This window comes from Ruditapes philippinarum, unplaced genomic scaffold (genome assembly GCF_026571515.1).
Source record: "Ruditapes philippinarum isolate M1 unplaced genomic scaffold, ASM2657151v2 ctg427_1_1_1_1, whole genome shotgun sequence".
NCBI lineage: Eukaryota > Metazoa > Mollusca > Bivalvia > Venerida > Veneridae > Ruditapes > Ruditapes philippinarum.
Genome location: NW_026860379.1, coordinates 67,831 through 191,959, shown reverse-complemented (window position 1 = coordinate 191,959; position 124,129 = coordinate 67,831). Strand labels below are relative to the sequence as shown.

Below are 124,129 nucleotides of genomic sequence, written 5' to 3'. Positions count from 1 at the left end.
CAATCGTAGCTCAATCTTACTGGACTAGTTTGTAAAGTAACTGCAGCATACTGATACTGTGTTCTCTGCTGTGAGAAATAGCGAGCTCTTTGTCTAAGAAGCTGGCAGTATCCTGGAAGAGAAATCGGAAAAATCAAGCATTGTCAATGCTAAATATTCTTCTTTAATTATTGAAAAAATTGTTCTTAGTTTTATAACCAACTCACATTCAAATTTCCCCTAAAATAAAATAATCTTATTATGCAGAAAACTTAGAAATAGACAAAAGGAGGATATGAAACGTGTCAACGGAAACGAAAACCAACATAAGGTTTGCCGACCACGCAGATCCAAGAAAAAGGATCTGCGCATGATGAACGCAAGTCTGATCAGGATCCATTTATTCGCTAAAACAAAAAACCCCTAAAAATTAAACAAAGGTTTTGTGGAAATGGAAAAAAAAAAAATAAAGTGAACAGCATGGATTCCTGATCAGACGCGCGGATAGAGGTATAATGTCACTCGCGCGCACACGATACGGGCACTCAGCCTTGCAACCAGTATGATCGGAGCAGGCCTTTTCTATATTATAAATTAATTTTGAAATGTCATGCCTTTTTGTAATAACAACTTTTCAAGTATATTTGCTGTATTGTAGAGTCTATGTGTGTTTCCTTTAGCTAATAAGCATTTCGCAGTGCGGCGCCTCATTAGTGCGGCCCCCCCCTAAGGCCCCCCGCCCAGCCGTCCACTCCGGTGACCCGGCGCGCTACGTTATCTGCGCTTCCAATGGGTGGCTCGCTCCTAGCCCCTGGCCTATACCAGCCCTCCTCATTATTATAAAGTCAATAAAAAAGATTCATTCATGGACGTTATATGGCCTATATGATAACATTTAAATTGTAATTTTAGCTATCTTCACCATTTACAAAAGTGACAATTGTATTTTATGCAGATGCTGTCCTTAATCTGGTTACTTTGCCCTATTATGATCAGTAGAAAGGTGCAAGAGACCAGTGTTCACACTCTACGCTTCTCAATTTCAGAGATCGCTTGGCGTTATGGTTATTGTTTAAGTCGAAAATGCGATTGGTCTATATGATACCAGCATTTATCATGCGAATTACAGCACGCAAAAAGAAATACAACTGAAATTTTGCTGATAGGCCATAGAGTTTTAATATATTTTTTCTTTTTTATTATCTTAACTGGGCGCCGCATTTGGAATCCTTTGAGCTATTATAGATACAGAGCACTTTTAAATAGCGTCTACATAATTAGACATTGGTTAGCGACACTAGTCACACCTCCGGGACAAAATGAGTACTAATAATCAGAAAAATGCATCTTCATGTCAAAAACATAGTCTTACGCGCCATACAGAAGCACCTATTTATTTAATACATAGACGAGTATGTTCCAAGTGAAAAGACCAGCGGTGCACTGAAATACCAAGATGAACTAAACACAGAAACATCCGAACAATATTTTTTGTTTTTACCCCCGACTTCCCCGTTGCATGTGTAGGTTTTGCCCAATTTCAAATATAAGCATTAGAGCGATCAGTAATCACATGTGTCCCATGCATGCAATTTATGTGGGACAAATTTTTGTGACAGACGTACAGAACGACGTACAGTGCACAATAGACTTTACTGATCATTTCTGTAAAAGTTTGGATGAGAATTGCACCAGTAGTTTATTGAGGGAGTAGTCCGGACAGCTTATGTATCTTGCAACACACGAAAAAAACACCTTTATCAAAGGCATAATCGGCAAAAATACTCAACCCCGACACACGTGCACCTATCGCACCAGGATGAGCTACAGATAATCTGTAAAGTTTCAATTGAAAATGAGTAGTGTATAGAGGAGATAAGTAGTCCGACAACTTTAAAAATAAAAAGTAAGTAAAGGCCATAACTCTGACAAGTAAATCATTGAATCGGAAAATGCTGACAATACAAACAGACTTGGTACTTGATCATTCCTGTAAAGTTGGATGAAATTGGCACCGTAGTCCTTATAAGGAGTTATGCCGGAAAGCTTTTGTGTATGTGCAACGACACAGAAAAAAACACCTTTACAAAGGCATAACTCCCGGCCAAAATCATTGCATCGGTAAAACCCGTGCAAATACTGCGGCACAGGAATTGAGCTACGATACACATCTGTAAAAGGTTTTCATTGAATTGCCATTAGGATATCTAGAGAAGTATGCGGGAAAACTTTAAAATAAAAATTATAAAGGCGCATAAACTCTGGACAAAAATCATTGGAACGTAAAATGCCCTGACAATTAATGCACAACCAGACTTGGTATGGATATTCTGTAAAGTTTGGGATAAATTTGCGACAGTAGTTTATGAGGAGTAGTTCGGACAGTTTGGTGACGGGTAACGGACAGACGACCGGCACAGACCAGACGGATAGACGGAGAGCTGATCCCCTAATGTCCCATCGTAGAGGCGCGACACAAAACAACATTTTTATAGATGTATACAACAATAGAAATTCTGTTAAAAATTTAAGCTTGGGGGAAGTTTGTCACATTCATATTCGCGGTATGATGGGATAGCCGAAAATAAACTATTTCGCTGACAATAAGAAATCACTCTACGAAAATAAGATCGCTTCTAATCGAAAATAAGTTAGATTTTTGATATTGATGGCATTTATCTGTTAAAACTATAAGTCAGTTCTCCCCATCCTATGCATTCTTGTGGATGATACTACATAAATAATTCAATATAACTGATAAATGCATAGTTCCAAAAATAAATCTTATTTCGTAGCGCGATCTTATTTCGCCCGAAAATAGGTTCTTTTCAAAGTATCCATCTATGACCCCATATTTATGCATGCATGCTGATGGAACAATTACTTCTTATAGGATTTTTAAATGTATTTAAGCACTATTACAGTTGAAGAATATTACAGTGAAGAAGCTCTTTTCAAAGACTTTTACTTTTTTAGAATTTGTTATTCATATTCGTATTTGTAAGCTTTCAATTGGGATGTTTCCCTGTGGATTGGGAAGATAATAGCTGAGCTCGTTGACGAGGCTGGCCGAAGGGCAGTGCTCGAAAGCGAGCTTTACGGAAGCGATAGCTGCTAATGAGGTTTGGAAAACTTTCGTCTAAATTAAGCGATATGAACTACATTTCGAACTTTTCGAATTTAAAGATAACGATAAAAAAAGGAGGAATTCTTAGAAAACGATGTGTAGCTGGGTCACCCGTTGAACCATAATGGACAGGAAACAGAAATAGAAGCTGTCGAAATTGAGTGCGCTATTTTGTTTGAAAAAAATCTGGTTAATAAAACAATTTTTTTGTGCACATCCTCTCGCTGTAAAAACTATCTAAATGAAAAGCAAATGTTAACGAAGAAAATGAATCCCTGAACCAAATATCTTTTATTCAGCGTCGTAACGCTGTTACAGACGTTTAAAGTAGTGCTTTACGTGAGTCGACAGGATGTAGGCCATAACACACGCTGCAAACAATCCAATCAAGTACGCTATTTAATGTCGCAAAACGTTCTGAAGGTTTAACATTATGTCACTTTCTAATAATCTTTTTTCGGCTTGAAAAATATAGAGTAAAACTAACAAACAAAGTTTTATCAAACGTTTTCAAAATTGTTATTCAATTTACGACAGGGGCGGAGCCATATTAACCCAGGGCTCAGTACGTGTACGTCAACGCACATCGCACTTGCTGTGTAATAAAAATGAGCGACCCCCCCTTATTTCATACTATTGTAACGTTAAAGAGTGCATCGAGCTGCTTTGAGGCTTTGCCTTTTCATATTATACTTTGGGAAATGACAACAATAACGGCTATAAAAAGCAAAAATCCTAATTGGAAGGCAAAATAGCATGCAACCCTAAAAAGCATCGAATACAGGGGGGACTGGAATAAAAATAACCAAAATGCAATGACTTCAACACGCACTCACAAGAAATAAAATTTAGGCAATCAAGCATTCATACTGACAGAGTTATAGATTTTCATAATGCTTCATCTGAGATTTATTATTTTCAAAATTTTTATTAATGCATCAAATCAGCGATATGGGGGCTGACCATATTGAATAGTGACTGCGGGAGAGAAAATTAAATTTAATAATTCTTTGTTGTATGATAAGATAACCTGAAAGTGTAAAAAATGAATAAAATGCAATTTTCATGGTCGTGTTGCTCAAATAACAACACAAAAGGAAATTTTCGATAAGAAAATTAAGATTTGCAAAACAGGTTGTTTGTAAAACCGAAGGGATTTGCCTCGTTGAAATCCGACAAAACTAGTACACTAAATTTGTGTGTTATAGACAAACAAATGTCTTATCGCACCGAAGTTAATAATAACGGATAAATGTTATAAAATATATATTGATTTTGTTTAATAACTATGGTGATAAAACAAATTCTCGGAAATTTATTATTATGAATCCTTCAGACGCAACAACAGCCATCTTGTCTGAAATAATTGTAATTACAAGATTTAAGTTTAGAGTTATATGTGAGTTTTTATCGGTTGCAACTCTTTTGATCGTAGTGATGTAGTTGGTAAAGAAACAATATGTTATTCATGATGCCTTATTGAAGAATCAAAACAAATTTATGTCGTGCATTGATTTACTTTTGTGTAATTTTGGCGGTCCGATTGACAAAAAATTTGACAGTTTAGCAACTTTTTGAGACGGATAGCAAGTAGGTTTCTATATCTCGGTGGAACGAAATATCACGCGCAGAGCGTTTATATTTTACTAACAGCAGATCGTCAATATCTAAGTCAGTAGATGGCCAAATGAGTCGGAATAGTTTTGAAATAACTGATTTTGCCGTTTGCAATAGCTACCGTTGCATAGGTGTCTGCCCACATTTATTTTATTTCTCACAAATGGTTAAGAGTGTTATCCTTTCAAGTTTTTATGTGGCATGAAGTAATGTTGATGAAACCTCATGTGTATCAAGTTTGCGCTTGTCGCCAAGCTTGCAATTAGATAAACCTTCAAGTTGACAAGTCAAAAAAATCTATAGGAAGTAGCTAATTTTTTTTGGTGTCAGAGACATAGATATGTTATCTATGTCTCATGATTTGTCTATCCATAGTTCCACTGGTGGGCATTATCGTGACCAATTAGTTTCATAGTGCTAGTTGATACATATTTTCAGGCTTTTTGAAGTTGAAGAAATTTAACCGACAAGACTATTTGACATATTTTGTATTAATTAGAAATGGTGTTGAGTATTTCCCATGTGGGGAAATGTAAAAGGTCAACCTGCCCTAATAATTAGTTTACTCCAGCCCACTCTAGGCTCGATGAAGTTCTTGCCTAGGCCCCGTCACCTCATATTAGATCTATTGAAATAAAAATACCTGGTTTTCCAGGTCTATATCATGGGTTTGTACACAGAAGGCTTGGACTGTGGTTACGGGTATACAGGTTAACCCAGCATCAATACTTAATGGACAGTCATAAAGAGGACATAGCACTGGAGATTACAAGATTCCTCTAAAGGCATTCATATGATAAAGTGGACTCCTAACTCTCCATGCCATTAGTTAGATCCAAAAGTGAGTGATATTTATATACAGAAAAACTCAAGCGATTTGGGCAGCTTCCGCTTGTATACCGGCGGACACTTTAACAGCGAGTGGGAAACTCACAGGGACATACTAGGGTCAGTTATCAGTGGACAGTCATGTGGAGCTGGTGTATGAAATCCCCGCATTAGAGATACCTCGCACTACAACTCACTGTACATGACAATGTATATTTGTGAGAAAAAAATCATCCACTTATCTAGTGGACTTTAAGAACAGTGTGACAGCATCGTGTAATGTATATAATTCAATCTATTAGCTTAAATCAACTGTATGGCGATGCGAGCATTCAGTACAAAAATCGAGTTACGTAATCATATTTTTAATTACGCTCACACCAAATTTGAATGTTACATGCATCAAGATCGTCGTCAACAAATCATGGAAATTCCATCAGTTTAGAACAAGAATAAACTTAGTTATGAGGCTCATATGGGGTACCGAAATTATCATTTATTTGTATGAGAGATAAGTAGTTCCTGTACATAAATTTAACCATTAAATTCTACATGTATTACATCGACCTATTTTCATTATGAATTGTTTGTGAAACAGACATTTCTAAGAGATAGAATAGAAGGTGATTCAGAAAATAGAAAGTAGACTAACGGTGTATCTTTACTCGGTACTGTTACGCCCCAACGATTCACAGCCGATGTGGAGCTTGATGCATGGATTTTACGCACAGAAGCCATAAAATTTTTTTATAAGTAATATGGTCAAAATCTGAATTAAACAAGTTTTCATAACATGCCTCTTATTGAAACAGGTGGATATTGAAACCCTTTATACATGCCTCACTGTAAGTATTTTGCGCATTAAAGCGCGCAAAGAGAATCCGATCCAGGTAAAAAAGTCAGTTTGAGCACGCAAAGCAGGTAAAGTGATTTTGAAACTTTTTATACGTATTGCCGGAACTGACCCTTAGATTTGTCTGTATGTATCTGCTTTGAATTGAAACAATGAATTTTCGAAGAATGATGTAAAAATCAAAGCGTTTAAATGAAAAATACGGTACTTCGCTTCTGTACGGGAAATGCTCGCATGCCATGTATATGTATAATAAAAATCTAGTTTTGAAAGTTCCATTTACTTAAATAATGTAAAAAAATATCACAATCAAATGCACTTAATAATAAATATGTCAAAATAATTGACACGATATTCGTTATCCATCACACTTTTTCTTTACGTTTTGAGCAAATTAAAACTGTGTGAATGGTTTCTTCTACAAAATAGATGAACAGTTCTTTGCTGATATATAGAAAAAGGGTAAAAGTCAGTTGAGTGATCGGACTTCTTTATTGTAAACATCAAAGATTGACACGGATTCTTTTGAACGAGACGACAAGTTAATTAGGTCAGAGGTTATCTGTGTGTAAATTTTGTGGTATATTAGTTTCAGTGATTTTTGTGCCCCACGTTAGTGGCGGGCATTTGAGATTTACCTTCTTGTCCGTACCGCGTCCGTCTGTCTTCTCGGGCGTCCGATCACTTTGTGTCGCACGTAACTCAAAAGTATTTGGACCTAGAGTCATGAAACTTTTACAGGAATGTTGATCGAGGCATGTGAGTCTGTGGCAACCTGGGTATGTTTCGTCTGTTTTTTTTAGTATTTTCAGAGTTATTGCCCTTCGACTTAGTAAAATTTTTGCAATTTTCAACTTGTGTCGCATTGTAACTCAAAAAGTATTTGACCTAGAGTCATGAAACTTAACCGGAATGTTGATCAGCATATGTAGTTGTGCACCTGGTATTTTTGTGTGGATATTTTTAGTATGTTTCAGAGTTATACCCTTGACTTAGTAAAAATTGCAATTTTCAACTTGTGTCGCACGTAACTCAAAAAGTATTTGACCTAGGAGTCATGAAACTTTTACAGGAATGTTGATCAGCATGTGAAATTGTGCACCTGGGGTATTTTCGTCTGGATATTTTTTAGTATTTTTCAGAGTTATTGCCCTTGACTTAGTAAAATTTTGCAATTTTCAACTTGTGTGTCGCATGTAACTCAAAAAGTATTTGACTAGAGTCATGAAACTTAACCGGAATGTTGATCAGCATATGTAGTTGTGTGCACCTGGGTATTGTTGTGTGGATATATTAGTATTTTCAGAGTTATTACCCTTGACTTAGTAAAATTTTGCAATTTTCAACTTGTGTCGCATGTAACTCAAAAAGTATTTGACCTAGAGTCATGAAACACTTTACAGGAATGTTGATCAGCATGTGTAGTTGTGCACCTGGGTATTTTTTGTGTGGATATTATTAGTATTTTCAGAGTTATTGCCCTTGACTTAGTAAAATTTTTGCAATTTTCAACTTGTGTGGCACGTAACTCAAAAAGTATTTGACTTAGAGTCATGAAACTTTACAGGAATGTTGATCAGCATGTGTAGTTGTGCACCTGGGTATTTTTCGTCTGGATGTTTTTTTGTATTTTTAGAGTTATTGCCCTTTACTTAGTAAAATTTTTGCAATTTTCAACATGTGTCGCACGTAACTCAAAAAGTATTTGACCTAGAGTCATATGAAAACTTTTATAGGAATTGTTGATCAGCATGTGCAAGTTGTGCACCATATTTTTCGTCTGGCATTTATTTAGTATTTTTAGAGCTATTGCCCTTCACTTAGAAAATTTTTTTTGCAATTTTCAACTTGTGTCACAAGTTACTCAAAAAGGATTTGACATATTCATTAAACCTTACGGGCAGATTGCTCAGCATATTTAGATTTGCCTGGGTTTCCTGGGGTTTCGCTTGTGGATTTATCCAGTATTTGTAGAGTTATTTCCCCTTGACTTAGTAAAAAGATTGACAGAACAGTGGCGCGGTGGGGGACCCGTGTCCTATGGACACATTTTAGTTCTCACTTTAATTGGAAGAGGCCTTAGCCACTTTCTCACTTAATTGGGAAGAGGCCTTAGCCACATCTATTTTTTGGGAAAATTAATCACTAAAATTTGCTAAATTGGGAAGTAAAAGAACAGGCTTAAGTTCACTTTTTTAGGGAAACTGCAATGATTTTAAAGAAAATCCCAATTTGGGAAGAGGCCTTATATCTAAGTCTGTTATACAAGCAGGAAAATCACTGTATTTAACAATGGAAACATTACACATCATTTATTTATGGATGCTACTTTGTGTGCGAGTGTTTTTGTGTATTTTAGAGCTATGGAATTTCAACAATAGGCAATGAATTTTGGTAAAACTTATAATTAAATATTGTAACATTTTTAAAACATGTGCAAATATCCCAGTCATTATTTAGCACTGGCCCGGTAGCCCATGGCCAGTGAAAATTAGTTAGGGCCAGTGTAAATTTTAAGGAAATTTCGTTAAATATATAGTAGAATAAATTCAAAACTGGAATTCTGGCCAGTAAATTCAAACTCTTAAATTCAATGACTGAAATCGGACATTCAAAATCATAGGAGACAATTGTTGCATGTGTTATTTTTTACAGACACAAGTAAATACCTGTAATATATTGATAAATGGTCACCCGAAAGCGAAATGTCCCTGCAATATTTCACAGTGATCCAAGGTGCTGATATCCCTCAGCGTAAATTTCACCCAATCGGGTGATGAATGGAAGTCAAAAACGGGTCGGGGAATTCCCAAGGACAACCCCCCGTAAAAAATGCGGGGATGGGCAGATTTTGGAAAAAAATTGTTAAAGCTGTATTTTAGGGTTTTTAAATTTAAAATTTAATAAAGCCCTCAGGGGTATAATTTATGCTTTTTTGTATTTTTTGTTTTGTCTTTCCTGTAGAAAGGACCATATTTTTATAAGAATCTGCGTTTGCACAGGTCTTTTAAAAGGGACTGAAAAATTTAAATTGTGGTGTTCGTGGTTAAGGTCATCAACTTCAAACCACTTGCCCCTCGTTGTGGGTTTGAATCCTGACAGGGACTTTGTATTCTTTCATGTGAGTAAGCTATTCAGCTAGCATACAATTCTTAAAAAAAAAATTCCAGTCCCATCAACCTCAGCAAATTTTATAGTTACATAAAGCTTAATTTTTTTCTGTCAAGTTGAATAAGAAACATTATGAAATATTGGCTATTGTATTGGTGACTGACAAATAAAAAGTGTGTATGATGACAATATAAGAACTACTGAAATTATAAAAAGAATGCCCTACTCTTTTAAACACAGATGCCAATTGTTCGCTTATCTTAGGTAATCCAACGATTTCGGGGTTGCCAGGACCACTTTTGTGAACATGCAAATCTCTATTAGGTCTCTATATCCAAGTTTGCTACCATCTATTGTCCAATTGTAAATATTTAGACTGTACCGCCTTTTGGATATGTTCAGTTATTGTCAATATCATAGTAAGCCAATGAACGATAGGGTTACATATACCAACCAATTGTAACATAGCATTTTTAGTAGCTGAAGAAAGAAAAACAAAACATCGGATGATAGCAAAAGTGATATTAGATAATGAAAATGTTTGATGAAGCATAATAAAAGCTGCATTCATTTGCCCCTTGTGTTTCAAAATTACCGGTCTACATCCCTGTTCAAAGAATTGAACGTTACCTATACATCCAGAAAGATATCTACAGAAGTTTCTGTTGGTCATGTGAATTATTGATTATTTTTAATGCTCCTGAAGGACATCATATTAAAATCGCACCGTCCGTTTCTCTATCTGTCTGTGTGTCCCCACTTCATACGTGTCCGGACTGTAACTTTGTTATACATTGAGGGATTTGAAAATAGCTTGGCACAAATGTCTGACGCATCAAGACAATGTGTCGCGTCTAAGAATCATGTCCTACCTCAAAGGTCAAGGTCACACTAACATTTTGAAGTTTCACATTATCACAATTAGTTAATAGGTGAACACATATTAGTCTGGACTGTAACTTTTTTCATGCATCAAAGGATCATAGAATAACTTGGCATAAATGCTAACCACATCAGACAATGTGTGGCATCCAAGAATCACGTGACGTCCCTACCTCAAAGGTCAAGTTCACACTTATATTTTGAAGGTTCACGCTATCATGATTAGAGATGATGGGTACAAACATTCGTGTCTGGACTGTAACTTTGTCATGCATTAAAGAGTTTTTAAAATTTTTGGCGCAAATGTCTACCCCATCAAGATAATGTGTTGTGGGTGTAAGACCCATGTTCTTACCTCCAAGGTAAAGGTCAACTCTAAAGTTTTGCAGGTGTACTTTGCTTTGCTTATAAGAAGATTTTGAAGGGTACACATTATGTTTTCAAACTTATAACATTGACATGCATAGAAGGATTTTAAGATAACTTGGCATAAATGTCCTACCACATAAGATGAATATGTCGCATCCCAGACCCTTGTTCCAAAGTGTTAAGTTTTGCTGTAAATAGCACTTCATTTTCACAAGAACAATATTAAGCAATAAGTTACTTTCATTCTACTGTTTTTTTTCATAAACCTGCATGCTTAAGAACCTTTTTCGGGGGCATTCATCACTTTTTGGGTGACAGCTCTTGTTTTTTATCTCGTAAAAAATATGAAAAATTGAACACAAATTATGGGCAAAAATGGTTATTGCTATTTTTACCTGGTTCGCTGACCATTAAAATGTTACACTTGGATAGGCATAATTTCACTTTTATAATTGAGGATTTTTCAATACTGGAAAAAAAAAACCAGCTTATTTTTCCAAGTTTTAGAAGCAAAATTGAAAAAAGCTTAAAAACTGTCATGGGTACTTAATTTTAGAATTTCAATGTCAGACCATTCAACTACATATACATGTGCTAGACGCTAATATGTCCTATTGAGAATGAAGTGCCTTATACTTTTCAATGAATTCATGAAAGATTGTTGACTTGGGTCCATTGAATGTAACTTTCAAACTGCTAGTAGCTGACTATACCTCCAGAACCAGTGCAGACCTCAAAGATTAGTCAGCACATTCATGCCATCTGTTTCATGGTCTGCAGTGCACTGTTTACTCATGCCATCTGTTCAGGTCTGCACTGTTTACTATGCCATCTGTTCATGGTTCTGCACTGTTTACTATGCCATCTGTCAGGGTCTGCACTTTTTTACTATCCAATCTGTTCATGGTTTGCACTGTTTACTATGCACCCTGTTCATGGTCTGCACTGTTTACTATGCACCCTGTTCATGGTCTGCACTGTTTACTATGCACTCCGTAAATATTTAGCATTATGAAAAAAAAATTATGAGCGGTTTTCAATGGATTCAAAAATGAAAGAGTCCCATTGAAGATATTTAATATGGTATGGGTTAGGATACAGTCATTAGGTTACAGCTATTTTAATTCTGTATAACTCTGAACTTACTGAAGGAATCCCCCTTTCCTACCTTATTAAAAAAACATCAAGTACCTGTTTACTAGGATACACGTTATCTTTTTTTAAACTTTATATTCTGATACTGATCAAAATTACTTAATGTTAATAAATTCTGTTTCTTCATACAAAGAAAACACCATAGGTAGCCTACCTGCCCATTAAACTGAAATGAAATATGTTGTTTTTATCAAGACTTGATAAAACGGGACAGTAAGTAATCCATAATTTAAAGAGATGAAAATTAATGAGAAAAATTAAACCTCTTGATAAAAAAGTTTTTCTTAAAAGAATTAAAATGACAATTATTTAGAACCACTAAATAACCTTTTCATTTTTTTTTTTTTACATTTATCTGACAAGATTGGTTTTTGATTAGATTCCATATCATAATATTTGTATGAATTATCACATAAAAATTCCTTTCAGTTTCTTCTTTCCGTTATGTAGTCTATTTTAAACGCAAAAATTTATTAAAAAACATGCAAAAAACATGTATAATTTGGGAAACATTGTGCTTTTTAAACTCCCTAATTAGAGGCCAAATTAATCTGTTTGGAAAAAAGGGCGATTTTTTTCTTTTCCTCATACTTTAAACCCCAAACCCTTTTTACATAGCAGATGGCCCGTCTTAGTTTTTTTGACTCATTCCCCCTTGCCCTTTTATTAATTAATGATGATGCCTAAAAGGGGAAAAGGGAAATAGTTTTTTTAAAATGGGGTTTTTATTGGGTTTTTAAAGAAATAATTGTGTGTAGTGGGGGATGTTTTTGGGCGGGGGGAAAAGGTAAAAGCCTTTTAAAAGAAATGTTGAGGGGGAAAATTTTTTTTAATTGAATGTTAAAGGGAAATTTTTGTTTGCTTCGTATTTTAAAGTTAAAATTAAAAAGAAATTTTGTAAATTTTTGTTATGTAAGTAAATTGAACTTGGATAAAAGGGTTAAATCGTTTTTTGGTTATGAGAATGACAAAAAAGCGGTTTTCCGACGGAGCTTGGCAATACTAAATTAAATTTAAATTTTTCTTTTGTGTTCATAAGGAAAAAAAGACATTCTGAAATACAAATTGCTTCAAAGGTCATTAAAAGCACTGGTTGACTGAAAAAATTAACAGTTCTTCGAATAAAACTTTAGATCTTGGTGCTTTTAGAATTGACTTCTGGTATTTAACTACTTTCCTTAGTTTCCTATTGAGTTTATATTTGTTTGTCTAGTCCATAGACTGTATATTGGATTTCAGTATAAAATCATTATTGTAATAAGCTTATACACCTGCCAATGGTAACCCAGTTTACCACCCCCTCCCCCACCCCAGGGCAGTGCTGGGTATAGCAAAAGAGGAAGTTCCGAACTGAGCAGAGTTTTTAACTCCAGCCTATCCACTGAACTGCTAGGTCAAACTGGGCTGGGTTTATTTTAGCACCAAAATAGCCACAATTTTATGTCAAAGAGACTTCCAGCTTCCAGTTTCCAGAATAACTTAAGGGGGATTTTGCCTTCTGCGTGTCCCAGCAGGGATAGGGACAAATTACTTAAGCGTTTGAAAGTCAAAAGTAAAAGTTTTTGTTTTTTCTCAGTAAAGTTTAATTATAACTTGAACTTTTGGATCCTGACTGTGCAGTACAGACTTGGATTATACTTTCAACATATTAGCTCCCTATGAATGAAATTATTATTTATAATACTTATTATCTTTAACAATATTCATTTTCCCAGTGAGATTAAACCTTTCAAAGGACATGCATGATTCTATGCCTTGAGGCACATCAGTGAACCCTTATTGCCTGTCTAATAATGTAAATTGGGGGTCAGAGGGATATAAAAATAGTTTTTTATTGAGTTTGTACCAGGCGGGCTGCTGGTATTGTTTATCTTCATATTTCAAAGTATTTTTTTGGCGGGGCATTTGTCAAAAAAACAGAAAAAAAGCTATAACCGACTTATCTTTATCATGAAAAGTCTTCATTTAGAAAGAGAAAAGAATTTTTTAATGGGAAAATGAGAGCTTTAAAACAGCTTTTGTAAAAAATTTGCGAGGGAAATTGATCAAAAGTTGAATTTGAAAAATAAAATTTTCTCATAACTAAAAAAAGGAGTTATCAAAATAAATCATATCATTGTTCTATTTTAATTGACAATTTTGTTGATAATACAAATGGTACAGACTGAGACAAGCGGCTTTATAAAGAAGAAGCTGCTATATTTGATTTTGTTCTATTCTTTAGGCCATCACTTAAAAAAAATGTTTTGTTTGCAGTAACGGCGACCGACTCACAAAAAATTTGCCCACTACTCAAATTTTTTTTTTCATGGTCTGGATAGAAAAATTTTTTTTTTTTTGAATCAGAAAATTATGCCTTGTGCTTTGTTTTCGTTCTTTTTAAAGGTTTATATTTAGAAGAAATAAAATGTAGTTCTTATTAAATTAGAATTCAGTTATCAATTGTTACCGTAGTTTATCAAGCATTATATTGTCCAGCATTTTGAAATTCCATTTTATTTGGGCAGATACAGTTCAATAATAAAAAAAAAAAAAAAAAAAAATCGACCTACCTACCCACCTTAAAAATTCTGGGTCGGGGTTACTGCAAACAAACATTTTTTTAAGGATGGCCTTATGATATTTTTGGAGGACAAACAAAAATTTAGAAAAAGAAATAGGGGATTTTGATATGGGTGCCTGCTTGAAGTTGTGTTTGTAATATTATACGGATGGGAAGCTTAATTTATTTGCTATGGGTTACCTGTTTAAAGCTAAATGTTTTTCCAATATGGCCCATTAACGGGTTTCTTGTCCGTGTGACAAAATGTCCCAATCATTTAAAACTTTTTCTTTTTAGTTTTGTTAATAATGAAAAATAAGGGGTTTTAAGAAATTTTCAAAAAAATATTCCATGAGTAACATATTGTGTGTAAATGAAAGTTTCAGGTTTTGGTTTTATAAAATATTAATTTATATATATTTTTTCAGGATGATGTTAAAGAGATGGCAGTAAGGCTGATCTAGAGTGAAAATGAGTTCTACGGAAGCCTTTGCTGACCTGAATCACTTACCAGAGGAGAATAAGGAGTCTCCTGTACCCCAGACAGATGAAAAACACATAGAAATTAAAGAGAGTGACAAAGGAGAGATCAAAGAGCTACAAAATGATGTCAATGAGAAGGCTGAGAGTTCAGTGGAGTCAGAAGAGAATCAGGTGCTACCAAGTGTTGTAAAAGATGGTGCTGTAGCTTCTGGAGAGTCTTCTGAAAAGAAAATGATTCAAAATGTGGAAAATGAGAGTTCAGAAGTATTAGTAGAACCAGAAGATGATATGGTGCTTCCAAATGTTGTCAAGGATGTCTCATATGCTTCTACACCTGAAATTCTAGAAAAAGACAAGGCTGAGATTGAAAATGAATCTGGAAAGAATAACAAACTACAAACATTTGATAAAGTTGAATTTAAAACATTAGTTGAGAAACAAGATGCTGAAGTAAATCAATATGAGACTGGTGACAGTTCTGCTACTACAGAAGAGATTGAGAACAGAGCTGATGTTAATCAACAGTTACAAACAGACACTGAAACTGAGAAAAGTAAAAAAAGAAAAATTCATCTTTTTTTTTAATTGTAGAAAGGCCCTTTAATCACAAAACATTTAAATGAAAATTTCAGGGCATTCAAAAGAATGCAGTGAGATGATTTAATTGAAGAAGAATTCCAAAAACCTAAAAATTAAACCCGAAGCATCAGTATCCCTTGAAAATAAAGAAGAAGTGGCCATCATTGAAATATTAGAATGCTCTGCAAACCTGGGAAAACAAGACCAGCCAACTTGTACTGAAAAGGTAGTTGATTCTGTGGAACAACCTGGAAACACAACCTCTATTAATGAAGCCAAAGACTGTTCTAATGAAAAAACAAATATCACTGCCAATATTGAAGAAGAACAGCAGCAAATAACTGATGATAAACAAAATGATCCTTTAATTGCTGAAATTACAGAAGTTCCAGAAAATGTAAAACCAGAAGATTCAAAAGAATCTATAAACACTGAAAACACAGATGAACAAGTTGGTGCTGAAAAAATAGAAGGTTCAAAAGAAGTTAGCATTGAAACAACAGAAAAAACCGGAAAGTTCTTTAAAACCAGATAATCCATTAACTGATGAAGAACCAAATGATCTAATAACTGTTGAGAAACCAAAAAAGAATCTTTCAACCATTGAAAAACGCAGAAGAAAAAAGTTTTGAAAAAACCAAATACATTACAGGTAGATTCTGTTGAAAAATACTGAACATTCTCTAAACGATGAAAAATTAGATGAAATTAACATACCTAAACTACAAGAAGAACAAGGAGCTGTTTTTGAAATGTCTGACAAGTCAGAACCAGTGAAAAAAAACAAGATGTTTTAGATGTAATATTTAGACTCAGAAAAATCAGAGATTGAGGGAAAGTTGGAACAGGTCCCTGAGACAACTGAGGTCTCAGAGAAAGATGTTAGAAACATTGATAAATTGGATAATGATGATTATAGATGAAATTGTAGACACTCAGTCTAAGACTATAGAAGAGATTGGCCAGAGGAAAGATCTAAACATCCAGAAGAAGTTGGTACTGATGGTAGTTCTGCTGTAGGAGCTGAAAACATAGAGGCTGATGCCGGAGAGAAGAAAGATAGACATACAGACTCCATATCAGAGGTAAGAGAGAGGGATTTATGTTTCTTAATTAGATGGGCCATAGAATATACTGTTATCAAATATATCTGCTTGAGGGAATTTGCAAACTATACTTGTGTTTATTTTCACCAGCAATATATTTTTTTAAACATATTATTAACTAACAATTACCTGTTCCAATACATTGAAAGGTAACAAGCACATTTTGTCAGTATTTATCTAGGTAGAAATGAGAAAAAACATTAAAAATTCAATTTCTTGGGGAAGGAAAAAAATTTCTTTGGGAAGGAATTGAGACATCAAAAATTGTATATATTTAGGGGAATCTGTGTTATAAAATTTAGCTGCCATAGAATGGAATGAAATGAAATTGTAGTAAAAGAATTGGAAGGATTCTTACTTTACCAGTTATGAAGCTATTGATGTGACCATGTATATGTACAGATCTTTTTTCTAATTTGTCATCATTTGTCAGACTTCCCAATGGCAATTATGCTTATTATAAAGTTCCCTAGCTTACAGAACAGCTGGGCGTCCGTGGCCGAGTGGTTAAGGTTGTTGACTTCAAACCACTTGCCCCTCACGGCTGTGGGTTCAAATCCCGACAGGGACTTTGGATTCTTTCATGTTAGGAAGCTATCCAGCTAGCTTACGGAACCTCGATGGTTCTACTCCGGTGCCTGAAATAATTCACGGAAGGGCGCCTTAGGTCTTCCTCCACCAGAAAAGCTGGAATGTGACATATACTGCGTCTGTGTGACGTAAAACCTAATCAAACAAACATACAGAACAGCGGTGGTTCTACTGAAGTGCCTGTTCATGTCTGAAAGAGTGCTAAAATGGACACCAGGTCTCTGAGGTCTTTCTCCACCAGCAAAGCTGGAAAGTCACCAAAAGAACTTTTCTATGTTGGTGCAACCTAAAACCAAACCTAGTGCAATTTTCCCAAACTGGACAAAGTAGCTTTTCCCAAAATGGCCAGGAAGAGGCCATTCATGCTGTATGAAATAATTAAAGCTCGGGGGACTTTTAGTTTGTACTAGCAAAGCTTAATATAGTCGTTATTAAAAAATAAAAAATTCTTGAAAATTTCTTGACAAAATACAAAATCTTACTTGCCAAAGGTTAGACTGGCACTACTAAAAAAGTTTGAAGAGTGTCACCTAACTCAATACTTGTCAACTGAGTCAAAGGGAAGTAACTCCATTTGCCCAGAAAAAAATATGATTTAAAGAGTATTGATTATATCCCTTTAAGCAATAAGTTTTTTAAATGTGTTTTAAATGAAGAACAAAATTTAATACTTGTTATTCGTGTTATTGAACAGGTTTTTAGCTCGACTATTCGAAGAATATGAGAGCTATTGTAGTCGCCCCGGCGTCGGCGTCAGCGTCCGCGTCGGCGTCTGCGTTGGTTAAAGTTTTTTGTAAAGTCAAATATCTCAATTATTACTTGAGATATTCAATTGAAACTTACAATACTTATTTATAGTAACAAGGTACATCAGATTGACAAGTTGGATAACTCTGCCTACAATATTGACAGAATTATGCCCCTTTTTAACTTAGAAATTTTGGTTAAAGTTTTTTGTAAAGTCAAATATCTCAATTATTGCTTGAGATATTCAATTGAAACTTACAATACTTATTTATAGTAACAATGTACATCAGATTGACAAGTTGGATAACTCTGCCTACAATATTGACAGAATTATGCCCCTTTTTAACTTAGAAATTTTGGTTTAAAGTTTTTTGTAAAGTCAAATATCTCAATTATTGCTTGAGATATTCAATTGAAACTTACAATACTTATTTATAGTAACAATGTACATCAGATTGACAAGTTGGATAACTCTGCCTACAATATTGACAGAATTATGCCCCTTTTTAACTTAGAAATTTTGGTTAAGAGTTTTTTGTAAAGTCAAATATCTCAATTATTGCTTGAGATATTCAATTGAAACTTACAATACTTATTTATAGTAACAATGTACATCAGATTGACAAGTAAGATAACTCTGTCTACCATATTGACAGAATTATGCCCCTTTGGAACTTAGAAATTTTGGTTAAATTTTTTTTGTAAAGTCAAATATCTCGATTATTGCTTGAGATATTCAATTGAAATTTAAAATACTTATTTATAGTAACAATGTACATCAGTTTGCAAAATTGCATAACTCGTGTCTGCAATATTTGCATAATTATTTGCCCCTTTGAAACTTAGAAATTTTGGTTAAAGGTTAAAGGTCTTCAAAGATATTTACTTGAAACTTTACACATGCACTTAGGGTCATAATTGGAGGGTCATAATTGTATGTCACTGACCAAGTTCCATAACTCTATCTTGCATTAAGGCTGATTCATATCCCCTTTTCTACTTAGTCTCTTGGTTAATGTTTACATGCAAGTTTTACATATCTCAATAACTATTAAAGATATTTATTTAAACTTCACATATGCATTTAGGGTCATAATTTTAGGTCACTGACAAAGATCCATAATTCTATCTTGCATTTAGGCTGATTTTTCTCCCCTTTTTCAACTTAGAAATTCATGGTAAAGTTTTGCTTGTAAGCTGTTATCTCAATAAGTTAACTACTGAAGGGTTTGTGCCTTTTTTGGGACAACTTTATGCATTCATAATAATAAAACAGTGATTTACTTGATAAAACATCTTAATAACAAGCTTTTCTACCTTTTTCTGTCAAATTTATGTATTCATAGATAATTATTATTATTATACTCAATAAAAAAAACCTTGTGACATTACCTTCCGAATAGTCAGCCAATTCTGTTATAATTAGACTCTCTCTAAGGCCTATAACATGAATTTATAAAAAAAAAAATAGCCCTTTTGTGAACTTAAAAAAATTTAACATTTATCAAGGCTCTTTTACTATCAAGCACTTAGAATAGTCGAGCGTGCTGTCCTACAGACAGCTCTTGTTTTTCATGTAATTCAACAGTTTTTTTATATAAATTAAAAAAAAAAATATATTATATAAAGATGCAGTCATTATCGACTTGCATGATAGTGCAATGGTGAACTCGTAAGGTATTTCTTTATTCATTTAAGGTCAATTATTTATGTGAAAGGTGACTTTTCAACATCGGGGGTCAATAAAAATTCCTTGTATAGGTTTGATCAATATTTCAAATGGGCCCGTTTTGTCAATTTTGCGTTCCAGTTTATCAGGGTAGAAAAATTAGAAAAGGTAATAGGCTCTTTAAAATGTATGATTTTTGGCTCTTTAAATAGCATTAATGGTAAAATTTTGTTCAACTTGAACTAATGGACTGGGTGTGAAAGGTAAATTATTTACTGTAAAGTAATATAATCATATTGTGAAGTTGTCAGCTTTTATTTTTCCCAGAGAAAAAAACTTTAAATCATAACTGTATTTTAATATTTGAAATAGGGACATCCCTGAAACGCTGAGGTTGCTGCTGATAAAAAAAATCTATGTTAAGTGATAGGTAAAGGGTTTAAAAATAGAAAAATGCAAAAGCCGATTTATTTTAAAAAATCACTCCTTTCAAGGTTTGTTAACTGATATGTACTAGCAAAGTATTTTGATCTATCGGGTAGAAAATTCAATTGTAGCGTACCAAGAGTTATTGAAATGTACACGTCATGAAAAAACCAATACAAATACATTTTTTGTAGTTCAGCATGTAAATTTATAAGTTTTAACAACCGGAGAAGATGGAAATATTATTTACACGTTTTTCGTTAAATTAGAAAACGTAAAATTTTCTCATATAAAGTTCAATTTGGAGTCATAAAAAATTTGGATCTTTGTGAAAATTTGACATAAATTATGCTCGCTATATTTGAATGCTTACACGATGCAGATAACCCGCTTAATAACCAAGCATAGATAGCATCTTCTGTATACAAAAAAGGTAAAATGATTAATATTTTTTATGAAGCTTAACTTCGTTAATTTAAAGTTTTGGTTGCGACTTGCTTCGCCCATTTAAACCAGTTTCGGTTGAGAAAAATTTGCTCTTAATAAAACATATTGAAGACATTTTTTTAGTGGCTTAAAAAGGGTGTTGTTAATTTTTAATGGGTATATTTGTAGTAACATCAAATCGGGAGGGGTTGAATACTTCTAATGGATATAGAATTGATTGAACTGATATTTGATTATCTGTGAATTTACTTGTGAATTTAGTATTTATAAGTAGTGATTCTTGGAAGTGTGAATAAAAAGATTTCTGCATTCTGTCAAGGATAACTGCATACTGTCAAGGATTTTTAAAAAAATGACTGCGGGGATTCTTGTTTATGAAAGAAGTACATAATTTGACTGTGAAGGTAACATTCAGCGTAAAAGGCTAACCTTTGAAATTTGAAAGTATTTTTGAAAATATATATATATATATATGTATGATACAAAATTACCCTTGAACATTGAAGTTCATGTAAAAACTTAATGTTAATTTACTCCATATTGTATTCTTGCCATCAGATTAAGGTCAATAAATTTTTATTAAAGTGTACTCAAAAATATGCAATTGCTCAAATATGAAAATTTTGACATACCAATACCATCACTATGAAGCCACATAGACCAAAATGTTTTTGCAGCCCTTATGCTGCCTGCCTTATGCTGCCAATTTCTCCATGAATTCTAAAAATAAAGCAATGTTCATGTTTGAATGTTGAGTTCTGCTTTATTGGATTCCAGGGGGGCATGGGCAGTTAACTTACGTTTACCACTGCAATCAGATGCAATCAAAACTAAAGGATGCAAATTTTGGATTCTGCTGTGTGCTTGGGAGTAAATTCCATTTAAGTTAATACCATTAATTCAAAGTCTCTGCCTCTTCATTGTGTTTTATTTTGATATATATAATAGACTGGTAGATCTAAAATTAGATTGTTGATAAAGCAGTGCAAGTTACGTGTATTGATCAATCAATAAGGGGATGGATTAAGGCGTGTTGTGATACCTTTCAATTTTAATGTCGAAAGTTCAGTTATTTTTATTTCATTCAATGTTAATGTGGAAAGTTTTATTCATATTTTCCCCATCAATATTATTCAAATTTGCGTTTCGCGTAATCCATATTAGTTGCTATCAATAGTTTTTAATGGAATGCTTGTATATGTTCCTATATTAACACAAGGTGCAGAGAACTGAACCGCTTTCAATAAATTTTAATCTTACGTGGGTGCATTTAAGTGAAATTGTTGGGTAATAATTGTACTATTCACAAAGCAGTGTATTTTGGGACATTCATTGTACTACCACAAAATTATTTGATTATGATTATTGATAAGGATTATGTGACATTGTATGTGCAATGTTTACACTAATTTTATTGCAAGTTGAGAGTGTTCATTTTACATTTGAAATGGCGGTTAGGTGTCCAGAAGTCTTATCTCCACAATGTGTAATATCAAAATTTTTTCGTTGAAAATAATTTATAACATTGAAGAAACCCTTATTTTTTCCAAGATTCAAAGAATTTTTTATTTAATATTATACAATTATTGACTAGTGAGCCATTGAATATGATGTGATATTCACCGGCAGATGACATATTGACCGAGGCGATAGCGAATATCACATCATATTCAATGGCTCACTAGTCAATAATTGTTTTATTATATGAATAGGCTAAGAAATAAAAAAAAATACAAAAAGTACAACCTTATATACATGTACAAATTTTGCCTTGTTGAAGCGCGTGTTAGGCGTGCAACGTCTTCACGAACGCTGCGCATACAAAAGTAATTAAAGTTTATACTCAACATTGCGGTGTAGCCTTTAAGTAAAATGGTAATGTATTGATATTTTAATCGAGAAATATGCCATAAAGAACAAAAAGCAACAATTATTTTTTAAGTTACACGCGTATTTAACAGTCTACGGTGTATGATCATTGAATATGAGTCTCAATCTATTTTTAGACTGGGAAAATCCAATTCAGCCAGTGAATATGATACTACACCCAGTAAATATGATTTTATAAAAAGTTCTGTTGACTACTGTTTGGACCAATGAGATTGCAGATATATTTAGATCATATAATAATAATAAATAATTATATTTTGTAACTTTGGTAACTTTTTTTTTCCTGTGGGAAAATAATATACTACATTGTATTTTCAATAGATGTTGTCCGGTACTCAGCAAATGTGGGTTTTTCCCAGCTAATCTGTCGGTAGATTTTTTTACAATTTTTTACCGTTCTAGCTTCATGCTGCACTACCCGTCACAATAGATCAGTCAACCTGATGTGCTTAATTTCAAAGCTGTAACTGTAAAAGCTTGTTTGTAACTACGAATTAGCTGGGAAAACACAAAATAGTCTTAATTCCGGATTAAGTCTATTGGGAATATGACCGAATATCGGCTATAATATAAGCCCAAAAAAATCCTTGCAAACAATAACACATAGCCTGGTCAGACTGCACAGATGTGTCAGGTCTAAGCTTTGCTCTTTACTCTACGTTTGTTAGTATTTCAGGTTTTTGCACCAATTTTAACACACTTTTGGCAAAGGCTGATCACTTTGAATTCTAGCAGGTTATAGATTGAATTAAACTACCAACAGTACAACAGTTTTACTGCACTGGCTTTGTTATTTAGAGGCATATTTTCAAAGGGTTGAAAGATTTAAGTTTTGTTAAAACATTATCATGACCAATTTTAGATAATCTTGTTATTACAAAAATTAATGCAACTTTGAAATGTTAGAAGACGTCATGTCAGAGGAGTCAAGCCATGTTTAGAGCAGTCGTATATGACATGCAGTAATATGATACCAAACATGTTTTTTTTTTTTTAAATAGAAATCTGAAAAAACCAATGGAAATAATCGAGCACATTGCTTATGTCAATATTTTATTTGGTCTCTTATTTGAGATTAGTCAAATAATTTTGTTATTAGTGACTAAATTCACTAATGCGGTATATTCTATACACAAATATTTGAATTTAGCTTCACTTTTTAAACAAAATTCATTCAGCAGTGAAGATATACTTGAAAACTTTACAAATGTCATCTGATCTTTTGAATAATTTTTACTGGTGGCAAAAGCTAATCACTTTTGGTTTCTATCTCTTTTTGCAATGATGCATGCATTTGTAAAGTCATATCAGCGGATAATGGAATTTAATCTGGCGATCCAGCGGTTATGAGCAGCTACTTTGAATTACTTGCTTTTGGTTCTTTTGCTTGGTTCGACCTTCGGGTTGGAAAGTTTGAATTCTTGAAGGGTTGATCAGTTGTTTGATACCGGATAATTATAGAACAGAGAAGCTCCAAGTAGTTGGAATTTTGGTCTTTCTCAAGACAAGTAAAAAATGATGAATGATCTTGTACAGGTTTAAAGATGGAAAAGTCCTTTTAAGATATTTAGCAGTGTATCAGTGTGCATTGTAAAGGTTGACATAATCAGAATACTCATATTGAATATATTAAGTATTGTAAAATTTAGCTCCAGTTTGTTAACAGAAATGATAAAGCTAACAAGGGCTGCTCCAGATGTTCAATTTATGTTGATGTAAAAATATGTTTATACATGTATAAGATAATTAACATAAATTTTATCATGGATTTACTGTTTATTGATCTTGGTTTAAATTTCGTCTTAATTTGAATGAGGTTTTTTCCCCATCTTAGTGAATACCTCAATAATGGTGGTTCTACTAGGGTGCATGTCCGTGTCTTCAGTAATGCATGGAAGGGCACCTGAGGTCTTTGTGCTGTCTGACCAGGCTTTATACTGTTGGCTAACTGACTCCAAATTTGTCATCTTGATATAGTGGACAAATATAAAAAACTGGAAGCTGGTTCAAGTCCATTTAATAAATGCAACAGGTTAAGGCAAAAATAACATAGGATATTATTGCGTTACATTATTATATGAAATTATTAAAAATCTTCATTCAAGAAAATATATCTAACATAATCAAATCAAAAATTGATTACATTCTCCAATAATTGCACATTTTGCGCATTTTCTTTGCAACAATTGCACATTTTGTGCTTTTGATACGGTTGCAAAGTACAATGTTGTATTAAACAATAAAATAAAGAAATATTGATTCAAGTTATGGGCACATATGTTTTGAGGTATTGATTTTAATAAGAAAATAAAAACATTATTATGAAGTGACACATTAGACAAGCTTTTGATTTGGAGCAATCCCTTAATGTTTACAGGATTTCAATATCAAAATTCAAAAATTGTTCAACCAGTTGGTGAAGACTGATCTTTTTTTTCGATTCCCCCAATCAAAATCATACATTTTAGTCAAGGACGTAGCTATATATAGATTTTGAATGCTGGCGGCAATTATAGCATCCCTTAGTGCATGCCACCAGAGCCTGGCTCAAGCCTATACTCCAATTAGTTAGGTTGGTATATCATTACAACCCTAGTGCAGGTAGCTTTGCTCATTACTGCAAAATTCCGAACTTATGTGTGTTTGTTTTTCTGGTTTTCGCATCAATTTTTTTAACACATTTTTGGCAAAGGCTGATCACTTTCAATTCCAGCAGATTATAGGTCGAATTATTAAACTACCAACCTCCAATATAGGTCTTACAAGGCTCTTTACTATTGGTTGATCAGATTGATATCCTATAGCTGGCCCACTTAGCCAGATAAGGAAAGCATTGGAGAAGTATTCTAGAGGTCGCTGGTTTGATTCCCAGGTGAGGAATAATTTCTGTGTGACAATAGATCTCGGACATCGAGGCCAATGGTTATTGTTGTCTCAACGCTGATACATAAATCATTTGAGACTAGTTGTTGGTCACTTGCGGTGAAATTGGTAATTACTGGTTAGTTATTCAGGGAAGCCGGTTCTGGTGGATTAACCTGAAATATGACCAAAAATTGGTGCAAAAATCAGAAAAATGAACAAACAAACATAAGTTCAGAATTTTTATACGCCCGTTTGAAAAACGGGACGTATTATGGGAACGCCCCTGGCGGGCGGCGGTCTGGCGGGCGGGCGGCGATAAGTTCAGAATTTTTATATGCCCGTTTGAAAAACGGGACGTATTATGGGAACGCCCCTGGCGGGCGGCGGTCTGGTGGGCGGGCGGCGTCCAATTTTGTCCGGAGCATATCTCCTACATGTATGGAGGGATTTTAATTAAACTTCATAGAAATGTTCACCACTATGAGGAGCAGTGTCGCGCACATGAACCAGGTCTCTAGGTCAAAGGTCAAGGTCACACTTAGAGCTCATTGAAAAATGCTTGTCCGGAGCAAAACTTCCACATGTATAGAGGGATTTCAATATTACTTGGCACAAATGTTCACCATTGTGAGGCGGAGTGTCGCGCGCAAGATTCAGGTCCTTGCAGCCAAGGTCAAGGTCACACATAGAGGTCAAAGTTCAGATAAAAATATGAAGATGTGTATATGGACCATTTAGTCATCATTTATTGAGGGATTGTAACACAAATGGTCATTATCAAGACTATGGCTGTGATACATATAATTTAGGTCAATATATACAAGGTCAAGGTCACTAAAGATGATGAAATATCCAGATTTTGTCCGGAGCATATCTCCTACACGCATGGAGGGATTTTAATGAAATTTCATAGAAATGTTCACCATTATAAGAAGCCATGTCACGCACATGAACCATAGGTGTTCGGCGCGTTCATTGGTCACTACCCCCGGACCAACCCCCCTCCCCCTCACCCACTCTACACAGACTTCCCGAAATATGTCGGTCCGACGGACATGTCCGATAAATTTTGATCAGGTCTGACAATTTTTTATTCCGGATCGGTCCGACTGTCCGGCTTTTATCCAAGCCGCATGTATACAAAATGGCGTCGCTAAAGGTTCCAAACCTTGGAAAAACCGAAAATCTACGTCAGAAGAGTGCACAGAAAAGCAGTAAAATGATGAAAATATTAGACCTGAGACAAAATTTAATGAAAAATGAAAGCAGAACCATGAATCATTGGTGTATGACAGGGAGGAGATGAAAATGCGCTGTACGGATTGTGCAGATTTTTACGGCGAAAAAATAAAAAACAAAAAGTGTCTTAGAAATACAAACACAAGTTTTTCTTTTATTTTGATCAATTTTATTTGGTCCGACAGATTTTGTTTCGGACCGACAGATTTTCATGGTTTGTCAGACCGAATGTCTGACAGTTTTTTTCAACTTTCGGGAAGTCTGTCTACAACCCTCCTACCTCTCAAAACCATGTAAACTGTAGTATTTTTCATTTTAAACATGTTTTAATAGTTAGTACATGCTTTTAATTCAATTACCTTCATCTCCAACAAAAAATAAAAAAATGATATAATATATATTTAGTAAAGGTATGCAACTCGCCGCTCATTTTTCAGCACTCATCTTAATATGAACTCCATAACTCCAACATTTTTTCACCAATTTTCAATATCTTGGTACCAAATAGTAGGGAATTGATTACTCTTAAAGGAATTTAAGCTGTCATTACAATCATTTCAAGTTTTAAGAAGATATGTAATCTCGAAGTCACCGCAAGTGTAACTCGACAGAGATCTGACCGCTGGGTTTTTGTCAAAATTACCCGACTAAACTGCAGTTTATTCAAAATGAATGAATATTATTTTGTATTGCGCATATAAATATGATCAAATTATATTATTATTTGTTATAACTGTTCAATCAAAACGTCATATAAAACTATAACTAACCGTTTTCCGATATGTCAAATTCCAAATCTAAATGAAAGTAATTGTTCTGCAGAGTGCTCTCCTCTGTATTTTTTGTACGGAGTATTTTCATTGGTCAAAGGTTTTCACACGCCCAATGAAAATACTCCATACTAATGCATCCGTGTATACATGTGTACTTTCATTTTGGATGGAGAATTTAACAAATCTGAAAAACGGTTCGTTATAGTTTTATATGATGTTTTGATTGAACAGTTATTACAAATAATAATATAATTTGATCATATTTATATGCGCAATACAAAATAATATTCATTCATTTTGAATAAACTGCAGTTTAGTCGGGTAATTTTGACAAAAACCCAGCGGTCAGATCTCTGTCGAGTTACACTTGCCGTGACTTTGAGATTACATATCTTCTTAAAACTTGAAATGATTGTAATGACAGCTTAAATTCCTTTAAGAGTAATCAATTCCCTACTATTTGGTACCAAGAAATTGAAAATTGGTGAAAAAATGTTGGAGTTATGGAGTTCATATTAAGATGAGTGCTGAAAAATGAGCGGCGAGTTGCATACCTTTACTAAATATATATTATATCATTTTTTGTTGGAGATGAAGGTAATTGAATTAAAAGCATGTACTAACTATTAAAACATGTTTAAAATGAAAAATACTACAGTTTACATGGTTTTGAGAGGTAGGAGGGTTGTAGAGTGGGTGAGGGGGAGGGGGGTTGGTCCGGGGGTAGTGACCAATCAACGCGCCGAACACCTATGACATGAACTAGGTCAAAGGTCAAGGTCACACTTACAGCTCATTGAAAAACGCTTGTCCGGAGCAAAACTTCCACATGCATAGAGGGATTTCAATATAACTTGGCACAAATGTTCACCATTGTGAGGCGGAGTGTCGCGCACAAAATTCAGGTCCCTGTAGCCAAGGTCAAGGTCACACATAGAGGTCAAAGTTTAGATAAAAATATGAAGATGTGTATAGGGACGATTTAATCATCATTTATTGAGGGATTGTAACACAAATGGTCATTATCATGACTACGGCTGTGACACATGTACTTTAGGTCAATATATGCAAGGTCAAGGTCACTAAAGATGGTGAAATAACCAGATTTTGTCTGGAGCATATCTCCTACATGTATGGAAGAATTTTTATAATACTTTATGGAAATGTTCACCACCATGATATGTATTGCTCCATGCATGATCCAGGTCAAAGGTCAAGGTCACACTTAGAGCTCATTGAAAAACGCTTGTCCGGAGCAAAACTTCTACATTCATAGGGGGATTTCAATATAACTTGGCACAAATGTTCACCATTGTGAGGCTGAGTGTCGCACGCAAAATTCAGATCCCTGCGACCAAAGTCAAGGTTACACATAGAGGTCAAAGTTCAGATAAAAATTTGAAGATGTGTATAGGGACCATTTAGTCATCATTTATTGATGGTTTGTAGCACAAATGGTAACTATCATGACTACAGGTGTGACATATTTAATTTAGGTTAATATTTGCAAGGTCAAGGTCACTGGAGATGATTAAATATCCAGATGTTGTCCGGAGCATATTTTCTACATGCATGGAGGAATTTTAATGTTACTTTATAGAATTGTTCACCACCATGAGACGTAGTACCCTGCACATGGGCCAAGTCTCTAGGTTAAAGGTGAAGTTCACAGTTAGAGCTCATAGAAAAACGCTTGTCTGGAGCAAAACTTCTACATGCATAGAGGGATTTCAATATAATTTGGCACAAATGTTCATCATTGTGAGGCTGAGTGCCTTGCATAAAATTCAGGTCCCTGCGACCAAGGTCAAGGTCACACATCCTGTGCATATCTTCCCTACTGATTTGTTTTAAGGTTCATTTGACAACACAGTGCCAAGAATAAAAACTTGCTTGCTAGATAACACTTATCCATAATGCCCCCATCTCCATCTAAAGCTTTCGTAAACGGGCGTATTTTGTGACTATGGCACCCTTGTCAGTGTTATGTTTAATAGATGCAGAGTCTTCAAATGTAAGGTCATAGGTTAGAGTCATGTAGATGTAAAATAGGGTGTATCTGCAAAGTCATAATTGATATGAAGGTAATTGGTTTAATATGTTAAGTGACCTACATGATAAAGATGAATGTCTTGAAGTGTTATTTTACTGCGTCTTTTCATCTGTTCTATTTATCAATTATGCAAATATTTTCGAATAAAGTCAGGGTGTGCGAAAATTATTTGAATACTATCATTAAGATTTTTAATTTGGGGATATCACGTGTCTGAAAACTTCATGTAAATCTGATTAAAAAGGAGGAAATCCATTAAAGAAAACATTTTTACAAAAGGCGTGTTCTCAAATGAGACTAACAGTTTTGTATATTTTGGCAAACAACAACAAAAAAATATGGATGTTTGAAGACAGCGTTTCTTTTTGAAATATTGAAAAGTATAATAAACATTAATATGTTAATTAGAACTATCTAGAAAAGCAAGATAAACTTCAAATATGACATTACATATATTTTTGGGCGAACATTTCAAGCCTGTCGTAACTCAATAAACTTAATAAGGCAAAGATGGAACAGTGTTGCGTTGAAAGACTGTCATGCGCATAAAATTATACCCGAACAAAGTTTATGCTAATGTTGATCCTTATTCACATATAGTTTGGCTTCATGGATGATTATTAATAGCATTCTGTTGAAATGATTTATGCGATTGGAGTGAAACTTGTTGATACGCCATTTTGAACATTATATTTAATAGATGGAGCGAAGCTATGATTGTATTTTACACATGCTATGTAGATACCTTTACCTTTAGTGACACGTTTTACTAGCATTATGAATAGCAATATTTCACAATGTTTTTGTTGGAGCATTCCCTATTTTTTTTTTTATTGAAGAAAATGAAGACCCTAAAATTTAAAAAGTGTTGAATAATTGTATATATTTTTATTCTTGGGATTAATCTGCAAGAAAAATTTTTCTGTACTAAATTTAGCCACTTTGGCTCAAAATATTTCTTAAATCTCCTGAAAAAAATAGAGAAAAATTATTTTGCTTGTTTTGAAAAATGAGAAAACTATTTTAGGTATAATCATTAATAAATGCTTAGCTTTTATAATAAGTATAGATTTTAAAAGTTTTTTTTAAAGAGTATGGGTTTAGCATTTCTGTAATTATTGAAAATTTGGGAATAACACAATTGAGATAGAATTGACCGGTGTGGGGGGGGGGGGGTTGAATTTCATTTGACATTATAGATAGCATAATGGGTAAAATTCTATAAATGATATCATATAATATACAATTACATGTATGTATTACTGATTTTGACTTCTTTTTGATTACAACAGTATATTCTTACTTTCTGTAGGTGTCATCAACTACCCTTACCCTGTTGGCTACACCTGAACTTACTCCTGTGACCAGTGCAGATAAAGATCTGCAAGCACATTCTTTCCATCTGATCGTGGCCTGCACTGTTTGCTATTCAGTCAATGTATATTTTGAAATTAAGAATGTTCAGAATGTAAATAAGGACAAGTCCATTTAAGATATTAAGCATTGTAAGGGTAAAGGTAATTAAGGAATATGTACTTCTGTTAATCCCAGTGTCAATAATGCTAGTGGTATAGTGCCTGGTTAGCCTGCATATCCTTGAAGTTGACCAGAGTTCAATATGATCCATCCTGCATTGTCAACCGTGGATCCGAAATAAATCAAAATAAATATTCTTCTTTTTTTGTGGCTTTAATGTTGTTTATATTATTTCATCATACTTATTGATTTGGTATTATGAAAAAATAAAACAAGGGCATGTGGGGACAAAAAAATATCTGTTACATTTTGCTTTTTCTTTATGATTTCAGGTAACCAGTGAAACCTCGGAGTCGCCTGAAAGTCTTCCATCGTGTGACCAGTCTGAGATTACAACTACTCAAGTAGAAGAAGAAACTATCCAATCAAATTCACCAAAAGCTGAACTTTTAGCAGAATGTGATAATCATGAAAATCCAGAATTAGCTCATAGTGAAAGGACAAGTACTTTAGAAAGTGATCTCAATACAAACGAAATTCGAGGCACTTTTAATGACTCGGTAGTAGTAAGTAAAAATGACTCAAGTAACAACAAAGACACATGTACTGTTGATAATGAAAATGCTTCTAAGAAGTCAGAGAATAACAGTGAAAATCTAACGGAAAGTGAAGATAAACTTGCTAATTGTTCAGAAAAACTAAAGGACATAGAAAATAAAGCTGAGACTATTGTATCAATTAGTGCTGACAGTAGAACGAAAGGTGCTGTAGAAAGTGACTTATCATCAGGAAATACTTCACCTGAAGCTGTATCATCAGACAAAGAAGGAATTAAAAGTGATTCAGAGAATTCTGTTAAATTGCAGTCTGATGTTTTAAATGATAGTGACACTGCAGAGAAAGTACATGAATTAAAAGCCCAAACACCATTAGAGAATGAGGAAAAAGAACATGTTCCTGAAAAACTTGAGATAGATAAGAAAGATAATAGTGAGAAAAATTCAAAGCAATTTGAAGAATCAAACTGCAAAGGTGATAAAAACATTGAAAAGTTAGTAGAGCTACATGATGAAGTGAAGGCTGTGAATGAAGTGTCAACTTCAAGTGACAAACAGAATAACAGAAGTACTGTCATTAGTGAATATAGGGTAATAGTTGATACTTCGAATAAAAAGTATTTAGAAATTGCTGCCATAGAAACGGGAATGGGTAATTCACAATCAAAAGAAAGTGATTTAGATAGTTTTGATGATAAAGACAAATCAGACTTTGACTCTGATGATTTACTATTTTCTCCTGCAAAAGAAAGCCATAATAAGGAGTTCCTTGGGAGTATTTCACCAAAGTCAAAAGGTGATCCTTTAGAAAACTCTGATTCAGGCAGTAGTATTGTTGATTTACAAATTGGAAAGGATACTCCAAAACAGTTTCAGGAGTACAGGCCAAGATCAGGCAGTGCTGAAAGAAATGTTTTTGATGTTTTTCCTGTGGATATACCAGCTAGTTCAGAAAATTCAACCACTACTGAAAGTGAAAGTGAATATTCAGAAGCTAGTGCAGAAGTCATAGTTAACCACGAAGAACATCAAAACACTGTATTACAAAATGGTGCACCAGAAGCTTCTGCAAAGGCAGCTTCTGACTTTCTTAGTTCTTTTGAAAAGTTTCTTCAAAACCAAAGTCCGGATGAACGTAGTGATTCTGCTTCTGTTAAAAGTGAAGAATCAATGAAAAACATTGTTGTTAGTAATGAAATTTGCAAAGCTAGAAGACGCCCAATATTCAAAACTTTTGCAAAGTCTCAGAAATTCAGAAGAGCTTTGAAAGAAACTAATGCCAAAGATACTACATCAGATTCTGATGAATCGGATGTGGTTATGAAAGCAAAGCAAAAGTATCAGTGTATGAAAGAACTTAGGGTGTCTTTAAATGCAACTGACATTGATAGTTCAAATTCCAATAGTGTCAGTGGAAAACCTTCAAAAACTCTTCAGAAGAATTTTATTGCTAAATCTAAATTTGCTCAAACCAACATTGTGAAACCAACAAAGGAGTCAGAATCAAATTCAGGACTTGAACAATTAAAAAGAGAACCTATACTAGCTATTGGTGATGATTTAAATCTTGAATCAATGAAATCTCCAATAAGAGTTTCAATAGAGGAAAGTACAAAACCGCTGAAAAAACGCAGTCATAGAGGGGATAATGAAATAGTTCACCCAAGTGAGTTGATTGATACAAATTTATCATTGAACAAATATGCAAGTAAAACAAACTTTGAAAAAACTTCAGATGTTAGTGATATTGATAAACTTACCTCAGACAGTGACTTGACTAGTGACAATAGTGACAAGCTTCATAGATCAAGAGAAATATTGACTGATCCTACTATTAATAGCAAGGAATGTTTTGAAAGTTCTACTGATACAAATGAAGAGCAGTCAACGAGAAAATTGCCTTTGATTAAATCAAAACGATTAAAGAATGCAGCTAAAAGGACTAGACAATCTCAAACTAAATCAAGTTCTAAATTGCCACCTTTATCTCCTAAAGTTGTTACAAAGTATGAAAAGCCTGACAGTGAAGAAAATAGTGATGCAAAAACTCATAATTTTTGCAAGCCGAAATTAGATGCCATACACAGAAAAGTTGATAAGCATAAGGTTGATAAGGATAGTTCAGTGATTAAGAAATATCCAGAAAGAACTTGTAAGCTTAGAATGAAAGGTTCAGGTAATACATCTTCAGAAAGCACTGCCACTGTCAGTAAGAAAGATAACACAAAGTCAAAGGCAATTGTGTCTTCCAAAAAGAACACTGATAGTGGGCAGTCTGATAAAGAACCTTTAGCTAATGTGAAAAAGAAAAAGAGAAAAAGAAAAGTGAAACCTTGGTCATGGGGAAATGAGAAAAAGAGGTACAAACCAAAACCAAAAGTTGATTCAGAAGTGTCAGATTTGACTGAGAGTGATTGGAGTTCAAATGTAGAGCATGAAGCGAAGCAAACAAAGTCTTTAAATAAAGCAAGTGATAGTGAAATGACTGATACTTCACAAGGGTGTTCAGAGCCCTTGTTAATGAGCTCTGATGAAAGTGAACACTTAACAAATGTGCAATCTGGGGATTTAAAATGTGAACTTTCTGATACAAATTGTAATGAAATGGAGAAAAATGATAATTTATCTGAAGACCATGGTGTTTTAAAAGATGAAAATCATTCAAATGCAGAAGACCATCACATAAGTGATGATAATAGTAGTTCAAAATCTAAACCGAAAACTAAAAATTCTAGAAAAAAGGGTAAATCTAAGAAAGGAAGTCAGAAAAAGGTAAAAAGTCAAGTGAAGAATTCCTGTTCAAATGTTGAGGAAGACTTAGCGGATCTTGAAAATCCAGATTTGTTATTCCCTGCTGATAAACATGAAGAAAATCACTTTGGTGGTTTTCATATAGAAGGTAATGATCATGATCTTCATGAAAACTTTCCACCAAATGTTTCACCAGACAGTGGTATACAGTCTCTTACAGGGTCACCAGCTGGCCATGGTCATGAATCTCCAAATCTAGCTTTGAATCATCAGTACTTATTAAATGCTCCTTCTATTAAAGTATCAGCATGTTCTTCTTCACAACAAGTTATTGACTCGAAAAATGGAATTGTTTCAAGTATTTTATGTGCGGCAGCTTCTGCGAGTTTAAGTTCAACCTCAGTCACTACCTCTGTTATTTCATCAACAGAAACTGTTATTGTTTACTCAAAAAGTGTTCCAATATCATCAGCAACTGCTACTGTGTCATTTAATTCATTACCACCTTGTGATATGCTTACTTCAAGCACTAATTCAATGGCTTACCCAGTTTTAGATGGTGTACATTTAAATATGGATTTAACCAAAGATGCTTGCTCCAAAAAGAAAAATCGTGCTAAGTTTCTTCAGCGTCACAAGGCTAGTACCCTTCTTCAGAAAGGGAGATTACCAACTGAAGAAGAGAAAGAACAAAGACTTGAAGATAAGTTTGATTATTTGAGTCGAATTGGTGCAAAACCGGTTTGTGATGAAACTGAGACGTTACACAAAGATTATTGTAATGTTAAGAAGACTCTGTATGAGAAAAATCAAAATAGTCATTCTGGAAATAATAAGAATCCAAGTGTAACAGAAAGTGTTAAACATAATTCTGTAGTACATGAAAACGACCAAACATTTAGTGATTTAATAAGTGGAAATGATAGTGAAAGTATTACAAGTAATGAGGTCATGATGATTGCTGATATCACAAAATATGATAAAAATAAAAAGAAAAGAGGCAGAAAAAGTTCTAAAAAGAGTAAAAATAGTAAAAAGAATGATGCAAGTGAAATTGAAGTGAAAAGTATTGAGCATTCTTCAGTGAATAAAGAACATCCGTTGACTTTAAGGTTGGAAGAAAGTTTTGAGAAATGTGATTCAAGTGCAGAAGAAAATGTGAATAAACTCATATCAGAGCATGAAAATGAGAAAACAAATTTGAAAGAAAATCAAAATAATACTAATAGTTTGTCTATTGAGGAAAAAAGCATAAGTGATATTAACAATGATAGTGAGGAGAGAATTAATGATCAATCTGAAAACTCTGCTCACCAAAGTGAAGAACGCCCTCAAGAATTTCATTTTGAAGAAACAAAGTATGAAAATATTTCAGACTATGAAACTTCTGATAAAATAACGAATAATTATGAAAATGAAGTAACAGACAATAATAGAGACATGTCAGAATCTTCTGAAATCAAAAGTGTTGAAAATGTATCTATACAGACTGGGACACATTCTAAACGGAAAGGTCGAACTAAAAAGAAAAGAGGTAGAAGTAAAGGGTTTAGTTCAGAAAGGAGTATTGATACAAGTTCTGATAGAAGCCAGGATACAAGCTCTGAAAGAAAAGATCAAATGTTTGTCCATAAATCTCAAAAAGTTGACAGAAATGACAATGTTTCAAAGGTTTCTGATCCTAAACATGACTTTGTTTTTCCTTCACCTAATGCTGTTGTAAACAGTGATTTACAGTCTGGTGTGACAAGTTCAGATTCTTTAGCATCGGAAGCGACCTATATTTATTCCTGCCCACAAGATTCTTCTGTGTCTGAATATGAAACAGAAACTGACAGTGAAGTTAATAAAGACAAAAATGTAGCTTCCAAAGAAATAGTGACTGGTGTGTTTATTGAAAGTAATGCGTCTGACCCTTTGTCTTTAAATTCAGAGATTACAGACTTTGACAAAGGTAAAGACATGTCTGACATTGTTCCAGTGAAAAGGAAACCTGGGCGGCCCCCTAAACATAAGACAAAAACTCCAGCACAAGGGATAAATGGAACTAAACTATTGAATAAAATAACTGCCTCACCTGCTTACAAGTCAGCCCAATTCAGGTCACCAGCCTATCGGTCTTCACCATACAAATACCATCCTGGAAGAACACCACCTTTCAAATACATGGCCGGGCGAACCCCACCCTACAAACCATTTCCAATAAGATCTCCCGCATATAAATCTTTCCCTGGAAAATCACCTCAATATAAATGTTTCCCTGGAAAAACTCCACCATACAAACAGAAATATCAAGAATTGATCATTAAAAGAAAAAGAGGGAGACCAAAGGGATCTAAGAATAAAATCAAGGAAATCTCCAGTGATCTAAATGAAGCCCAGGAACAAATAATGGCTGTTCCTAAACCAAGAGGAAGACCGCCTTTGATAAAAGGAAAACGCCCAAGAGGGAGACCAAAAGGGTCTGGGAATAGAACAAAGTCAAATACTGTTCAAGAGAAATTGGGGAACAATGAAAATGAACAACCTGTTGAGGTATCTAAGCCCATGATGCAATGGCGAGAGAGTCGAATTATCCCTGAAGGGGAGGAGAAAAAGAAACGTGGTAGAGGACGGCCGCCGAAAAATTCTCACACACTCGAACCAAGTAAAAGAAAAAATAGTCCAAAAGGTAAAGAGATCCAGCAGAGAAAGCCTGGGTCTGAGTCTGGTGACAACAAAACTTCTGTCAGAGATGCCATAGAATCTTTGGCAGCTCAAAGTTTACCGGTGAGTAGTCCTATAAGAAGCGAAGTGTCGCAGGGGATGTCCGAGGAGTGGATGTCTGATACAAGTGGCAGTTTTGTTAAAGAAAAAGCAAAGCGTAAGAAAGCTAATGCCGAAGTGAAATCCAAATACTTAGATACTGGAGATGGTATTCTTCAGCCTCCAAGAATGTACCAGGAACCAGAATCTGATATCGGAACTGATTTCAGTAGCAGGGAACCAGCTCAGTCAGTTAGCTCCCTTGACTCGGACACCAGCGGTGGTGGAAGTAGTCTTGGCGTTAAAACATCAGCTATTCAAATGTGGATGGAAATAAGTAAACACAGAAGGAGAAAAAATAAGAAGAAACTCCTGCATTTTAGGAGTAAACATAAAAATATAATAGACCCTGTGTTTAATGCTGAGGTAGATTATCTAACAAATATGGTTCCCAGGTTGTCTATTTCCCCTAGAGGGGAAACATATCTGAAAGTGAGGCCAGGGGAAATGCCCTTGCCATCTATTTTTAGAATAGCAAGAATAGATGTGAAGAAAAAGAAAAAGGATAAACTGTTTGTTTTTGAAAAAGCAAAACCATTAAAACCAAAGAATGATTCAGAACTTTCAACGAAAGACAAAATTCGTCTAGGACGTAAAATAAGTATGCTCGGTGAAAATTTTCTGGATTTTGACGACTTGAATAGTTTACAACAGTGCAACTTACCTCCAAAGAAACGACTTAAACTCTTCTCAACTATGGGAACAGACGAAGAGAGCCTCTCAGATAGTCATCCTAAACCTGAGAAGCGTCAGAAGGGTCGTCCACGGAAAATACAGTCAGCTAGTCCACAGTCTAAATACGCATTTGGTGAGTATATTTAACATATTAGAATTTTTTTTATAAATTTTAACATTATTGTATTTTATAGCTGAAGTTTTGAAGGGAAAAAGCAGCCTGAATTCATGTCATTATTGTTATCCCCCGCCGATGGAATCGGGAGGGGGATATAGTTTTGGCGTTGTCCGTCCGTCCGAATTTCGTTTCCGGAGAAGTTCTCTGCAACTACTGGCTGGAATTCAACGAAACTTTATGGGAATCATCAATATCAAGAGGAGATGCGCATATCGTCAGCTTGTTCCGGTCAGACACTTTAACTCAGAGTTATGGCCCTTGATTAGTTATGCAATATGCATATGAGTAAAAATCGTTTCCGGAGTAGTTCTCTGCAACTACTGGCTGGAATTCAACGAAACTTTATGGGAATCATCAATATCAAGAGGAGATGTGCATATCGTCGGCTTGTTCCAGTCAGACCCTTTAACTCAGAGTTATGGCTAGTGTTGGGTATCGGACTCAAAAATCACTATCGATAATCGGATCACCACAATCGATTGTCTTCCGATAGTATAATCAAGTTTTGCAATTTTTTTTGGCCCTTTTTCTTTTAAGGTACTAATCCTTATATGTATTATTTTATACAGTAGTAACCATATTTTGAGAATAAATAAGCTCTTGTCTCATTGATTAAAGTAAGATTTACTCTTTGAATTCAAAACAAACAACACAAATAGGTAATACTACTTTGTGACAGCTAGGTTCTCATAACTAACAAACTAGTTTGTTTTTTCTGATTATGTTGACACTTATATCCGAGGCCCGTCAAGGAGGGTATCAAAATTACCTAAATTGTACATACTACAGTACCATGTGTCCGGACAGATATGTAATAACGTTGATTTAATTCAGATGAAAGCTTTGGTGTTCTTTTTTTTATTTTTAACATGACACACAATATTTCAGCAGCAAATGCTGAAGTTTTGGATATTCTATTGTTTACTTTGCAAATAATTATTGTTGTTATATGAGGTCAGGCATTGCTTTCTTGACCCCCAAATTTCAACGTCAACATTCTTGAAATAGACATTAAAATATTACCATTTACGGAGATTGAAATAAATTTATTTACTTAATTATAGAAGAAACATGCATTTATTGTTGATTAAAAAGTGACTGACAACCACTGAACAAAGAAAATTCTAAATCAAGCATTTTCGGGGCCGTCCGGGTTTGGTGGTTGTCCGGTTTTGGTGGTCCCCAACCAGTAGCCATATTTTTCCTGTATTTCTTTTTTGATAAGGCAAACAAAAAAGACTATAGGATCCTCTGGAATTAAAGAGATTTGGTCGGGAAACTTCTATTTGACCACGTGTTACGCCCTAGGCAATTCAGCGGTGGTAGAACATTAAAATAATCGATTGTTAAAAAAGACTATCGATTGTTGCCGATTTTGGGGTGATCCGATTAGTTATCGATTTTCAGAGACAATCGGGACAACACTAGTTATGGCCCTTGATTAGTTATGCAGTATCCATATAGAAAAATATTTTTGTTTCCTCGCTACTTCTCTGCTACTACTGGCTGGAATTCAATGAAACTATGGGATACTAAGAGGAGATGTGCATATAGTCGCCTTGTTCTGGTCAAATACTTATAACTCAGATTTATGGCCGTTGATTAGTTATGTAGTATGCATACATCTCATTGGCATTTCCAGATTTTACTAATTAACACAAAGTTATGGCTCTGTTATTGCCCTGAATATTTATCAAGTTCAAAGAATATTACTGTTTATGCCATGATCAATATATAAATAAAGCCTTATGTCTTCAGTTGTTGTGTTAATAATAACCAGTACTCGGCGGGGGATTGCTTGTTTTGGTTTTATAATTGACAAAATAAAAAAAATATTGAAAAGTAGAAAATTTCATAAACTTTAGTACCAGTTTAATCGATTGTTCACAATATATAATTGATACTAAATAAACAAGGTGTCACTTTCAACCTAAGTTGAAAGTATTTATTCAATATTTATAATTTATATACATAAGTTAGTAACAGTTTGATGCTAATGAGAAAAATACAATTTTAACAGCTAAAAGGAGGGACATAAAACCACCTGTAGCTGTAAAACTTTTTAGTATTTACATCTTACTAACTCACTCATTGATCTCCATTTAGTAGAAGCACATAATGCACTACGTATGAGTTATGGAATGGTTAAACAAACGCTGCTGAAGATTGTTTATGGGCATTCATCAGAAGTTTACAAATTTAGGCCTTATTGGGTGAAAAAGTAGGGCAAAAGCAAAGTACATTTTTGAACAGAACAAGAATAGATCAGAAAATGAGTAAAAAATGTCAGATCCTCGCTAGTAAAGTTAAGATACAAAGAATGTTGCTGTTAGATAAGATCAGGGTTTTCATTTTTATCCTAGGCAAAATGTGCCAATGAAAGCGACCGATTTGGCCAAGGGTCAATGGGGACATTAATATCTTCAGTCTAAAAATTCAACCAATTTTAACAGCATTTCAACCAATGATATGGATCATCAATCTGTTAATAATGCAAACCCTGAAGATGATGTACAGTAAAGACTGTCAAAAGTTAATGTTCTTTCAGCTTTGCATGAGAAGAAAGCAAAGAATATACTGTCTGGATTTAAAATAGAACAACTGTCACTGTTATTGTTTTCAGTCCATTTTTATAAGAGCAAGCTGACCATCTAAAAACAGGTCATTTACCAAAATTCATTCCCACACTAAACATGTATTAAGGTCTTCTGGCTTCTTACTTGTTTAAAGTTTAAAATTAACACCTATAGATGTCCTAAAATTCAAATTTAACTTCTAAGATAAGGTCTCGAACTTTGAGAAATTCTTGTTACTTGTTTGGAAAGTTTGTTTTGTTTGGAAATAGCATGGCATAGTGTGCTATTACATATGATATATTAAATTGCTCTTAGTTATTTTCACACCTTTTGACAGTTAAATTGGTATTTTGTTATTTAAGAATACTTAAAGAGACATTATGTGCATTCAAGTGTAAATGGTGAGTTTATCGGCAAAAATCAAAGTAATTTTACATAAATGTTCTCAGTTTACAAACAAGATAAATAACTCTCATAACCCAAAAAATGTCTATAAATATCCTGCATTATTATTTAGTTCTGTTTACTTGATTAAGGAAAAAAAAAAAGAGCAGGACAGTCTTTTTGATATTTTGGGCAGTTTTAATCATTATGATTATCAATTATTGGCCAGTAACCATAATAATATTCAAGTTTCCGGAATTTATAGCTGCACAGTTCAAGTTGACGTCGAAAAAAAAAAACTGAGCATAATGTCTTTTTAATATGTTTCTATTTTTATCAGCTGTTATTTTTTTAGATGCACGACTGTATAATGAGTGATACACATTTTCATTTCCTTTTTTTTCTTTGAGAGAGAGGAAGTTTCATTCAAAATAGTGGACAGCGATATATAATTTGCGGATATAATGTGGTCCATATTCAGCGACCAAAAACTAGCCAAATGAATGCCGTTTGAGATTTTAATTTCAGATTATTGATTGTGAAAATGATGTACATTAATTCTCCCATTTATACCTCATTCAGGGTTCACCATCTTCGCCACCATAATTCATGCTTCGGTGGTCATGGATAATTCATTGAGTTGAAATATCTGGCAATAAAATTGAGCAAAAATATTTTAACCCCGATGTTTGATATTATAGTTTTGCCATGCTTCATCAAGACATTTGGGTTCCTAGACCTATTCAAACTGATTTGTTATGGGGGATCATGTTTTATATACGTTAAATGAACCATTTTAATGAAGATAATTTGTTTTACGATTCTGTATGGTAATATAGTAACGGTGTGTTAACACCTTAATAATGAAGAGAAGTACCTGATTCAATATTATGTATGTGACTTTCAATTAAAGCGGCACGCCTCCAGATTCAGGCTAATTCTCATGAAACATTTGAAAATGTATTTGAATGTATAATATTATGAAATAACCAAAAGGAAGCAATTAACGTATTATCAATGGCATTTACAACGCACGTAAATTACCAAAAAGTGGTCAAAATATGCATAAATAGCCCTTACTGCGTCAGTAACGCAGTAGAAATATAGTTGTTAATAATGAAAAATCAGTCGCTAACCGCACAGAACATGTAAAATATTACTTGAATCTTGAATCATTTTGCTTTTTCTAAATTTATAATACAGATTTCTCAAGTTTGATTTTATTGAGATTATTTTGACTCATCTGGAGGCATGCAGCTTTAAGAATATAGACATATTATAGTCTTAATTTAGTACTGGGCTCAATTTATGGGGTGCAAACGCTAGATTTTAAGTCGCACCAACACATTATAGGTCACGATGTGACAACTTTCACGAGAATGTCTAAATAATTTGAAACTTTATATTTCAACTACAAACAAAAAAAATCAAACTATTCAGTAATATTGTATTTGCTGTTAGTAATTATTCATTGACAAATAGAGTCTTCAGGGAGCTTAAATAGAAGCTCTAGATCAATATTTAACCTGCATATGTTTACCAATGAAGTATTTAAAATGTAACTCAATATCTTACAGATTTTTTTTTTCGATAGAAGACTTCTTAATCTTTAATAAATTTGATGACCTCTTAAAAAATAAGTTAAAAACTTTACAAGTGTTTAGATTGATGTATATTATATAGTGAAGTGTCCTGTTCTATCTTGAACTTGATTTGTTTATACGAATCTTACTCACCCATTTTCCTAGCTGACAGAATGTCGGTGGTTTCAATCGGGTGTCTGTTCGTGCCTGAAATAATGCATGGATGGGTTGGAAAGCTAAAACGTCGCCGTATGACCTTTATTGTGTTGGTGTGACGTAAAACCCAAACAAACAAAGTTGCCTCATTCCCAAGGTTACGAAACGTTGGTGTTTCTACTCAGGTGCCTGTTGGTGCCTGAAATAATGCACTGAAAGGCACCTAAAGTCTTCCTCAGTAAAGCTGGAAATTGTTGCTATATGACCTATACTGTGTTGGTGTGACGTAAAACCCAATTAAACATACAAACTTACCCTTTTCCCACACTAAATAGTAAATATCTAAAATGGACTCATCTATCTTTCAATCTTGACTAAACCATTCATCATTTTGAAGGATGTAAATAGCAAAAAGTGCACACTGTGTTCGGACGTCCGATGGCACAAAAGTGCCGTCTGATCTTGCTCCGCACTTCTTGTATGGTTTAGAATCTGTTACTGCCAGCAGGCTAAGAGTTTGGATATTGTACGAACATGTTCAAATAATTTTTGCATAAATTGGTGCACAGATTCAAAACGCATTAATTTTTATTTTTTTTCGCAGCATGTTATTAAAATACAGTTAACATATTCATAATGCACTTTCTTGCTACAGCAATAAATGAAAACATGTTTTCTAAAGGAGAAAAAAACACACTCTAGCTAATTATTACAATAGGTTATAGATGATATAGTTTGGAAAAAAATGATAATGTTAATTTGTAGGCAGATGTAGACGTACCACTATTGAGGGTGATAAAACTGGAAATTTATTCGTAACAACATATAAAAACACCACAAGTTTGAGCATAAAAAAAATAAGCCCCATATTATTAAACATCAGCTTGCTAGAAAGTAATGAGAAAAATAGAATTATCCAGTTTTTATAGCCCTCAGCTCCTGCCGTTCCATGCCATGATTGTTTCATAATTACACAGATATGCTTTCAGTGGAGAGATAGTTGAGGTAATAAATACTTATCTACAGTGCAGGCTTCATGGGGTAATGTGCACTGCGTGAAATCGAGAAATACGAATTAATCTCGTTTAAATGTGTTGTGAAATTTCTCTGTCTGAGATTTATAAAACAATATGCACTCTCTTTGCGCAGTCTGTTCCTTTAGATGTAAAATTGGTTGTTTCCAGTTCATTTTATATCTGATTTTATTGCGGTTCTAGAAGGTTAATTTGAATATAAGCCACGTCACGACTGAACCAACATAGTGCATTTGCGACCAGCATGGATCCAGACCAGCCTGCGCATTTCGCAGTCTGGTCAGGATCCATGCTGTTCGCTATCAGTTTCTTTACTTGTTATAGGGTTTGTAAGCGAACAGCATGGATCCTGATCAGACTGAGCGGATGCGCAGGCTGGTCTGAATCCATGCTGGTCGCAAACGCACTATGTTGGTTTTGTCGTGACGCGGCTCATACATGTTTTCTGTAATCTCCTCAACAACATGTCATAATTGTAAAATTGATTCAAACTGGATGTCTTCTGAAAGCCACCCCAAACTTAGTTTAACCTCTTGAATTTAACGAGAAAAAAAGAAACTGCAAAAAAAAAAAACCTTCCAATAATGGACTTACTTGTTACTTTGAAAAAAGGTTTGCAAAACAGCTCCTTATTTATTTTCTTTTAATATTTCACTCAATAAAAATAACTGAAATTTTTTTCATGAAAGATTTTACACATATTATGTCATGCTTGTTTAGGGTTTTTTTTCCCTTGCTATAGCAGTGGCAGTTTTAGTTGTCTTTTCTGAAAAATCATGCAGTTTTCCCGTAAAGTTGAATTGACATAAATGTTTTCCTTGCAGTATTACTGTCCCCAAATTCAAGAGAATGGCCTCTTAAAAAGCCATGTCATCTGTGGCAAAAATATCTGAAATTTATATAGATTTAATGTATATTAAAAAAATTTTTTGTAATTTTAACTTGGAATTTGATTGATAGAAATCTTTGGATGCATGGTGTCTCTGTCAGTGTGTAAATTGTAATTTTACCAGTCTAAATATTGTTGGCTTCTGTATTTGTAGAATGTTAATCTTTACCAAAATTGATGATATTAACAATTACATTAGTAATAGGGCCAGGTTGAAAAATGATTAAAAAAAACAAAACATTACTGATTAGACAGTGACAATTGCAAACAAAGTCATAGGTTTTTTTTTAGAGATTCTAATACAGTCATGTTTTTAATTTTTTTAACCTTAAAAGGCAAAGACAACTATTTTTTATTAAATTTTTATTATTTAGCTGAAAAAATTTTTACAAAGGTTTTGAATGGTCGGTTACTCGAAAAAAAATTTTTCTAAATTGCCTTAATTCTATGTTCTAGACTAAAAAAAAATCCGAAACAGTAATGTACCGCAAGATGTTGTGAGTAATTTTCAATCTATATGCATATATATATAATTATAACAGTTACTTGTATATGAACTCAATAGGAACACTTTTGTTGTTTTCTTCAATGGACAAATATTAAAGTATTGTGCTTCAAAATTAACTCTTTAATTGTGCATGACAGTGATCATTAAAAAAAAGTTATTTAAAGTGGTTGAAAATTGAAGGAAATGTTATTTTGATTATTAATAAACAGCAATATTGCTTATAACCACATCTTACTCATTATCATGTGAAGTCCTTATAATATTTTTTAATTTTAAGACATTTTAAAGACCCTTAAACAACCCTTAAATTTTGCTTTAGAAAATATATATGAACTATGAAAAAAAAATGAAAAAAAACAATTACAACAAAAGATTTATTAATAAAGTTAATGTCAGGTGTAGGTAGGGGAAGGTAAGGTACATCACATCATTTATCACTGTCAGGTAGGATTGAAAGTGCATGTTAAATTTGTTTTTTTGTTTTTTTTCTTTGCAAAAGAGACATGCCTGCGTATCTGCATTATGAAGCATACAAATTTTTTTTGTACATTCTCCTTTTTTGTGTTTTCCTCAATGCACTAAGAATTTATTTTAACTAACTGGCCTGTATGAGATAATTCTCTTTGATGTTCCTCTCGAAAAAATTTTGTTGTTGTTTTTAGGTGCATCAGCTTTGTTGTATACCGACTATAAAGTTTTAAATGATATAAATATTTGCAAGACGTTCAGACAAGTGTAAATTGTCAAGTTTAAGATAGGAAATTAATTAAATGTTAGGATTCAGGACCTTCATGTGCCTGTTTGTGCATGAAATAATACATGGAAAGACACCCGAGGTCTTCCTCCACCAGTAAAGCTGGAAAGTCGCTATATGACCATAACTGCATTAACTGCAATGTAAACAACCAAACTTCTGTAACCCGACACCCCCCCCACACACACACACACACCACCACGGAAAAAAAGCATGCTAACAGCAAAGAGCATTTGATTTAGCCAGTGCAGACCTGAAGACCAGCCACAACACACACACCCCCCCCCCCCTCCCCGCACCACCACTTCTTCCATTGCAATAGTTTTGTCTCATCACCAAATAGGAGAGGTGGGGCGGCGAGGAATGCCCAACTTGTAATTAAGTAGGGGCATTCAGCAGGGATTTCCTTATCTTACTGCTCATTAAGGGTTTGGCCTGTACACCAAAGTCAATATTTCTGTTATTTCCTTGTGTGGGGTTGGATGAGGGTTACTTTCGACTGTTGCATCACTGTTGACTGCTCAATCACCCAGTTCATGTTTGAGTGATAATATTTGAATGGCTGAACTGACTAATAAGCTGTTTGAAATCAGTCTCCTGTTTAAAATTAGGGTCATCCTTATTCACTGATGAAGTTTCTTCAACATTGCCATTACTCAAACATATATTAAGGCATCTTATATGATCCATTTTGCTGTCTTGAAAAAATAAAAATCTTAAGAAAAGCCTGGTTTAAAATTAGCATGTGTAATTGTATTCATACATGCGTATAAATATATGTCAATATTTTGCTGGCAGATGTATATTTTGCTCGTTTTCTTTCACGTCAACAGAATACATGTAATGCTTTTGTATCTATTTATGATTGAATGTTTTTTTGATGTTTTACTGTTTTAAAAATTGATTACTGGGAATATGTTGTTTTGATATCATGAACGTCAATCTGGAAGAATTACCTACTGTCGATACAATATTGGACAACAGCTTGGAGTTAATCTTCAGAAAATCAAATTAAGTTGAGTAAAGGCAGTTTTTATTCACGCAATGTTTTTTAAAAGTTAGATCACTGTCCGCATTAGTGGGAAATCAGCTTAAGGAAATGACGTTAATTGTCTTGTAATTTTGATGTTTTTTTTTAAAAAAAACCTAGCAAAATAAATATTAAAAGTGACATTCAGTATTTAGTGGACTGATCAAACCAGTTACACCTGTGTGTAAATGCTGACCTTGATAAGAGGGTGCTTGGATCAAGGTCATTAATGCTAAATATAGATTTTTATGTCAATCAGGCAATGAGATAACTCTTTCATAAATTCTACGAAACGGGCAATGAGATAACTCTTTCATAAATTCTACAAAACAGGCAATGAGATAACTCTTCAATAAATTCTACAAAACAGGCAATGAGATAACTCTTTCATAAATTCTACAAAACAGGCAATGAGATAACTCTTCAATAAATTCTACAAAACAGGCAATGAGATAACTCTTCCATAAATTCTACAAAACAGGCAATGAGATAACTCTTCCATAAATTCTACAAAACAGGCAATGAGATAACTCTTCCATAAATTCTACAAAACAGGCAATGAGATAACTCTTCAATAAATTCTACAAAACAGGCAATGAGATAACTCTTCCATAAATTCTACAAAACAGGCAATGAGATAACTCTTCCATAAATTCTACAAAACAGGCATTACTTGCAAGACAACTCTTTCTGTCAGCAAACTTAGATAGATAGATTGATAGATTTATTTCAATATACAATAGAATAACATGGCACATCATAAAACATAAAAAGAAATAGATGCAAGATGTATGAATTAATAAATAGCAATGCCTAACAATATTATAAATCGAAGATAACACACACAAAAAAAGTTAAAAACAAATTTTTATTTCCATTGAGATTATTGAAATATAGCATTGTGTGACATAGGAAGATATAGAGTATCACAAATTTAGATATATCACATATTCTTAAAAATTGAAAGACTTTTCAAAATTGAGCATGTACTTGGGTATATGAAGAAAGTTAAATTATTGATTTATTTTTTTGGGGGGGGGGGGGCATTTCTTTTTTTCAAAAAAAAATTGAAAATTAATCATATCATTTTTATCTCTGTTGAATTTCCTCAATGAATAGTACGAGTATAAGTTTTATTTTTGTACAAGGAATTTTTAATTACAATGTAATAAAATCTGTGGTTGTGAAAGGAGTGTAAAATTAATGTAATTGTCATATACTCGACAGAAGATTTTGGAATGGTAACTAAAAAAATGTCATTCAAAATTTTTGTAGCAATAATCTTTAAGTTTTCATTGTTTCTCCAAGTATTGTAATGTAATGTCACGTGATAAGAATAATGGGCAGCTTGGTCATGACTCGAACCCAGGACTCTGGAAATAACATGTCGCAGCTCAAACCACTGATCTACATAGGGTGTGACTTACATGTTTTTTTCTACTGTTGAACAAAAGTTAATTCTATACCTTGATAATAATTATCCTATCTTTGTAAATCTATATACCTGCCTTATTCCAATGCAACGGATCCATGCAAATATCGTGGATTTCTCAGCTCATGCATTTTTTTTACCAGACTACTTTGTAGTGTGTGAATAGTTTGGAAATAATTGATGTAATCGTCGTAATAGACCATTTTATGAGATTTTTCATATAAATTCTATAAGATTTGCCAGCTCGTGCGAAAAATAGTGCAAGTCATTGCAATGAAACCTAAAATGTCAATCCTAATAACGATTCAGATATTTCAAAATTGTGTCAGACTGTTTTGAGTTTGAAAACGTTGTTTTGAGTATGAATACGTAACATGGGGATGGAATACAAAAATTATGTTACCCATGAGGATTTATTATATAAAGTAGTCCCTACTATACAGTAAAGTAGTTCCGGATATAATGTATTGATCCTTAATTTTGTTTTGTGTGAGTGAAAACATCTCTTAGAGAATCAAGTTCTGTGAGAGATATATTGGGTCATCAGCCTGTAAGACAGATAATGGGTTAACTATTATCAAATTGTACTATAGTATGTTATTGTAGAGTAGATCTGAGATTGCCTGATGATTTGAAAATATGATTTTTCTTCCGCTTTTGTCCTGACTAAATTTTGTGTGAGGACTTTTTTGTGTGTGTGCAAACTCAAATTTAATACTGTCAAACATACATTATTGTTGAGTTTGAGTTACTGAATGGAGCTGTTTACATAATAATATGGTCTCAGGGGTCAAACTGCATAAATGGAATGACCATGCTGACCTTACTCCATTTACACAATCATATAACATGGGCTAGTAACTTTACAAGCCCCAAGCTGTAATCACTTACATTACTCCTTGTTCTGTATTCCTCCCCCCCCCCCCCAAAAAAAAAAAAAAACAAAAAAAACAACAACACAAAAACAAAAGACCTAGCTTCTATAATTATGAGTGAATAGTTAAGATTCTTAAGAATAAGATAAAAGAAGTAACTGAAAGCCATACAAAATTATCAGTCTTGAGTTTTTAGCTCGACTTTTCTATGAAAAGGGGAGCTATCCTACTCGCCCCGGCGTCGGCGTTAGCGTTAGCGTTGGCGTCACACCTTGGTTAAGTTTTTCGTACCACCCCACTTTATTTCAGAAGTATTACAAGTATGGCTTTGAAACTTACCATACTTGTTCACCATCATAACCTCCATCTACAGACAAGAGTACATAACTCTGTCAAGGTTTTTGACAGAATTATGGCCCTTTTTTGACTTAGAAAGTGTATTGAGCTTGGTTAAGTTTTTTGTACCACCTCACTTTATTTCAAAACCATTGGAGGTATTGCTTTGAAACTGACCATACTTGTTTACCATCACGACCTTCATCAACAGACAAGAGGACATAACTCTGTCAAGGTTTTTGACAGAATTATGCCCCTTTTTGACTTAGAAAATACATTGAATATGGGTAAAATCCACTTATTGCCTTAACCCTTTGAGATATTGCTTTGAAACTTTTAATGCTATTTCACATCATTTACCCCCATCTGTACGCAAGAGAAGGTAACTCTGTCAAGGATTTGTTTTAAAAATTAAGGCCTTTTATCGACTTAGAATCTTGGTTAAGTTTTTTGTACCACCTCACTTTATTTCAAAACCATTGGAGGTATTGCTTTGAAACTGACCATACTTGTTTACCATCACGACCTTCATCAACAGACAAGAGGACATAACTCTGTCAAGGTTTTTGACAGAATTATGCCCCTTTTTGACTTAGAAAATACATTGAATATGGGTAAAATCCACTTATTGCCTTAACCCTTTGAGATATTGCTTTGAAACTTTTAATGCTATTTCACATCATTAACCCCATCTGTACGCAAGAGAAGGTAACTCTGTCAAGGATTTGTTTTAAAAATTAAGGCCTTTTATCGACTTAGAATCTTGGTTAAGTTTTTAGTACCAGTCCACTTTTTGACTGAACTGTTTGAGATATTAATTTGAAAGTTGGAATACTTGTTTACAATCATGATTCCCAAACATGTCCAGGAGAAGGTAATTCTGTCAAAGATTTTATTTGAATTATGGCCCTTAACTGTCGATGTTTTGTATTATAGGCAAGCACTAAAAAAGTCGAGCGCGCTGTCTTACGGACAGCTCTTGTTCATAATGGAATGGAAATTGAGAAATTGCTGACTTTTTTTTTGGAGGGTCTATGATTGGTTGTTATTTAAAGATTTCTGAAAGATTTTCTTTAGTTACTTAAGTATACAGAATTACAGATGTCTTTTTATACTGAGCATATAGAATAGAGATTTCACTGTACATTTATTTATATGATTTTTATTGTCTTTTTTAAGGTGAAAGTCAGCATCCAAAGGACCATTTCAACATGGGAAAAGATGGTTCAGAAGATATGGCATCATTTGCATCTGTGGCGATGTCAGGCCAGTCTCTGACAGCTTTCTCGCCATCGAGAGAATCGTTACCGTCTTTGCCGGACCTATCGAATGTAGCCAATCTTGAGGCTCTCCTTGAGACCAATCCATCTTGTTCTGTACAGAATACAAGACATGTTCTGCCCGAGGGTACGGAGAATGAGTATAGTGGCACAAATACTGTGTCTGAATGGATTTCACAAGAACTTGGGGGCGTCAGCCAATCACAGTTGGAGACTGTATCATGTGACATACAGTCTCCCAAATCATGTGACAGGTGCTCTATAAATCAGTCATGTGATCAAGAGGACTCTAGTGGTATAGAAAGTACAACAACGACTGGGACTCAATTGTCCGGAAAACTTTTAAACCGAAATGTGCGCCAACTGAAAAGGAAATACCGCAAAAGAGCGAAGTCGCCACTTTTAAAGAAGCCAAGAAATGAGACTTCTGAGACAAATGTAGTGAGTCAAGACGATTTAAGTGGTGAGGAGTCTCAGGATTGGTCCGTCAGGTCGGTGTGTTCAGAATCAGAGCCTCTGCCGATTATTTATCAAGACAAACGTAAACTTGACAGCGAGGAAGAGTTTGAGACAACAGACTTGAAAAGAGGCAAAGTCCAAAAACGGTTAGTAAAATAATTTGTTGGTCAGAATTTTGTTTTTGTTTTGATTAATATTCTTATAATCGTCTTGAGCAGGGCTAGATGTTAAGATCACTTGTCAGGTCCAACAACTTGTCAAACTTTCATTTTTAGAACTTTCCATTGTCAAGTTTGGGGATATCAAAATGAAAACTTAAAGTTGGTCAGCCAACAGTGCCTGGTCAGACTGCATGGATGTGCAGGCTGGCCTGGCTCTATACATATAGCAAAAGGCAAAACAGTTTTTGGTTCTTTGAGGTTGTGTTAATTTGTTAAGTTTAGTAATGATAATAGTGTCTTGGGTTTCAATTTATTTTATATTTTAAGATATACTAATTGACCGTTTTAGATTAGTTCTCAATAGACTGTCTTTGACATACAACAATTACTACATTGAAAAAAACTGCCTTGAGAATAATTATAATGACCTTTTTTTGTAAAGGTTATCTTTATTCTATCGTTTTTTTTTTTGTATGATGAAATGTTTCAATTGCGTAATTTAGTTCACAAGACAATTCTGGCTTTATCAAGCGGAAATGGGTTTAATTATGTACAGGTATTTGTTTCCAATTCTGTGACGTAGATTTTAGTCAGTGATTAAGTATATATAGACACAACACAACATTTTTTTACCTTCTGTGATATGTCCTATCAGAATGACTGTTATATATATATGTACAATTTCTTTCTATTTATATGGGGGGAAAAAATGAAATGAATAGTATTTTTTTTGTTTTCAATAGTATTTTTTGTCGACTACATACCACTTGCCCATCATTGCTGTGGGTTGGAATCCCACCAGGGACTTTGGATTCATTCATGTGGGGAAGGTGTCCAGTTAGCTTACAGAACATAGATGGTTCTACTCTGGTGCATGTTTGTGCTTGAAATAACGCACTGTGGGGTATCTTAGGTGTTCCTCCACCAGTATAAAAGATAGAAAATCGCCAAATGACCTTAACTGTGTTAGTGTGACATAAAACCCAACACAATAAAAGAAAAAAGAAAAAAAAAGATGGGCTATGCTGGCATGACAGAAAATTTGGATTAATCACCGTCTTATATTTGGTTTTATTATGTAATTAGGATGCAAGCATTTCTTTATATTTCATATCATTAATGTTAACTTTGACAACTTTTAACTGGTTAACCTGTGTTATGGGCTTTTAATACTCGCTATTAAATTTTTGGGAGGATATAAGTCACTGCATTTTCTTGCGAGGTTCTTGCGAGGTTCTGATCAGTTCACTTGCCCTTTCCAACAGGTTACTTAGCTCTTTTATATTTAGTGGGTTTGAAACCTTGGATTTCAAAACGGTCATCATACTTATGTAATTATAACTTAAAAGTAAAGAGTGTCAGACTAAAGTAACTCAAACAAGATAATTTTTTTTGGACCTTGAGATATATATAGGTCGTAAAACACACAATATTTTAATCCATTAACTAATTGAGGCACTCTGCTTACCAAATTAGAAAAGCGGTCAATCACTTGAAATGCTTAATATGTCAGAGGGTACACTTTTGGTATTTGATTTGTAAATATTGAGTCAGAAATACAGATTTTAGTGTTTGAAGTAAAATTCACTGATTTGTTAAAAAATTTGAACAATATTGCATAAAATCTGAAGTACGAAATTTAGACATTAAGTTGTCTAGACATGTAACTGCATTACGTTTTATCAACCTGTCAATAAAATGCTTATTATATACAAATGTTGTGATTGCAGACATCACAGACTTAAAATCATTTACCCGTCATTGTTGCTGGGTTTGACTTTTGATTTATAATGTAAGGAAGCTATCCAGCTAGCGTACGGAAGGTCAGTGGTTCTACAAATGGAATAACCTGAAGTCTTCTTACACCAGTAAAGCAAGAAAGTTGCGATTATGATGCCATTTGTGGCAAAAAAATTATTGTATGAATTGTACCATTACTTTTGATAATGAGGGCATTATAAACACATCCAGTTCTACATGGGAGCCCAAGCATGAGCTCCTTAAATGTAACTTTGACCTCCCCTAGATTCAACGCTTGAAATGTCAATTTTGACAAATAAAGGCTATTAAAGGGAGATAAGATTTAGAATTGATATGAAATTAAAATATGCTAAACCAAGGTGCAGTCAGACTGGGCTCTATACTGGTGGCTTACCAACTTTTAATTTTCATCTTACCACCCCTTAAATTGATAATGGACACTTCTAAATCGGGAAGCCGGACAAGTCCATTTAAGAATTTCCACAGGTTAAGGAATTATGTTAAGGGGGAAAAAAATGCTGAATTACAGTTGCAGTAAAACTATATGAACTTCAATAAAAATTTTAAATCATGAACAATTTTCGGTCTCAGGCCAGTTGTGCCGACTTTTTTGTTTTTTATCCGGGCCGTAAGGTATTTATGATTTAATCGTTATATTACTAACAAAATTTTTAATGAAAGTGGTATTTAAAATCAAAATCAGTGTTTGTCCAAAATAAGAAGCCTTTTTTGTGGGTTGGAAAGTTTGATATTTTTGTATGTTTAACAATGTTCATAAAAAAAAGATTGTTTTGATTTTTTGCTTTGATAAGTCATGGTTAGTGGGTTCTTCACCTGGTTTAATAAACTTATTTCCTTGTTCCGCATGTTTGATCAAGCATGGAGTATTTCACATAATTTCCCATGAAATGTTAAGGGAAGTAAAGTTGGGTGTATTCATAATGACATGGGTGGATACATATAATGATATGGGTGGATACATAATTGTACTTATGAAAAGTTTTTGTTGTTGTTTTTTATTGCTATATTGCCACAAGTGACAGATCTGATTAGCCAAGTGACATACACAAATTTTTATAAATGCCTTGATATAACATAGAAATAGAGAATATTTATGAAGCATTTATATTATATTGTATGAAATTGATGTTTATGAAGGAAGTTGACACTGACAGGGGCAGGGAGGGGTGATGACAAAAAAGGGCAGAGTGGGAAGCACTGGGTAGGGCAGGAAAGGAGACCACTGGGGGAAGGACAGAGGGCAAAACGGGGGGTGGGGGGGCACTGTTATATCCTATATCCAGGGAGGCTAACAAGGCAAAGATGTGGTACACTTTAAAGTCCAGGGAGGGAAAGGAATAGGAGCAAGGAGGACTGCACTGTCAAGGGCAGGGAAAAAGCAGGGTGGATTAGATAAGGTTAAAGGACATAAGCGATATAAATACATTATTAAATGTTGTTCCTATTTTACAGGCGTGTGTCTGATGATGACCAGGAAAGTGATACAAGTATTGTAAAACGTCGAGAAGGAGTGTTCCAAAAGAAAAAATACCAGAAAGCTGGTCTCTACTCGGACTCCTACAAAGACGAAGAGTAAGTATTGTTGAACTGACACTTAAGACAAAACCATATCATGGCCAAAGCAATACAAAATAAACTTCGAGTATTTCACATGATATGTCTATGTAGCTATGCTTCAGGTCAAAAATTCTACATAGGTGCTGATTTGAACCGGAAATATGCATTAGGATCTTCTTTCAGTAGCATGTTTGCAGTTTAATTCATAAAGAACTTGTTTTAGTTTGATTGTGTAGGAAGGTACCAGCTTAGACACACTTTGGTACTAATGTTTCTTGCACCATAAAAAGCGACATGCCCTGATGGGATTTAAATCCAGGCTGCCAGCTATCCTTAAATTACTAGTCCAATGCATTAACCTGTAACTTGGATACACCACCAGCTAATACTAACTGAGCATTTTATATGATTTATACATGACTGTATATACTGCGTAAATATGGTAAAGAAATAATAATAGATTAGATATAAACTAGGCTAAAGGAAGGAATATTCAAAAATCTTCCGAATATTCAAATATGAAAATTCGATTCGAATATTCGTTTTAAGGTAGCTCGCTACTTTCCGACCGAAATTTGACAACATCTCAGATCTTGATGATTTTTGGTATACATAAATATAGATATGTAGGCTTTACTTCTGCAGCATTATTTTACATATAAACAGCGTTACTATGACGTCAAAGCGCCCTCTATCGGTGGCGGCGAAATTGCGTCTTTTTTATCAATAAACCGGTCTGTTCTTATTAATTTTCATCCGATTTCCTTCGTTTTAATTTTATAATGTTCAGTAAATGTATGTCTTTGAAATAATGTCTTTCTTAAACATTTGCTTAATACTCTGCGATTCTACGTCATTTTTCTCTACATTCTGACGTCCATTTATGATACAAATATCGCGCGATATCGCAATAAAGATTGTAAAATAACAAAAAATCAACACGGTGAATTTTGCTATAATTTTTTTAACATGTAGTGAAGTCATGAAAGAAAATATTTATGCAATAAAAATATAGGGTCAACGCGTAAGATATTTTGCTATTACTATTTGAATATAAAATAAAGGATGAGTAAAACGTAATGATTTTGGCGACGTCAAATATTTTTCTCAAGGAAATTGTCACGACTTTTCCGATGAATAGTATACTGACTGGAATTAAAATGTGTGAAAACCATCAACAACAATTGTATTTAGACATATTCCGTAAAATGTTCTTTTAAAAGTCCTGTCAGATGCCTGCATTTCGATGAACAACTTCAATTATATACATGTACAACAAATCAGGGTATGACTGTCTGCAAAAGTTTGTATCAATCTCTAAAAAACTGAAACGAATGGTTATAAATACCTCGAGGACTGAGGACTGAAAGACAATTCAGAATATTAAAAGATATAATTAAAAGGCCACCTAAGTGGAAATAATACAAACATAAATTTTGCAAAGAATGTCAGAAAAAAAGAAGGAAAAGGCTGGTGCAGTCGCAGTGTCATCTCGGTACTACATAAACTTCCATGTTATCATACGTATGTAACATTTTCGAATTGTATATATCAGTTAGTAGGAAATGAATCAAATTTACGTTTTAAAAATGTATGATCAACTCGAAGTAACAACGATTTGTACGTAAGTCATGATTCACTGGTAGTCTTAATTATATAAATCTAGCAGACATTTATTTTAAAACTTTTCTACTCGTATAAAAATTTATTTGAGCCGCGTCACGACAAAACCAACATAGTGCGTTTGCGACCAGCATGGATCCAGACCAGCCTGCGCATCCGCGCAGTCTGATCAGGATCCATTATGTTCGCTATCAGTTTCTCTACTTATTAAAATGTTTAAAAGCGAACAGTATGTTGGTTTTGTCGTGACACGGCTCATTTATTAACAGCCATCAGGTATTCTATTTTCTCCCGCAGCTAAATACTAGTAAATAATATCCCTGCACTAAGCGCGAGACTCAGATTTAAAGGAGAAATCACGTTCTCATGCTATGGCTTGAATTTCTCACGCATTTCACATAATTACAGATATTCTTATTTAAAACTCGCTGACTCGCGGTATGCGTTTACTAGCGCATCTTTGAGGCGACCTGAATCTCGATTCGAGGCGAAAGATCCGTTGATTTATGTTGTATGTTCATAAGCTTATAATTTTGCATATTAAAATTAATACAGATTCCCTTTATTGAAGACGATCATGTAGGATCCTCAATTTGTGTGAATATGGTTTTTGGAGAAGCTCGTTTTTGTCTGCACATAATACAGTGCTACCTTGTATGTAGAGCCTATGAAAGAAATGAACTATGCATTTTATGTTTTATATCTTCTTATTTTTTTAATATTTGGTTTAACGCCGCTTTCAACAGTATTTCAATTATAGCGGAGGGAATTTAACAAAACCAGTGTTTCTCACAGTATCAACTTCTCTACGGAAATAAATGACAGGAGTCCGAGGTGGACCTTGAAACATTTCATACACAGTAAACAATTTTAAAGGATAATATTCGTACAATACGCAATCGTGTCTCGAATTCATGCCTTCCGAATTCAGCGTAAGACCACTTTACCGATTACACCGTGGCAACAGAAGAATATTCAAAGTTAAAAACCTGATTATGATCTCCCTTAATAAGGCAGAAGTCCACTTTATTGTTTACATCATAAACAAATGTTTTTGGTGTGTGTTTTCGTTTTTGTTTTTTTTTTCTTTTTTTTTTAAAGCAAACTGTATTGTATTAAAAAAAATGAACACGATAACGTCAACATAATACATAATTCGTATTCAGTGGTAACAAAAGTTGCACAAGTTATTTAATAATTATATTTTGTATTAAATTAAAATAAACAGGATAACATCTACAGAGAAATGCCCTTTGTTGCCTAGAGCGGTTGCTCTACAGAGGTAAAATGTAGTAGAGCCCTTTAGAAATAAATAATATTTTGAGGGCCGCTTTGTTATACTGTAATGAAAAAGCGGTAAGTATGTATACGTAAATCCGAGTTCCAAAAAGTTTTATAGTTTGTCATTTTCTAATTACGACATTTTAATTAGATTATAATTATATAATCTATGTATTGCACAAACTTAAAAATGGTAAGCAAAAATAAATGTTTTTGTTTCTTGTACAGTTTGTTTTTAAATATTCTTAACATACTTGAATATTATTTCTGAATTTAATTTATCACTTATTGCACATTTGTATGCATATCTATTTTAATTGCATTTTTACCATGTGTTTTGACACCCAGGCTCGTCTGATTGTATGTGATTTTATGAAAGTGTTTAAAAGCTGAATGTAACTTAAAATAAATATTCTAACGGGTATAAGCTACGCGATCTAATATTCTTACTTCATTCATACAGCAATATGTAAATCTTATTTTTTGCGCTGAAACTAGTTAATTCATATAATAATATAACACTTTTCACTCTTTCATTACAAACATCAAACTATAAAATAAAAATTGAAAGATGTTTGAGACTGCGTCCTGCAAATTAGAAACGTATTTACGATTAAACATTGTAAATTTGCTGATCTAGCGCATGCTTTCAATGAGAACATAATCAACAATTTACAAAATATACATTTCATCAAGTTCCTGTGTTGTTAATACTTACAATCGTAATGTTTGACGTAAGAAAATTGTTATTTGGTATTATTCTTTGAACTCCAACGTCTATTAACGCCACCAAAACCATTACGTTACATTCCCTTTATTTTATTTTAAAACAGTAATAGCAAAATATCTTACGCGTTGACCCTATATTTTTATTGCATAAATATTTTCCTTCACTTTCTCGCTACACGCTCGAAAAATTATAGCAAAGTTCACCGTGTTGAATTTTTTTTAATACACAATCTTTATTGCGATATCGCGCGGTATTTGCATCAGATATGGACGTCATAATGTAGAGAAAAATGACGTAGAATCGCAGACTATTAAGCAAATGTTAAAGAAAGATATCATTACAAAGACATACATTTACTGAACACTATAAAATTAAAACGAAGGAAATCGGATGAAAATTGATAAGAACAGATTGGTTTACTGAGAAAAAGACGCAATTTCGCCGCCACCGATAGAGGGCGCTTTGACGTCATAGTAACGCTGTTTATTTATAAAATATTACTGCAGAAGTAAAGCTCGCATATCTACATGTTTGCATACAAAAAATCATCAAGATCTGAGATGTTGTCAAATTTCGGTCGGAAAGTAGCGAGCTACCTTAAAAAGAATCTTATCTACACAGGGCCTTCTTTTAAAAAACCATTCACAGACCTTGATATTCGTATGCTAATCATGCAAAATCATATGGTTACTGCAGGCATGCTTATTGCATGTCATTAATTGTCCAAAAAACAAGGAAATGATCACATTTATATGGCAGGGGACATCATTATGGATTGATAGTTTGTAACGGTTGTAAATGATAATGTTGTTTCATCTTTTGTTCTTTAATTGTTATCCATAACAGCTTTTAAAATTGTTTCACGATTTGTAGAGATTTACGCTGTGTTTATGTTTCTAATTCCAGACATTGAAACAACTAATTCATGACTGAATTACTTTGAATTATTTAGAATTACTCAAATAATATTCCTTATCAGATAAGTTTGTATATATAAAGATAAGATAAAGATAAGATATAAAAAAACATACTATACATTAATTATCATGTCTCACTCGCGCATTTTATATTTTGCACATACAAAAGTGCTTTATTATCCAATCAATCTGGATAGATTGAAATAAAATGCAAATCATTTTCCTTATTTAGAATAAAAAAATATACTATAGAAATAAATAGTTATTTAATTTTGCATCACTTTCAGATACAGGATTAGATTTACACTGGTAAAAACTCAATGTTTACGACAGTCTTACAAGTATGTTTAAGATAAAAATATGACACATCTACTTATATACATAATTATTATGTAAATAAAATCATTGATGCTGATTATTAATACATCTTTTGGTTTCCCATATCATTTAATCAAATTAAACACAAATTGAACACATCCTGAGCTGAATAAAACAGTACCAGTTTTGAGTATTCGGATATCAAATTTCGGGTGACAACCATAAGTAATTTACATTATAAATTAAATATTCAAAAATGGCAAACGTGAATATAAGAATATTGATTACAGTATTCATTCCCATCCCTTATATGGTATAAATATTTCTATCATAATAGACTTGAACCCAGGATCACTAGGATGAGAAGCAGACACATTAACCACAGAGCCATTGCTCTGCTCAGAACATTTATTAGATGCAAAAAAGTACACTGTATTAGACAAGAAATATCAATTATTTTGTAGTCAATCCCCTCCTTTTATACGTAAGGCAAAAAATAATCCAGAAAGATTTTATACAATAGATAAAGCTCATATAGTCAGTTTTGTTCAAAATTGCTTGTAAGTTTCATAACAAGGTTGAACATAAAGGAAAGACCCGTAAAGAAGATTGAAAAAATAATTTCGGTATGCGGAAAAAACCCTCACAATGGGTTACGCAAAATTTATTCTGAATAGTATCTTTGAGCTGGATTAACTTGACCCCAAGAGGTTTAAAACCTTACAAGTGCATGATTTTGAAAAACTTTCAACCCATTTACTCCTGTAAATTGCATTTTCTGTAACAGTCGTCAAACAAATATCAGTTATTTTTGATTATTTGGTCTAACACCCACCAATGTTTTTTATATGAAAGCTCTTTATCATCTTTTCTACGTCTTTTTTCTCCTTTTATTTTTATAACCTTTTTATCATGTAATGTCAGATATTTTTTCTGCTTTTTATTTCTTCATTTTGATAAGAACTGATAAGACTCTGGAAAGAAAATCATGTACTTTAGGTCAATGATCCTTGTATATAAATGAAACATTATAAGAAGTCTATAAAGTTAAATTAGTGTTCTTAACCCTTTGCATGGTAGCAGTGTTTAAGGTGTGTCTTTAACAGTATTTTAAAGTTAGGCCGGCATGCACATCCCACTGTCTGCAGCTGCCCATTTATTACTTTAAAGATATTTAAACCCTTTAAGATGAAAATGGATCGTTCCATCTTCTAAGATGACCAGGATCATTATATAAATTCAGGGAGGTTAGGTAAAAAATATTAGTAAATAAGCCAAGTCCATGATTTTGCTCAGGTCTAACTGATTTTGCTTAAACTTTCAGGGATGAACAACGTTAATGTGTAGATGGTAGTAAAGGAAGGAATTTTTGCTGCGACCAAATTTAACAGAATTATGGCCCTTTGTTGATTTTTTCACTATATACTATGTAGAAATTTTGTGAACGCAACTCCTCTTCAACCGATTGGCAGATTTTGCTTAAACTTCCAGGGATGAACAACCTTAATGTGTAGATGGTAGTAAAGGAAGGAATTTTTGCTGCGACCAAATTTAACAGAATTATGGCCCTTTGTTGATTTTTTCACTGTATACTATGTAGAAATTTTGTGAACGCATCTCCTCTTAAACCTTATGGCAGATTTTGCTTAAACTTACAGGGATGAACAACCCTAATGTGTAGAAGGAAGTAAAGGAAGGAATTGTTGCTGTGACCAAATTTAATAGAATTATGGCCCTTTGTTGATTTTTTCACTATATACTATCTAGAAATTTTGTGAACGCAACTCCTCTTAAACCGGATGGCAGATTTTGCTTAAACTTCCAGGGATTAACAACCTTAATGTGTAGATGGTAGTAAAGGAAGGAATTTTTGCTGCGACTAAATTTAACAGAATTATGGCCCTTTGTTGATTTTTAGTTTTCAACTTGTGGCACATGTAGTAAAAATATTTGACCTAAAGTCATAAGATTGACAGAACAGTGGCGTGTGGGAGCATCCGTGTCCTATGGACACATTGCTAGTTTAGATTTTAGTGAAGGTGTAATTTATATTCATTTCATAGATTTTAATGAAGGAAGTGTTTTATTCTAGTGTTAAGGATAAGGATCCATGCTGTTCGCTTACAAACCCTATTACAAGTAGAGAAACGGATAGCGAACAGCATGGATCCTGATCAGACTGCGCGGATGCGCAGGCTGGTCTGGATCCATGCTGGTCGCAAACGCATTATGTTGGTTTTGTCGTGACGCGGCTCATTTGATTTATAAAACCTAGCATGTGCTAAAACCAAACATTGTAATGTACACACCATATGGACAATACTTATCATTTTTTTGTTCATACGTACTTTATCGGGTCAATGATATAAATATGTTGCGAATTGTTCTAAAACTGTCATACCTTTGATAAGAAATTTAAAATCCATTTCCTCGTCGACATAACGCCCTTTTAAATTAAATGAAGCATATGTTTGAAAAACCTCATTAATTTCATTAATCAATATCCATTGGACTGACAGCTGGTGTTTAATGTCAAAAATGAACTTTTATAACTTTACTTAAATAGGTGCGTATATAATGTAATTCTTAGTCAAAATTGTGTTTTTTAATTTATATACTGGCCAATGGGCATGAAAATTTCAACCATTTCCATGGTTGTGTAGTGGTTAGCATACTGGAATGACAATCTAAAGACCCGTGATGCGAACTTTGGCCGTGCCTGGCCGATATTTTATGTGACAATTGTATTTCACTACAACCTCTGCAGATTAGCACTCTTTTTGAAAACACGGTCATATTCTCCTTGATGCTTAGAGGTTATGCTTCTATAGAGGTAAGGTTAATTGTGAAGTTTTACTTTGCAAAGAAACGATACTGTTGTTGAACAGAGTTTATTACTGTACAGAGGAGAAATGAGAAAAGCAGTGGAAATAGCAATGGCATACCACTTACATGAACCAAATCCTCTCCAGTATTGGCACTGACTAGTGCTCGTGTTATATTAAAAAACAACCGTTTATATAGGGCCATATAACATGTCAAAAATCTTTATAACAAAGAAAATATAATTTGTCTCTGTGCGACTGGAAATCATGTGATTTTATAGTGTACTTCACTAATTATTTAAGACAAAATTTAATGCACTTTACCAGAATCTTAAAATAGACAGAAAATTCCTGTAACTAGCATGCTTACTGTAAGCAAAGGCTTATCAGGTGCAAATTTTTAAGGATATTATTAATCTTCATTTAAGATTCCATTGTTTACTTGCTTCATATTAAATAGGGGTGACAGCCCTTGAATTGCTAGTTTTCCTACAATTATACCCAAGTCATTCAATCCAAAATGTCTGCCAATTTTTTATATTTCGGACATTCAGAATGAGTGTTTACTGGCAAAGGGCTTACTTTCCAATTATTTTGTTCATTGATTAAATTGATTTACATCAATGCCAATTGTATGTATGTATGTTGTTTAGGCAGTGGAAGACTGTCTTCGCCGTCCAGAAATGTATTTTACCTTATCACATAAACCGCGAGGCAGGAGTGTGATAAAGCCATTTAAATAAAACATTATTACACTAGTGTAATAACACATTGATTCAACGTCATTTGCTTTATATTTATAAAGATATTGTTAAGGTGACAACAGACACTTGCCGTGGTACTCACATAAATGGCATTTAAACCAAGTTATTTTAGTAATGATTGTTATTTATTTAATCTTTGTGCATTAAATGTCGTTGATCATCATAAAAAATAACATATTTGAATAAAATGCCTTTGTAAATGATTGATTTTGAATAAAAATCCTAAAATTTTAAATCGTCATATCAAAGTCATTTTTTATTTTTTTGTCATCAAACTTTTGGAAAATAACCATACTTATATTATCTAGGGAACCGTGTCTCAATTTTTTTCTATCTTTTCTCAAAAAAATATTACGTAACGTCAAACATTTTATGCGACTTTTTTCACCATACATATTACGTAATCAAAGATAATTAAGTGGCTGATTGAGCAAACAAAAATCCCTGACACGGTTCCCTCCGAAAATGAATTTCCTTTCAATGTGCTTTAAACCGCATGTTAATTGCTTGATTCTTAAAAAAGTTATGCCGATTCAAAGTTAGCCCGACACGCATCAAACGAAGTGTCATAAATCGGCTGTTCTCTCTCGGACCCCTACGTTTCACGCTAAATAATTGCATAAATACACAAATATCGCACCAGAGAGGATCACAAGTTGCGGTAACATACTCTAACAAACATTTTATGACCCAGTGACATCTGACCAATTAAAAAGCTGCTGATTAATATCAGTTTATAGTCGAAATTTCTTCAATTTTTAACGTGATTTACTGTTCGTCTGATATCTGTCGCACATGTCACGTGACTATCGGTAAAATTTGAGGCACTCAGTGGGGGGAAATGGAACGCATTTGCGCACCGCTAGCGGGGTATTTAATTGTTTCCTTTTTGAAGTGTATTATTATTATCAGCAGCAGTATTATTGTATTATACCAGTGTCCCTCTGCCTGTGTATTCGTGTATGAAATTCCGTTAAAATATAAAATAAAAATAACAACAAACTGAGCTTCTGACGGTCTTTTAAAGTCCATGGTAGATGTACAAATAAGAACGGGATGTTATATATTTTTTTCCACCAAATTGATAATGCTTCACACAATTTAAATAGAAATAAAAGGTATTACTCGATCAATATGATCTGGCCTTCTTGACTTCTATTATCATGAATATCATCTATGCACGGCATAGAGATCCAGTTTCTACCGGGATAAGACAATAAATTACATACTTTGTCCAGATTTATTAGTACTGTGTCCGATTTACTGGCGAACAATTTATTTTCTCTGAGAATATATTTTTAATATCTTTTTTTTTATTCATAGAGAAATAATCATCCTTAGACAATCTAAAATGGTTTATAAATTTGCCAGGAACACCTTACCACAAGTCATATAGGCGTTCACATAAAAATGTTGTCTGTTTTTGTTGTTGTTGTTTTACTTGACATTGTTAGAAAACGAGGTTGAATGTAAAGTAAGCCCTTGAATCCGTACAAAAGTCTATCAACTCAATGAAATATCTATCAGATTAACGGACAGACAAATTATTTTCAAACATTATGGATATTATAGCAACTACATTTTTAATCAACCCCGTGGTCGTGCGATTTGCCGCTATGCTTAATTATTTATGTTTCATACATTATGTTACGTACGTTGGCCGACAATTTCTTAAATTTATAAAAAAGGCTAAATGTTGAGATATTCATAAAAGATGTACGGTAGTTGTACGATACATGTATTACGAGAAGTATGGACCAGTATGGACCTGTAATTCACGGATATATGCAACTACCGATTTCCCTCATTGATGCCTCAACAGGGGGCGGAGCGTTATCGATAATCGACAGGTCACGCGAATAGCAGATACAAATAGTATAGGTACCGTTTTAAAACGTTTAAAAACACATTTTTCGGACTAACTGCTTCCAAAATTAAATCACGAATGTGTTCAGAAAAGGTTGATAAATCTACTTAGCAAAAAATCTCATTTTAGGTATTTTCAGTGATAATTGACTCCGTTGTCACCTTAAATCGTGCTAATGTTCGCATTACACTTTAGGGGCGTCAATGAAAAATCACTGTTTTTTTTAACAGTTCTTATTTTATATATTTGATGAATAGAATATTAGGTCTGTTAGATTCAATACTAAAATTAAACCAGTTGAATAAAACAATATTATGCACACCAGAGGCTAGCATAATATGATTTTATTCAACTTGTTCAATAAATTCAGTATTAAACCCACACTCATTCAATAACCTCTTAGTATTTAATTCTTTTTTTATTCCAGAACATTGAGAGAGAAGGATACAAGCAGCATGATATTCCAGTTTGATCTCCCGTTACATTTTGGTAATCATCAGCTCAAGAATACGACCGACTTTCAACTTCCGTACGATGTCTGGTGGCTTCATTTTAACGATATGGTAAATACAGAACATTTGTAAAACTTTTCGGAATTTTTGTAAATTTCATGAAATTTATTTATTTTGACTAATGTTTTATTATGGCTACATGCTAACTCAGGTGCTGGTATTAGAAAAGTTTTGTGTGTGTTTCAAATTGTTTTATCAATTTTAGGGATATTAAGATGAAAATTTCATAAAAAAAATGGTTTAACATGAGAGAAATCTGTTAATTACAAACAATATCTTTATGTTCTTAAAATTACCTATTAAGTGACTGAGTGATTGCAAACTAATATGGTTGTATATAATCAGCAAAGAAGAGCAAAAGCTATTCTTTATAGGCTTACACAAACAAACACACTTTTTAAAAACAATTGTGCCTCAAAATACTTTCTCTGAACCTCCTTCATTGTACTTCAATAAGCCTTAACCTGCTGTCGTACCTAAAGTAATCAGCCTTTGCCATTTGTATAAATCCAGTTCAGGTTGCTTATGTAAGTTTGTTGTTTCGTTAATTTCGCTATGTTTGGTCATTTTGTATAAAGAATTACACAATCTTTGTCATAAATATAAAAAAAATTGTCCAAGAAAATGTTATAAAACTTGGCCAGAGGCTTTTTTTTGGTGTGAAAATTTCTTAAATTTGTTCAATAGATTTTTAGCTTGACATTCGATAAGAATAAGTAGAGCTATTGTAGTCACCCGAGCGTCGGTGTCGGCGTCTGCGTCGGCGTAACCACTTATGTTAAAGTTTTTGTAATAGTTCAAATATTTTCAAAGTCCATTGACTTATGGCTTTGAAACTTTGCACACTTGTTCACCATCATGACCCCAACCTGTAGACAGGAGGAGGTAACTCTATCAAGCATTTTGACAGAATTATGCCCCTTTTTCGACTTAGAATTTACGTTAAAGTTTTTGTAATAGTTCGAATATTTTCAAAGTCCATAGATACATGGCTTTGAAACTTTGCACACTTGTTCACCATCATGACCCCAACCTGTAGACATAAGGAGGTAACTCTATCAAGCATTTTGACAGAATAAGCCCCTTTTTCGACTTAGAATTTACGTTAAAGTTTCTGTAATACCTCAAATATTTTCAAAGTCCATTGACATATGGCTTTGAAACTTTGCACACTTGTTCACCATCATGACCCCAACCTGTAAACAGGAGTAGGTAACTGTATCAAGCATTTTTTTTTACTATCAAGCACTAAGAATAGTCAAGCGTTGCTGTCCTACCGACAGCTCTTGTATACTATATGGCAACGAATGTGAGACCCTAGATATCTCAATTGGCATTTTAGGGGTTAATGTACTTTTAACAGTCAACTGAAAGCTGTTACATATAAGGGTGTGGGTTATTGACATTTCATCATAATTATGTCAACATTTTCTAGGAAGCCTGTTTGTTTTTTTGTCAACATTCTTTGCAATCAAGCCATGACTAAAGTTATCATAGTTGAAATGGATGATTCACAACTCGAGTTTAATCAATATACCAGGGCTCGAGCTAGTGGGCGATTCGGGCGAAATAGTCGCCGAATTCCGTCTGACTTCGCCGACATCCTACATGAAAGCGAAGATGAAGTCGCCCGATTTTATTGATCCATTATTGAAAATTACCAACAATAACAATAACTGTGAATAACATGTTGTGTGTGTTTGCTTTGTTTACCCTCGCCGCCGGAAAAAGGGACTGTCATGCATCTCAATCAACGCGAAATGTCATTAATCCGTTTGTTTACCAACATGTCATAAAAGTCTAATTAACAGACGCTCGAGGAACAATTAGACTCCGCCCACGGCGAGATTACCGATACGTGCGAGAAACCAATCGTAATTCACGTTTTAATCGAGGCGACATTATTTAACCAATCATTAAATCGCTAACATACAACTACCTGTAACAATTATTTATGATGGACGGATCAAACGTCAATTAAATTTTCACTATCGAATGATTGTCAGTATTAAGAGGACGGCTCGACATATAACTGTAACGGTACTTTTAAATGAAAGTTATGATAACCTTTTTTGTCGACGAGTTAAATTTGATAAAATTAACGGCGTATTACACTGTATTTATTACAAATGAAGTGAAATTAAAGATCGTTTCTTTCGTTATCTACTTTTATTTTCTTTACAACATAAGTGAATATGAATATAATGTCCGGCGCAAGCTTTTTAATAGTAAATCAGAAGGGAATAACTGTTAATCCACCCATGATATGATCCATGATAGGAATCAACTATGGCTTTTTTATCTTCATTTAATGCAATGGTTGCATTACATGATACTCATTCTTATTACTTGTTTCAAACTACTTTTAAACAGAGACATATAGATAACAATAGGTATAATAATAGCTATCTATGTCTCTGTTTTAAATTAAAATTGATTATTCTATTGTAACACAAATCCAATTCATTTAATAAGATATGTACAGTGAGTCAACATAATTGCGATAACATACAACAAACATCGATAAATAAATCTCCTCACTTCTCCCTAAAGTCTCCCCACTTCTCCCTAAATCAGCTGGAGGGAGAAGTGACTTCTCCCTAAATTTTGAACCTAGCTTGAGCCCTGTATACATTACAAGTAAATAACATATATTCAAGTAAGTTAAATAACACATTTGCCCAGTTTTATCTTTAACCCTTAGCCTGTTGGTGACAACATATTCTACTCATGATAAGCATTCATGCCATCTGATCATGGTCCGCATTGTTAGCTATTCTGTCAGTACATATCCTAAAAATAATGAATGGTTTTATCCACACTGAAAGATTGACCAGTTCATTTTAAGTTTAGGGTTGATTTCATCTTTTATGGTTTTCTTATACACATGTAAAGAAAGCATATTTTGACTCAGCTTCAGATATGTCAATTGGTAGATATGAATTGATGATGATATTATTTTTATTTTCATAGCTGCCAAAGAAAGGTGATGGTCAGCAGTACAGAAGGATTAGAAACAGTAAGTTTTCTGTCATAAATTTATATAAAGTTGGAATTTAGTTCATTAGTGCTAAAAGGTCTTATTTATCGAGCTTACTCAACATATGCCTTTGCTTTTAATCTGGTGTGATTTCTGGTGCTACTATAGTGTGTATGTTAAATATTGGAAGATGAATGTTATCTAAAGACAATAATTTTTAGCTCGACTATTCGATAAGAATAAGTAGAGCTATTGCAGTCACCCGAGCGTCGGCGTCGGCATCGGCGTAACCACTTATGTTAAAGTTTTTGTAATAGTTCAAATATTTTCAAAGTCCATAGACATATGGCTTTGAAATTTTGCACACTTGTTCACCATCATGACCCCAACCTGTAGACAGGAGGAGGTAACTCTATCAAGCATTTTGACAGAATGATGCCCCTTTTTCGACTTAGAATTTACGTTAAAGTTTTTGTAATAGTTCAAATATATTCAAAGTCCATTGACATATGGCTTTGAAACTTTGCACACTTGTTCACCATCATGACCCCAACCTGTAGACAAGAGGAGGTAACTCTATCAAGCATTTTGACAGAATTATGCCCCTTTTTCGACTTAGAATTTACGTTAAAGTTTTTGTAATAGTTCAAATATTTTCAAAGTCCATTGACATATGGCTTTGAAACTTTGCACACTTGTTCACCATCATGACCCCAACCTGTAGACAAGAGGAGGTAACTCTATCAAGCATTTTGACAGAATTATGCCCCTTTTTCGACTTAGAATTTACATTAAAGTTTTTGTAATAGTTCAAATATTTTCAAGTCCATTGACATATGGCTTTGAAACTTTGCACACTTGTTCAACATCATGACCCCAACCTGTAAACAGGAGGAGGTAACTCTATCAAGCATTTTGACAGAATTATGCCCCTTTTTCGACTTAGAATTTACGTTAAAGTTTTTGTAATAGTTCAAATATTTTCAAAGTCCATTGACATATGGCTTTGAAACTTTGCACACTTGTTCACCATCATGACCCAAACCTGTAAACAGGAGGAGGTAACTGTATCAAGCATTTTTTTTACTATCAAGCACTAAGAATAGTCGAGCGTTGCTGTCCTACCGACAGCTCTTGTTCGACTTAGAATTTACGTTAAAGTTTTTGTGATAGTTCAAATATTTTCAAAGTCCATTGACATATGGCTTTGAAACTTTGCACACTTGTTCAACATCATGACCCCAACCTGTAAACAGGAGGAGGTAACTCTATCAAGCATTTTGACAGAATTATGCCCCTTTTTAGCTCGACTATTCGATAAGAATAAGTAGAGCTATTGCAGTCACCCGAGCGTCGGCGTCGGCGTAACCACTTATGTTAAAGTTTTTGTAATAGTTCAAATATTTTCAAAGTCCATTGACATATGGCTTTGAAACTTTGCACACTTGTTCACCATCATGACCCAACCTGTAGACAGGAGAAGGTAACTGTATCAAGCATTTTGACAGAATTATGCCCCTTTTTTCGACTTAGAATTTACGTTAAAGTTTTTTGTATAGTTCAAATATTTTCAAAAGTCGATTGACATATGGCTTTGAAACTTTGCACACTTGTTCACCATCATGACCCCAACCTGTAGACAGGAGGAGGTAACTCTATCAAGCATTTTGACAGAATTATGCCCCTTTTTCGACTTAGAATTTACGTTAAAGTTTTTGTAATAGTTCAAATATTTTCAAAGTCCATAGACATATGGCTTTGAAACTTTGCACACTTGTTCACCATCATGACCCCAACCTGTAGACAGGAGAAGGTAACTCTATCAAGCATTTTGACAGAATTATGCCCCTTTTTCGACTTAGAATTTACGTTAAAGTTTTTGTAATAGTTCAAATATTTTCAAAGTCCATAGACATATGGCTTTGAAACTTTGCACACTTGTTCACCATTCATGACCCCCAACCTGTAGACAGGAGAAGGTAACTCTATCAAGCATTTTGACAGAATTATGCCCCTTTTTCGACTTAGAATTTACGTTAAAGTTTTTGTAATAGTTCAAATATTTTCAAAGTCCATAGACATATGGCTTTGAAACTTTGCACACTTGTTCACCATCATGACCCCAACCTGTAGACAGGAGAAGGTAACTCTATCAAGCATTTTGACAGAATTATGCCCCTTTTTCGACTTAGAATTTACGTTAAAGTTTTTGTAATAGTTCAAATATTTTCAAAGTCCATAGACATATGGCTTTGAAACTTTGCACACTTGTTCACCATCATGACCCCAACCTGTAAACAGGAGGAGGTAACTGTATCAAGCATTTTTTTTACTATCAAGCACTAAGAATAGTCGAGCGTTGCTGTCCTACCGACAGCTCTTGTTCGACTTAGAATTTACGTTAAAGTTTTTGTAATAGTTCAAATATTTTCAAACTCCATTGACATATGGCTTTGAAACTTTGCACACTTGTTCACCATCATGACCCCAACCTGTAAACAGGAGGAGGTAACTGTATCAAGCATTTTTTTTACTATCAAGCACTAAGAATAGTCGAGCGTTGCTGTCCTACCGACAGCTCTTGTTCTTAATATTATGACTACAATTTGGCAATTGTAAAATATGAAAAAACCTACTAAATAGGTCTTTTAATTGGGCCCTTGTTAAGCTCCAAAACTGCATGAAAAGCACTGGTCATCAAATTTTTTGTCCCTCTTAAGGTGTTTCTTTGAAGAGATTTATCAGAAGAAAGTTTATATTTTCAGACATCTACGTAGATGCACGGCCTTCATGTAGGTATGAGGCTCACTCCTGTAACTGCCGGACTCAGCCAAACAATGAGAAAGCCTGTGGGGAAGACTGTCTGAACAGGTTAGTCCGTTTTCTACTACAGCATATAGCTGTCTATATGTTACAATGTTGGGACCATATCTAAATAGACTTCCACCGGGATAAAAAATATTTTGGGTTTTACCCAGCTAAATGGGGGTACAAACAAACTTTAACAGTAACAGCTTCGAAAATAAGCACAACAAGTTGATTAATCGATTGTGACTGGTAGTGTACCGTGAAGCTAAAACAGTAAAATTTTGTTTGTACCAGGGGATTAGCATGGAAAAACCCACATTTCCCGAGTTCTGGATAACATCTCTTTTTTGTATGTTGTGATATAAGAATGATGTTATTTTAGGTTGATTTACACCGAGTGTTCGCCGGATCTGTGTCCATGTGGTGACCAGTGCTCAAACCAGGGTATTCAAAAGCATCAGTTTGCCCAGGGTTTACAGAAATTCCTTACAAAGGACCGAGGATTTGGTGTACGCACAACGAAATCGATCAAAAGTGGTAAGGAGACAATTTCTTTTGAAAACATGTTTTTTGTTATAACAAGAAGATGTATTTTGCAGCATTTTTATCTGAATTGAATATTTTTAATTATAGGAAAAAAAGACTGATTTATTTAATGATCCAGTATTTGTTTGAAAATTTGGGACTAAAAAATTGGACTGAACAGCCTCGTAACCACTTAAACCATTTACCTTAAGATAATCTTGTCTGTACTGGCAGCCCATGTAAGGATTTTGTAGTTATTAATTTTTTAGTGTTTGAAATAGTTTTGTCACTCACGATTAATTGATAATTTAATGACTGAATTCTTATAATCAAAAGGAGATCTGATCACGGAGTATCTAGGTGAGGTTGTAAGCGAGCAAGAATTCCGACGTAGAATGACGGAGGAGTATTCGCAGGAATGTCATCACTACTGTTTAAATCTCGACAGCGGCACTGTGATCGATGGATACAGAATGGGTAACATCGCACGATTCGTGAATCACTCGTGTGAACCGAACTGCGAGATGCAGAAATGGTAAATGAACTGTTTCAAAATTTGTTTAAATATAGATGTACGAGTAGTAGAAAATATGTAACATATGTGGTTATTGATATTAAAAAAGAATAAATGAAGTGACAATATGTATCTATATACGTAAACATTCTATGAAAATTATTATCGGATTTCTTCAATTTTCTAAAAAGAAAATGCTTCAGAAGACACTCCCTGTTTACCGTCTTTTATCATGTCTGTATTATATAGATTTCACATATTTTCTTATGAGCATATGTGTTCATCATTAAAGCAATATAATGTATATTTCAGGAATGTGAATGGCACATATCATATGTGTTTGTTTGCCTTGAAGGACATTGAGCCAGGGGACGAGCTGGTGTATGATTATAACTTCCAGTCATTTAATCACGATGCACAGGTATTGGTTTATTGCAATCATGTATTGGTTTAACATATTTATTTAAGCTTGATTGCGAAACAAGTTCTTGAAACTTATATTAGTCACTTTCCAGTCAGCTTCCTGGAACCAACCAGTACTGGTGTCATATGAAGAAACATGGTTGTGACCCGAGTCAGGGCTCAAACCAATGATCTCTGGGTTGAGAGGCAGAAACCTTAACCACTAGGTCATTGCTCCCTTTAATCAATGTAAATTGATTTGGGTTTGGCATGTAGGGTGTCTAAAACAGTTTTAGAACCAAGTAGTTAAGGTTGTTGATTTTTAATCTTTGCACCTTTACAATCCTGATTTGACACCTTCTTGGGGCTTTTGTTTTTCCAATGTGAGGAATCTCTCTTTCTAGCATACACATTGTTCTACTAAAGTGTTGTCTTGTGCCAAAGATAATGCACAGAGTGGTGCCTGAGGCTTTCTTTACACCCACCCTGCCATTTAGTAAATTTGGAAAGTCATGGTTATGACATTGACAGTGGTAATGTGACTTTAAAAATAGAAAAATATTTTCAGGGCCCATGAGGTTTTTTCCCTTAGTAAAGCTTTAAATTCTCAATATCTGGTTACATGCTGCTTTTACTTAACTGAGAATTGTTTGTTTGTTATTTTGTCATTTTACACCAGTTTTAGTACATTTTTGGTCATATCTAAGTTGTTGGTGGACCTAATAATTAACAAGATATTTGAGAAAAGCCAACCAAAGAACGACAAGTAATGAGATGATATATAATATTATGTTTACAGCAAACTTGTAAGTGTGGCAGTGAGTGTTGTCGGGGCATTATTGGTGGGAGGAAACAGTGGCAGAATGGTCAGGTGAAACCGCCTGACCGCATGCCTGGCAAAGTGATGAAGGGCAAGTTCGGGAAAGATAAACGCAAGTCAAAAGTGAAACAGGAGAAAAACAAGGACAGTCCAAAGGTAAGTCAAGTATACTCTAAACAAAGTACTCTACAAAATACGCATTTAAAGGCTAGATCTTTATTGTTTTTTTTTTGGATGAAAACAGTATTGTATATGTATTTGATATTTTTTATAGTAAATATTTAGTGCTTTTTCTTATATGCACCATTTTGCTATGGTCGGATACAAGTAGTGAATAGGTTTTTTGGGTCATTACTTACACCAGAATCATAGAATTTTAAATGTAATAATAAAGTCTTACCATTGCTTATATATGTACTGTATTGATTATTTTGTGCTTGAGCAAAAAGATCAAGTTTGGGAAAGATCAAGTTAGGGTGTTGCAAACTTCTCAGTACATAGATGCTGTTCTACTAAAAAAGCAAGACTAAGTATTGTTTAACCTTGCTAGCCATTGTCTTTAATCTATTATGTTTTATTATAGACCAAATACCCAATGCAGCCTGTGATTACAAACTCTTCGTACAATCAAACGATGCCAGTAGCTTGCAGCACGTCCATCCCTGCGTATTTGTCTCCCTTGTCACTTAAACCTATCACAAAGAAGGACAGAAACTACGCTCGTGAACACGCCATATTCTTGGTGCGTAATTTGGACCGGTTGAGAAATAAGTTACGCCAAGAACAGGACGAGCAGAAGTCGACCAACGATGAAGATTACGTGAAAGGCACCCACTTTACTAAGAAAGGTAGGCTGTATTTTGTATTGAAAACACACATATTATAATTGTAATTTGGAATTGCCTCAGATCTGTTAGTGCATGTTTGGTTACTGAGTCAGTCCAATCTTCCTTAATTCCATATGTCCAGCTGGTGTCTTAAATTATGTACAAAGAAGCACATGAGGTCCTTCTTCACAAGTGTACCTGGAAAGTCACAATATTACTTTTACATTGTTGGTTAATCACAAAACTCAACTAAATAAGTTCTCACTAGGATTGAACATAAGAAATATATTTCTCTTGAACAATATATATCAGTTTGGATGTTCATGTTCAGAAATTTACAGTGTATACATATGTTGATATTATAGATGTGTTTATCACACAATTGACCGCACTGAAAACTTCTCGATCAGTGAAGACACGGCGTCTTACGGTGGCGGAGGAAGATTCGGAACTTGGCAAGATGGCGAGACTTGCGGGAGTGTGCAGAGAAATTTTCTCGGCTCTAACTGCTGCTAAAGGTCAGTATTTGGTTACATTCTTCTATACATTGACTACAGTATAAAATTTGATTCCCTAAAACTATAATTCTAACACTGCTCATGATTTTGTCATGATACACATTATACAAATAAGAAAAAAGCCACTATCATTTTAATGCGAAATATTTAACCACTGGAGCTGACAGTTTTTGTGGTCTGTTTGTACGCATCAAAACTCCAAACCAGTGTTAAATAGTCGATAAACACGGCTGTGACCGATATTTTATCTTAAATAAGTGATTTTTTTCTCCATTAATTGAAATTATCATGACATATTAGTGCTTAAAAAGATACGAATTACAGACACCAAAAAAATAAAGATGATCATCATATTTGTTCTTGTCAATAAATGAACTTTTTTTGTTAATAAAAGATTAAAAGGAAACGTCTGTTTGTGAAGGTAGAAAATATGAAAATTGTGATTTGTTTACACTCTCAAGTACACAAGTACTTTGAGAAATGTATGGCATATAGATTTACCCTTGTCTGTCTGTCCTTCACTCTCTCTATCCGAGACTGCCAAAACAGTGGAATGTGTTGGCATCCATGTCCTATGGACAGATTTAACTTGATATACTTGGACACCCTTTTCATGAACAAAGAATTTGTATGTTAATGTAAAAAGTCATGTTTAAAAACCAATGTATGTTAAGCTTATTTTATAAAAGATGTATATAGATAATAATCATCTTTGAAATACACATTTTCTGTTGAAATATTTTAATTAAATTTTTATTACTGTAAATCACAAGCACGATTATCGGTTTAGGTTTGAAGCTTTAAGTCTTTGTTTTATCTCTTGTAGATGACGATGGTATGTACATGGCGACAGATTTATACCACCTACCGTCCCGTAAGAAGCATCCGCTTTATTACCAGATGATCGTGGAGCCTATAGATCTTACAATGATTGAGAACAGAATCCTCTCGGGCGAATACCATAGCATTGACATGTTTGAACGAGATGTCATGAAACTTTTCCAAAATGTTGAGGTAAAAATAACTTATTCTTCTTAAAGTGTCAGTAATGGACTTGTTGATGCTGTAAATTTGGGGACTGTAAGTGATTTCTAGCTCAAAATATTACTATACTCCAGTATTACTTTACCTTGTGTAAATTTGGCAATTTTAGGAGATTGACCCGAAGTAAATTTGGAAATTTTAATGGATTTGACTTGATGTAAATTTGGCAATTTTAAGGGATTGACCCTATGTAAATTTGTCATTTTTAAGGGATTGACCCGATGTAAATTTGGCAATTTTAAGGGATTGACCCTATGTAAATTTGTCAATTTTAAGGGATTGACCCGATGTAAATTTGGCAATTTTAAGGGATTGACCCGATGTAAATTTGGCAATTTTAAGGGATTGACCCGATGTAAATTTTAGCAATTTTAAGGGATTGACCCGATGTAAATTTGGCAATTTTAAGGGATTGACCCTATGTAAATTTGGCAATTTTAAGGGATTTGACCTAATGTAAATTTGGAAATTTTAATGGATTTGACTTGATGTAAATTTGGCAATTTAAAGAGATTGACATGATGTAAATTTGTCAATTTTAAGGGATTGACCCTATGTAAATTTGTCAATTTTAAGGGATTGACCCAATGTAAATTTGGCAATTTTAAGGGATTGACCCTATGTAAATTTGTCAATTTTAAGGGATTGACCCGATGTAAATTTGGCAATTTTAAGGGATTGACCCAATGGAAATTTGGCAATTTTAAGTGATTGGCCCAGTGTAAATTTGGCAATTTTAAGGAATTGACTTGATGTAAATTTTAGCAATTTTAAGGGATTGACCCTATGTAAATTTGGCAATTTTAAGGGATTGACCCAATGTAAATTTGGCAATTTTAAGGGATTTGACCCAATGTAAATTTGACAAATTTAAGGGATTCCTGGCTTAAAATTTTACAACATAGCAGGGCCTCAGTATAATCAGGGTATGAAGCTTTATGTTAAAAAATATTTACAAATCTTTTTAGATAGATCAAATTAAATTGACAAGTAATAGGGAATGCAGCTTCCCAAACATAGTTTATACATACACTCATTTAAATTAGACACATTCAGGAAGAATTTACTAGATTTCAATACATTCTGCAATAAAAGTGTATATTACCCAAAGATGAGCACACTTTATCTTTGAAGTTTTGAATTTGCCTTATATTTGTTAGGTATCTTGTTTTTGTCGGCGTGATGTGAAATTTACACACATGCTGTTACAAGAAAGCATATGTACAATGTAGATATAAATCTAAATATCTCAATTGTAAAAGATGTTGCATGAAAAAAAATCCAACTGTTATGATATATGACAACAGACCTGACAATTAAATGTACAATATTTTCCTGGATAAATCTATATTATAATATATAAATGTATATATATCGCTCTATACATTTGTTAACATGGTAACTAAATACAGTCAGGTTTTTCTACATATATGTCTAGATCTGCTGAATTAATATAACGTATTTGAAATTTTTATACAAAATTCATGTAAATAAGAATATTATGAAGCGTGTTGAAGTGGTGTTGCTACCAGTTTGATTACATCTTATGGCAGATTCTTAACCTTTTACCCCATTAGCATATTGCGAAAAATGGCCGTTTTCATTGAAAAGCCTCCTGTAACAAGTTCAAACTGCTATGAAACTATGAAAACTGCTTCAATACTGGCACAAATGTTGACTACACCATAGCCTCTCTAACAGCATGCTCAATAGTAAATTTCCTGTTACCATGGCAATGGGGTGACATCTCAAAATTGCCAAAAATCACTATTTTGCATTGTTTTTTTTCCATCAAAACTGATTTCAAAGTGCTGCAACTTCTCAATGAATTGAGATAGAGTAAAAGGCTTTTCAGCGTTGGTTACTAGTTACTCTAAGATCGACCTGAGGCCATTTTTAGCCTGTCACATGTCCAAAATTTTCTTGGCGCATCCCCCTTCTGGCAGCTCCATTTGGATGGGGGACGGTGCCGAAAAAGTGGTCACTTCTTTTAACAACATTTCTCAAAGGAAAACCAGTGTTTGGGGCTAAATAGGGCATTTTTTCACTGTTTGAGGTCTCAAAAAGGGGGGGGGGGGTGGCAAAAAGCCATCGAAACACGCTTATATAAGGGAAAAGGTAAAACTGGCACAGACCAAAATTCAGCACTTTGATACTTATACTTTCCAAAATCACAATTTTTTCTGGCTTGCGCAAAAACTGTTCTTTTGTTACTTAAATAACATAGGAAATACAGTTGTTTGTAATTTTTCTTTGGACTTCAATTAAAACGTTTTCTTGTACCATTTATAATTAGATGTATTGTGGGAAGAAGTCGGAGATGGGGGAACGAATGAAGCAGCTGAGATTGGTGTACAACACCGCAAAGAGGGTCGAGATGAACCAACTGAACGAGATACTGGGTCAGGACAGTCTGGCCGATACACAGTCTGGAACGACGTCCGATGCCGAGAGTATGGACAATGTTCAGGTGGCGACGCCTGCCATGTCGACATCAGGAGAGTCAGACATTAGCGAGGGATTTGATAATAACAAAGGTGTGTTATAGTGTAATTTTATGAAACTCAATTCCTCTTGAGACATCATTATGTTTTGGAGAAACAAATTAATAAAATTTTAACAACAAAAATGATATGCTGAAATTTAAAAAAAAAAAGTTTTGATGATTTAATATATTCTTGTCTTTGAATGACCTTTAGTTAATAGCTGTTATTAGTTCAGCATTTTACCAGAAAGATATTTTTCTCATAGCCAAGATAGGACCGGAAATGTGTTTAAATCAAAGAATAAAGCATACAAACAAACAAACTTGATATATATTTAGGACTGTAAAAATGGTAATTTGAGGAGAAAGCATGCTATGTATTTTATGTTGTGTGAATCTGGCCAACAAGTTACGCAAGTTTGAATTTTTCATGTATGATAAGCATACCTTTCTTTGGCCAGAGAAATATGTCCAGAAGTTTCTTTTTGACCCTTTTTGCTTGTAACAAAACAGTTGATTCATATTTATTCAAAAAGTCAGACTTTAGGTATACCCAAGTCAGTTGATAATGAGCGTTATTGTATGTCTATTTATAGAATGGACAGCGGGGGAGGAGGAAGAAGAAGAAGTTATAAACTGTATCTGTGGTATATACAAGGATGAGGGTCTGATGATACAGTGCGAGAAATGCTATGTAAGTCATATACATGTGTATGTTGTAGATTAGAATTTAAGTCATTGGGCTGAGGTTATAAGATATTCTAATCTCAAACTCAGATCTCTTGTATTTGATTGGTCATATACATGAACAGAATGTGAACGAACCATTGAAATCCCGAGATTCGAGCTTGATCTCAAGGGAAAGGTTTTATAACCTTGGAGCCTGATTGCCATTTATTTATCAATCGCTGTTGTCTGGCAAATTAAATTTCTTGGAGTTAGTTCCCTTGCCACTTCCGAGTTAGTTCCCTTACCACTTCCATAATGATGAAGTTGCTTTTTCATTTTGAGAAATAGTTAACATTGGTCATGAATATATGTATTATATTGGATTGTGTAAAAACTGTTTCATGGGTGAAAATATTCAGAATTATATCTGGTTTTAAAAGTTAGATTCTAAAAAGCTATCTTTAATTTCATAAACCCTTAACGAAAAAAAAAAAGCAAAGACAAAACATATAAATACAGAATTTCCGGTATCTAAATTGAACACGTTATTATTATCACAGATCTGGCAGCATACCGACTGTATGAAGGTGAAAGGTGATGAGGAGAATTATTTATGTCATGAATGTGACCCCAGACCTGTTGATAGGGTAAGTAGTTTGTTAGGTTTCACTATTCCTGTGAAATTATTAAGGGGATATAGTCTTAGCACTTTTAAATTAAGCCAAATGACTGTTTCTGGGTTTCTGACCCATAATTTCAACAGTACGGATTAAGGATATTGAATTAGAGTCTTGTTTCTAGTGGGATTCAAACTCATCATGACCGCCAGATTGTGAGTCAAGTGCAATATACATCAAGTTCACTAAACTTGCAGGAAAGACAAGTGAAAACATTGTTCTTTATATTCATGTTATTCTTTTTTTTAATAGTTGCCCATTTATGCTCATAAAAAGCACCACTAGGGTTATGACAAAAGGAGTTTCAGCAACAGCTATTGTTTCCTTATGCTGTTAAAAGCAAGTATCTCAATTAGAAAAGTTGAATTTAGTATAAAAAATACAAAAAAATAAATACAAAATTTTATTCCTAAAGAACAATTTTATTTGACAGGAAGTTGAGATAGTAACCAATCCAGATGAGGAAGTTCATCATGATGATGGGAACCGGTACTATATGACCTTGATGAGGGATGATATGCAAATTAGGCTTGGTTCCTGTGTCTATGTCATGAAGGAAAACCAGTCTCGACGATACTCCTATAAGAAATCTGGCGGTCTGAACAAAGAAAGAATGGACATATTTAGGATCGAACGATTATGGAAAAATGATAGGTAAGACTCCAGTTTTGTGACAATAAATCCTCATGTGGCTTTACCTGTTGATTTTCACAAATGGACTTGTCCAGCTTCCAGTGTTAGGATGGTTCATAATAAATTTTGGGGAAATCAAGATGAAAATTCAACAGTATATAGTCTGGGCAGGCTGCATACTTGGGCAGGCTTGCCTGGTTCTATGCTGGTGACAAAGGCTTGTCACTTTTGATTAGAGCAAAATCGGGGTTAGTGAAGAATAACATGAAAAGAGAGTTCAATTTATTTAAGGGATTTATTTAACTGTAAATTTTGCTTTAGTTTTATATGTAAAAAAGTAAAAAAAAGTTAATAGAAATTGTTGTTGAATATGATAAGTCTTTCAGCAAGCTTGTATGTGGTACTGGTAACTTAAGAATCTCCACTTTATGACTACTTTATATGTTCAATACCTTACATTTAAATATTAGCTTATCTTTTTGGTTGGTTATAGGTTGAAATTTTAAACCAGATTTTTCAACCGAACACAAGATGGTTTTTGGATTGGTGTATGTCTGTGGGTAGCTAGGAAACATTTTCTTCCTTGCGCAGAAATTAACAGAATGATTGTCACCAATTCCCTTGCAAGTTTTGATAGGACTTTATTACATTATCATTTTTCCCACATGTGTACTGTTGGAAAACCTGGTTATGTGACAGTTTTCTATTTTTTGTCACCTTTGTAGCTGAATAAAAGAATCCTAGGATAGAATAACCTTTTTTACTTAATTATATGCATATTTTGTTTTATGTAACAGGGGAGAGAAGTACGCCTTTGGACATACGTATGTGAGACCACATGAAACATTTCATGAACCGACAAGGAAGTTCTTCCCTAATGAGGTACAGTTTATGTTACTTCATTTCAGTAGATAGTAATGCTATAAAAAAACTTAAAAAAAATGAAGACTGACAATATATAAATAACACATGGGTTTGTGGGTAACAGTAAAAATATCATCCCGAGGAAAATACTGTTACCCGAGGCGTAGCCAAGGGTAACAGTATTTTTACGAGGGATGATATTTTTACTGTTACTCACAAACCCATGTGTTATTTATTTTATTACCCCGAACAAAAATACTGAGATGATCTGAAATTGTCAAATAAATCTAACTGTAACAAAAATAAACCAAGAGTAACAATAACTAAACTGTCCTTACCTTTTAAGTTTTAAGTGTACTTTAGGCCTACTTGAGAAGTTTTCTTTTTATTTTATTCTTTAAGCAAGTGATGATATCTACAAATCATAAACATACAATAAGCTAGGTTTTATTTAGAAAACAAAACACTAACCCATTTACACGGTTATGATCTGTGAAATCTGATCCTTCTGTTTCCAGGATTTTCTGAGCATGGTTTTTGACAAAATAACGATGATATCCTATGTCTGTCCGCAATATCTGTAACGTTTCACTGATTAAAATTGTTAAATAATCCTTTGTTGCATGCTTAAATCGTCTGCATGTTCCAGTTTGACACATAATTATTTACATTCCAATTACTTCCTTTGAAAACGGATGTTCACTTTTTGACTATTCAACAAAAAGATATTTTATATGCGAAAAGCACACAAGGTTGCAAACAATTAAATTTTATGAGTGTCATAATTACTCCAGAGAAGAAATTGATGTCCTATCGAGGTTTAACGTTGAAAATAAGAATGAATCGAGAAAAAATGGCGGCCATTTTATTTCATTTTATTTAGAAAATAGACCACGTGACCAGATTTTATACTGTTAAAAAATACTGTTACCTATGTTACTGTACAAAATTCTTAGTCACGTGGTACTCTTGCATTAACAGTGAAAATAACTCCCAGAGGCCTATGGGAAATTAGCATTACGAAAAAAGTGAGGGGTAATAATATGTATTATGTATGCATGGATCACAAGGGTCCTTTTACTAAATACATGTAGTGACAACATGCATATGCAAAACATGTGCAAGTATTTGCGTTTAATCATTGATGTAAATAAGATTTGTTTATCCAGACTTCTGAGAAACTGTCGTGGTTGAATGATAATTATAGTGTTTGTCCCAGTATGACCGGTAAGCAGTCAATGTGCCGTAATATCCAAACAAACATGGATGGTAACTGTTGTTCACTTCATCGTCACTGCTTGCTGATGTTGGTTTTCATCTAATAAATATGTTGCCTCCGCAGATTTGCATGATTGCAGCGTTACATTTTGCACAATTTGATATTACTTTTTCATTACTGCATTACTGGATATACACTGAAATTTAGTTGTGCTGCTCAGAAACATCTAATTTTATTGTTATCGTAAATATTTCAGGTATTCCGCACCCCACTGTTTGAGGCATTTCCACTGGAGTCTATAGTTGGATATTGCTGTGTTCTTGACTTGCTGACATTCTGTAAAGGTCATCCGAAGGGTTACAAAGAAGAAGATTTATACATCTGTGACTATCGCATGGATAAAACTCTACATCTCTTTTATAAGATCTCACCAAAATTAAGGTATAAATTCTTACAAAATATTAACTTATTAAGTTTAATATAATTTTGGTAATAGCTTTAGATGTGGGCGATAGTAAAGCAGAAGAAAATGAATTTCTTCAATTATTTTCCTTATTTTTAACTTTATGAAGTACGTATTGTATATTCCATGGTGTATCTTGTTCAAACGTTCATTGGGTTCTCAATATCAGATTGGTTAAGGTTGCTGAACTTTAGGGAGCCAGCTTGCCAAAGGTTGGTGTTGTCCTATTCAAGTGCCCACATGTACTTAAACTGCTGAATGAAGGGGTCACTAAAGACTTTATATATTTATGAAAATTAGCATGAATCTGGAGACCTGCTGCTTTAATTTAAGAAACATACATTTGAGCCGCGTCACGACAAAACCAACATAATGGGTTTGCGACCAGCATGGATCCAGACCAGCCTGCGCATCCGCGCAGTCTGATCAGGATCCATGCTGTTCGTTATCAGTTTCTCTACTTGTAATAGGGTTTGTAAGCGAACAGCATGGATCCTGATCAGACTGCGCGGATGCGCAGGCTGGTCTGGATCATGCTGGTCGCAAACCCATTATGTTGGTTTTGTCGTGACGCGGCTCATTTAGATTTTTTTTCTTCAGATTTTTTTTGATAATTTTAAGTAACCCAGTGTGTTGTTATTTTGCAGATACCCAGTGAATACCAAATCCTACTGTTTTGTAATGTATAACAAAAGAAGGAACCCAAAGAGAACATATTCTGTAAGTCTTTATTCAATTTTTATTTAATGGTTTTTTAGTCATTTAACATTTATCTAGACATATATTTTGTTTCCATGTTTATATTCCTCTAAATTTAGTAATTGTCTAGGCATATATATTGTTTCCTATTATCACTATTTGATAATAATTTAGTAATTTATATATTTATATTTATTTTTTTCTAGTCATATATCCCCCTATCTCATATTTATTGTCTTGTATATTTTGTTTCCATGTTATATTCCTTTGTATGTAATTTATGTCTAGGCATATATCGCTGTGTATTTAGTTATTGTCTATGCATATATCCCTTTGTATTTGTCTAGGCATATATCCCTGTGTATTTAGTTATTGTCTATGCATATATCCCTTTGTATTTGTCTAGGCAAAGATCCTTGTGTATTAAATGATTGTCTAGACATATATCCCTCTGAATTTAGTTATTGTCTAGGCATATATCCATTTATATTTAGTTATTGTCTAGGAAGATATCCCTTTGTATTTTTTCTACGCATATATCCCTTTGTATTTAGTTAATGTCTAGGCAATAATCACTATTTCTTTAGTGATTGTCTAGGCATATATCCCTTTGTATTTAGTTATTGTAAAGGCATATATCCCTTTGTATTTAGTTAATGTATAGGCAATAATCACTTTTTTTTTAGTGATTTTCTAGGCATATATCACTTTGTATTTAGTTATGATCTAGGCATGTATCACTTTGTATTTAGTTATTGTCTAGGCATATATCACTTTGTATTTAATTATTGTTTAGGCATATATCCCTTTGTATTTAGTTATTGTCTAGGCATATATCACTTTGTATTTAGTGATTGTCTAGGCATATATCCCTTTGTATTTAGTTATTGTCTAGGCATATATCACTTTGTATTTAGTTATTGTTTAGGCATATATCCCTTTGTATTTAGTTATTGTCTAGGCATATATCACTTTGTATTTAGTTATTGTCTAGGCATATATCCCTTTGTATTTAGTTATTGTCTAGGCATATATCACTTTGTATTTAGTTATTGTAAAGGCATATATCCCTTTGTATTTAGTTAATGTATAGGCAATAATCACTATTTTTTTAGTGATTTTCTAGGCATATATCTCTTTGTATTTAGTTATGGTCTAGACATGTATCACTTTGTATTTAGTTATTGTCTAGGCATATATCACTTTGTATTTAGTTATTGTCTAGGCATATATCCCTTTGTATTTAGTTATTGTAAAGGCATATATCCCTTTGTATTTAGTTAATGTATAGGCAATAATCACTATTTTTTTTAGTGATTTTCTAGGCATATATCACTTTGTATTTAGTTATGGTCTAGGCATGTATCACTTTGTATTTAGTTATTGTCTAGGCATATATCACTTTGTATTTAGTTATTGTTTAGGCATATATCCCTTTGTATTTAGTTATTGTCTAGGCATATATCACTTTGTATTTAATTATTGTTTAGGCATATATCCCTTTGTATTTAGTTATTGTCTAGGCATATATCACTTTGTATTTAATTATTGTCAAGGCATATATCCCTTTGTATTTAGTTATTGTCTAGGCATATATCACTTTGTATTTAATTATTGTTTAGGCACATATAACTTTGTATTAAGTTAATTGTCAAGGCATATATCCTTGAGTATATAGTTATTGTCCAGGCATATATCCCTTTGTATTTAGTTATTTGTCTAGGCATATATCCTTGTGTATAAAGTTATTGTCTAGGCATATATCCCATTGTATATAGTTATTTTCTAGGCATGTCTCACTTTGTATTTAGTTATTGTCTAGGCATATATCATTTTGTATTTAGTTATTGTCTGTTGTCAATCATAGTATCATGTCGCATATCTTTCTTGTTAATTTTATGATAATTATATTCTTTTACGGCCAAATGAAGACTGAGAACGTTCAGCCCAGGTTCAGGAAAAAATTCTTTTTACTATGAGGGTTAAGCTTTTACGTATTGTGTAAGTTTGCTATTTTTTTTTGTCCACAGTCAGGGTCGTCTTTATTATCATGTTTATTTACAGCTTCTGATGCATTCTTTTTTTGGGTTAGATTGGTTTGTGCTTTTTTTCTTTGACGGATGCTTACCAAAATATTACAAATCTAAAGATAAAAGTATATGATGTTTACATTTCAGTACAACAGTCTCATTTTTAGCTTGTCTAGTTAGTTATTATGATTGCTGGGGCGGTGGCATTGTAGTCCTGAAAAAACTTTAATGTAGCCAATTATTTAAACATTTTAAAAGTAATCAATGTTATTCAACTTGGAATACTTGCTAAATACGACAGTGTGATTTTTGTTTGACAAGAGGCGTATTTCTAAAAGCAATAATTTTGGAGTTATGCCCCCTAAGAATTTTTAACAGACAAGCGTTTACACCACATATGGTGTGCTTGTTCTATTTGTGTATGACTCAATAAATCTTCATGTAAATTTTTGTCAGTTATTTCATTCAATAGAACTTCTTATCAGCTACAAGGAAGTAGGGGGAGGGGGGATTTTGGAAGAGGCAAGAAACGATTCTTTGTTTTAGGCTTTGTACTGTAGTTATTAAAGGAAACACTTTTGATCAGGAAACATTGTATTTCGAGTATGAACACACAAATGAACTTTACTGCTTAGATAATTTTTGTTTTGGATAGACTATTACTAATAAAGTCATAAAATGATAGAATGATATGATTAAAATAGCTTGAAATATAAAGGGAATTCTGTTTTGTAGGTTGAATTAAATACAAACGGGATGGTAAAGGTATGCCCAGAGGGCATTGGGCTGATATAAATACACTTAGTACATGGAACAATTATAGTAGTAGCGTAGACAACTTTATTTAAATGGTACATATAAACATGTAACATCAAATAAATAATAGTAGATATAAAGTTGGGAAAAAAAATAAAACTTAATAAAACTCATGAAAATGCTGCTTTTTTTGTTTTTTTTTGTTTTTTTGGAAAATAAGAATATTTATAAACCAGAGACGATTCTTCTTGCATATCAGACTTGATTTTCTAGATTGCATCTTATTTTACAACCTGGATAAGTCACGTGTTTTGAATGAAGTTATTTCGCCATTGGAAATTCGTATGCTACCAGAACCAATAGCGAGTATTAAAAATAATAGCTTTTGTTACAAGTTTTTCTTTCCAAACTATAAATAACAAATTATACATGTTTTTCTTTCCGAACTATAAATAACAAATTGTACATGTATGTTATATGCAAGAAGAATTTCTATAATCAAGTTCAGGTTGCTGGCATAGGCTAGAATATCTGGCTCTTGCATTATTGTTTTACGGTAACTTGGAAGAGCCTGGTTTCAGCCATAAAGAGTTACCATGAACCTAAAAGTTCCTGTCTGTACCAGCAGTCAGTGTAAGACTCTTATAGTTTATATAATAACCATGTCTAAGAAACATATTTGTAAAAAATCTGAGGGAAATGAAAAACAGCTTTGTAACATTTATAGTACTTATTCTATTTTCATTTGTTTTTGCATATTTGTTTGTCATTTGTATTTTACTTTGTTTTTATTGTTTTATAATTTCATTGTTTAAAGCAATTTTATATTATTTCCTGTTTCTCAAATTGAGGCAGATAACACAGGATATAAATGTATAAATATGTTTTTGATGTATCTACTCCAGGTCTCTGGATTATCAGATACTAGTGGGGCAAATGACGTGACTATGCCATTAGGATTGAAAAATATTTTTTGATATGTTTATAGCATTTGATGCAAGTCTTTACCAATAACTTATGTGCATAATTTCAAACGATTCACTTACTGGGTTTCGCTTGCTCCAATATTTTTTCCAGAATATCATTTTTTATTGTGCAAAATGACCCAAAAAAATATTGAGAAAAGTTTCAATGCTTACTCAAATTAAGCTGTGAATGACACTTAAGTTTGGTTTTGAAATTTGATTCTGATTACATTCCTTTATTTTCTTTTTTCATATTTTTCTTTAAATGCTCCAGTTGATCTATGTAAAATGCTAAGGTTATGATAATGTTTTTTGCATTTTGACCTCAGTGAACATCCTTTTGAAAATCATGAACTAGAAGTGAGTAAGGAACACTCGAGTTTAGTGGAAATGTCTTATTTTATATACTATTGGCATAGACAAGTCAATCTAATTGCTACAATTCAGTGGGTTTAAAAAAAAGGACGTGGTTTAAACAAAAGATCTTGTTTTGCACCAGTCACACGGGTAGAATCTATAACTGCTATAAAGCTAATTGTATAATATTAAATGTTTATTTCTTCTATTGGTAAAAATATATATTTTCATGATGTAAAACACCAGAAATTAAATCAACATTTTAGAATTTTTAAAAAAAGACGAGAACATGACATTTGATTAGTTGATTTTAAACCAATATTTTTAAATAACCAATAGCAGAGCTTGTTTCATTTTGGAAACCTGAAACTCAGTACCTTGCATCTCTATTCAATATCAACAAAGATGTTGTATGCAATAGTCAAGTTTTAATGGTTTCTAATGTACATGTGTTTGTATTTGTTATTGTTGCTATCTGTCATATGAATGTATTTCTAGGTAATAAAATCTAATAGGCGCATTATTTCCCCATTTTAGCCTCATGAAGTGCCAGAAGCGTACAAGAGAAACTGGAGAGAGAAAAGTTCAAGCAGCACAGAGGGACAACAAGAAAAGAAGTCCACAGTAGATGAAGAGGAAAATGTCCCTTTGCTCAAAGTTAAAATTGAAAGGGTATGATATAATGTTGTCCATATGTTTAAATTTGGGGTCCGTGGCCAAGTGGTGTACGTTGTTGACTTCAACCCATTTGCTCCTAACCTAATCCACTGTGGGTCCGAATCTTGACAAGCACTTTGGATTCTTCCATGTGAGGTAGCTATCCAGCTAGCTTATGGAATGTCGGTGGTTCTACTCAGGTGCCCATTTGTGCCTGAAATAATGCATGGATGGGCACATGAGGACCTACCTCCACCAGTAAAGCTGGAAAGTCGCTATATGACCTATACTATGTTGGTGCAACCAAAAAAAAATCAGTTTTAATTGAATTAGGAAGTTAATGTTCACTGTACTGTTCCTTTGCTTAATAAAAAAAAAGAATAAAAAAGTTAACAATAATAAAATTGAACTGGTAACTTAATATGATGTCCTTTCACTGGATATTAAAATTGAAAGGGTTACTTAACTTAATGTTACTTTACTCGATCATTGAAAGGGTAAGTCCTGGTAATGTCCTTTACTAAAAAAGTCCTTTACTATAAAAGTTGAAACTGCCATTGATTCATCCAGTTTCATGTAAATATTTGAACCTGTGGTGTAACATTATACAATTTTAGACTTTTGTTAAGGTTAATGTATGATTTTTGGACCGGAGATAAATATAATATACATATAAATATGGTTTTAATGTTTTTCAGCGTAAAGAGAAAAGAGATCGGGTGAACAAGATTATGGACTCATTGAGCAAAGGGATTGCGTCGCCAAGCAAGAAAAGAAACGACTTGTCGTACCTCCTTACTAATACCAACTACGGGAGATGAGACCAAATATTTCAGAGTTCAAAAACTGTTGGACCAATGTAACACAGAGTTGTCCCCCTTGTTGAGAGGTTGTACAGAATTTGTAGAATATAAGGATTGGACATAATTTTACATTGTATAATAGTAAAGTGTTTTATTGATTGTTATAAGAATGACGGAATTTACCGAGTTTTGTTTTTCTGTCGTGGAAGTTGTTATATGATGACTAAACAAAGGATAACTTGAAAAAGGTTTCTTCTCTAGTGTTAAGCTTGTGGAGAAGTTGAACAAAATGTTTCAGACAATACAGCAGATGAAACAATGGATACTTTATAGTGTAGAAAAATACGATAGCTTTAAAGGCGTTAAAAGTGAATGGGTTTTTTCTGATGGAAATACGTTTTAATATTTACAATTTTCTTTATTTGAGGACGTGTTATGGAAATCTTCGATGAAGGTTTATGCTGCGTTGTGATGTTTATATACCTTTAAAATGGCATGAATTGAAAGAGATCTTGATTAACTAGGGCATTGAAAAGTCCCGCGGGGTGACCCATTTTATGTACTGTGTTGGAATGCTTGTTTGAATTTTTTTTTTTTTTTTTTTTTTTTTTGTGTAATGCGAGTTGTTGCCGATAAACCATCATAAGATGTTTGGTTTATGTAAATGTGATGTGAATGGTTGTCAATGAAATTGTATCGAGAATCTCCAGAAATGAAATTTGATTATGACGTCGTACTCCGACTGGTTCCAGTCGCGGGCATATTTTTATTGTTGTCATCTGGAATATGGTACCAATATGAGAGCATTTTGTTCGCATGATTTGATTTTGTTTGTCGGATCGAAAATGGCACCAAAATGTCATTTAAAAAAAAATGAAATTGTTTTGTGTATATACATATATTTCAATATGCCATATAAATATTGTGTTAAAACCGGAGTGCAATATGTTTCCCCCTTTAGTTTGATGCTCATTTACTATGTCCTATATCGGATCATTGGATGGATTTTACAAATTAAATATTTGTCAGATTTTTTTTTTTAACAAATATTTTTACTAAACAAATACTGTACATATATTTTTTAAAATCTGTAATGTGGGATTTTTTTTCTTCATAATAATCTTTTTAATTATATATACAAAGCATTTGAAAAGCTTTCAGAAATGTGTTTTTTCGTGTTCTGTAATTGTACATATTTTTATCTCGTTTTTTTCTTGTTTATATATACATTTTTGTAAATATGGCTTATTTTTTTATGTAATTGTTATATTTTGTACATATATTTTAGTATAGTGAGTGAAATTTTCTTCTTTTTTTTGCCATATTCCTGATATTATCTTCATAGAACAAAGTAAATTTTTAAAAATTTAATGTACATATATCCGTGTTCTTCTAATTTAGCATAACCTTTTAAAAATTTGTGTAGCAATGAAATGTGTATTATAAACAGATATAGATATGTATGTATGTATATATATATATTAAGATAAGTGTATTATATCGTTATTTTGAACTTTTAAATCACAGAAATTAATTGTACAGTTTTGTTTATACATATCCCGCTGTAGTAAAAGAAGAAAAGAAAAAAACCAACCTTTTATGTGTTCCATTTTAACCCCTTTGTTTGCCATTTTAGATTTAAATATCATCTCATTTTTCAAAAGGGTATTATGTCCCCTTGATATATATATAAATACTGTATTGAAAAGAAACAATATAATATTATACAAATTTATCACTAAATTTTATCACAGAAAATGCTGGAAACATTTTCTTAACGTAACTGGTATGTCATTTTTGCACAAAAATATGAAAAGTTGAAACTTTTTTTTTTGATAACAGTTTGCCTTTTTTAACACAAAACCTGTATTAATGGCTGTAAAGCTATATCTAATGAAATATATTTTTTTAATGTTTGAAATGCAAAAACAATGTTGTTTCCATAAACTCAATGGTGATTCTTGTCAAGAATTGTAACATAGTTTTATTACACACTGTACTTACCTACTAAAATGTTCTGGAACAAAATAAGCAGATTTTTCAAGTAAAGTTTGATTTGTAATAATTTCATGCATGTGCCATTTGCTATAAAAGGAATATACAAACATACTGATTTCATACAGGAATTTTAGAATCATTCTTTTACAAAATGCAAACATTAATTCTGAAAGCTATACAGACAGCAGATGTATAGCTGTATGTACTTTAAAATGCTTTGCCAGATTTACTGTTGAACTGCTTGATCATGAGAGAGCCCTTTCTATCCATTTTATTGTTTGATTGAATCGCATTTGTCAATGTTTTTTTTAAAATTTAACTTTCCTTACTGAATATTAAATTTAAGGTTGTTGAATATTACAACGTGAGTTATAGAGATTAGTAATAAAATATTTACACATATTAACTACATTTTATCGTAATGCTGTTATTTGAAACATTGTAGAATCAGACAGGTTCAGTTAAAGTTACGAGGCACTACAGCAACAGTCAGTTAAAACTGGATGCAGTGAAAGCAATTACCGATAAACTAAGTTGCAGATCTGTCTTAAAGGGAATCCACTGAGGTTTTTTGACATGGCAGGATTGAAAAAGCTTTTTGATTTGGCGGGGGGATTTTTGGACCAATAACTTGTGTGCAAATATTTAGACCATTCTCTTACCTATTTTTTCAGAGTAATCATTATTATTGTGCAAAATGACGCAAAAATGAAAAGCTTTTTAACACTTCACACATTCAAATCAGGCTAAGAATTGCACACACAAAAAAATTGATATGATTATAATTCTGGGTATATTTCTTCATTTTCCTTTTACAGATTTTTCCATTAAAGTGCTTCACATTATATATGTAAGAATTTCAAATTTTATGTTTTAAGCTTTTTGACCTCAGTGGAGTTCCTTTAAGCAATTACACAAATGGATATTTGTACTTGAGACAATAGAACCATGGGCATTTCTGTTGACACTGTAAGGAATAAATGAGCCGTGTCACGACAAAACCAACATAATGGCTTTGCGACCAGCATGGATCCAGACCAGCCTGCGCATCCGCGCAGTCTGATCAGGATCCATGCTGTTCGCTATCAGTTTCACTACTTGTTATAGAGTTTGTAAGCGAACAGCATGGATCCTGATCAGACTGCGCGGATGCGCAGGCTGGTCTGGATCCATGCTGGTCGCAAAGCCATTATGTTGGTTTTGTCGTGACACGGCTCAAATGTCTTAAGTAAATCGAACCTTTTAAATTAAAAATGATTTTTGGTCTATTTTCAAAGTTTTTGTGGCTCTAAACATTATAAGGTTCATGGTAACGTTAAGAAATTTTATCACACACCCGTGCCGATTTTGCGACTCCGTAAATATGGTATTGCACGGCCGTGCATATATTTTGACGTGACGTCATTAGCGTTATACAAACATAGTGTAAAGACGCGCTAAATGTTAGTGTTATACTATAGACGCGTCAATGAAAAATGACTCTTATTTCACTTTAAACGGTCTTTATTTTGGGTATGTGATAAATAGAATATTAAATTCGTGTAAGTTCATTACTGAACTTATTGCACTCGTTGAATAAAATAATATTATTCAACTCGTGCAATAAATTCAGTATTGAACTTACACTCATTCAATATCCTCTATATGCTGTTTTGTTTTTAATGCAAATTAAAGTCAGTCATTCAAATGGCTTATTGCTGAACTAGTGGTATTGTTGTGATGTTGAGCTAGAAATAAATAAACAACAATTGTTAATGTTTGAAAAAGGAAAAAATACGGGGTAATGTTGATGTTATTTTTGAGGTACGTTAAAGTTGAAACACATTATTTTTCTAATCATTTATGTACAACAAGGTTTTGTTTTTTCTGCATTGACAATGAAATTTCTAGTTATTTGCTTCATAACTTGGGTAGATTTGATCCACCTGTCAACATTTATGCTTCTGTTGATTTTGAATTGTTTGCGCTTATAATGTAACCTACAAATTGAAAAATTAAGTTTTGGACTTGTAAAGATATTTTGGCTTTTGTATAACTTGCAAAAGGCAAAAAAAAAAAAAAAACATGTGTTTTGTTAGCATATAAACCTTTGCCACCTTAAACCAAAGCCTGTTTGGTTTCTTTAATTTTAGAATATTAAGGATCCAACTTTACAGGAAGGCTATAGCCAAAGTAAGGGGCATGATTTTCCATGCCATTTAAATCAAACATGAATTTTCCATGCAAAAATATTTGAAATGAAAATCCCATGTTTATTTTAAAAAATGGCGGGAATTCACATTTTATATTTTGTATGGAAATTTCATGTTTTATATAATTGGCATAAAAATTCAGGTTTTATATGTATTCATGGAAATTCAGGTTTTATATAAATGGCTTTGAAATTCATATTTATATATTGCATTGAAATTACATGTTGCTGTGACTACTGATTATATAGACTTGGGCTGTACCAAAGTTGAATGATATGAAATTCCTAGAAATAAATTTATCACAGTTTTTAGATCAATATAATACAATGGATTTATTTAGAATTTGTAATGATTAAATGCTTATCTTTAAGCAAATTAGTATATCACACACAAATATTTGCTAGTTAATCATGTATGGAACGGAATCAAAAGATTTTTGTTTACATTTTTTTTTGTGCCATAATGTATTATTATTAATCTACAGCACTAATAGGGCAAATAAAAAAAAATGGTGCAAGTTACCATTATCCTAGAAAGTATTATTGTTGTATCTTTATAACAGTAGTTTTGAACCCCCATTACGCTGCTGGAACTGAAAAGAAATTGGCCTTTGCCACCAGTATAGAGCCAGGCCAGCCTGCACGTCCGTGCAGTCTGACCAGGCTCTATACTGTTGGCTCACCAAGTATAAATTTTCATCTGATATCCCACTGAATTGATAATCTAGAGTAAGTTCTAAAAAAAAATGCTGGTCAAATTGATTTGCTTCGCATGTTATAGATTAGGCACTCGAATGAGCATAATCATGAACTGCCATGTTGGTATTCTCTGAAGATTATGACATCACAGTGGGAAAATGTTCTAATAATAGGTATTATGAAAACAGTCACAATGAAAGGCAAGTGTCCACAGCTATATTTAGGTATTATGCAAAATTAGCCAATTGTTTGATATAGAATAAGCAAAATGATAGTTGATATCGAATAAACAAAATGATCTTCTGTTGCCAGAAGGATTTTTCATGTAAAATTGAAAGAAAATGAGAATGAATCAGTCAGCTTGGAAATAATAAATAAAAAAAATAACAATTTGATAACCAAAAAAAAATGTAAAGATTATGCAATAATCCGAGATGCTTTTATAACCAGTGAAGATGATTTTGGTAACCAGTAGATAAGTACATTAACCAATTCAGCAAGCAATTTTATTTTACTAATTACCCGATGTTAATAAATAAATTAAATAGATTGGTCAGTCAATTTCTTAACAAGTACATGTAGCTAAATTGATCGACAAAGTGTTATTGAATTACTTTTACGAATGTAAGTTGACAATTTTTTATCTTCCGAAATACATGTATTTACATTATTCGACATCAGCATATAACTGCCGTAGATGTATTATTGTTCTTTCTTATTTGGGAGGACAATTTTAATTATAGATCTTTCTTCATGTTGGAGTTGATCATTTTTAAAAGATGACATTTTTGTACATTTGTTATCATCTTTCTGTTTTATGTAACATAGTGTTAGTTCATACTGTTAACCTTTACCCTGCTGGCAACTGGATCAGAGCCCGGCCAGTCTGCACATCTGTGCAGTCTGACCAGGCTCGAAACTATTGGCTGTACGCTCTACACTAGTGGCTGAGCTAAACTTTGAATTTTCATCTTGATATCCCCAAAATTGATAATGGACCATCCCAAAACTGGAAACTGGGCAAGTTCTTTTCAGAAATTCAGCAGGTTAAAGGTTAATTATCAAAGGTCATAGCATCATGCTTTATGGTATGGTTAATGTTTTTTAGTGTGTTTTTGTTACTGACATAACATATAATGTTTAATTGAATAAAGAATATTATGATAATTACTTTGAAAGTATTTTTGACTTTTGAGTACTTCATATTGATTGAAAAAATTATATACTTGAATGGAACAGTTAACAAATATTGGTTGAATAAAAAATTATATACTTGAATTGAACAGTTAACAGATATTGGTTGAATCTAATTATATTTTGTACACAATCAATTCTGCTTTGATAAACTGATTGTAATTTTGGAAAAACGTAGTTTCATTTGTTGTCTATGATGGGTCGTCCCTTACATGTTCAACTGTATTTTGACTACATTGTTCAGTTCAGTGTTTTGTAAAGTTTTTAGGTCCATCTTGAAGCATGGTGTTTTGATGTAGAATCAACTTTTAAAAGTAGTGATCTCCCTTGTTATTTGTCCCTGTATAGTTGATAGGGGAAATAATTATCATGACATGTTGAAGAAACCATTTATAATGCATTTGTGTGAGCTTATCAATGTTATTTATGACTTTGTTGTGACTATAATAAAATGTTTAGAGATTGAAATTGTTGCTTATGTTATTTTGTATTTCTGTTGTTTTTATGAAAGTCAGATCTTGTCATTTCATTATTAAAATTTGGGACATAACATAGTCTAGAGTTCTTCCCCCTCACACTATGTAGTAAATGTAGGTAGGGAACCAGACAAGGTCATAATATACAAGCCAATGCATAAAAGTTTAACCAGTCCTTTCGTATATATATTGTTTTAACATAATAATCTGAAAAAAGAAATCAATTTAATGTTTTTTATCTGTGAAAGAAAATCCAGGAAAATGGCTTTTCAATTCTACACTTTGCTGATCAATCGATGGACTGTCAACACAAGCCATATTATCTAGTCAATGGTTGCTTGTCCTATTATATTGTGTCCCATTTGAAAATCAAATCTACTTAAGAGCTGACCTAGTGATTAAGATGTCCATCCTTTCAGATATTTGGTTTAAGCCTTTTTAGGTCACAACCATGTTTTAAGAAAAACAGACTCAGGGTGGTTCATATAAGATTCGAGATATCAGGGTGATTCACATATGATTCGAGATATCAGATGGTTTATATAAGATTCGAGATACCAGGATGGTTTGCATAAGATTCGAGATATCACGGTGATTCATATAAGGTTTCGATATATCAGAGCGGTTCATATAAGATTTCGAGATATCAGGGTGGTTCATATAAGATTCGAGATATCGGGGTGGTTCATTTAAGAGCCAAGTTTTATCACAATTGCATGAGCCAAAATAATTGTTTTAACAAAGGGACTAAAAGATAAGCTTTATAGTTCAAAAAGGTGTTTAAAATATATCGTAGAAATTGACCCAATTTGTCAACCAAGAAAGCCTATTGAAAAGTTCATTTTGATACAAATATTGATTGCCAACATTTAAACAAATATCATATGATTTGACATCGTTACCTTGTTTTTATCGTAGGTAATTCACTTCCTTATGATGCGTACACAGTAACGTGTATAATGTGATATGTTGACCATTCGGAAACTACTCGTTCAACTAATATTTACATACCAATTAACATGAATAACGCTATACATGAGTATTGCAGCGATGTTAAACTTTCAGTGCCTTTTTTTGGAACGTGGGCAGAATTTCTGGGAAAGATATACATGTATTATCAATGGGTACATGTTGATTAGTAGTATTTTTTACGCATACGACTACATGTAAAATGTATCGCTAGCTGCACATATTTAATTACATGAACATAAAAAGTAGATTATACTATAAAAAAACAATAATTATTGGTGATGCCAAGCAGACACTTTAAATGTCACATAAATATGTTCAAGTATTTTACAAAATCTTAAGAAGTTAGGAACTATTCTCAGATGGGTAGCGAAATAATACGCTATCATCATTTTAACACATTTTCAAAATCAAGGTAAATGCGTGCTACGTACACGATTTGTCACTTCAAAAAGTGATTCCAAACATTAATAAGATATACGAGGGGTTATCCAAAAATTCGTGGACTTTTTAAATATCTCTTGAACGTCAACGTGTATTGTAATGAAATTTTATCAGCATACATTGTAGAATATTATCAACACATTTTGAAAGGTACAGTCAATTGTGTCCATAAATAATGATTTTATATTATACGCCCGTTTGAAAAACGGGACGTATTATGGGAACGCCCCTGGCGGGCGGGCGGGCGGCGTCCAATTTTGTCCGGAGCATATCTCCTACATGTATGGAGGGATTTTAATGAAACTTCATATAAATGTTATCCACTATGGAGTATGAGGAGCAGTGTCGCGCACATGAACCAGGTCTCTAGGTCAAAGGTCAAGGTCACACTTAGAGCTCATTGAAAAATGCTTGTCCGGGGCAAAACTTCCACATGTATAGAGGGATTTCAATATTATTTGGCACAAATGTTCACCATTGTGAGGCGGAGTGTCGCGTGCAAGATTCAGGTCCTTGCGGCCAAGGTCTAGGTCACACATAGAGGTCAAAGTTCAGATAAAAATATGAAGATGTGTATATGGACCATTTAGTCATCATTTATTGAGGGATTGTAACACAAATGGTCATTATCAAGACTATGGCTGTGATACATATAATTTAGGTCAATATATACAAGGTCAAGGTCACTAAAGATGATGAAATATCCAGATTTTGTAAATAGAATTTAATCAAAGGGAGACAACAAAGTTATTACTTTGTTCATAAATGACTTACACAATTACTCCCCTTGATCTTTTTTCATTTTCAATTCTAAAAATAGAATTTAATCAAAGGGCATGAAATAATCCTCTTTCTTGGACTTGAGTATGTTCTAAAGAATGTAACATTTATTTACACATGTTTCATTCATTGGTCAAGATTCTTAACTGTGATAACTATGGTGTTCTGTAGACTTGGTATTTGTTCATAAAGATCATACAGTAATTACCTTATCAAATGTAAATACTTTCTCATAGAAATTTAATTATATTTTAATTTTCAAGTAAATATCAGTTCAGCTCATTCAAAGATTAAGAATTGTAATGAAATGTATTTCCCTAGAATAAAATCTTAAATCAGAATTTTCTAGTTATTAAATTACATGTACTTTTTATACGCACGTTTAAAAAAAGATAAAAATATGAAGATGTGTATAGGGACGATTTAATCATCATTTATTGAGGGATTGTAACACAAATGGTCATTATAATGACTACGGATGTGACACATGTACTTTAGGTCAATATATGCAAGGTCAAGGTCACTAAAGATGGTGAAATATCCAGATTTTGTCTGGCGCATATCTCCTACATGTATGGAAGAATTTTATAATACTTTATGGAAATGTTCACCACCATGATATGTATTGCTCCATGCATGATCCAGGTCTCCAGGTCAAAGGTCAAGGTCACACTTAGAGCTCATTGAAAAACGCTTGTCCGGAGCAAAACTTCTACATTCATAGGGGGTTTTCAATATAACTTGGCACAAATGTTCACCATTGTGAGGCTGAGTGTCGCATGCAAAATTCAGATCCCTGCGACCAAAGTCAAGGTTACACATAGAGGTCAAAGTTCAGATAAAAACTTGAAGATGGTTATAGGGACCATTTAGTCATCATTTATTGATGGATTGTAGCACAAATGGTAACTATCATGACTACAGGTGTTACACATTTAATTTAGGTTAATATTTGCAAGGTCAAGGTCACTGGAGATGATTAAATATCCAGATGTTGTCCGGAGCATATTTTCTACATGCATGGAGGAATTTTAATGTTACTTTTATAGAATTGTTCACCACCATGAGACGTAGTGCCCTGCACATAAACCAAGTCTCTAGGTCAAAGGTGAAGGTCACAGTTAGAGCTCATAGAAAAACACTTGTCTGGAGCAAAACTTCTACATGCATAGAGGGATTTCAATATAATTTGGCACAAATGTTCATCATTGTGAGGCTGAGTGCCGTGCATAAAATTCAGGTCCCTGCGACCAAGGTCAAGGTCACACATTCTGTGCATATCTTCCCTATTGATTTGTTTTAAGGTTCATTTAACAACACAGTGCCAAGAATAAAAACTTGCTTGCTAGATAACACTTATCCATAATGCCCCCATCTCCATCTAAAGCTTTTTCGTAAACGGGCGTATTTTGTGACTATGGCACCCTTGTTGCTTTTAAATAAGCACATACACGGCACCCGGCGCACGGTAGAAAAACGCAGTAAGTCATCGTATATTTCTTGCTAAAAAAAACTAAAAAATAACGTAGAAAACCCGCTGAACATCGCATGTTTCTTCTATGATGTCATTTAAGTAATTCTTTAAAATAATGGACGTCATTTCCGCTTATTTTTGTTGATATCGCTAGAAACGCCAGACGCCTTTATTGTTTACAACGGAAAATGACGGACACGCGGTCATTAGAAAATCGTGCGATCGTATAACGATCATAAATTTTTGTTGTAATTTGGGGATGACACCTACAAAAACATTTGATAAAAATCAGCAGACGGACAGAGAAAAGAAAATTTCACGATCATTAGTGTTAAAGTGGCATAAGAAATTTAGTGATGGACATTACTTTGAGAAGCAGTAACCGTCATTGACTGCGTAACGTTGAAGCACAAGTTGTACGTTAATATTATGACGTTAACGCCAATAATTTTTTTGTGGTGCGCCGCTGTCGCCGACATGTGTTTATGTAAAATTAGATATTGTTGGAATGAAGAAAGCTACTCACATGAATTTTGTCTGTGTTTATTTGTTATTAATTCTTCTAAGCAGTGTAAGAATTTCAAATTAATACCTCAAATATATTTTACGCAACAAAGAAAGTCCACGAATTTTTGGATAACCCCTCGTATGTAAAAGTTATTTCAATTACGATTATAATTTTACGTTATCAGAGAGTTTTACAAATTCACTTAAAATTCAAATGTTTTCGCCTTGCTTTCCCGCGTGCTCTTCCATCTCCTTGAAGCGTGCACACCGCAGAGTGGAACAGGGAATCGGCAGAAAATTTCTAGAACAAACAAAAAAAGGTGAGTGATCATATAACATTTGTTTACTGTAACAGTGGGATGCCGCTAATGGCCGAGTCAGACACTTATAATACAGCTACCATGTGGCCGCGCCAATTACTTGAGGAATTTTCTGCTTTTTTTATATACCATTCGATATTTGAATAATACAACCTTCACCATGTTCACGGCAAATATTTTGCCGATTTTAATGGTACATATGAGCCGCGTCACGACATTACCAACATAGTGCGTTTGCGACCAGCATGGATCCAGACCAGCCTGCGCTTCCACGCAGTCTGATCAGGATCAATGCTGTTTGCTTACAAACCCTATTACAAGTAGAGAAACTGATAGCGAACAGCATGGATCCTGATCAGACTGCGCGGATGCGCAGGCTGGTCTGGATCCATGCTGGTCGCAAACGCACTATGTTGGTTTTGTCGTGACACGGCTCATATATTTTTTAATGTAGCTCTTATACTTTTCCCGAGAAATTGTGACACATTGTTCCCGCATAATTGCATCAAAATTTTGACGCATATAAAAATATGCAAGCAAGCACAACTGGACAAGAAATAGAACCCGATGGGAATGATAGTCAGTTAGGAACACATCACAAGCTAGTAAGGTAGGAAAACTAATAGAGCTGGAAAGTGATGTGCCATTGGAATCAGTAAATATTTGTTACCTAACAAAGGTAAATAATCACCACTTTTGTGCTTAATTTAATAGATAACGTTATGTGTTGTTCAGGGTTTGTATATTTTTTTATATATAAACAGTGCATAATAATGTTCAGCAAAATAGTGTTTAAAATTATGTTTTCCATTTTAAAGCAGCTTTAAATGCTGTGTTACAGTAGATGTTTGACAGTAAGCTCGGATTTAATTGTCAATTTAAATCCGTGCAGTTAGTAAAAATATTTAGACTGGTATTTTAATAATAATAGATCTAATAATAATAATAATAATAATAATAATAATAATACTTATCAATTTTAAAGCAGTGGTTATATAGTTGGCTCGTAGGTATTGGGAAAGGGGGCAATCACTATTTTATTCAAGCCCTATACATTTGATTGTGTATGCAAATATTCGATTAAATTTTAGAATAAATTCCAATATTTTATAATCAAGTACTACGTCACAAATTACCTCCCTTGCACCTGGCACACAAGTTGCACAATTTACCATTTTAGCAGAAATTAAATTGTTTTGCGGTATATCCACAAATATGGCATCAGTTAAGTCATCAAGGTTTGCCCTTCTTAAAATTGAAGATGACGATTCTGACGACAGCCAGAAGAAAGAAGCGCAATCGGGGAAGAAAAATGCCGGCCAGGCGCAGAAAAAGAAAAATAAGAAGAAAAGACAACAACAAAATCAAGCAGAAATAGAACAGTACTTGACTACTCAATTTCTGGACATTTCTAATTTTGAACTTCGAGTTTTATGCATGTAGCGCAGTATCGTAATGTCTGATATCTTTGCAAGGTATAAAAAGTGTATTTAGTATTCGGATATGCAGTTCGGACATCAACTTTATTTTAAGATAAACACCATGTAACAAATAAGAAAATGTAAATTCAATTAAAGATATAGGAAGAAACTTTAGTCCAAACAATGGCCTGATGCAGGGTTCCTTCTGTTGCTCGTTAATCATGGCACCAAATAAACATAAAATCTTACATTGGCAAATTTTACTGGAGCCAATGTAGGATAAAAATATCTAAAAAAACTAGTACACTTATAAAATCAACAAGCGGTGAACATAAATTGCATAAGCTAAGGATCCCACAGTCTTCGAAATTAATGCCAGTCCGAGGCCCGAGGCCACTAAATTCGCATCGGTCCGGTGCATTATGACAAGGTTGGTGGTCCGACGAACCAGTAGATTTTTTGTCATGAAAAAATATTGTAAGAAAAATTCATCAAAATAATGAAGAAGGGTTCTCTAAAAGATTGATCTTTTTGCCTTTTTTGCAAATGAAACCCATCAATTCTGTCCTAAATGTTCAAAACACAGCAATAGATGTCTAAATTGTATTGCTCCTCCACAGCACGCCTCTTCGCAGATGACTGCCTACTATATAGGACCATCAGCTCTGAGGAAGACAGCATTGCACTACAACAGGATCTTGACCGCCTACAAGAGTGGGAGCAAGACTGGTTGATGATGTTTAATCCCGACAAGTGTGAGATGATTCGCATTACCAACAAGCGGAAAGTGATAACTTGGTCCTATGCCATCCATGGCCAAACACTCAAGCAGACGAACAAGGCAAAGTATCTGGGTGTCACACTTGACAATACACTTTCCTGGAACAGCCATATTGAGGCTACTGCAAAGAAGGCGAACACCACCACTGCCTTTCTACGCAGAAACTTATCACACTGTCCACAGAACATCAAGGCGACATGTTACAAAACACTGGTTAGACCTCAGCTCGAGTATGCTTCGTCAGTATGGGACCCATACACCAAGGCCAACATCAGTAAGCTCGAGAACTGCCAACTAAGAGCAGCCAGGTTCTGCACAGGTGATTATCGTTACACCAGCAGCGTTACTGCAATGATGGAAGCTCTAAGCTGGGACACTCTAGAAGCCCGCCGTCAGCAAACCAAAGCAGTGATGATGTACAGAGTCATTATTAGCCTGGTGGATATCCGAGCCCATCACATACTGATCCCTGCTGGAGTACACACCCGAGGCCATGCCAACAGGTACCTACAACCCTTCACCAGTGTCAACTCATACAAGTATTCGTTCTTTCCTTCTGGGATCTGACTTTGGAACAGCCTACCAAAAGTCGTGATGACAGCCCCGTCCCTAGAGGTCTTCAAGACGAGGATGGGTGCGCTGCACGAGTAACTCTGGAGCATGATGTTTTTAACCTGTTTTTAGCTGCACTTGATGTTCCCTTCACTCATGTAAATAGTCACAATTGTGCGACGATGCTCCAGCACATTACCCGGAAGAAGAAGAAGAAGGCCGCCATTTTTTTTCTTGGATATTTTCTGTACCGCACCATACAGTTACGGAAATTAAACCATTGTTTATTATGGTCATTATTTAGCTATGATTTTGTGATTATTGAGTTAAGTAAAAATTTCGAAAATGATTTGTTTGAAGCAAATTGCCTTGTTCATGTTCAATTCTAATCAATTTTGCCTAAACATTTGTCCTTAAAGATTTTTCTAAGCTGTCAACATATGGCCCAGAATACAAGACATATTATGCTTCTTTCAAAATTATCAAGGGAAGCATTATAAAGTGTTTTCCTGTTCCCATCAATTTATTACCTATCTATGTATTTGGTCCAGCTAAAAGTCACCAGGTCCAGTAAGATTTGATATTTTACTGGCCTGAATGTCCTGTGCTTTTTAAAGTTTTTCGTGAAGACTGATCCCATAAGTATCACAGGGCGAGAAAAATGTGACATTCTCCCCAGCTATATTGATATTCCTCCTCTAATTTCTAATAGGTACAGAGAACTATGTGAAATACGACCCAGAGCTTTATACAGTTTTGATCCCCTATTGGGCGCCAAACGTCACAGGGTGAGAAAAATGTGCTACTTGAACCCTGGACACTGGGAATACTGTACCGCGGTTCTATCAACTGAGCTATCCGGCCACTTACATACTATCTCCTCTAAATAGTGAACAGTTCTGAACTGTGACAAAGGCATTCTTTCAATGGTGTAATTATTAATGGCATAATCTTCAGCAACAATCATCCATTTGACAACAGGTGTTTGATTAAATATCTCACAACAGCGGTTTAATATTCACAAACAGTACCCCTTCAATATTTTTATGTCTCTGGGCATGGCCTTATATCTGTGTTTCAGTTATATAGTTATATTAAGATGGCAGTATTATTTTTTTAATGTCATCTTCAAAGAAAGTAAGATGAAAGTTAATTAACTTATCTCTTATTTTTTTCAGTTGAAGCACTTAGCCTTTGGTGTGCCTTCCAGAAATCACACTCACTCCGGATCAGAGCATCATCAAGTCAATGGTGGAAAAGTGCCAGACAAACAGTGGAATGAATGGCAGAAGATGGATGCTGAGGTAACCAATATTTTTGACAAAAGGTCTTTGATTTACGGTTTTGCATTATGCATATAATAAACTGCAGCTTTTTCGATAAGTCCAATTATATTCCAACTGAGTTGTTGAACTCTATATATTTTCTACATATGTTTAACATGTTATACCTTAATTGAAGAAAAGAGTAATGAAATGTTTTTGTTTTCAATGTAAGATTCAACTAAGAGATATCTTGAAAAAAATGCCCTTGTATTGTCTTTCATGTCTACTTATTTTCTTTAGTCAATCAAGCAGTAGATATGAAAGTAAAATTTTCATGAACTGTTTGCAATATTTATTTATGCTTAATGTTTTAGATTTACGGTAAATCCTCAAACCTCACATATGTTTTAAGTGTTTCATTTTCTACGGTAACTGTTGCATCTTTCAATGTAAAAAATGCGGAAAAAATTGCATTAATTAGTTTCTCTTTCTTTTTGAAAGTATTGACCGATATACTTGTATTATAACACAGTGATTTTAATTTTACTTTATTATAGTTTATATTAAAATTTTCTGTTTCAGTTTGCTGCTGACACGTTTGAGAAGGATTTAGAACAGGCCCTTTTAATGAGCAAACTAGAAAGTGAACAAACAAAACAGGTATGTTTTCTTTGAAAACTTACAGTTTGCACCTTTTCTATAAAGAACATTGAAAGTTAATAAATGAAGAAAATAAGTCTTGAATTTTTTGAACATCTCTAAACACTTATCCTGCTGATGCCTACAAAATCAACCCATGTGACCAGTCCAGATTAAGATTAGCTGGAAGGTTTGCTTTTCAATCAGTAGATACTTTGAAATTTCCGCTTAAATAGATGACTGGTCCTGTTAAAATAGATAGGATAGAGATTGGGAATTTATATTGGATTGGATTACATAGATCCATTTTAGATATATTAATTTAAAATTAAGAGAGACATTCCAAGTTTAACATGATAAGTTCTTATACTATGTCTACATGTAGCTTTCAGATCTGAAATTGTATAATTATGATATATTTGCCAGTGACATTTCAATAGGGCTGGGTATTGATCAGAAATTTCCGATACGATACGTATTGCGATACAGACCAACGATACACAATACGTATTGACGATACAGTACAATGATGCTTCATTGTTAGGATGTACTTATTAAAAGTACTATTTACATTTCATAGATGCCCTGGTGAAATATTATTGAATCTTTCTTATATCTGTTTTAGATTTTGACTTTGTTAATGATGATATATAATACAAAGCAGGTGCATAGGTACCTTAATTAGTACATTTGAGATAATATTTTGAAAATGACATGATGGCCCCTTTTTTAGATAAAACAATTATTTTGAAAAAAAAAATAAAAAGCTTTGTAGAGAAATAATTCAATGCAAAAATATAATTATGTAGATACTAGGAAAAGTTAACGCAGAAAATAATCAAAACATCACTATTTATTATGACAGGAGTCTAGTACTGTCTACAAGTCAACTGTTCTAAATTATAAGATCTTTATAATAAAATCAAATTTTTGTAGAATTTGAAATATATACGCTGAGAAAGTATTGGAACATTGAAAATTTTCTAACAAATCATGTTTTTTCTATCTTAAACGGTAAAATTACAATAAAAATATAAATATCATGTAATGATGTTGTGGTGTCGTAATCCGTAACGTACCGGGAAACGGTGTTTAGCTACGTCTTCGCGCAGTCACATTTATTTAGTTAGTAAACTACATCTTGGAAAATCAATAAATTTGTAGGATTTATGTGTTAACAATATGTGTTTGATTAAATTACAAGTAAATGTTTTTGGTCTAATACAAACTACTGCCGACCTGAAAGTATTTTTTACCAGTGTTAGAATAGGAGATTGAATGGCCGGATAAATTTTGTCACGGATTTATCCGTCATTTTGTGTATTGACACATTCGTTGTTCCACCTGAACTAATCAATACAGCCTTTCAAATATTGCTGAGGGCCTTCTTAACATTTACTTTAGAGAAAATTCCACACTTTTGACTTTTGTGTGGACATTTTAAAGACGATAGTTTTAATGTAAAGCCATCATGTTTATAAGTTACACTTTTTTATTAGGTTGTCTCCCTTTGTATTGGTATAGCTAAAACCTGATAACCGTACCGTATTGAAAAACGGAAAATCGATAAATACCGATTTACCGGTATATTGATCCAGCCCTACATTTCAAAGGACTACATTAACTTTGATATAGTTTTGCAATATTCCTTGGAAGATTATGGAGAGCTATTATACTTCACTTGACAGAATTATGAGCTTTTTGAAGTTAGAAATTTTACATTTGATCATCCAGGCTCTTGTAGTACTTACTATTAAGCACTGAGAATAGTCTAGCAGCTCTTATTAGCTTTATTAATTACATGTATGCTTATATACATGTATAATGAAGAATTTCACTGTTTCATTTTGATATTATAGTAATTGTTGCATCTCAATGTATAAATAAAATAAAAGATTGCTTTTTTGTTGTGCCCCCACGTTAGTGGCGGGCATTTAGATTTACCCTTGTCCGTCTGTCCGTCCGTCCGTTCACTTTTGTGTCGCACGTAACTCAAAAAGTATTTGACCTAGAGTCATGAAACTTTACAGGAATGTTGATCAGCATGTGTAGTTGTGCACCTGGGTATTTTCATCTGGATATTTTTAGTATTTTCAGAGTTATTGCCCTTGACTTAGTTAAATTTGCAATTTTCAACTTGTGTCGCATGTAACTCAAAAAGTATTTTACCTAGAGTCATGAAACTTTACAGGAATGTTGATCAGCATGTGTAGTTGTGCACCTGGGTATTTTCGTGTGGATATTCTTACTATTTTCAGAGTTATTGCCCTTGACTTAGTAAAATTTTGCAATTTTCAACTTGTGTCGCACGTAACTCAAAAAGTATTTGACCTAGAGCCATGAAACTTTACAGGAATGTTGATCAGCATGTGTAGTTGTGCACCTGGGTATTTTCTTCTGGATATTATTAGTATTTTCAGAGTTATTGCCCTTGAGTTAGTAAAATTTGGCAATTTTCAACATGTGTCACACATAACTCAAAAAGTATTTGACCTAGAGTCATGTACTTTACAGGAATGTTGATCAGCATGTGCATTTGTGCACCAGGTATTTTCGTCTGGATTTATTAAGTATTTTTAGAGTTATTGCCCTTCACTTAGAAAATTTTTGCAATTTTCAACTTGTGTTGCAAGTTTCTCAAAAAGGATTTGACATAGTCATTAAACCTTATGGGCAGGTTGCTCAGCATATTTTAGATTTGCACCTGGGGTTTTGCTTGTGGATTTATCCAGTATTTGTAGAGTTATTTCCCTTGACTTAGTAAAAAGATTGACAGAACAGTGGCGCGGTGGGGGCACCCGTGTCCTATGGACACATTTCTAGTTATCATTAATTTGTAAACTCCTATATATTTTTGTATCCATAGCAAGTTAAAAATGGCACAGACAAACCCAAAGGTGATGGTGATGCAAAAGAGAGCAAAAAGAAGAAAAAGAAAGAGAAACAGGCTATGTCCCTTGAAGAATTTAATAGACAATCAGAGGAAAAGAAAACTCATATAGATGGTAAACACGCATGCAGAAGTTTTAAGATATTTTTAATAAACTGTTAGTTTAAACATTATTTATCCAAGCATAATTGTAAAGAAAACTGTTTGCAACTGCTTCAAACCAGTCTCGGGCCGGCTTCCTTGATTGACATGTTATGAATACTGGTGTCTTATAAAAAAACATGGTCCCGATCCACCATTAAGACTCGAACCCATGATCCCTGGGTCGAGTGTCAGACACCTTCATCATTAGGGCACCACTTGCTTATCATGACAAGTTGCAGTTGTTAGTCAAGGGGCATAATTCTGGGAGGAATATTTTTGGAATTGCATCCCTTTTTAACTTAGAAAGTTTTAACAAACAAGCATTAATAATGCATGTGGTGGTCTTGTTTAACATATATGTAATGGTAATATTTCATTGAAAACAAGGGATATATGTTTTTGTGATAAAATTGCATATTAAATGAATAAAACAAAAATCCTTGTTAATTTTTTTTCTAATAGAGAATTTGTCTATATTTTAGAACTTGATACTCCCCACTCATCAGCCTCAGCAACTAAAGTGCCTCCGTCAGCCTCGGATACAAAGTTTTTCGATACAGTAGAAGATGATGTCAGTAGAATACTCAGGCAAGAAAAAATGCAAGAAGAATATAAAAAGGTAAATTCTTACCCATAACCTGCAGAATTTCTAAAATGGACTTGTCCAGCATGCAATTTTTGGAACAGTCTATTATTTGTTTTTTTTTTTGGTATATCAGGATGAAAATTTGAAGAAAGTCTGCCATTGGTGCAATCTGAAAAGATTCTATACTGGTGGGAAAGGCTAAAAACTTTTCGTTCCAGTATAGTAAGGGCGAGTTATATCTGGTTATATCACCCACAGATTTGAAGGCTGGCCTGTCTACTCATTTTTATGCCCCCGGGCATATAGTAATTGAACCGTCCGTCCGTCTGTCCGTCCGTCTGCACTCACAGGAGAGTAATTATGTGGCTAGAGGGACAATAGGTAACTGTTCTTTCTCTTTGATGTCATTCATTCCGTAATGCTTTTATGTGGCTATTTTCTTTTGCGTGGCAAAAAAGAACAATAGAGAGAACAATAGAGTAGCCACATAATAACTGTCCTGTGGTCTGTCCGTACGAGGTTAACCTAGAACGGCAAGTTGGATTTTTCTTAAGTTCTACCTGTACCAATGGCTTCTATGTTTACACACTTACTAATCAATACAAAGTACATGATCTGGGCAAGTTTCATAACTCTGGCTTTCATATTTACCAAGTTATTGCCCTTTTCAGCACTTAGAAAATGAATAATGGTTAACCTAAAACAGCAAGTTGGAAATATTTTAAGTTCTATCTATACTAATGGCTTTATAATTTCCACACTTACTTATTAATACAAAGCACATGATATTGCCAAGTTATATAACTGTGTCATCCATATTTCCCAGTTATTTCCCTTTTTACACTTTGAAAATAGGGCCTTGTCTGGTTAACCTATTTCGGCAAGTTGGATTTATCTTAAATTTCTCCTAATTGCTTAATTTCTTTACTGATATCTTTCATATTTAGTAGGTGGATACCTTTGATGGTCCTCTAATTTTTTTTGAGTAAGCGGTCTCTAGGGTCAAGGTCAAGGTCACTGGTTTAAAAAATAAATATAAACCTTTTTGCTCATACAGCCTTTATTTTTTAGTTGATGTCTTAGTTTAATACAAACACCTCCTTCTTTGGGTGAAGTATGGGGTCATTTGGGTCAAGGGCAATGTAACCAATGTCAAGGTCACCAATGTTAAAAATAGATTTTTACATTTTTAAAGGTGTATTGACCTTATTCTATAGACAGATGTTATTTATAATTGATAGAAACATGAACTTTGATGGAGTTAGTGGTCAGTTGGGTCAAGGTCACCAGTGCTAAAAATAGATTTCACACATTTGCCCATACAGCCTTTATTAAGTGACAGACATATTTTATATTTGGTAGGAAGATAACTTGCATGGTATTCATCCTTTTGATTGGGGTAGGGATCAGTGGGTCAAGGTCACTTGTGCTAAAAATAGATTTTTACACTTTTGCCCATACAGCTTTTATTTATTGACAGATGTATTTCATATTTGGTAGGAAGATAACTTGCATGGTATTCTTCCTTTGGATGGAGTAAGGGGTCAGTTGGGTCAAGGTCACAAGTGCTAAAAATAGATTTTTACACTTTTGCCCATACAGCCTTTATTTATTGACAGATGTATTTCATATTTGGTAGGAAGATAACTTACATGTCATTCTTCTTTTGGATAGAGTTAGGGGTCAGTTTGATCAAGGTCACCAGTGCTCAAAATAGATTTTTACACTTTTGCCCATACAGCCTTTATTTAATGACAGATGTATTTCATATTTGGTAGGAAGATAACTTGCATGAAGTTGAATATTTTTTTCAACTTCACAAGTCTGGGCAATGACTTGGCAACTAATATTTTTCACAATTACAAAATGCCATGACTTTGTCAAGCTATATAACTTGTGTTTACAATTTTTTGGCGATGTTTCTGTCCATAACTGAGTGAATGGGTAAACATTTTTTGAAGTATTGCTACTGACAAGAATCTGAATCTGAGCCGGGGGCATTTTTGTTTAACAAACACGTTCTTGTTTAAATTGGCTATTGGTTTATTTAATATGATTTTTAAGTCACATTACCACTGTAAATGTCATATGGCGACTTTCGGCTACACAGATGCTTGTTTAAGGACTTTTTTCAGGCCTAACAAGGGTCTGAGAAGAAACACTGACTTTCTGATGAAATAAAGTCTAATGTCTTTGACTGATTAGAATCCACAGTGATAAGAGGCAAGTGATTTGAAGTTGGCAACCATAACAACTTAACCTTGGAAATGTGAAGGGTACATTTCATGTTACAAGTTTGAATAAGATACTTGTTTTTAAATTTTAGTTTAACTATTTTTTTCATTGTTTACAGCAATATGCAGCGGAATCAGTTATCACAGCCAAGTATCAGGAACAGATATCAAGGATGGAAAAAGAAATACAGTTTTTAAAAGCAACAATGAAAAAACAAGAGGTAAAAAAAAAATGTATTGTATGTCAGTCATTTTCTTCAGTCATATGAAGGGCGTAAAGGTATCTGCCTCTCAACCCGGGATCGTGGGTTCAAGCCCTATTAGGGCCATGACCATGATTCTTTATATGGCATTACTGGTTAGTTTCAGGACTCGAAAATGATTAATATAAGTTGTAAAAACTTGTTTTGCAATAGAGTTTAACCCTGTGAGAGGAGTGGCATTTGTATAAACATGTATAAACAGGCAGTGTTTAGATAAAAACTACCTAATAGACAATCTAAGGAAACAAAATCCATTTCGAGCTAGTATATATACCTCCGGAAGTTTTGAAATATCTAGAATTAGATAATACTGTTAAACATGTCTATAAATAAAGGCTTTTAGACCAGTTATGGATTTTAATTGTATTGCACTATGTATTTTTATAATGTACATGTCATTGCAGCAAAGCCCATGACTAGAAAATAAGATATTGATGATTATATATAAAGTGTTTTAAAGTTCAGGATTATGTATCATGTAAATTTTGTTCCTTACTCTGAATTTATGTACATTTTAGGAAGAATTGAAACAAGTAAAGAAAAGAAATAAACAGTTGTGTGTAATTTTAGCTCAAGGTGAAAGTAAGTATATAATGTCAGCCACTGAGAAGCTTTGTTTTCACAAATTTGTTCTGTTTCTACATCTTTCTGTTGCTAGCAATTAAATTTACCTAGTCTTGAACTTTGAAGTGTCCAAAATTTTGTTCCTAATATATCTTTAACCCTCAGTCTATAGCATCAACTGATTTACACATGTGACCAGTGCAGACCTAAATCAGCCAGCACATTTGGTGCTGTCTTATCATGGTCTGCACTGTTTGTTTTTAAGGCAGTACCATGGGACTCCTTAATATCGACATACCTAATGTTTCCTTTTTGTCTGCATTGAATTTCATTAATGAATTTAATAATTAATATTTTGTGTGATGCAGAACAAATTCAACTAACCATTACATTTCTGATTGAATGAGGCATGACTGCACATGACAAAATACTGAAGAGTACGTCGGTAATAGAGTTGTGCCGATAAAACAAAGTTGGAGTATACATGTTTTCGAAATTTTCCCTGAAAATGATAAATGGTCTTGTCCAGATAAAAAGACGGATGAGTCCATTCAAGATACATAGAGTGGTAAGGGATAATAAATGCTAAAAAAGTAGTATATAAATTTTCTATTCATGTTTTCAGTGAAAGACAAAGCGGAGGTATTAATGCAGGTTGATCAATTAAATGGGATGAGAGATGAGCTTACAGAACAGGTAATACATCTTTAAACTTCATATTAAAGGCCCATTTAGCCTCCAAAATGCTTTTATTTTTATTTATCACAAAAACTTTTTATTTTTGGTGTCCTTTTACAATATCCAAAAAATATTCATTGGCCATATTTTGCTTTGTGGCAATAAGTACAGTTAGTGACTTACAAAAAAAATTTAGTACTTTTGGATGGAAGTCAAAATATCATTTTGTTTACTTTGATACTTTTTTGACAAATTATTTTACTTGCATCACTATTTACTTTCGGTTATAAACATTTAAATATGCTATAATCCATTATTAAAACATGACTAGACAAATGTTTGCACCTTCTAATGAAAAAAAAAAAAATAATTGTCATTTCTGAGGTATAATGTGCCTTTAAATGTAGGAAAACATTTGGTAATGGGTACAGTTTAATTTAAAATAAAAATTTGTCTTGTGAGATAGTGATCAAGTATCAAGCTAGTGTACTAAAGGTAGCTAGGTGCTCACTAAAACAATACACAGAGAGGCACCTGACATCTTCCTAAGCAAATAAATCTAGGAAGTCACCATATGACATATGTTGTATGTACCAATGAACCTGGATCATTCCTCATTATAATCTCATGCTTTTGAAGCACAGAAAATGATTTGATATATGAGTTCAAATGATCTTCTCTTTTGATGTGTTATTACCAAAAAGTTGTGTACTGTGGTCAGATGGATGGAATAAATAAGCAGTGTTTTAAATTTATCTTCCTACTTCTCCAGTCTCTGCTGCTTTGCAAAAGAGTCAAGGTAGATGTACTATTGTGTGCAAGTTTTTGATAGAAATTTTACCACGGGATTGTCAATGTGAGTTGGGGAAATTACCACCAATTCATTTTGTCCCAAAGTTCAAATTCCCATTACTAGTATTACAAAGGGATACATGAGACCAGGGTGACTAAGGACTTGTCTTTGGCATTTTATATTAGAATAATAGATAGTAAAATTTGGCAATATTTTGTAAATAATAAATTGTTATCTTTTGACAATATGTTGGATATTTTCAGGTATCGGAACTTACAGCAGATTTAGAGAAAGAAAGATCAAAAGTGCATTCATATAAATCAGAACTGGATAAATTAAAGGTGAGAAATCATGTGATTATTTAGCCACTTGGATTTAGAGATTATTTTGACACCAATATGACAGAAAATTTTCACCACCGCGGACATAAATCGGCGGCTGAAACCGTTTCCCCCGCGGAACGCAGTGGTAAATTGCGGAGGAACGCGGCGGTCAAACACAGGTCAACGCGGTGGAAACCTTAAATTTTAAAAATTAATTACTGTATTTAACATAGATAAAAACAAAATCCCTAAAGAAAGCCCAACACGGCAAAATTGAAAATGTTTAAACATCAGTATACGTACGTACATGTACTGTAACATGTACTGTACATGTAACTATATGTAAAATTTGTTTGTTTTCTTTCTTTTTTGTTGTAATAAAGGTACATGTACAAATGCAGTGTTTTTCTTGTTCTTCTTCTTATTGTGTTGGGTAATGTATAATATGTATTCGACATCAAGATAAATCATTGTCGTCGCAACTTCATGGAAGTGAGAAACTTGAAGTCAAATAATGAAAAATTCGGCATATGACACTTATGAAAAAGATACTACAACAATTTATATGCCAGCTTTTGTTTCTTATTTAAAAACTTTGAAAACGTAACCCTCAACAATTTTATTCAGGCAATATTCCAGGACGTCTCTTTCAATTGTCAGATGCGTTTTACTGTTTCTGTTTATTTGCATGATGATCATAAAGTCTTATATTTTATTTCGAACATTAAAAGAAAGCGTTTATTTCACCAAAATATACATTAAATGATATTTTGATTTATCTAATTACAGGTGTGAGCGTAATGTATATGTTTTGAAGTTTGTATCAACTGTTGAAGTTTATTTTCATTTTTGTTTTAGTAGTGTGTTTGCTTGTTCTTTTTTATTTTTTTATAGATTTTTTTGCAGAATTTTGTTAAACTTGACGTTATACTTTTGTTATTTTATTATGAATAGTATGCATGTACAAACATGTATATAAGGCAAACGAGCATATGGCAGTTATAATCGTTAGTTGTTTGTTACTATAAATTGAAAATGCTTTGAAGTTCCGAGTTGTTCTCAAAATTACCTAATGGAGCAAATGTTTTTCATTGGCTAGTTAATCTAAATCAAAGATTTATATAAACATATTCGACAGTTATCTCATTCTCAGAAAAAAAATCTAGCAATAGCTGTAGTCATAAATTGTCTTAATCATAACTTTCTACACTGTAAAATGTCTTCCTTAAGACAGTCAATGCGACAAGAGTCGCATTTTCTGGTACAATATTTGTGTGATTTCAGTTGTAAAAATATTGGTATGTGGACGAATAGTTTTGTGGACGTTTAATATAACAAAAATATTAAAAACAACAACAAAAACAGGTACAGCTGTAATTATTTTTATTTCAAATTCCGTTCAAATAATTTAACGTATAATAACATTTAAGGAGACGATTGTGGTCAATTTTCAAGTCATTGTGTAAAAAAGATGACGTCAAAAATAATAAAACGTCTAATATATTTGGAGCAACTGACCATGGCGTTCCCCCGCGGGAAACGGGTGACTGATTTTATCGATAAATGAAGAACGGTCGTCAGAATTTTGTCCGCGGTGGAAACAACTGAACACCGGGGATCGCGGGGAAATTAGGCTTCTCATCGCGGACGAACCCCCGCGTTTGTCCGCGATAAAAAAATATCGTCCGCGGTGGTATCGCGGAAAAAGCAAAACCCGCGGTGAGCGTACTGTACTACCAAGTTGGCACTGTCGTCAGATTTTGGTTAAGTTTTTGCATGCAAGTTGGTATCTCCAAAACTGCTGAAGGGAACACACATATTTGAGAGCATGATTAGAGGTGACTGTTTAAGGCCCATAACTCTAACATGGATTTTGACAGAATTATGGCCATTTTTATAACTTGAAAAAAAATCTGCATTATCTTGGCTTTTGCATTATCTTGGATCTTGTTTAACTCTGAAGTTCTGAGAATATTCGAGCATGCTGTGCATTTGACAGTTATCCGATTAGCTTACAGAATAGTGATGGTTCTCCTCTGCCAGCTTATTCCTGATATATTGCAGGGGAAGACTACTAATCTAATATCTAATCAGTAAAGCTGGAAAGGGGTCATATAATCTTACAGTGTCATTGTGACCTTAAAACCTAATAAAATAATGACTTTGATAATGAAGATGATGATTATGATAAACATCATCATAATGAAGCAGATGATGATGATAATTATGATAATAAAGATGATGATAATAATGAAGATTATTATGATAATAATAATGAAGATGGTGATAATAATGAAGATGATGATGATAATCATGATAATTATAAAAATTAAGATGATGATAATTATGATGATAATGAAGAAGATGATGATAATTATGATAATGAATATGATAATAATGATAATGGAGATGATGATAATGAAGATGATAATGAAGAAGAAGATGATGATAATTATGATAATGGAGATGATGATAATGAAGATGATGATGATGATTATTATGATGAGGATGATAATAATTATGATACTTGCCTTATTTCAGGGGAATAAACACAAGTGATAAGATTTGTCACCTCAGTATGTTGTGATGGTTAACAGCAGTGTGAGAAAATAGTTCAAGGACCAGTGACATAATTAACAGACTATTTTTACAAACGTTCAGAGTACATGACATTTATCATTTCATTAAAAAGTTCATATGAGACTGCAACACATGGGTCATTTCATTGAAGGCATTATTTCTCTCTTTTTCATAATAAAATACTGAAATGTTTTAATATATTTTTTTTTTATTACACAAGGCTGCACCAGATACTTACTGCAGATATATAAAACTCCATGGCTACATATATCTTTTGAAAATTAGCTATTATAATCTTTGTGTGGGTCAAACATTTGGTCATCCATTACTGTGGGTCTGAAATACCACCAGGGACTTTGGACTTTATTCATGGGAGGAAGCTATCCAGCTAACTTACAAGAAGGATCATGGTTATACTCGCATACCTACTTGTACCTTCGATATTGCATGAAGGCGCCCTGATGCCCTTCAATGTTAAAGCTTAAAAGTTTTAATTTGATTTTAGGTTAAACTGGGACAACTCAAAATATTTTGTCTGCCTTGTAAACTCTGCGTAAACTTCCAATGTTGGGACCTTTGGTTTGTAACATTGGTATCAAAATTGAAAACAAAAAGTATATGCCTATGATGTCAACATTGTGTTTTCTTTACTGCCTAGATGGTAAGGTATATTCATATATGCTTTGTCTGCATGATTTCCTTTCAAAAATTGTTTGGTCCCATAGCTCAAATTATAGAATCAAAATCTTGTGATTTTTGGAAAAGATCAGTAACATGAATTATGCCCCAGTTTTCAGAACTTGGGGGTGAATTGTTTTGCAAGTTGCAGGTCTATCAGCCCATATACCAGACCTTGTTTGCTAATAACAGGGCCTGATTCAGGGTGGTGAGCCCCATCTGTAGGTTGGTTTGGATGACCTTCACCAAATTTTCTAAAAAGGTGGATTAAATGGCTAAATTTTGTGCATTTTAGGCATAAAAATATAATGAAATTTATGTGAGAATTTAAAAGAGATATACTAGTGTTGTTGGAAATGTTCAACTAAAGTAAAATAAAACAAAAAAACCAAAGTATGGTATGACAAGTTTAACCATTTTTATGCCCAAAATAATTTCAGCAGTTATTGTTATGCAACTGGTTGTCCATCCGTCTGTCTGTTAGCAGGTTTTTGTGTACGGTCTGTATCTTTTGAACCGGTGGAAGTAAATTGAAAGTACTTGGCAGAAATGTTAACCATAATGAGACGATGTGCAGAGCACAGGTGTGACCTTTCTCAGGTCAAGGTCTCGGTCATTATGTTTCAGTTTTGTGTCCGCTCTGTACCTTTGGAATCAATAAAAAGAAATAAAAACTTTTTAGCAGAAATTTTACTTATATTGAGACGGTGTGCAGATCACAAGTTAGGACTTTCTACGATCAAAATTGGCTCGCCCCGGGGATCAATTAATTTGTATAGACTTCTAAAGGAGTTTTCATGTCTTGTCTGTATCTTTTGAACCGGTGAAAGGAAATTGAAACTATTTGGAAAAAATGTTAAACATAATAAGACAATGTGCAGAGTGCAGGTTTGACTTTTCTCAGGTCAATGTCACAAATATGCCTTTAAGAGGGTTCTTATCACAAGTTAACCAAAGGTGATAGCCTTGGGGAATGTTGTAAAACTGAAACAACCAGGTGAAATTGTTCTTTGAGGGTTCTGGTCTCAATGAAACTTATAGTGAAAGGCCTTTTAGAGGGTTTTAGTAGCAATAAAACCTACGGTGATAGGCCTTTTAGAGGGTTTTAGTAGCAATAAAACCCATGGTGATAGGCCTTTTAGAGGGTTATAGTAGCAATAAACCCACGGTGATAGGCCTTTAAAAGGGTTATTTGCAATAAACCCACGGTGATAGGCCTTTTAGAGGTTTCTAGTATCAATAAAACCCACGGTGATAGGCTTTTTAGAGGGTTTTAGTAGCAATAAAAACACACGGTGATAGGCTTTTTTAGAGGGTTTTAGTAGCAATAAAAACCCACGGTGATAGGCCTTTCAGAGGGTTCTAGTAACAATAAAACCCACGGTGATAGCCTTGGGAAATACAGTAAAACTGATACAACCCACAGTGATAGGCCTTTTAGAGGGTTGAAGTAGCAATAAAACCCACGGTGACAGGCCTTTCAGAGGGTTCTAGTAACAATAAAACCCACGGTGATAGTTTTGGGGAATACAGTAAAAATGTCACAACCCACGGTGATAGGCCTTTTAGAGGGTTGAAGTAGCAATAAAACCCACGGTAATAGCCTTGGGGAATACAGTAAAGTTGTCACAACCCACGGTGATGGGCCTTTTAGATGTTTCTAGTAGCAATAAAAACCACGGTGATAGCCTCAAAGAATACAGTAAAAATGTCGCAACCCAAGTTGATAGGCCTTTAATAAGGTTCTAGTAGCAATAAACCCCACAGTGATAGCCTCGGGGATACAGTAAAGCTGATACAACCCACTGTGATAGGGATTTTAGTGGGTTATGGCCAAATTAAAACCTACGGTGATAGTCTCAGGGAATACAGTAGAAATGTCACAACCCACGGTGATATGGCTTTTAGAGGGTTCTTGTCACATTAAAACCCACAGTGATAGCCTCGGGGAATACAATAAAACTTACACAACCCACGGTGATATGTCTTTTAGAGGGTTCTAGTCGCGAAACAACCCACTCTCAGTTCTGAGCTTTTAAAATTTATTGTTTAAAAAATTATGTCTTTAAAATTACTAAGGCAATTCACTTGAGACTTATTTCGTGTCATTTGGAAGGTTACTGACCAAGAATAATAACTTTAACGTGTATTTTGAAAAGAGAGTTTTAGCCCTTTTTTAACTTCGAAACTGTTTTAATAAATATTTTCTTGAAAAATCAGCCTCCAGAACTTGTGACTGTTTTCACTTTAAATTTAACAATAAATGTACTAGGTTAATTTTCGAGACTCATAATTATGCCAGGTCTATTTTTGAATGAAATCTTACTCTGTGAATTCCGACATTTTCCATGTTCTTATTTAAGCACTGGGAAAAGTCGAGCACACTATACCACTGGAAGTTCTTGCTATGTCATACATCAACTTTAGTGCGTCGTAAATTTTATTATGATACACATTTGGCATTTTTGACAATAATTATTCAACAAAAATCAAAACTTATTTATATATATTAAATATAAATATTCAACAATTGGTTTGCATTTCAGTTCAATCCATGCATTGTTTTTTCTTAGTATTAAATGTCATCTGTTACGACTATTATTAATCCCATTCATTTGATTCCCATTGAATATATTGGTTTATTATTTAAAGTTATTTGAATTGAGTGATCACAATGTGATAAAATCATTCATAGTTAGTCCATTATAGACCTGATTGAGAAAACATGTCACATTTACATGCATACCATGTTTGACATTGCCCAGATCTACATGTATTGTTTGAATAGCATGTCACAGTTAAAGGAACTTCACTAAGGTCCAAATTCATTAAAACATAAAATATGAATTTCTTACGTACGTAGATGACCTATGGCGCTTAGAGCGGAGAAATATACAGAAGATAATAATGAAATATACTAAGAATTAAATTGAACATCGTCTTTTTTGTGCAATTCTTAGTAAATGTGTTTGGACGCTTTTCAGTCAGGGTCATTTTTCAAAATTAAAATAGGAATTGTGTCAAAATAGTAAGAGCGAATGATCTGATGTTTTTTCCCACAAATGTTTTTGGTCAAATGGTACATAATTATTTCCAGTCCCGTAATGTAAAAACAACAAGAACAACAAGAACAACAACAAAACTCAGTAGTGTCCCTTTTTAATGTATGCATTATTTGTTAAACAATGTTCAAGACTTTTCAATTGTATTTTCAATAGGTCAGTTATTGTTTGTCCTGCAAGCGAAACACATCTACAACGTGCCATTTCTGTCAACCTTATCCAAACTAAAATAAAAGCAAATTTATACAGAATTTATTTTAAATAGTTTGTGTTGGAAGCTTTCAGCTTCTAGACAAACATTCGAATCCGCTCCTGGAACCAATCAGTCCTGGGCAATGAGTGTAAAGTTTCTTGCTCAAGGAACCAACGGCTTCAGTGGTTTGAACCCATGTGGCCAGTGATCTTTAGATTTCTAGACCGATGCGTTTACCAATCGACCATGCCGCCACAAAAATTGTTGTTGATTTGACTTGTGTTATTAAAGTTAATTACAATGTCTTTTTTCCAGGTTACAGTAAAAATACATGTATATTATTTTAAACGTTTGCACAAACATATACTGATAACTCACGCAGTCACGGATTTATAAATCCGTGACACAATACGACAGATTTGAAAGATCAGACTAGTTATGTTATAAAATCTTTTCCATGACACAATTACTGTTTTTATTAAAGAAGTTGTTTTACTGAAACATATAAGTTTCTATTTAAGTAAATAGGATGCAAATAAATGAAAATGGTTATCGATGATTTTGCTGACTCATATCCATTACGAAGTGTATGCAGTTCATAATATGATTTTGTTAAAATACACAGTTCGTTTAATTGTTAGTAGGTATTTGTTTTAAACATATTTGATAGTGAATGCGCTCGTGCATTCTACGACAGCTTTCGTCAAAGCATGCAAATAAAAGGAATTTTTTAATCTATTTTACGTTTATTATTTTATTAAATAAGTGAAATATTTAAGATATTTTGGTTTTGCTAACTCATCTTTGTGGAGTTTATACATAATGCATGGGGTATTTTGTACAACATTTTCTAAAATTCGGGAAAACTGCCATACTATTATCTTGTGCTTTTATAACTTCACGAACTCTGACAGTTATCTAGAATGTTATGAAAAACTTAAACATCTAACATTAAAAAAAATGATAATAAAAAATGTTGATGTTTTTAGCCGTTTTTTCTTATTCTTCGAATAATGACACAAAAAACTATGTGATTTGGTCATATCTATACACATGTAGTTATGTAGTTGTGCATGGTTCGCTTTATAAACCTTGCAACGCTAAATTTCTATAATGAACTCGTCCATCTTTCATCCTGGACAAAACCAATCATCATTTTAGGGAGAATGCAATAGTAAGTAATGACTGCGCAGACCGGATGTGCACTAGTTGCATGGCTAGAATCCGTTGCCGGAAACAAGCTAAGGGTGATGCCCACCCACCATTAGAAAGTAACGTTGTTTGTGGCATTGTGCAATTAGAGTTATGCGTTTTCTCGTATATTAAAGGGACACTATGTCTCAGAAACAAATAATTTCCTACTTCTTTAGAAAGGGGCTGACATAAATTATAAAATGTTTAAATTATGGTTTAGAGAATGTTACAAAGTACACAAATATTAAAAGCAACTTTTGAGAAATAAAATTCAAAGTTTTTCTGAGGCATAATGGACCTTTAACTGGAAGTGAAAAAAACTAGATTTTCATTTTACCGGAAATACAGAAATAGCGAAAAGAACAATGCAAGCAATAAATTTAAATGTCGCAAATCATCATAATTAAGTGACAAGAAGCTATTAGCAAATATCATCATTTTGTCGTCCAATTTGTGAAAAGCCTGCAAAAGCCATAAATATTCTGTCTTCATGCGCATATTTCATTCTCCTGGCGTGAATAAAAACCCAACAAAATGCATTGTTGAACACGGATTCAACAATTACCTTTTTCTTACTTATATATTCGTCTAGGCATAAAAAGCTGGTAATGAATAGTAATAATTCCGAATTTGGAAGCATTTTACTTCAATCTTTGACTTGTTTAAGCTCTATTCGAAGTCAGTACGTTGTGACAATTATTTTAACTCTGTATCGTTGCCTTGTTGTATTTCATAAAGAATATTTGAATTTATTATTCTACATGCGTGTGCGCGTAATAAATGAAATGTTAACATATGCAAAATAGCAATTTATATGTGTTTCATTTCTTTCAACAATCTTGTCAAATCAAAATGAGCGGAAAGTTGAAATATTACTTTCCGCATATTTGGATAAGAGCAGTCACACCTTTCGTTATTTTGTCATTTTTATTTAAGTTTGATTATTGTGCTTATACATTGTTTTATATATATTCGTATACTTCAGCACTTTTTTGTCGGTCATTCTATGTACAAAGAGTATTTTAACATTTTATAGCCCCCAGTTTACCTCGTTATGAGCGTGTGTGTGTGAGTGTACTCCGGTTTACTTAACTTATCGGTCAGTGTTATAACTGAGCCAATGCAAAGTGAGGGCGATGTAGACCTCGGGACTTTAGACTTTCCTTCTAGAGTCTTAAGGAGCCTAAGATTTTATAGACATTAAGTTGAGTTTAGGTTTAGGAACGCATTAGGTTAAGTGTAGAGTTAAGGGTTAGGTTTAGAGTTGGAATTTAGTTAAACAAAGAACAAATACCTCACATTGTTAGAAAAACAAGTTCCGGACTACTTTATTTCATGTTTCATGTTTAAATGTTGAATTCTGCACAAGCCGGTGCTAGGGGGCGTGGACGGTAGTTTGCTCCGTGAACAGGCTCAATTAAACAGAGCCTGCAACATTTTCAATTTTGCCGTTTTGGGCTTTCTTTAAGGATTCTTAATTTCTCTATTTTACCATATAATTTATGTTAGTCTCCGTACAATGCAAGTGAACTTTGTGTTTTTTTTTTCTTTTTGCTAACGTAAATTGATCGAATAGAGTTTTATTACCCAAAAAATTAAAAAAATAAATAAAAAAATTGAATAAATAAATAATTAATAAATAGACAAAAATTAATAAATTAAAAAAATAACAAAAAAAAAGCAACAAACAAACAATAATAAATTAAAAAATAATTATAAAAAATAAATAAAGTAAAAAAAAAACAACAACTAAAAACAAAAACGGTGTAGTTTAGTTGAACCATTGTTTTGCATTTATTACTGCAAATATCTTTTTTTCATACTGATATTTTCATCTTGGTATATAAATAGATTGATACAACAAACGACATCGCAAATTTGCATAATGATGCATAATGATGTTATGAACTTCAATAGATACCTCATTAATTACAGTTGATGCATTTGTGATTAATATGTAAACTGCCTTCCCTTGATAGGCGTTTAAATCAACATAACACCTGCAAAAACACAGAGGTTATTGACTTATTAAAGGTGTTTATGATATTCTACTTACCAAACCGATATTGCTTCGCCATCATCATCATCACGCATCATCATCAACAACAACAATAACAACAACAAAAACAACAACTTCTTCGCCATCATCACCATCATTATCATCATCATCATTTAAATTAGCATAAAGGCACAGAATTAAAGACTAGCATTACCACATTAATTTTTATCATATAGAATGAAACGCGCACTGGAAAGAAATGCCTGAAGTAATTTATTTGCATAAATGATATACTAAATAAATATAATTTTGTTTTCATTCCTTTTTAAAGACTAATTATACCTCAGAAATGCTTTTGATTTAATTTCTCACATGCTCTTTAATTTTTGCGTACTTTCATAGTATCCAAAATGTTACACATTGGCCAATAACCTGAACACATTTTTATCTGTTGCTTTTTTGCTTTTTATATAGTTATATTGAATTAGTATTTTGTATGGAAGTCAAAATACTGCTTTGTTTACATTTCGCTAATCTTACGACAAATTAATTCAAATTGATCGCTACTTTCTTCATGTTACAAGCATCTAACATTCTCTCAAGCCATTATTTACACATAACAAAATTTATGTTTGCTATTTGCTATTTCTAAAGAGGTAAAAATATTCTGAGGCATAATGTGCCTTTAATACAAAAAATACAATACCATAACGATCATTCTATTCAACATCAGATCATGGTTTTAGAAACTTTATGTATCTTTAAGGTAACCATTTATGTACCAACGACCTGTTTTTACTTATTTATGCTAATATTCCAAGTTACAAAAATGCTTTCAGTCTTAATTATGATGCCATTAATAAGCAATTGCTGACACGTATTTTAATTAATGGAAACGCACCTTGTTTTTTTCGTATGCGTTCACAAATCCAGCAACAAATGGTTTTCATTTTGTTAACTTCTTGCCTACTTAAGTAAAATAAACCTTTTCTTCGACCGTAGGCTGTCTAATTCCACTTGTACCTCCTGTGAAATTAAAACGAAATAACTGAAAAGAAGAGTTTGCATTGGTCAGTTTAAAAATTCAAACTGAAATCTTGGAATTTCATTGGCCATA

At 33.5% G+C, this 124,129-nt stretch overlaps 2 protein-coding genes across 2 annotated transcripts; both read left to right on the top strand.

The window, feature by feature from the left end:
- Positions 1-14,934: 14,934 nt before the first annotated feature.
- Positions 14,935-95,671, top strand: LOC132759835 (uncharacterized). The gene is made up of 25 exons (XM_060751695.1): positions 14,935-15,499; positions 15,702-15,998; positions 16,471-16,610; positions 31,140-37,728; positions 50,510-51,215; positions 54,465-54,584; positions 65,322-65,457; positions 68,380-68,425; positions 71,152-71,257; positions 71,577-71,731; positions 72,056-72,254; positions 72,546-72,654; positions 73,435-73,611; positions 74,039-74,303; positions 74,648-74,800; positions 75,627-75,814; positions 78,141-78,381; positions 78,926-79,023; positions 79,559-79,645; positions 80,109-80,329; positions 81,106-81,190; positions 82,648-82,832; positions 83,502-83,574; positions 88,199-88,333; positions 89,017-95,671. Exons 1-25 carry the CDS (start codon positions 14,935-14,937, stop codon positions 89,137-89,139), a joined length of 11,199 nt encoding a protein of 3,732 aa, XP_060607678.1. The 3' UTR covers positions 89,140-95,671.
- A 5,620-nt stretch (positions 95,672-101,291) lies between these two features.
- On the top strand, positions 101,292-116,078 carry LOC132759834 (uncharacterized). The gene is made up of 12 exons (XM_060751694.1): positions 101,292-101,555; positions 102,249-102,878; positions 103,640-103,715; positions 104,106-104,231; positions 104,775-104,852; positions 107,698-107,836; positions 108,348-108,484; positions 110,805-110,906; positions 111,467-111,530; positions 112,138-112,208; positions 113,247-113,324; positions 115,848-116,078. Exons 1-12 carry the CDS (start codon positions 101,389-101,391, stop codon positions 115,863-115,865), a joined length of 1,686 nt encoding a protein of 561 aa, XP_060607677.1. The 5' UTR covers positions 101,292-101,388; the 3' UTR covers positions 115,866-116,078.
- Positions 116,079-124,129: the final 8,051 nt, after the last annotated feature.

What these genes read in the sequence shown, in the direction of transcription:
- LOC132759835 (XM_060751695.1), top strand. Translation starts at nt 14,935, where the DNA reads ATGAGTTCTACGGAAGCCTTTGCTGACCTGAATCACTTACCAGAGGAG. An exon ending in CGATTATGGAAAAATGATAG is followed by an intron (nt 80,330 to 81,105) that starts GTAAGACTCCAG and finishes TTTATGTAACAG; the next exon opens with GGGAGAGAAGTACGCCTTTG. An exon ending in ACCCAAAGAGAACATATTCT is followed by an intron (nt 83,575 to 88,198) that starts GTAAGTCTTTAT and finishes TCCCCATTTTAG; the next exon opens with CCTCATGAAGTGCCAGAAGC.
- LOC132759834 (XM_060751694.1), top strand. Translation starts at nt 101,389, where the DNA reads ATGGCATCAGTTAAGTCATCAAGGTTTGCCCTTCTTAAAATTGAAGAT. An exon ending in GGCAGAAGATGGATGCTGAG is followed by an intron (nt 104,232 to 104,774) that starts GTAACCAATATT and finishes TTTCTGTTTCAG; the next exon opens with TTTGCTGCTGACACGTTTGA. An exon ending in AAAGAAAACTCATATAGATG is followed by an intron (nt 107,837 to 108,347) that starts GTAAACACGCAT and finishes TCTATATTTTAG; the next exon opens with AACTTGATACTCCCCACTCA.